Raw genomic sequence first — 143,558 nt, 5'->3', positions numbered from 1 at the left:
TGACGTCACAATTTTTAAAGGAAACAGATTCCTTAATCATAATATATTAGACGTGAAACTATACCGTAAACCTACTGATAACTTTCAGTATCTTGAACGAACGTCAGCTCACCCATCATCGGTGTTCAATGGATTTATTACTGCGGAAATATTGCGCTTTATGAGATCATCAAATAACAAAAGAGATACACTAAAAGAAATTGAAACTTTTAAAACAAAACTTCTCCAAAGGGGATACTCGGAAAAAGATATCAACCCCATTATAACAAATGCACTTCATAAGGAAAGAAAAGATTGTCTAAGGTACAAGCTTAAAAACAAAAGAGCAATGCCTCCATTAGTTTTAGCCACCAAATTTAATCCTTCCTTCAATGGACTAAATAAAGCAATTAAAAAACATTGGCACCTAATTGAACAAAATGATAGCACAAAAACCATGTTTCCAAAACCTCCGATCATAGCATATAAAAGACACAAAAACTTGAAGGATCTACTTACATCCTCCAAGTTATAGGATAAACCAAGTTATAGGATAAATCACAACATAAAAGACAATAGTTATATCAAATCATAAACTGATTTAATTTAGAATACAATACATCAATACAAAGTTACCAGGTGTCGTATCCCGGTATGCAGAATTTTTAAATTCTATGCGTATGGATGCTTTGAACTTTACTTTGAAACTGATTATTTTATTAGTTAGAGGCTTGGGATACCTGATGAGGAAAAGCCTTGGTAGTTAAACCTTAACCGAAACACCTTAAAAAACAACAAATATTTATGATAAAATATTGAATTGAACAAAATAGATTATGAAATAAAGTCAAATACTAAGAATATGTATTGGTATATATAGGATTGGTTCTGGACTCGTTATATCTCATTCAAGTTTATACGAGGCCTCCGCCTCAATCACGTTGTTCCAAACCTTCGTATTATCTTGTCTTTGGACATGCGTAATCTCCATATATGTATTTAGTACATATTTCTTAAAACATTATATGAAATAAATGCATTAATAAATGCTATTATTGTATAACAAGGTATTTACAAATATGCCATTATTAAAGTCTGTGGAATTTGTTTCGGAATATATAATCTTCAAATTCATTACGTACAGACAATTTACATCCAAATTTATCATTCTTACAACCATTATCACAGGAAACTTACATTCGACATGGGTAACTATTATTCAGTTTCTAATAGCATCACACCTTTACTTCATACAAAATAATACGAAGCGCATCGAATTTGATTATCTGTAGGGACAGACCACCTGAACATTGTAACAAATGTATAGTATTGTTTATAACTATAACGATCTTCATTACTTCAAATCAAAATAGTTAGACCAACCCCAATAATGGGGCATTGAAAGTTACAATCTAAGTATTAACCAATGAAAATTAATATTTTTAGGAAAGCTTTTCTAAAAATTTAACATATAAAATTGCTATAAACACTTATTTCTTCACAAACCTCGATAACGAACTACAAATGCACAAATCTAAATTAAGTCTTGGCAAAAAGAAGATGAACAACAATTCTGAATCGGATACGGACATTGCTGACACAATTAATGAAGGCATTAAAGATGAAATACCGTGTGGGCAAATACCGAGTAACATCAAAATCATACCAATGAACTTTAACTTTGATCAGTTAGTAAATGAGAGCTGCAGCAGTGGTACCATAACGGATGGGATCAATATTGACAAATGTATTGACAATATGGACAGTGCATTAGCTAAAAGGCACCCAATACTGACCCTACTTAGGGACATTAGAAGGTTCGATAGGGACACCTTACCTGTTTACGCAAATATAAATAATGCGACATTCTCACCAAGATTCGGATCAGATGACGCAAGCACCTTCTTTAAATTGAAGGTGCAGGAGTTCAACAGTAATGTTAAATCTAATTTCCGGGAATTCCTTACGGAAGCAGTTAAAGAATATGCTGACAACCTGACAGCTGAAGTTGAAAAATACTGGCTAGAGACATCAGCGGCAATAACCAACGGATCAAGCGTTGTCCGTTTGAACGACAGAGTGAGGAGCCTGAAGGATAAATGGGCCGATAATTATAGACAAAGTGCAACCAAGGATCCAAAAGAACTGTCAGATCTTGACAAGATAAAGCAAGAACTTGAGGTACTTAAACAACAAACTGACAAAACTAAACCAGTAAGTGAAATGGACTTGATGAAAAAGGAAATTGATGACCTAAAGAATGTTCTGGGTAACAGATACGGTCGTGGGAACCGTGGAAGAGGCCGCAGAAATTTCCGTAATAATTATTACTAAGACAAGTACAATAATATTCTTACGTATTTCAGTGGAATTATGTGTTTACAGTGACAAAACAAAGTGTCTTTATAATACAAGATGGATATCAAATTTTATTCAACTATAAACGGATATATTTTATTTGATTATTAAAACAGGTCTGACTACTTTGAATATTGTAGTTTTATCTTATTGATTAGAATTAATTATCACATATATATATATATATTCATTAGTTATTAAATCAAGGAAACTTTTGATTATTTTAGTTTAATTAGTTTGCTTTAATTGCTACTCATCAATTGACAGCTATTACTTAAAAGATCGCTTAAGAAATTATACTTATAATTGCTATCATTTTATTTCGTATGGTTTTAACAATGAGCATTATAATCGTACTATCTAGGTACAAATATTCTATAAATTATAGTTCGTTCGTATATAGATTATCTACAACATCTGCAAATAAAATCACATAACTTTACAGGTATCATACACACGTAGCAGGATTGTTATCAATAAATTATACACATGACTACGCAAGGGCAAACAGTGCAATTTCATCAACAACCCTTATCTTTACATGAATAGATTATATCTGTCTCACAATTACCTCTATTTATTTTTAGAATGATAATATTAATATCGTAATTTAATAGTATTGTCTAAAGCATTACTTATTTATATAAAGGAATTTAATTAGCATTATATTTTATCTTACTAGTTTAATAACAATTAAGTGTTAAATCATTATCTAATAAAATACACACATATGACCAGAGTTAGATGGCTCGATGACGTAGTAACTGATCTACACTAATTACGGAACAACCAATCAGATTGAGAATACAAATGACGAACTTTGTTGCTTGTTACGAGTGACGTGGGAACATTGGAATATCCAATCAGAATCTAAGTCTTAGACTAATGTATGCACGTGGTAATTCTTGGTGTATATTTGCAGTACACATTGATTGCCACAGAAATGAACGAACACTTCAACAGAGTTTACATATACAATGTATAATTTTTGAAATAGATTTAAACAAAATACAAATCAATTCATCTCTCAAATAGAGTAGAATTAATAAAATACATTTCATCTCTCAAATAGAGTTGAATTTCAAATATATTCATTTCATCTCTCAATTAGAGTTGGAATAATTATACAAACAAACAAAATAGTTTTGTCACAAAAATTTTTTTATACAAATAAATTACTATGAGTAATAGAAAAAGATCTCTCAGAAAAAGGGATAAGAAAAAACGATTAATAAAATACAAAAGTAAACTCCGTATACATAATAATAACAAAGGCCATCTTAAACGCACAAAAAACTTTCATGAAAATGTAAAAAAAGCTTTAAACTATATAGAAGTGTTTTCACGTGAGAATCTCACAAACTATGAAATATTAGTTCTTGCAAAGGGATTAAAATTTATTCCCAGTCCAGATGTAAAATACATTAAACAAAATCTCTTACGAGATTTTGACGAACTAGGTAGAAAAATGCGATGCAAATATCACTTTAGTGATAAAACTAATGCGGACACCAATCATCCTTTTAGAATCAAATCGGGATTTAAACCCTCTTTAGCAAACAACACAATAGAAAATTATCTATTTGCCACAAAGATGGAAATATGCAGACTTAAAATAAACAAAGTTAGAAATAATCTTTCTAAACATGAGAGAGCGGCACTCAAAACCTTACGTTCAAATAATAATATAATTATTAAGAAAGCTGACAAAAATTCATCTACTGTTGTTCTGGATAAAAATCTATATATTAAACAAACACTGAATTTCCTGAACAACAGTATATGCTATGAGCAAATTCATGAATTTAATACGAACAAAATATCCGAAACTATTCAAAAAATGATCAAACAACTACACAAGAAAGAATATATCGACGATATAACATATAAATACCTAGCCAATAATGCCAATATACGAGTGGGACGACTCTATATGTTGCCAAAAATTCACAAAATTAACCATGAAGATAGAGAAAAAATCAAAACTGACAAAGATTTCCTTAAAAATATAGATATTCCTGGGAGACAATTTGTATCATTATGCAATAGTCCAATTGAAAAAATTGGTCAATTTATAGACCACTTCCTAAAACCGGTAGTTAGCCAATTATGGACTTATACACAGGACACGACCTCATTTATCAACAAAATAGAACAAATAAGGGCACCGGATGACATAATTATGTGCACTTTTGATATTACTAGTATGTACAATTCCTTAACTCACGATGAAATACTGCAAGCAGTTGACAGAGCATGGTACAAAATATGTCGTAATAAACATGAAATACCTCTACCACCAAAAAAGGACTTCTTACGAATACTTCAATTCATTCTATGCAATAATGAATTTGAATTTAATAACTTGATATTCAGACAGACATGTGGAATCCCAATGGGAGCCCCAATGAGCCCATCCCTGGCTGATTTAAGAATGTTCGAGATTATAACGAATATTCTTGATATATTTCCTTTTAAAGATAACTTAGCACTGTTATCTATATACAGAGATGATGGATTCATTCTTTTTAATTCTAGTCAAGATAATCTTACTGAATTATTTAACATTGCTAATAATATACACCCGTTGATAAAATTTACGCATGAAATATCACAATCTAGCATTCAATTCCTTGACGTCACAATTTTTAAAGGAAACAGATTCCTTAATCATAATATATTAGACGTGAAACTATACCGTAAACCTACTGATAACTTTCAGTATCTTGAACGAACGTCAGCTCACCCATCATCGGTGTTCAATGGATTTATTACTGCGGAAATATTGCGCTTTATGAGATCATCAAATAACAAAAGAGATACACTAAAAGAAATTGAAACTTTTAAAACAAAACTTCTCCAAAGGGGATACTCGGAAAAAGATATCAACCCCATTATAACAAATGCACTTCATAAGGAAAGAAAAGATTGTCTAAGGTACAAGCTTAAAAACAAAAGAGCAATGCCTCCATTAGTTTTAGCCACCAAATTTAATCCTTCCTTCAATGGACTAAATAAAGCAATTAAAAAACATTGGCACCTAATTGAACAAAATGATAGCACAAAAACCATGTTTCCAAAACCTCCGATCATAGCATATAAAAGACACAAAAACTTGAAGGATCTACTTACATCCTCCAAGTTATAGGATAAACCAAGTTATAGGATAAATCACAACATAAAAGACAATAGTTATATCAAATCATAAACTGATTTAATTTAGAATACAATACATCAATACAAAGTTACCAGGTGTCGTATCCCGGTATGCAGAATTTTTAAATTCTATGCGTATGGATGCTTTGAACTTTACTTTGAAACTGATTATTTTATTAGTTAGAGGCTTGGGATACCTGATGAGGAAAAGCCTTGGTAGTTAAACCTTAACCGAAACACCTTAAAAAACAACAAATATTTATGATAAAATATTGAATTGAACAAAATAGATTATGAAATAAAGTCAAATACTAAGAATATGTATTGGTATATATAGGATTGGTTCTGGACTCGTTATATCTCATTCAAACAAAATTATCTATCAGCGGACAAAAGTCACTTTTGTCATGACAAAATTCATTTTTGTTACACAGACTTGACTTTTGTTACCTAATTTGAAAATTGAGCGACAAAAGTCAATTTTGTATTTAAATTAGTTTAGTTTGGTTTCTGTGAACTAATTTGCATACAAAATCGACTTTTGTTACACAAAATTGACTTTTGTTACACAAAATTGACTTTTGTTACACAAAATTGACTTTTGTTACACAAAATTGACTTTTGTTACACAAAATTGACTTTTGTTACACAAAATTGACTTTTGTTAAACAAAATTGACTTTTGTTACACAAAATTGACTTTTGTGAGACAAAATTGACTTTTGTGAGACAAAATTGACTTTTGTCTCAACAAAATTGACAAAATTGACTTTTGTCTCAACAAAATTGACAAAATTGAATTTTGTCTCAACAAAATTGACAAAATTGAATTTTGTCTCAACAAAATTAACAAAATTGGGACATGCATTGTGACGTGTCATCGTATTCATTTTATATTAAAAAACTAAAGCAGTTATATTAGACAAGTATCGCATAAAACAAAATTAAGTTAACAAAATTGAATTTTGTCTCAACAAAATTGATTTTTGACTCACGAAAGTCAATTTTGTCTCACGAAAGTCAATTTTGTCTCATAAAAGTCAATTTTGTTGTTACAAAATTGAATTTTGTCATCACAAAAATGAATTTTGTCGTCACAAAATTGACTTTTGTCTCAACAAAATTGACAAAATTGACTTTTGTCTCAACAAAATTGACAAAATTGACTTTTGTCTCAACAAAATTAACAAAATTGACTTTTGTCTCAACAAAATTGACAAAATTGACTTTTGTCTCAACAAAATTAACAAAATTGACTTTTGTCTCAACAAAATTTACAAAATTGACTTTTGTCTCAACAAAATTAACAAAATTGACTTTTGTCTCAACAAAAATGACAAAATTGAATTTTGTCTCAACAAAAATGACAAAATTGAATTTTATCTCACAAAAGTCAATTTTGTCTCACAAAAGTCAATTTTGTCTCACAAAAGTCAATTTTGTCTCACAAAAGTTAATTTTGTTTCACAAAAGTCAATTTTGTCTCACAAAATTGAATCTTACCGTACACAATTGACTTTTGTGATTTAATTTCCATATCAGGTAACAAAAGTCAATTTTGTATGCAAATATGTTTATATTTGCATACCTTTAAGACAAAATTGACTTTTGTCATGACAAATATGAATTTTGTCTACAAAAATGAATTTTGTCATGACAAAAATGAATTTTGTCTACACAAATGAATTTTGTCATCACAAAATTGAAGTTCTCACAAAACAAGTCTGTAGCACATAGTTTTGTAAGACAAAAATGATTTTGTTATGACAGAATTGAATTTTGTACAAAACCACAAGAGTCCCATTCGGCGCCCCGTAATACATACATAAACACAAACTATGTGACAGCATAGCAGAAGCCGATGTTGTTGTAATACCATGAATACACACATTGCGTTATCATATATTTTAAGCTAAACCTGAAATGTTAAACTTGTATAAATTAAACTTGTTCTAAAATCTTGCAAAAGTAGACATTTCAGGATGAAAGGAAACTCATTCTCTTTACATTTTTACAAAAAGTACATATGTTCTATTATTTCTTGGTATACTCATGATAGGTCCCAAGTCAGGAGCCTCAGTATGGCCTTTGCAAGTCTATAGTGATTTTTTAGTTTCTTGTGTATATTTCAGGAGTTTAATATGACTTCCATTATCACTAAACTAGTACATTTTTGTTTAGAGCCAACTCACTGAAGAACGCCTCCGGGTACATTAAAGACCCATTGGTAGCCTTCGGCTGTTGTCGGGTTGTAGTCTCTTTGACACATTCCCCATTTCCATTCTCAACTTTATTTTACTAATATGTTTATTATATTCAAATATATTAAAGTTTCCCTGGTTTAATATGACTTATCTTAAAACAAATTATTGTCCTTTTCTGGTTTAATTGCCATTGTATTTCTCCTGATGAAACACACTATGTTAAAATTCTAATATATAAAAATTTCACAAGTTTTTATATAACTTATCCTTTTTTTATTGTCTTTTTCTGATAAAAGATTAACACTTCAATATTAAAATTCAAATATATAAAAACAATATCACCAGTTTGATGGTTTATTCTTTTTTTCATAGGTTTTTGTTCTGGTTTTAATTACCAAATTCGAAACTTTTGGCTGATACACAATATATATATATATATACAACCTCTATGTAAATATTTAAATTCATAATTATTGAAATCTGTTACTAGCATTATACAGTTTGAAAGAAATTTAAAAAACAACTTAATGCGAATTTTATGTTGCACAGTCTGTTGCATAGCCAACTAAGCATGAACAACTTGAATGTAAACATTGATTTTACAAGTTTCATCTGACAATGGATTTTACGCCAGTAGACCACAATATATAGTAAGTTGGGTATATTTCTAACGCAATTTATAATTCCTAAGGTTAACTTAAATTTTCAAAGTGAAAATGATTTGATAAGCTTAGCATGCCTTCTTTTCAATATTTGATTTATATTTATAACGGCAATTTTACATAATGATCAATAATGTCGGATATAGAATGTCACGCTTCTCAAACCCGGATCAAGTTAGCGTTTATTTTAGTAGGTTACAGCTCACTAAGAAATACCTCACGAGGGTCTGTGATTGGGGTCTTTTAATTCTGTATTCTTTACTTTTAGCCAATTTTCTCTATTCTTTAAAAGAAATCCCATTCCTCTCTGATTTCTTTTCTCTGAATTGTTTATATTATCTTATTATGTCCCCTTGTAAAAATTTGATTAATATTTATAACTTTAAATAATGCTGATATAATGACAAACTTCTCGACTCGGTTCAGAGCGTGTTATTGTAGTAGCAAACAGCTCACTGGGAGATAATACCTGAGGGTCTAGAGGTCCGACTCCACAGTTATCGTCATAGTCCCTAGTGTGGACAGTGTTTTTTTTTATACCCCTTCCAAATTTATTTACCAATGTTTTATGCCTCAAATAGCAAGAAGGGGGTGAACTTACACAGCAAAAAATTGGTCATTAATTTTAAAGTAAATTGGTGATTTTGTCCAGCTGAAAAAGGTTAAAAGTTAGCACTTTGTAAGCTGTCAAATGATTTCAAGACCCCTTAAACTTAAATTTATTCATTTTTTAAGTTAGAGCTGATGAAGTTTTCTATAAATTTGATATGATTTGTCCCAAAAGTAGTACAACACATTGTAAACATATTATTGAGAAAGCGCAGGTGATATTTTTTTAATTTTCATTTATTGTCTTGAAAGAAATGCACTACGAAATAACTTTGGTCTCGGACCATAGGAGAGATAATTGGAGGCTTCAGTTTTGTAAATGTATTTATTACTTATTTTGGCATGTTTCTCTATTCTTTAATGTTTCCCCATTATTTTCTCCTATTTTTCTGCTTTTTTTTGCCCTTTACACGTTTAGTCAATTATTCTTTAATATGTAAACCCAATGACCCATATACAGTGAAATCTGACTAAAGGATTATGTACCCTTCTGTTGATTCAAAGCTAAACCTATGAAAATTTTTATAAAAAATCCACAGCCTTTATCCTTGTACTATCATATTTGACAATTTGATGACTGATAGATATAGGATTAATGCATGCAGTGTTAGCATTGATTTCCTTAAAACAACTTTATTAATGGAGTTATTTGTTAAAACAAATAAAAATGTGGACCAAATCAAGTACACCTTTTAGGGTGCACTCGACTTTAGTGACTCCGCACGAGGTATTTTGGAATATACAGGTTGGTTAGAACTTTTTGTAAAGAATAAACACTAGCACATCATAGAAAAGCAAGTGAGAAATCTATGTTTCAAATTTTATAACATAAATCTCTGTATTAAAGGCTGTGGATTTTCTCTAAAAAATGTTGATTTATTTGCCACAAAGTACTCTTTTTCTTTTCAATGCAATGAAACAGTAAATTATAATGCTTTCCATCAGGTTTCCCTCTAGTATATGTACAAAATGGCCTGTCTCTATTATTCATTATATCTGTAAATTTTGATACAATTGATGTTTGAAAAATTCGTACAATGCTACAGAAGGGGTCATAAACCATAATCGAATCCTGTATAAACCGAAAACCTGTATAAACCAAACATGTTCGTAAGCATCGTTATGTCAAATAATGTGCGTTGTGAACCTGATAAAACCGAACATCGGCCAAACCGAACAAAATGTTAAGTCCAACAGAGTTTCGGTTTAAACAGGTTTCACTGTACTCGTACATATTCTATTCAACAGCAGTTAAAATATACCATACATAAATTACTCGACTGTATTATATATGCCGTGTTATACTGTGTGTTATTTTTATATTGATAAACTTAAGAAGGGTTTTCTCATATGAATTTGATTTTGAATAATAGGTCAAATTTACCAGATGAAAAAGTATATTCAACGGGAAAAACGTCTTAGTTTATACGTTTAATTGTACCTGTACTTATTGGGTAATATGATTTGAAGTACAAATGGTTTTGGTACCCATAACATAAATTTTCTCAGTCTTGATATTTATTATAGTTTCGAGATTCGTATTCCGAGAGAGAAACTATATTTTATGGTATTAAATGTACTTCAAACGATATAACCACACTAAGTACACGTATGAAATGACAGTTAATAAACTCATCATAGATACCAGGACTAAATTTAGTATATACGCCAGACGCGCGTTTCGTTGTATACTGTTGCTTGAGCGTAACCAGCACATACAATCACTATTATCCTGCTTTGTACTTTACTGAAATTATATACTAGTCCACAAAAGTAACGATACACAAGTTTAAACTAGAATTTGTCATAAATATAATAAATATAGAAAACTTTTAAATAATGCAACGAAAAACATTCAAATGTAAAGCAAATCTATACAAATAAAAGAATCTGACCAAACTGGAAAGTGAGAACATACAATGTTATTAAACAATGATTGCCCAACTGGTATCATACTAATAGCAAGAGCAATACGACGGGTTCAACATGTGAAGAGGAGGAACACATGAGATCACCCCCATTTTTTGGTGAGGTTCGTGTTGCTTAGTCTTTAGTTTTCCAAGTTGTGTCTTCTGCATATACTATTGTTTTTCTATTTGTCTCTTTCGTTTTAAGCCAAGGCGTTGTCAGTTAATTTTTTGATATATGAGTTTGAATGTCCCTCTGGTATCTTTCGATGGAATAGATAACCTTAGCCGTATTTGCCACAACTTTTTTGGAATTTTGGATCCTCAATGCTCTTCAACTTTGTACTTGTTTGACTTTATAACTATTTTGATATGAGCGTCACTGATGAGTCTTATGTAGACGAAACGCGCATCTGGCGTACTAAATTATAATCCTGGTACTTTTGATAACTTTTTTTCGACCCTCTTTTACTTATTTTTGGATTTTGTTGGATTGTCCTGATATAGGTGAATGAAGTTTTTGATCGTTTTCTAATCAATTAATCCTTCAAAATTTTACTTTATTTATAGGTGCAATATATATTCCAGTCCGTCATTATAAAGGGAAAGAGAAAGGCAGCGCGGGTTAAAGATGTTCGACGCCCCTGCAATCAACACTAAGACTTTTAGAATCTCGCGTGAAAATGTACAACTGGCCTGCATTGTTTGTACATTAGGTTTAGGCATTCTAGTTATCATCGATTATCAATCGAAATTACTGAGGTATGACCAAAGAAGTTCTAACAGTTTGTTCCTTGCTTTTTTTATCGGATTTTTTCACTATAGCTTTGGGTCTATGACCTGGTTAAAATCAACATATCAACTACATGGAATAAGTGATTTCTATTTTGATGTCTATACATTCCCCGTCGTGTGTTTCTTTTTTACATTCGCAGTGATATGCACCAAAGAATACCCAGGAGAATTCCGGAAAACAACATTTGCATATGTAGTTTACATTTCCATATTTTTGCTAGCAGTTTTGGGAATCGGGGTTGTTCGAAACTCCAGTAACCAACCTACACACGATGATGTTATGTTGAACACATCTGACAAGATTTTTAATGATGACCTTCGAAAAAGTAAATGTGGGATGTATGCCGATATGTTCACAATATTAGTCTTGAAATGTTATACCTCATGCTTTTATTACGTTTTTGAGTATGTTTTTATCTATGCTACTTTCACGGCGATCCTGCTGTGGAATATACAGGAAAGTGTGCTAAGCGGCAAACAAGGTAAATTGATGTTGTTTTTTTATTCATAAAATGTTTCTTTATATTTTTCTGCTGTAAATAAGCTGTAGTTATACATTAATTAGACGGAAACTTAACGAAAATTCAACGTCAGCATACTACAAATGTTTATTGAGCAATATGTAAAATATTTAACTCCCAAATTTGCGACAGGAAATTCAATTTTGGTTAGATACTACAAAGGTCTGCCCTAAGCAACCATCAAAAACACTTTACCTACCACGAAAGAACAATATGGTGGCGATGTTTGGCCCTGGGACAATTATATTAACAACTGTCAGCAATTTACTTACGCTTTGAAATAGCAACAAATACATATAAATATAGATAAAGTTTTTATTTAACTAATTGAAATTCCTTGTTATGTTTCTTGTGTCAAGGTATATTGTTGTTTCCTGTTTCACACTTCCACACTGAATAGAGTTCAACTGTTTCCATTGGTACCGAATACTTTATTCGGAGTGGGTGTGACTTATCAACTGATAGATGGTACAACATTGTTATCACAAATGTTGGCTTAATTTGCCAAGGGTGAAGAGTATCGGAGTGGATCGTAACCCTTGGCTAGCGAAGATGAATGATTTTAACAATGAAACAAATCGAATTTGGCATAGCAAGTTTTAATAGTTAAAAAATACTAACTTGGCAAAGGCTTTTAAAAAAACAAATCAATGAAACCAGTGTGTATTGCTATGATGTGTCATATATTTTATTCAATCGAAGGTCTTTTTTTTTTAAATTTCAGCAGTTAATTCATGTCTTCAACATACATCTGTCCGTCAATCTTGTAATTTTTTTAATTTTTTTTTCCAGGTCAACATAACCAGCTGTGTATATCGTGCGATAGTACAATTAGGTTACAGCAATATATCTTAATGTTCATGATGTTTGTTATCTGGATAGTGCGACCAACTTTCTGGATTATTAACTTTTATTGCACCTTATTGCCACAAGATCTTATTCCATGCATGACACTGTGTATGTTGTATCCTCTTTTATTATCGTATTTTCTGTACAATTTAGTTTATCAGGAGGATTGCCTTCATCATCGCTGCAAGCAAAGATTATATGATTTTCATGATCCCAAAAAGGAAGAAAAAACGCTTTTAATGTAACAATAATCAGCATTTTTGTTGAAATTAAAAAAAAAGTAGTTTTTGATCTGATGTTGTATTTTTACATTACATGAAATACTACGTTGATACAAAGAAAGCCAATACTAAACTATCACGCCATGTACACCTGATCACCGAATAATTTAATTAAGATCGAGGTTATTGAGAAGTCAAATCATCTTAAACTCATTGAAACTTCATACCAAGTTTTGTTAAAATAGTATAAAGAACACATCACATTTAATTCTGAAAATTAAAACCGACGAGTCGAACGGGAATTATATGCTGTATGATGTATACGACTGACATTAACTTCTTAGAATGAGGTTACATACCGAATATTGTTGACCCTCTATGAAAATTCACCAGAGATAATACCTCATAAAAACTTAATCAAAGCGGCATTTAATAAAAAGGGACATTCTTACCCTAACCGTCGAATAGAAAAGGTTTGGTAAAGAATGAGGCCTCTCATGTTGGTTTCCTATAATCACATTTTTTTTCAAAATGAATATAATCACATAATCCTCAATTATTATTTATAACAAGATACTCAAATAATAAAATAAACAGATCTTGATTATGAAATTATCATGAAATGATTGTTCCGGTAATCAAATAAGTACTACGATCGCGTAATCCCAGAAAGAAAAATTCTGACGAGGGGGCTCAAGAATGAAAAACGTAGAAAAGACATACACACTATTTTCCGAAACAACAGCGACGTTGCTTTACTATTAAAACTGTGAACGTAGAGTATAGCAAGGAGGACGTTACCACTGATTCAGAATTACAACAGAATGCTTTGAATGTGCGGGTAAAGGTAGAATTCTTTGGTTGGATTGCTTGTTAGCTGAACCGTGAATTTATCATTATATAAGGTATACTACCCTCCTTTCGGAGTAGTCTAGTCCTACAGGCAGATATATTGGTTATCTATTAGACAAGTCAGTGGCGGATCCAGAACTTCTTATAAAGGGAGGGAGCCCCGCTGACTGACCTAAGGGGGTCCCGCTCCAGACACGCTTTAGTGATTTCCTATATTAGCAACCAAATTTTTCCCACGAAAGGGGCGGAGGGCGCCCCCCCCCCCAGACCCCTGGATCTGCCTATGCAAGTCTACCTTTAAAGGAGGGTAGTTTACCTAACCTAATAATTCACTAAAATTTTTGAGATGAAACAGATTTTTCTGCAGTAAATCATTTAAGTGACCATTTGTTCAAATAGAACATCCTGTATTTCGTCGAATTTTGTACGAAGTTACAATATCCCGATTAATTTGAAGTAATCAGGTATTAGGCTTAGACAATTATGGGGTATCTGTGATTTAGTAGGATTAAAAGACCAACAGCTAAACAATAATACACAAAGCACAACTGAGAAAACCAAAGACTGAACAACACGAACTACGAACTGATTAAAATTGTTATGGCGTCCCATTCACGTGTCATTCATAGACCTAATGCGTTACTATGATTACTTTTCGCTCATTTGCATTCCTATGATTAGAAATTAATGACTGGATGATGCAATATTTTTCTGCAGTTATTATTGACAAGCAGCACTTTTTCTCAAAATAGATTTTGAAAATAAGAAATTTCAACGTATAAGCCGACAAAAGCATATCTTTATGTTTGATTTGAAACAGAAATGTCCTTATCAAATGGCAAAATCAAAAACTGACACTTCAAACTGCAGAATGCACAAAGAGACTTTAGTTATTTCATACCCTTACAATTTCGTACTTCATGGAATATTTATAACTATGCCATTTCGTACCTCGTGGAATATTCATGTGTATTCCATTTCGTACCTCGTGGAGTATTTATATGCATGTCATTTCGTACTGATAATAACTCCTTAGTTGAATAATAAACCTTATATTTTTTGGAGATGAAAAATGAGTTAAGGTTAAACCCGGAAAACAAGCAAAGTATTATCGTGCGAATTTTTCTACTGCTGGAATCATAACAGTATTTTCTTTTGAATTAAAATCCTCTCAAGAGGTTTAAAAATATTGTATTTATTCATTGTGAAAAAGAATTAAAAAATAATAACATTTTATACAAGTATATTCTTGAAAGCTCCAGTATTCAATAAAAGTAAAACATTTATAAAAACCTTAAAACTGGTCAGTTTTAGGATGTTTTAGGATTTTTCTTTCTTCTTATACTTTTTTGTTTCACAAAATCTCCCATAACAACTTTTACGATTAACAAATCTATGATACAAAATAGAAAACAAGTTTTGAGTTTATGACGTTCAACATGGTAAACAAATTGGCTCATAAGGAACACAATTGCTTAGATAAGGGATACAATATGGTAAATGTTGGGTACAGAATTACAGGGTTATGAAATAGTCAATGTACCGTCTATAATGTCCATCCTCCAAAGCATCCAGAAAAACGTGAAATCGCAATTACAGTTAAACTTATGAACTGGACATAATCAAATATTGCAATACTAATACAATTTTAAAAGTGTTAAGTCCATGATATAATTCAATATGTTCCTACCGAATCAGTTTCTCTTGCTGAATCGGTTGTCCACATCTGCTGGATCACCAATTACTATAAACTTGAAAAAAAAAAAATCCATTATAAAATTTGCCTGGACTCCAATATCATATTAGTAACTACCGTCAGCTGACCTGATTGTATAATCTTGTGCACAATTTCTGAAGTCACAGGATTTATTCAAAATTTATGTGCACACACTGTAACTGATTGACTGTCAATTGAATTTGTTGTCACAATGGGTGCCACAGGATCTGCCTACACGTCCGGAGCACCTGAGATCACTTCTAGGTTTTGGTGGGGTTCGTGTTGCTTATTCTTTAGTTTTCTATGTTGTGTTATGTGATCATTTGTTTGTTTGTTTGTCTTCTTTCATTTTTAGCCAGGCGTTGTCAGTTTATTTTCGATTTATGAGTTTGACTGTCCCTCTTGTATCTTTCTTCACTTTTTTGAAACTATAAGTTAATCTGCAAACGGTCCCAACAATTGAATGACTGAGAAAAGATTGCAAAACAACGTCATGTCCGTTGTTAGGAAAAGAGCAATTAGTTTTCATGAACCAGACACAGTGATGTCATCAAAACGAAAATCAGAAAAATACTGAACTCCGAGGAAAATTCAAAACGGAAAGTCCCTAATCAAATTGTATAATAAAAAAAGTCAAAACAATTCAAACGGATGGATAACCACCGTCATATTCCTGACTTGGTACAGGCATTTTCTTATGTAGAAATGGTGGATAAAACCTGGTTTTAAAGCTAGCTGAACCTATCACTTGTATGACAGTCAATCCAATTTCATTATATTGACAACGACAAAACGATACCGTATCACTGTTAGTGTATAGGTATCAATGTACCAAATGAAAATCTATGGGCACAGCCATCTTGGTGAAGGGAACATGACATAGAGAAGAACAATGGTAAGTCTTTGTGATTGGCTGTTATATCAAATATGTATTTTTTTCAGGAAAGCCTGGTTAGTATGACTACAGTAAAGTATAGTCCTCTTGTAAAATAATTTACATAGGAATTATTAGAATTTGTTTTAGAAGTTGAGGTAAAGTGCTAAAAATCAGTGACATTTTTCTGCGTGATTGTCATGCGTTCTTGACAACCCCAAAATTCACTCGTAAAAGCCATGGGACTTTTTTGTGTTGTATTTTGATGAAAAAAAAATGTTCTTTCTTTTGATACCTTTTTCAACGACAAAATGTCTTTTATTTAGAAGTAATTAAACAAAAGGCCTACATTGTCGGCAATGGAAAACTATTTAGTACTTTGTATTCTAAAGCACTATATGAATCATGTACTACTAGTATCTTCTCTTTTGTTTGGTTTAGATGCAAAAGGGTTACCTTTTGCTGATAAATGATACACACTTCTTTGTGAATATTCAATTATATAAGTATGTCACAAGCTTTAAATAGTTTTAATGAAACCTAAAAATAAAGATTTCTATGTTCAACAATCTGTTGCATAGTTATTTAGTTAAAAGGGCATGTTCAACTCGAACATACACATTGATTTGTAAAGTTATATGATTATGAATTTCAAAACAGAAGAATAAATAACGGTATGTTACATATATATATCTATGACAATTTATATTTCGTAAGCTTCATCATAAAGGGTTTTCTATTTTGATATATAGTGACAATTTGATTAACTTACATTCATGTCTCCTTTGAAATATTTTATAAATAGTCAATAATATAAGGTTTTAATATCTTTGCTAAAATGTCATACTTTTCGGTATGAGTTCAAATCAACGACATTTTGAGATAAAAAGGAATCATATCATGCATGAACAATTTCATATATTATATCTATATATATATCAATAAAAGTATTAAATGTATTAAATTCTCATACATGAGGAGATCAGCATTAAAGGTAAGACTACATCTGATTTACAAATAAGTTGAAAATCATTATTTAATTGGTCATTACCAAATCTCTGGGATTGATAAAACATCAACCTCATCGGCAGTCAATAAATGTTTAGTATAAATAAGTGGATTTACAAGAATCGAACCGCTCCTTGTTTTAAAACTAAATACATTATCTAATTTGGAAGTTGCTATTTATTACAAGTTGAAATATATGGTAAATTTTCACAAAAAAAAAAACATCGAAAAAGGCAGGAAAATATAAACAAGAATGTTCATAACGACATCAACCTACGTCCTTTAAGTTCATTTGAAAAAAAAACTATTTATAGGCACACGTTAGCTGTTCAAAATTTTATATTAACCGTTCATGATTATCCGCGTTCAAAAACGTTTTACCAAAGAAGATTCGATCTGGTTTTCGCCGTTTTTACAAATGATTTATAAATCATTGTTTCAAAATTTAATACACGTATAATATCGATGAAATGAGAATTTAGATCTCCCTTAACATTTGGTTTGTTCTCCGGTCCTATGCACAACGACGTTCGCCCGTAAGATTAAATAAAACCAACTGACCCTTTTCGCTGTTTATCATACATATTCATCAATGTTTTGGTACTTTTACAAATTATTATTATCAATTAATCTTTTAAATTTTTTTATTTTGATTATGGAACCAATAGAACCGTTCGTTACTACAAGGATAAGGAAATAAAAAAAGGAAAATAGCAGTGAAAGATGTTCAACATTCCTCTAATCAACTCTCTTAAAATATTCCATGAATATTTTCAATTAGCCTGCGTTGTTTTGTCTGTGGGTTTAGGAATGCTGGTAATTATCGCATATCTATCGAAATTCTTTAAGAGTGACCACATAAGTTCAAACAGTTTGTTCTTTGCGTTGTTTATTGGATTTTTTCACCATAGCTTTGCATCGATGATCTGGCTGAAATCAACATATCATATACATGGAAAAAGTGATTTCGGATTTGATGTTTATACATTTCCCGTGGCGTGTTTCTCATTTACATTCGCCGTGATCTGCTTCAAAGAATTGAGGAAAATAACATTTGCATATGCAGTTTACATTTTTAAGTTCGTGTTATTAGTTTTTGGAACCGGGGTTGTTCGCAGCTTCAATAACCATTACTCACACGATAACGTTACGTTAAATACCACTTCCAATGTTTTTAATAATAGCGTTTTGAAAAGCAAATGTGGAATATTTGAAAATATGTTCACAATACCTGTGTTGCAATGCTACAATTCATTCTGGTATTGTATTTATGAATATGTTTTTATTTTTGCTCCTTTCACGATGATTCTGCTCTGGAATAGAAAGGAAAGTGTTCTCAGTCGCGGTCAACAAGGTAAATTTTTAAATGTTTCTAAAGATTGTTGCATTATTTGGACTTTTAAACTGCTGTTAATGAGCTGCTAGTAGTTGTTTATAAGTCATAAACCTCAAGAAAAATGTAACTGAAGATCAGCATACTACAATTTAATTTTAAAACATATTTCAAGTTTAAAAAAGAAATGCATAAAACTATCAACTGGATATGAATACAGTTTTGAGAAACGACCATAAATAGAACATCAAACGAAACCTTAACTCTGTTTTGGTCTTTGGACAAAACACGAATCTCTAGCAGGATTTGACTTACAATTAAAAACTGAATTCTTACCATTTTTTAGCAAACCTGGTCTAAAGGGTCAAGTGAACTTAAATCATCATTTGACGTCCATGGTTGGTCATCGTTGTTGTCGTTATCTTTCACAAAGTATGTAGTTTTAAAAATGTGCCTGAAGACACCATCTGTCGATCAAAATGGACAATATGTCTAGAAATAGAACACAGGAGTAGAATTAAAGTTTTGTCGATTATAATGAAACCGCTATGAATATAGAAAAATTAACAGCAGGCGAAATGTGTAGGATGTTTAGATCTATCTGCTGTCATTTTATGTCAAAATTTTCAGACAACTCCTTATAGTAGTTATTGCCCTTGTGGTACCTTTGATAAATATTGCCCTTGAATATACTATTTTATGATTATTTTTCAATATTGTCTTATATTTTGAAAACTATAATAGACAGAGAGAAATTTCTAACTATGACCACAAATTAGATGGAGAATATCTACAAATAAATTTAGATGTACGAAATTGTCAGACTACTCCTAAATGGAGTAATTGCTCTTCAATGACAATTTGTACGAAGATTTTCGTGTTTGTCATTTATTTCGAAAACAAATCTGCTCCTCTGAAAATGCCTGGCCAAATGTACGAGCCTCTTGCTTCGTAAATTTTACGGACGCCATCACGAGTTGGTTGACCGTTATGGAATAAACGTTTCACAAATGATATCGGATATGTTCCTTACGTCGTAACTACAATCCCCACCCCTTTCATAAATGTGACCTACCGAATTAGACTATTTACCGGATTTGTAACTCAAAAGCAACAATACGGGTGCCACTTGCGGAGCAGGATCTGCTTACCCTTAAGGAGCACCTGAGATCTCCCCTAGTTTTTGGTGGGGTTCGTGTTGTTTATTCTTTAGTTTTCTATGTTGTGTCATGTGTATTATTGTCTGTCTGTTTTTCTTTTTCACTTTAAGCCATGGCGTTGTCAGTTTATTTTTCGATTGATGAGTTTGACTGTCCCTCTGGTATCATTCGTCCCTCTTTTGTAAGTCTTGTATTAATTTCAATTTTAACTTCTTGTGTATAATTTGGAGTTTAGGATGGCGTTCATTATCACTGAACTAGTATATATATATTTGTTTAGGGGCCAGCTGAAGGACGCCTCCAGGTGCGGGAATTTTTCGCTGCATTGAAGACCTATTGGTGACCTTCTGCTTTTGTCTGTTCTATGGTCGGGTTGTTGTCTCTTTGACACATTCCCAATTTCCATTCTTAATTTTTTTTGCCATAATCAGTTTTCGGGTATCTAGTATAAAATATCAGCTTGGTTATTAAAATGGCTTGCATAAGAATAGTTCGAAAGGGTCAAAATGCATTATATTGAAAACCAAAACGGATAGAGAAAATCTGTTATTTCGGAATGTTAAGATTATCCTCACGTCTATTCAGTAAAGACTTATTTATAGATGACTCGTGCATGAGTAATTACCCTTTAATGTCAAAATTCTAAATCTGTTTTTCTGTTTTTTCTTTTATTTTCAAACAATAACAGATAGAGAGATTTTTTTAATTGGACAAATGATGAGAAAAACAAGATCAAAAATAAGATTGACATGGCCGAAATTGCAAACTATTCCTTATTGGAGTTATAGCTCTTCAATGACAACTACAGGTTCCAGTAAGGCCTTCAACAATGAAGAAAAACCAAAGGCAAATCATGCTTTGAAATATATCAAATACTTCTATCACAATAACAAACAATCCATAAATTCGATCTTTATTTCTATGGTGTGTCATATTAACCTAAGAGATGATAATATGTTATTTTAAATGTCAGCAGTGAATAAATAATCTACATCTTATCTATCTCTCTACTCATTTTCAAAATTTGCATTTTTCAGGTCTGCATCATCAGCTGTGTTTAACGTGTGACAGTGCAATTAGGCTACATCGATATATCTTAATGTTTATGATGTTTCTTATTTGGATCTTGCGACCAACATTTTGGATTGTAAACTATCATTACAACTTATTGCAACAAGATATTATTCCATGCATTGCAATGTGCATGTTGTATCCTCTTTTACTATCGTATTTTATATACAATGATCTCTATCGAGAAGATTTCTTTTATCATCGCTGTAAACATAGATTATATGATTTTCATGATCCGGAAAAGCAAGAAAAAACGCTCTCAATGTAAACACTATCAATATATTTATTAAATTTGACAAAAATGGTTTGATCTGTGGCTATATTACTACTAAAACTGATTAAAACGTTTTACATGGACGAAGCTTTAAATGAAATACGCTTATCTCTATGCGTATACAAAACAAGCAAATCAGTCCAATTTCATTGATAACTAAGTGTATATTTCATCAAACGAAAAGTCTAGACTGTATCTTAAACAGTTAAATAAACGATCCTGTTCTAGAAAAATACTTTGTTTAAGAACAGACCTTGTTCTCACCAACAGGTCATGAAAATGCGACCCTGTTCTAACCAGCAGTGCATAAAAAAAAAAACCTGTTTTGCGGCACACTCATATCACTCAAAATATAGGAACTAACAACCCCCCCCCCCATTCCCCCGTGGATCTATGGGGCTTTCAAAGTTGCTAAAGTTACTGTATGTGTCTCATTACTATCGAAATAATGCATGGCAAACGATGATCCTTCGTTATTACTCGGGATAAGATAATCGAATATAAATGCCCATCCCAGGATTAAATGAAAACATGTTCAATTACTTCAGCTGCATGTAAGGACGAAGAAGGATAACACATAAGAAATTTTTTTCAAGAGATATATCTGAAAAATCTCACACAAAATTTATAACACATGTTCTTGCAGAGTAGCAAGTTATTTTGCTGCATGGAAAATTCAAAACGCATCTAACGAATGGACAACAACTGTCATATATTCCAGACTTAGTACAGTCATTTTCAAATGTAGAAAATGGTAGACCGAACTTGGTTTTATAGCGCTAAACCTGTCACTTGTATGACAGTCGCATCACATCCACAACGATGCGTCAAATAGACACAACATAGTCAAAATATAGTCAAATTATGGGTATAGCAAGCATCTCAAAAGAAACAAATATTTGACAAAAAGCACAAAAAACATCTATTAAATTTAAAAACCACATGAATTGCTTCGCTTGTTTGACGTCATAAAATGTAAACGTCACATATAAAAAATATATATTTTTGCCGTTCAATGTTTTTACAAAAAAAAATAATATTTCACATGGTGAATGGTGGTATACAGGATAAAAAATCAGAAGTATGTTAAATCTTATTTCAGAAACAGACCGAGATTTAGAATATTATAAAGAAGTTAATACCCCTACGGGAGTAAAATAACTATGTAGTTCAAAGTATATTCAACTTTATCATAGAACAATAACATAATGACATATAATAGAACAATAACACATTGGTGAGATCTTTAACAGAACAAAGTCGCCGCATACGAACCAAAGAAACACAAAAAGTCGCACATACAAAACACACCAGTAAAAATGAAAGATAATACAAACACATTGACAGGATGTATAAGTACCGAGCCACGTCAAATGGATATCACAGAAAACAACGTTTGTACGCAAAATTTTAAATCAAGATCATCATGTATTTTGTGAAGTTGGTACGGAATATTTATCGACTAGGTCTTGGTACCTTGGGAACTTTTTTAGAAAAATGACGACGCGTTCTTTGACATACACAGGCAAAATTTGCTCACGTCAATTTCACATGAATCTGACATGAAATTCACGTGAGAAATTTCACGTGAGATTCACATCAAACGAGCTTATACATGAAACTCACGTGCAATTTTTTCATATGAATTTCACGTGAATTGAAATTCACATGATTCTCACGAAAAAAATTTCACATGAATTTCATTTGCTTTTCAAAAAAACAACTTGGTATATTTAATAATTTTACTTAAATTTGAAAATTTAGATGTTGTTTGAATTACTTTATTTTAAAAATTCATGTGAATTTAATGTGAACAAAATTTATGTGATTTTCATATGAATTCCACGTGAAATTCACATGAGATTCATTTAAACATTAAACATTAAAACTGATTTCACGTAAGTTTCACGTAAAATCTAAATTTACGTAAAATTGATGTGAATGAAATTTGCCTGTGTACCCCTGGTTCATCAACTTTCTGCTTAGAAACTGGTGACGGTTTACAAAGTCTGCGAAGGAGCTGCAAACTCTTGAATATCGAATAAGTTGGGACATGTATATCCCATATGCAGGTGCAGTTCGTATATTGCTACTAAGGTGAGAGAAATTGATAATTTCTAAATTAAAATCGTCTTGTTCGTCATAGATTCTGGAACTGAGATGACTGTGTATGTCAAATTCGAGATATAAGTCTAAAAATGAGGCAGAGGAAACCTGTGTCTGTTGTATCTTTAATTTCTAATACCAGAAAAGTTCGGGTTGTTAAGGAAAAGAACACCATCAATATATCTCAAAGTGAAATTTAATAATCTGGCTTCTTTGATCTTCTTGTTTCTGACAAGTGTCTGAAGGAACTTTGATTCATATGAAAATAAGAAGAGGTCGGCAAGGAGAGGCGCGCAGTTCGATTCCATAGGAATGCCGACAATTTGTTGAAAAAATCTACCTCCAAATTCAACATATATGTTGTCGATAAGAAACTCCAGCATACTGATCCCTTTTTCCTCGGTGTAGCATGTTTTACCCTCTTGTTCACTTTTAACAAAATATGCCTTATGATACTACAAAGTATTAAATTTATAGCGTATGCTACCATTTTTATGTTGAAAGGCATTGTGAATTATTTCTTTCAGGCTTGAAATATGCTTACATGTCGTAGGATGGTTTTTTTATGCTTGTATTTCGCTTTTGCTAATGGGCTTTATCTATTATCCTTTATTTTTTTTATTTTTTTTGTTTACATATTTGGTTGTTTTATAAAAATTAGGATTATGACACAATATTGACAACTGCATCTTTATTTTGTTTTACATTTTTAACTATAATGTCAGTTTGTTTTGTTCCCACATCGTTGTCAATATATTAGAATTTTATGCGACTGTCACTCAAATGAGAGGCCTTCATTTTGCCTTCTGCTATGGGATTTTCAGTTAAGAAATTCCCTTCGGAGTTTTGCAAGAACATTTCCTGAATAATTGGAAAGATTTTAAATGAATACTGATAAATAAAAAAAAGTTTAATGATAAAAGTGAACACTTGCAATTGATTTTTGTTATGTTGGTGCAAGGCATTTATGTATTTTAGGATAGACAATTAAGCAGAATGAAAGATCAGAAGAAGTGCACACCTTCCTAAATAAGAGACCAATATAGATGTTAAAGAACATACAGAGAAAAGGTTATGTAAAAAATGCACGTTGGATATAGATGAAGACGAAGAACATTTTATAGGTGTCCCCTTTATAATCTCTTTGATAAAGAGTTGATGACAAAATTTTGTAAGTTGTAAAATTTTGAATGTTAAACAACAGTGCCAAGTTCAATTGGCTTTTTATTCAAGAACACGTTTTACTTTGCTTTTTATTGTACCTTTAATTGGATTAAACATATCTTATCTGTATCTTAACTTAATCTAGGATATTGTAAAAAATTGTCAACTAAACCAGAAAAATAAAATAAAAATTTTGCCTGGTAAATTCAAAAACGGAAAACGACGAATTATTTGGATTATATTATGTATCACCGGCAAATGATATCGTAAGAAGAATAAATGCATGCTATCTTTAATATTCAACAAACAAGAAATATGTTTTTTTATTAGGAGGTGAGCTCAAATGAAGAGGGGTGAGGGGTATAGTTCTTTCCAATATTTTCAATATTTTGAATGCAAATTCCCCCTCACCTTATAGTGTTAAGTTCAGTATGTCACACCAAAGAAAAGGGGACTGTAGAATGTGATAAAATGGTTTGGTCTAATAATATTCTGATTATTCTTAATCATTTCTTACGTTCATTCTTGAATTAAAAAGGTGGTGGGTGGGTGAACATGATTTTTTTAAAAGCTATAAACATCAACTCTGCGTTTTATTTTAAACTAATTCTGCGTTTTAAATGCCCAAAAAAATAAAACTTACAGAGATAACTAAACAGAGAGCACTAAATAATTAACTTTTTCGTTGTATATTACCTGTATTACCTGTAAAATGGCGCAAATGAAGTTTTTTTTTTATGGCGCAAATGAAATATAACCTTGTGGCGCTAATGAAATATAACCTTGTGTCGCAAATGAAAGAGAGGATTTCTATAAAAAAATTGGCGCAAACGCAATACGCCGAATTAAGTAACTATCTTCCAGTGAACGAGATTTTCGGTCCGAAATTTATTTTAAAGCCTGGTAGGGGAAATCTTTCATTAACATTCTTAAATCGTTGTAATATGTATCAAATTTGTTAGATTTGAAATTGATACTTTGAAAACAATAGAAACATATGTTGCCATCATTAATGAAATTTAAGCTCATTTCTATATAAATCAATGTACTGTTCCGTGCTTCCCCATTCTTCATTCAACTAAATATGCTAAGTGTTTTTGCTGTTGCTCTTAGTTTATTTGTCCTGTACGGTGACGTCTTGATTGCGAGGAGCCATGCAGATGGACATTCTGGTAGGTTACATACGTTTAGGTTAAGAAGCATTTTCTTAAATTTAAAAACTATATTGGATATTAAGTAAATATATCATATCTGAGATAAGGGGAAAAATCGGATTTCTTTTAAATTTTGATTTCTGGGTGCTTCTTAGTTTTGATATCTTACTATTTTCCACATGGCAGTCAAATATTTATGTAAAATAAAGGTGGGCCAAAATAGGGCCAATATTAACTATGCAAAATTTTTAATGTTTTAAAATGCCTCTATAGAAAATGATACCATACATATATATATATGAAGGTATTGATGCTGTTGTTGGGCAATTATAATATATTTAATCATGATTTAACTTCCTTATAAAGGTTTTGACTGTTTTATGTATTGCATTTGTTTATTTGCCTTACATAAAACTATTGTCGGTAGTATATGATAAAGCGATAAGTAAATGACCTTTTTCATATCAGCCTGGATTTCATCCCGAGACGGAGTCTCGGGCTGATATTGGGGTCCCAGGATGATACCAAGGCTGATATGGAAAAGGCCATGTGTTAATCTCTATTTATCATCTAATATTGGGGTCTCAGGATGATACTTAGGCTGATATGGAAAAGGCCATGTATTAAACTCTATTTATCATATCGTCGCTGGGATTCTAAAATGTCGTATATGACTTTTTTGGCTAAAAATACTTTTGAAACCAATGGTCTGGGCGGGAGGAAATCTTTGGTACTACAAAATAGCATACAGTTAGGCCAATCAAGATGAAATAAGACATATTACAAAATTGCCAATTTCAGTTGTTTGTAAAGTTTGCTTCCAAAATGTTGTATGAAAACTGGAAAATCGTTGTAGAATGACTTTGGGAAAAATAATTGTACATTTCTTTTTTTTGTGTGAAAATAATTTAAGTTCTTGGATCATCCAGAAATGTCAAAGTTTTTATTTCACTGCTATTTACCAAAATGTTCAAAGTCACATACAACATTGCACAACATTTTGGAAGCATACATTTTGCCACAATTTTCAAAGCCTGTTTGTGAAATTTTAGAAGCCCAGCGACGATAATTATGTTTAGTAGTAAATACAATTGTTTTGCATATTTGATAAATAGCCTGCTGTTTCATCCATATCGCACAACTTTGATGCGCACCCTTTATCGCATAACCTTTATCACACCTCTACCCTCTGATATTGGGGTCCCAGGATGATACCAAGGCTGATATGGAAAAGGCCATGTGTTAATCTCTATTTATCATCTAATATTGGGGTCTCAGGATGATACCCAGGTTGATATGGAAAAGGCCATGTATTAATCTCTAAGTATCACATGTTTTGGAAATAATTCCAGGACGAAATTTTATCAAGTATTGAAAATCATTTTTTCCAGAAGAATGCAAGTACCCATTTCGGACTATAGGAGATAGCTGTTACTTCATAAGCAAGGAGAAAGCGTCACCAGATAAAGCATTTGTAAGTTAATAGATAGTGTTTAAATATGTAATAAAATCATATACTGAGCCCTCAAATCTTTCGCATGTGTAATTGTATTAGCGTCTGGTCGTGAGTGTTCTAAAGACTCATCGGTCTCATCTAATTGTTACAATACATTACATTTACATTATTTCAGACAAATGGGGTCTCTTATATTTTGTATTTGTTGATTTAGCCATTTGTTTAAGGACTTTTCCGTTTTAAATTTTAAAATTTTTTAGTTCGATATTTTTGTTATTTTTCTTTTAAGTACTTTTTATAGTATCAAATGTAATTATAAAGCGTTTAATTGATGTGTAAATCCTTTCAAACTGGATCAAATCTGAATGACTTCCTCTGAGATTGTAAAGTACACAAACTATGACAATCATGATGTTCATCAATGAAATAAGAATCAAAATGCATATTTTGAAATGTATTCTTAATTGTAGAGTAATTGCGACTCATTAGGTAGACATATTGTTTGCACACGTGTTTCTGATAAATATAAAATTGAGAATGGAAATGGGGAATGTATCAAAGAGAGAACATCCCGACCATAGAAAAAACAACAGCAGAAGGTCACCAACAGGTCTTCAATGTAACGAGAAATTCCCGTACCCGAAGGCGTCCTTCAGCTGGCCCCTAAACAAATATGTACTAGTTCAGTGATAATGAACGCCATACTAATTTCAACAGCTTCCAGTTGCTTTTGAGCATTTCCATATGCTCAAGTCAATGGGTGTTTCGGATAAGCGAAAATTCTGATATAAGAACTTTGATAGGTCACTTTTTTATTTATAAAAAAAGGACATGGATTCCCGAATTCTCACTATTAAGCTAAGGAATATAAGATCGACAATGTACACATCAACAAAAAACTTATGTTATCCGAATTCGGATAAAATAGAAAACACATTTCCAAGGAGAAATAACTGCTCTTATCCAAATTCGGATAAGCAGTATAGATTGCATACCTCAGAAAATTAAGTATGCAATGAGTATCCTTATCCAAATTGGGAAAAGTATATCTAGATTTAATATTAATTTGTTTTCCCCTGAGGTAGCAGGTACCAGTTTTTGGTGTACCAGAACATGTGTCCCACGCAGAAATTTTGTTATAGTAAAGCATTGAGGTATATAATTGCATCATGTGGACTAAAAAAATAATTGAATGTAAATTCTAGGCTAGTATACTACACAAGTAAGTAGTTGCATACACAGGTTGGGGATTTCCTTCACACATGGGTCCAATCAGATGTCAAAATTGTGGTCTCCTCGCTTGACGGCATCCAATCAAAGTAGTGAAAATATTCATTTTTTTGTAAACAAAAATATCTTGAGATTTTGATGGTAAGGATAGGTTCGGACAATGCTCTAATTCACTAAATATCCTTTATCTCTTGAATTTTGCCTAAAATTCTTGTCGGCTTTTAGCAGGATTCTGCAGGTGAGCAATAGATTGGTATCAGAGCATCACATTTTTTGCCTTATTTACAATGCATTTATAAATTTTTAAATCTCCATGCTGGACAGACACCCACATTTAAAGGTTTTCTATATATTTACATAAGCACGCACACATCTTGGTTCCTTGAAACCATACATTTTATTTGTATATAAGCTTGAATGAATTTTCAAGAAAATAAAATCATAAATCCACGAAATTCTAAAGATTTATTGTAAAATAACTGGTTTCTGCCACCTGAGTTGGTTGTTATCCGAATTCGGATAAGAAGATAAAATGAATTATACATATGAGTACCAATCAAGATTTTTTCCAGAATTCAGATAAAGGTGATAAATTTACATGTCAATTAGTCTTATGATTAATTTTCTGAGCTAAGGATTGCTTGATTGTTGCTTGTTTGACGTTCAGTGGCAAATATTTCATGTACATGCACATGAAAAAGCAAAAGTTAATGAAGGGAGGGCAAAATTTCGTTCTACAAACTGCTTCTTCTTTCGTTTGTCATTGGTAAATGTAAGCATGATAGAAAAAATAAGAGAAAAAGAAACTCGTCCGACCATATATATAATAGCTATTAATACATCTATGGTCCGAAATACCATCAAAAGGAACAATCATCGGTAGACCTCGACACAACGGTCGAGTATCATTAAACTTTCAGGTCAGACCGTGTACATTGAAATAAAACACAATTTAACGACAGATAATTCAGAGATATTAAATGAAAATATTCTAGTAAATCGACTAATTTATTATTTATAATAAGTCCATTTCAGGCGAATATTTATATAAGATACAGTTTACACAAGAGTGCACACACTGAAATGTCTCGCCTTCTTTACTAATCATTGATATTATGTTCATAGACCTAAATATAAAGCTTTATTACAACTGTCACATAAACTCAAAATTAACCAAAAAACCAAAACATTGATCAATGAACCATGAAAAGAGGTCAAGGTCAGATGAACCATGCCAAGCAGACATGTACAGCTAACAATTCTTCAATACAACAAATATAGTTGACTTATTGCTTATAAATTAAGAAAAACAGACCAAAACACAAACACTTAACACTTAGCAATGGACCGTGAAAATGCGGTCAAGGTAAAAAAAAAACCATCGTAACAGCCATATAGATCATAAAATATTTTCTGACACCACAAATAGTTGACCTAATGCATAAAGTATTAGAAAAAAAGACCAAAACTCAAAAACTTAACTTTGACCACTGAACCATGAAAATGAGTTCAAGGTCAGATGACACCTGTCAACTAGACATGTACACCTTACAATCATTCCATACATCAACTATAGTAGATCTATTGCATATAGTATAAGAAAAACAGACCAAAACACAAAAACGTAACTATAACCACTGAACCATGAAAATGAGGTCAAGGTCAGATGACACCTGCCAGTTGGACATGTACACCTTACAGTCCTTCCATACACCGAATATACTAGACCTATTGCTTATAGTATCTGAGATATGGACTTGACCACCAAAACCGTTAACCTTGTTCACTGATCCCTGAAATGAGGTCGAGGTCAAATGAAAACTGTCTGACGGGCATGAGGACCTTGCAAAGTACGCACATACCAAATATAGTTATCCAATTACTTATAATAAGAGAGAATTTAACATTACAAAATATCTTAACTTTTTTCAAGTAGTCACTGAACCATGAAAATGAGGTCAAGGACATTGGATATGTACCTGACGGGAAGTTCGTAACATGAGGCATCTTTATACAAAGTATGAAGCATCCAGGTCTTCCACCTTCTAAAATGTAAAGCTTTTAAAAAGTTAGCTAACGCCGCCGCCGCTGGTGCCGCCGCATCACTATCCCTATGTCGAGTTTTCTGCAACAAAAGTTGCAGGCTCGACAAAAACATATGACTCGAAGATTCACATAGAAAAATGTTAGGCACTCATGGTACATTACTTTCACAAATTACCACAAACAGTTTCGTTATATTCCATATACAAGAGAATTAGGCAATAATGACGGTGTACACGAATTACTAAAACACGCATAGTGTTCAATACTATGCAGAAAAAAAACCACGCAACATTGCCATAACTGTGCGGACAAAAACACAAAATTAAATACACATGAATAATAATGTAGCACAACTATAAGAGTCCTCCCAATATCTGCCAAAATCTGCATTGAAGAACATAATCCTTTCGAACGTTTCATCAAATTGTATTTAATATTCCTTCTCGCCTTCAATGCATTCATCTCTAAAACAGAGTCCTTGTATAAACATTTGTCACCAAGAATGCACCAACTATGCACCAATAATTTGATCTAATAAATTCTACTTGTTTACCTGACCTATATTGCCACAAAATATGAACCAAAAATGCCCCATTCTATTAATATATAATACAGTTTAAACACGTGTTAAAAGGCTGTGACCTCTATGAAATCGGATACATTACACACTACTGAGAACTACGATACAAAAATAAATTGTTAAAAGAATGAAATAAATGACTTTAACAGATAAGAGTTATACTAGCGCTGTCTCATATACAGGCTATCAAAGGATGTTGTGGGTGTTCTTTTACACGTGGACAGTGCTACACCTTCACTATATACAAGACATAAGATTAAATCATTACACTAAACCGATGTGATAGTTGGGATATGAAAACAGTGACGGAATGTTATTATTTCTATAAAACAGTCAACACGTACGTTTGATTGGTACAAAATGTTATTGTTCATAACCTCATCCCAGATTACATGATTAAAATTTACTAATTGCGTCAAACGCGCGTTTCGGCTACAAAAGACTCACCAGTGACGCTGGTATAGAGAAAATAGTTGAAAATGCCAAATAGGCTAACAGTCGAGAATGGTTGACTAATATCATTTGCATAACAAATATCATTTTAATTCCTTCCATTCAACTCAGACATCACTAGGTTAATATAATTCCTTCCATTCAACTCAGACATCACTAGGTTAATATTATTTGCGAAAAAAAGTAATGTCAGTTTAGTCTGATCTGCGGTCAGTTTCACAAAGCTGCCTTAGGACTTATAATATATATTTCTTACTAGGATGGTCTTAAGACATATCTAAGTCGTAGATAGAGGACATCTCTTAAAGTTGGTCATACAGTTAGGACTGCACAAGAGGTGTCTTGTGATGGTCTTAGTATAGTCATAAGTTTATTTGTATAAATAACACTCATTTCATATCTCAATTTTGCAAGTTATCCAATTATTCGGCTTATTTTCTACTCTCCTTTTCCTTCTCATTACTAAATCTTTATAGGTTGACGAATAATTCAATGTATTGATATCAAGAACGCACGATTTTATTTCTTAAACTTTATTATAACCGATACAGTGACAAATTAAATTTGGCATATACATGTTTAACCTTAACCGTATGTGGGACATCTTTTTGGAACTTAAGTGTCCTCAGTGCTCTTCAACTTTGTTCTGGCCAGACCTTGACCCACCTAAAATAGGCAATTATACCACATTTTTTATTTAAAAAAATCATGCAGAAAAACTATCAGGCAACGAATTGAATTGTATTGTATCTAATAATTATCTGTGTATTAATCATATCTTGCGTTTAAACTATTATATAGTAATGATGTACCCGTATATTGATTTCTTATAACAAACGCCTCTTCGAAAACTTTATCATGTATAATTTCTTTATAATTATTCCTAATGGAACAGACATTTCATAATAATTATTCCGTGAAGAATAAAAATAATATATCTCTTAAAATTCTTCTTCATTACATTTTGGAACACTGACATGAAGCGAGGGTTTAGCAGAAAGGATAGAAGGAAGGCCGTGAAAAAAGGAGTAATGAGAAAGAAAAACAAACAGTCGCCAACCCTTAGAAATTAAAGTAACTTGATATCTATTTTTTTTCGAACTCAATAGTGACGGACATTTAATTAAAGGAGTGCTTATCTGTGATCCAAAATTTGGGACGGGTTGTACTTAATGCAGAACCGACTTTTAAACATATTCCTGCAAAATTTCAAAACATTTCGCATTGTAATTTCTGATGACTGTAATTGCAAGGATTCTTAGTAAATGCGAAATACCCGAAACGTAAACGGTATTTGACAGCAATGTTCGTGTCGTTTTCATGCAAAACAAAGAGCCTCGGGCATAATTTTTCTCGAGAGTTGTGGACAATACGTATTATACAAGGTTAACACTATAACTATAGGATGATGTTCTACACGTTACTAAACTGCCTTTAATTGGCCAAACATGATATTACAGATCCTCGCGATTTGGTCATTGTATGTAAAATAGAAATACCGCTAGCGTTCTCCGTTCGTTTCCTCTATTGACGCAATAAACCTGAGACTACTATAACACAGAGATTGGTCACTCTCAATTTCCCTATAAAACCGTACACACTCAAAAAAGCTAGCTACGTTATTTTAACGTAGTTTCGTATTTTACCGTTAGCAGACGACATGTAATTGTTCAAATTAAAATTGAATAAAACAAAGCGAAATATTATTTTCAATGCTGTCATTACTATTTATTTTATATGAATATTATTATGATTAACCTACTTTAATAATTATTATATAATAATAGTTTTTAATAATAAATATATTTTAATAGTTTTTCATAATATGTGGACGGAGTCCCCAATTACGGTAGAAAAATAAAAATAAAAAAAAAATCGGGAAAATTTCCCGAATTTTTCATTGTACTAATGAACTCAAAATCGTTAACTTTTTTTTATGTCATGTTTTGAAATCCCGGACCGGCGCAGAAATCTACAATATACTTCCTTTTTCCGGTCTCGTTATGAATCTTTGAGTAAAATATATATTTATCAGTCTAGTATAAAAAGGAGGGACCGCAATACCAATTTCATTTTTTAAAATAATTCTTTGATATGAAAAAACTTTACCTGATGAAAGCGTTTCTTTGTTTACATTGCATATGACGTCATAATTTAAATAACGTCACAACTAAAATCCCTAACAACAGAACCAAAATCGGAAACGTTACGGTATTTCCGTTTTATTTTTTTAACAAATATTAAAGTTACAAAAAATAATGCATACAGACTTCGTCCCCATTTACAGGTTATGCCTGCCTCATATTAAATATATTTTAATAGTTTTTTTTAAATGAACTTTGCGACGAGAATGGATTGTGTTTAGATAATTCTCATAAATCCGACAACCGAAATTGTTACGGTGAAACAGGTCCCGTTTATTGTATCTAATCAAGGAATCATATAAACAATTCCTTGATCAAATATACAAATGTTTTACCTATTTTACCTACCTGTGCATTTGTGAATTGGCTGGGATATGGTTATGATACATGTATACACATGCTAATTAAAATGGAATTAAGATATATTAATTTCATCATCGATACTATTTGATATTTTTTTTAAATTTTCATGAATGATTGGTTCCACTGACTAAAAGCTTTTTCAGAAATCAAAATGGAAAAAGGCTTCAGTTTTAACCGTTTTTTTTTTCAAATGAAGGTTAATTACGGCCTCGGCGGCAAAAAGTATAAAGGAAGGGATGGGTTACTACGGAAGCCCTGGAGTGCCATGCAAAAAAATAATTTCAACTTGTGCGCACAAGTTACCAACTTGCGCGCACAAGTTACACAACTTGTGCGCACGAGTTACACAACTTGTGCGCACGAGTTGTACAACTTGTGCGCACAAGTTACACGTGATCTTATAGACATGCGCTGTTTTGCTAAAGAGACTACTTTATATGGAATACATGAATGAACATACTTTTCAATATCTGCACATGTTTTTTTCTATGTATACACACACTTTTCATAGTTTACTTTATATGCACTTACTTTATATATAAATATGCACATATTTTTCCTACATATGCACATACTTTACCTTATATGCACATACTTTTCCTACATATGCACACCGTTTACCTTATATGCACATACTTTTCTATATATCTATTTGAACAAAGTTAACCTCATATGCATATCCTTTTTTTTTCTATATATGCACATACTTATTCTACATATGAATGTTCAAATGTAGTTCTGCATGTGAATAATTTTCTCAGTATATATGAGCATAGTTTTTCAACGTGAAAATTACAATTCATATCATGCTTTTCTGTTGTTTTTTTCCAACTAAAACTAAGGGTTCCAATATCATAAAAAGAATGTTTATTACGAATTTCTTAATGATGTATATTGTACAATTAAGCAACTGTTGGAATCATTTTTATATGAATGCAACATTTTTTTTGGTATGTATGATGGTATGGCGCTGTTGTCTTCATCTATAGTCACTTGGTTTTCATGTCAAAATGTTGAAGGAGTCGATTTGTTTGTATTAGATTTTAACACAAGGATTATTACCACTAACGGGTCAAAAGTTGTAAAAATGCATTCTTATAAAACTTAATTTAAATTGCCGTTTTCTTTACCAATTTAAATGTGTTTTCAAAGTATTCAGTATAGTCTTAGATCTCAAAATGTGAATTGTTTTCTATTATTATGGTGTTATAGAAAGGACCAAAGACGGGGGAATTTTTGTATGTCCTGCCGATAGGCGTATGGGGCATTATACATGTATTACCCTTAATCGTCCGTTATACCATCTGTCTTTCCATCTTTCCATTTTGTGTTGCTGCACTCTAATTCAACTTTACCTCTACTTAATTTGATAAAGCTCATACACAAAGGTAAAAAACTATAAAACGCAAAAAGTCACCTGCTGTACTACAGTTCTGCTCCTTTATAACTAGGAAAATTTCATTTCCTTTTTTTGTTTGTTATTGCACTCTCGCTCTAATCCCCAAATGCTGAAAATGTAGACGCAAAACAAGAAATGCAGAGTAAATCAGACAAATCATAACTTAGAACTGCAGCACGTCATATCATATTTGATATTCACATCTTTTAAAAGCTTTTTATTTTTACGGCGTCGGCGTTGGCTTCGCAATGTATTAGTTTGTGATTAGGTCTAGCTTATGTTGAACCAGTGATGGTTCAATGATATGTTTTATGCAGTTGTATAAGTATTGGAACATATCTCATTTCCATAGATAATATTTGGCCCTGTCCCCTCAGTAATTGTCTATTGACTTTGAAAATTTATTGGCATTTGCAAGTCATATTTCTATGGAGGTTATAAAGCCCACCCCCTCATCATGGTTTATTGACATTGAAACTTTTACATAGTTTACAAGTTTATCATTGTTTAAAGGGAACGACGTATGATAAGTCCATGGTATTTTGTATGTAGTTGAATATTGGCACATTTCCATGGATATTGTTCAGCCATGTACTTTCAGTCATGGTTCATCAACTTTGAATATTTCCATAACTTACATGTTAACGTATTGCTATTTTGGTTTCAACATTTGCATTGTCAGATTACAAAAAGGCGTTACATAACCATATCAGTGAAAACAGGTTATTTTTTTGATATTTTGATATTTTGCTGTACCATTTATAATAGGTCAAGACCAAAGAACAGATGACAGACGGAAACTTCGAAACATAAGGCTATTACAAACAAAGTATGAAGCAGGTATTCTATCTTAATACCGAAAATAATATGAGGAAGGCGCTACCTTAAATGCCAGCTTTATACCAAGACAATGTCCTATATATATTGATTGGTTGTTGGCTGCTTAACGTCCAATGGCAAATATTTCATGCATGTTCAGGACGAATGTTCTAGGCTACATTAACATATAGTTTTTGTCTTAAATAAAATAAAAAGTGCAAATTGAAAATGTTAAGGAAATGATAAATGCTTCAATGTTTCAAAAGGCAGGAGTAGGTATGGTACTTTTTTTTTCTTATTTAAAAATATTCAATTTCCAAATTGATGAAAAAAATATCTGTTCAGGAAGAGGACTAACATTTTTTTTTTCAGATCTTCACCAAAAACGATTTTATCTTTCAGACATGCAAAACATTTAAAACATCCCAAACCGCACAGGTAAGTCTGTACACATTAGTTTTTTAGGTGAAAATACAGTCGTACATGTATTTGTCAATTTGTTACAATGAACCTTAATACTAGTGTTAGATTTTGACCAAATGATTTATATTGATAGCGCTGTCAGAATGGCTTTGATAAAAAAAAATCCGACTCAAACAAAAAAAACATTTGTATTCCTGATCATTTTCAGTTTATGGGTTCTACATCAATTTCATGTACTAATTCAGAGTCAGTTTTATGTCATTTCTTGCATATATTTTTTTTGCTAGCTTACTTTTCAAGTTTTTATTATATGACAGCAAAATAAAATTGAGAATGGAAATGGGAAATATACAATAGCTTTCGAGTAATGCTTGATAATGTCATAGTTGTTTTCAAGAAGACACATTTGGTTTCCAGACAATAACTTTAGTATAAGTGAATGGATCTCTATGAAATTGTGCTAGAAGGTTCAATACTCAAAAGGAAGATTAGAAATGATTTTGGGGTTATGGTACAACATTTTTGGGGTGGTTTTTACCAAAACTTTTGGTTTTTCTTAAAAAAATTACCATATTTTATATAATTTACATTGATTATTACTCATCTTGTATATATATAGATTCTTACATTGATACCAGTGGATTATCGGATTTATCCAATCGAGATAGTTAAATTATCAATTTTAAAGTCCGAGCCACGCGGCGAGGACTTTAAAATTTATAATTTAACTATTGAGATTGGATAAATCCGATAATCCACGAGTAATTATGTAAGAATCTGTTTCTCTAATGATTAAAAAAACATTTTCTTTTTTTGTTAACCGAAAATCCCCTTCGAGTGCCTTTCAAATTGCACGAAGTTGTCAATTTCATTAACACCTGTTATCAAATTTTGATTCATCCAGTTAGCTAAAAAGTTCATGACCCTTTAAATCATCCAATGATCTTTTGAGATCACCAGCAACCACACGTTGATTAATTTTTTTTATACAATGGGTTCGGAAAGGGATAAATTTCGATAGAATTAGAGAAATATATATATATATAGATTCAACTAATACTGATTTTGCAGGAGATGCACACAAAAAAGGGTGGTTTAATTATTTCATCTGTAATTTGTGCATTTTTTCCTACGATGTGTAATTGATAGTATCATAATAAAAAAAATATATCTGGTAAGTATATTCACAATTGGTATGCGCCAGTGCGCGTCAAAAAGATTTTTTCCAAGTTTATTCCATAAATTGCACTTTATTTTTTTTTCTCACAGAAACACATGAGTTATTTGTAAACAAAACACTTACCATTGTTTGAAACTTTCAGTAATCAAAATTTAGTTAAAAGCTTTTTTGAATGTTTCAATGATTGTGTGAAAATTTTAACAGCAAATGTACAAAACACTTGATATTAAAATTGCATTATCTGCAGAATTATTGATAACTTTCCTTACAAGGACCTATATCTAACATATTGTCCATGCTATTTTGATCTGAGTTTTTATTCATACATATACTGGCATGGCTGGTGCTGTTCCAAGTTGTCTTCTTTTTCTGTTTCTTGAGAAGTATTTGTTTAACCTGTTCAGTCACTATAAAGTGTTACAATTCTTATTTAGACGCAACACATAAATAGTGACCAAAAAGGTGCTGCTTTCACATGAGAGAAGCTAGAAAGAAAAAAATCTACACATTTTCAATATTTTTGTAGGACTATCATATAAAATTAAGGAGATATCTAGTTAGAGACTGCTGCTGAATAGAAATGTTTGGGTTGATCACCAGCAGTGATATTGCTGGCTTTTTTCAAAACTACTTCTGCCCTTTTTTATTGGGAAAATATGCGTCATTTTCATCAAATTGGGAAATTTAAGATAAACCATGAATTTGTCTGAAGCTTCAATTTACAGACCAATTTTCAAGAGTCAAACCCTGTTTTTAAATAAAACCCAATTTTTTCAGTGATGATACATAAATAGACCCTACAATGTGGACATATAGGTATTTTAGGCAAGAAATTGTTTAAATGAGAGTTTTTCAGTTTGTATTCATGCACAATTACCAATGAGACTGCACTGTTTGGGAAAAAAGTTTTCTTTTTGGGAATTATTTTAAGCCATTTTTTTTCAAATTGGGATAATTCTCCAGGAGAAAAAGCCTTTACTCTCCACTAATTTAAGGCAAACAATATTACTGACCTTATACCTGTTTTCAAATTAGTCCATATTGAAGTTTGAAGGGTCAAAAATTAAAATATGCTTGATTTCATCTGACATAAACAAAAATTGTATTTTTTATAAGCTAAATATAATACATCTGTTCTGCTGTTGTATCAGGCTGTGCATGGGGGAGCATTTTATTGTCTTTAGGTTTGAACTTTTTTTTGTTTTGGTCCTAAAAATAAATTTGTAGTTGTAAAGTTGTTAACATGAGAGTACCCAAATGGCACCTACATTGTCAGTTTGTTTTTTTTATAGAAAAAGATGCTGGTAACAAATTAATTTGTGTTTTACATTGTCATATCAGGGCCTTTTATAGCTCACTATGCGGTATGGATTTCTCTCATTGTTGAAGGCTGTACGATGACCTATAGTTGCTAATTTCTGTGTTATTTTGGTTTCTTGTGGACAGTTGTCTCATTGGCAATCATACCACATCTTGCTCTTAATTTGCTCTTTTTAGAAATATGATAATTATATAACTTCACATGGTGAAAGAAAGCTTGAAAGATTTCTGCAGCTTTTTTTGTTGAATACATGTAGGTGCAATTTTGGTACTATGATGTCATATAACCAAAGTGATAAATAGGTTGAAATGTAAACCTGAAAGTGATATAGTGATAAAGTACTTGGTATATTGAAAATGTTATGATCAGGCCCCTGCTGCAGCTTGCATTTTAAAGGATGTAGCCCACATACTTCCAAGTAACCTGCCCTGTATATACCTTTCAAAGTCATGGTATTCTCATGGGTTATCATAATAATTCCATCTTCCAATAAAATCTAATTTTGGACAATATGGGAGCATACAAGATACAAATGTATACAAAATGTATACAGTACTAAATCTGAGACTACTATAACACTGTGTACGGTTTGATAGGGAAATTGAGAGTGTGACCAATCTCTGTGTTATAGTAGTCTCAGACTAAATGTACTACTCAAACTCAAGTCTCAATTTTTTTTTATAAACTTAGAGAGAGAAAACAAAACAGTGTCCATCTCCTGGGACTTTTAAGGTAGATATCTGATATGTGACATACTCAATGAAAAGATTTGTTGAGAGTTTAGTTTGCCAAAGGAAGTATCAAGCAGATTAGAATTGTCAATTATTTGAATATTTCTTTTCTGTGTTTTAAACTTTTGTTAAGTTTTGAATTAAGTCTGTGGCCATATGCGGATCAAGGAGTGTGCCCCTCCTTTTCGTGGAAAAAACCTGGTGATTATGAAGGGCATGACTGAACCCCCCCCCTTTTTCATGTTAGTCAGCGGGATTATTATTGGCCTCCTTGAAAAGTTATGTATTCGCCACTGACTATATGAATAAAAGTGATCACATTCAACAGAATAACCTACGTCATTATCACTGGTCCTTGATGTGGGGAATTGTGCGGCAGATGAACATAAGTAGCCATGGTCAACCAGTGCACCAAAATTTATCCCGCATGCCGCTTGGCCATTTAAAAAAAATCGAAATGTATTGCTTGCGGAAGTTTTATCTGTGTTCCCATGGCTGGACGGAACTTTTCGCTAAATATGTTATCGTTAATTATGATTTTGTGACTTTTAAATGAAGTACCTGTGGTTATTTGGGTTATTTGTTTTGGCCTCACTGATATTATAATGGAAAGTCGAAGCAGACGAAACATGGCGTCAGATGTTGTTGTCCTAACTTCGGTAATTTCCGTGGTCATGGTGGTACAATAAAATTTAAATTAACTACACAAGTTACGAAAATTTCTGAATTCTTGTTTTTGTCAACAAATAAAAATTCATGTCGTATTTAACATCGAATTTGTTCCGTTCTGCCTGTTTTTACAAGATCGCGATTAAACGAGAATTTTGGCAGCCATTAAAAAAAATTAATCGTACGAGATTTAACGAGAGTGACGAAACTTTTCAGATGGGTCGTCTAGCAAGAGTTATCGTTCTTTGTCCCAAAACGATGCTTCTACCATAAGTGCCAGCATAGCTGGCATATAAAGCTCTATAGACAGTAATACCTTCGTCTCACTCTATGTCATTTTACATCCACTGTTTATAGATTATTCCCACACCGACAAAGTGCATTCGGCTCTTACTAATGTTTTACTAATAAAACATAAAACCTGTATAAAAAAAGTCTGAAAACACGAATGCCCCCGCTTACAAATTTTCAATTTTCCAAGTTATAAAGGGGCATAATTGTCCAAAAAAATCACTGCCCAAATTCTAACTCGGCCTAACTTTGTGTGATTATTAACATTGTGTGTGAATTTCAATAATTTTGGATAAGGCAAATTAACGACAGAGGGCGGAAACCACACCAAATGAATTATTATAACTCACTGAATTGTTGGGACAAAAACCACTGAATTCAACACGCCATTAGTGATAATAATAGAATTTATGTAATATACATAAATTCGGTTATTCTAGTGGAAAGTTTTAATATCGTCCGTTGATGTGCTTTCCTTTATAAATTCATATATAGTCGATAAGATGTATAGTGGTGACGTCAATTTGACGTTAGCGTTCTTTTCAACTTTGAGCTGCAAGTGAACAGACGTGTAATTACAATACAGAGAGAAGTATTTTGAAAATACCCACCCTCCCTCCACTATATATAGTTAAACCATATAGTTTTGTTTGGGTACTGCTCTTTTGTTCTTTTTATTTTCAGGTACATGTATATACGAGTAGTTAGAGTTCCAGTATGAAAAATTCTCCTCCATTGATGATTTGCCATGTGATGTCAAAAATGGCAGTAGTCAGTTAGATGTTGGTTGTATAGAAACATTTGATCGTTAAAAAGTGAAAAATGTGTTTGGCAACTTCGCTGCGTGTGATAAACTACAGTTACCGTTGTCTATATTTTAGTGATATTAAAAGTACATTTTGGGGATCGCTGTATCCCAGGATCCAACAGCTAAGTTAGTTGATCCTGTATCCGAGGATCATACATCTATCTATCTATATATATCTATCTGTAGGTTGCCAGAGGTAACCAAAAAATGATATATACATCTATGAATCTATATATCGTTGAATCTATATGTGTACATATTTAAATTTGTGTTAATAATAAAAGCTGTGGTCAATACTGCCAATAAATCTTAGTTTTACAAGCCATCTCGAATAATCCTTGTGTTAAAATGTTATACAAACGACTCATACAAAATACAAAGTTATGGCATTTAAACAAGTGACTATAGATGAAGACTACAGCGCCATACCATCGCACATGCCAAAATAGTATTGCATTCATATGAAAATTATTTCAATACTTGCTTAGTTGAACAACATACATCATTAAGAAATTCTTAATAAACATTCTTTTTATGATATTGGAACCCTAAGATCAGTTTGAAAAAAACCCAGAAAAGTATAAAATAAAATGTAATTCTGACGTTGAAAAACTATGTTCATATATACTGAGAAAAGTATTCACATGCAGAACTACATTTGTACATTAATATTTAAAATAAGTATGTGCATATATAAAAATAAAGTATATGTATATGAGGTTAACTTTGTTCAAATAGATATATAGAAAAGTATGTGCATATAAGGTAAACGATGTGCATATGTAGGAAAAGTATTTATCTCAATTTAAACAAATGTTTGTATTCGGCAGCTACGGCGTTCCATAGAGTAGTCTCTTTAGCAAAACAGCTCTTGTCTATAAGATCACGTGTAACTTGTGCGCACAAGATAGTAACTTGTGCGCGCAAGTTGGTAACTTGTGCGCGCAAGTTAGTAACTTGTGCGCACAAGTTGAAATATTTTTTTTTGCATGGCACTCCAGGGCTTCCGTAATTACCTTTGGTCGTTTGAATTGTTTTACATTTTTCTTTTCAGAACCTTTTATAGTCCACTATGCGGTATATGCTTTGCTCATTTTTGTAGGCCATACGGTAACCTATAGCTTTTACTTTCTGTGTCAATTGGTCTATTGTGAAAAGTTTTCTCATTGGCAATCATACCATATAATCTGTTTTTTTTTATATTATAACGCTCAACGCAAACGTACGTAGCGTTATAACGTGAAAATCAAAGTACTGAAGTACTAAACATCGGATGACCGCCTGGATGGTCACAAGCACAAAAGTCTTGTCTCAGAAAAAAGTGAGGTTAAGGTACACATACATTTGTATAGAAAAGTTCGTGCGTGGATGATGAATAAGTGACAGGGTATTCAACCTCATCGTAATAATTATTATATTGAAGTGATACAAATGAGTATACTCTGGTTTGTTATATATTACATTAATATTTACATATATATTTTTTTCCCATTTGTATTTCATTCAGTTGTACTATTCTAATAATAGTGCAGTGCAAGTGCATGGTGGACACTCTTCTGAATTAATTGGATTTTTCAAATAGATTGGACTTGAGTTGGCATTCATATTTCCCCGCACAATTTCTTGAAATATTCTTCCGCATGCGTTAACACAAATCGGTATTCTTTATTTGTTATTGATATATATATATATTCCTCACGACAGAACATTTTCATATCATTTATCTATGTTAAAAAAAAATTTGTTTATGAATATTTATTGATGAAATTGATATATAATAAGCAACAATGAATGTTATGTTGCGTTCGGTTATCAGTCAAAAAAGAAAGTCACGTAGGTTGTAATTACTGTTGCAACAATACACCGGAATGCCCTCACGATCATCCGATGTAAAAAAATCAATTATGTGGCGCTAATACGCATCCGTATTTAAACACCTGATGATGCATACAAAGCAGAAGGCGATTTTTTATCATCTGGTATATACATCCATTTTAAGTTAATAAGTAACCACAATAATAATAAAAAAGGAGATGTGGTATGATTGCCAATGAAACAACAATCCACAACATATTAAATGAAGTGGGTGTAAGTATAAAGAGACCATCGAACGGCCTTCGACATGAAAAAACTCATACCGTAATTTTTGCTATAAAAGGCAATAAGTTTGTATTCTAATTATAAGTATATTCTTATTTTTTTAATATAAAGGCATAGCCAATTCAAAGACGTAAACACTATCTGTAGGGGTGAGCAGCTGAGACATCAAGTACCCCCCTTTTCATATATTTTCAAAAATATACCTTCTCATATATCAAGTTACAAAAACAGACCTCTAGTACATTAGTATAAAGTTGGTTTTTTTAAAGGGGGGAAAGGGGGGGGGGGGGCTTGCAATGCATTGCTTTTTTTCAAACAAATCTTAAACACTTTCCTCTATTTGCCCCTTTTATAAATCTTACATTGTGAAGAAATTTCAACAGACAAAATTTATAGCATCTTTAACAAGCATCAGTGGAAATACTACTTTGGAATAATAGAGATTAATTGGTTTGACAAATAGCTGATACATTTACGATCATTGTGCTTTAACTAAATACTGACACCTGATATATAGTATCAGATACTTATGATTTAATCAAGCATTGTCAAGTGATAACACCAACCTAGTGATATTATATTTAATCTGAATTTCTCCCCCTTTTCATACATCATGGAGTATGAAATAGTGATCTATTCCAGACGCTCATCCCTACTTTTAATTACATAGGCTTTGAAATCATTATGATGCAACAAAACGGGTCCTACTAAAACGCGCCCGGGAAAAAGAAAAAGCGTCCGGGGAGGGAAAAAAAACGCCCGAGGAAGAGAAAAGGCACACGGGGAATATATATAGAAATTGTATCGGCCTGAGACAACTTTATGTCGATGAAATAAGTTATGCACATTGATTTTTGTTTTAGATTTTAGACAAGTAGCAGTGGGTTAACTTTTCTTAGTGACAGGCATGTTGAATCGTTTCCACGAACTTCCAATGTCAATTCATGCAATAATGTTTAATAAAATACAAAACTTTGAAGAGTTGCCACCATGGAGTTGCGAATATTAGACCTCGGGCACAGATTTTGTTATTAAATATTCTTATTTTCATCCCCGGGCGCTATTTCATTTCTCCGAGCACTTTTTCTTAAACTAATTTAATCCGAAATTGCTGTTTGATTTATGCTGTTTTAAGCATATGTAACTCTATAGAACGGTAAAAGTGACGCCACCCAAATTCACACTTGATTATTGATTGGTGGAAATAAACATTGCGTTAAAGTTTCAAAACTTTGCTGAGGCAAACTTAAGTTAGAGAATGGTAATCAATTCTGGGGCGACGCGTATGTACGTACAGACGGACAAGGATGAAACTAAATTCCTCTTCGCTACGGAAATAGTCGGGGGCCGTGTCAATGAAAGTATCCTAGGATATGTCCTAAGATATGTCTTAGGACGTTATTTAGGATGGTCTTAGGACGTGTCTGAGACATGTCTTAGTATGTAAAACAAAGCTGTCTTAGGACAGTCCTAACAACGATGGTCCTATGACCATCCTAACACATTATTTTTTAATTGAAAAAATATGTTGAGATTGCTGTGACATAGATTTAATGATATTTTAGTATCCGTATATGTATAAAGAGAGGGAGGAGGATTTTTATATGGAATACAATTAACGCAAAATAAAAGTTAAAGATTTTACGTTATTCTAATAAGTAACGTTGTTTAATAATATTATTAAAGATATAAATGAGTTTAATACGAAAACAAAAGTAAAGAGTCAAGAAACTTTTGAATGCGATATTCGTGCTGCAATTTTAGTCGATGAACTAGTTTTGTCCTTAGGTCCACTCGATTTCATTACATGTATCGAATGAGGATTAGTTAAAAAAATCAAGTCATATTTCCCCCATTTTTAAATTAATATTGCACCGTTTTTAGTTAGTCGCAAAAATGTTGCTTTAATGCTTGTATGTTTTAGGCTTCAACTAAAAAGGCAACACGAAATAATCTAATGTAATACAATAAACAAAAATTGAAAAAAAAATGTTGTATTAATTCTATTCTAATAGCAGTATGATAGTTTAATATTGTATGAATGTGAAGTTAGCAGCCGGTTCGTTATTCGTTATTCGATATTCAATATCCAATCGGCTGCTAGCAGCCGGTTTGATATTCAAAATTTAGTGAAAAAAATTATAAGAAAATTAAATACTTGATAACATAAAAAGCATGATTTTCATATTTAAAAAGACTGATAAAATACGTAGGAAATCGTTAAATGACCTTTTCAAGCTGTCGTAATTTCTCGTCGTAATTTCTCGTTATCATAGTTAGCAAAGACTAATTTTCAATTTCTTGTCATATAAAGTCATAATTTCCCAATCCGAATGACAGGATAAAAGAGTTTGTAGAATGTGTTATGTAAATACTGATAAAACGAATGCTGATTACTGGCTGATTTTCTTTTTCAAGGGTATGTCGAAAAGAAAACGACGAAGATGAAAGAACTTTAGTGCGAATGCAAGCTGGTATATAACCAAATTGGAATTGAAATTAAAAAAAAAACACTCTTTATTTTTTTCTGATATAATTTGTTAAAAATAGAACTAGTTAAAAACACTATTTAAATATCACCTGAGTTTGATCAATAATTATCGACTCGATAAGTTCTGATCTGCACATGCAGCTCCTGTACCGTACACAGCAAAACATGAATTTCTTCTTCATTGTTTTCAACACTTTAAATACTAGTAACCAAGTTTATAAAGTTATGTGATTGACACCTTGAAATAGGTCCTCCACAACTCATAACAGCAGCAAGATGGCAGATTATCAGCATGAAAGAGGCAGGAATGTCGCTGTGTCAATTGCACGTATTGTCGGTCATCATTTTTCCACTATAAGTCGTTTAGAGACTAAAAATTAGGCAAAACACGATATATAAGACTATCCGAGATCAAAAAGACCCCCTATGCCACCTGCTAGGGAAAATCAAGCATGATGAAGCTTAGTCAGAAAGAAACCCATTGCATACAATACAATCCTAAAAAGAGAGGGATGGGCATACAGGAGCCTTTTAACAATAATTGTTCGAGATTGAATCATCTCTACTGATTATTGTGCGATAAGACCATTTCAGGGACGTTTGCTTACGAACAGACACACAGTTATCCGTATCCAATGTAGTGCAGAGCTCGCCAAAATTGGAAATTAGCATCGTGGAGGAAGATCCAATATATTCAAATGGAATTCGGTTCGTCTTCCTTGGCCAGATTGTAGCCCGGATTTAAACCATATCGAGCATATTTGGGACACTATTGGGCGGAAAGTGCACAAAACGACACACCAGTTCAAACACATCATGAAATAAACAATGCCCTTCATCAGAAATGGTTGCTGCTACCTTAACAACATATTAGCCGATTTATGGCAGGAAGCAGAAGACGTTTAGATGCGGTAATCCGTTAGATTGGAGACTGCGCACAAAGTACTAATTCTTTGGCGTATAACGACCAACCATTTGGCGAACAGTCATCTGAAGATTAATTTTGAAATACCTGACATTGTAAAGTTCGACTACAGTAAAAGTTGACAAATGCATTTTTTGTACAAAAAACACTACATTTTGTTATTAAAATTGTGGTTGCCAATGTTATCATAAACTATGTTTCAATAATATCATACACATATTTTATTATATTTCATAAAAAAAAAGAGGATGATATTTCAAGTTTTAAAAAATCAAGGTGTTGCAATACTTTTTTCCATGTGTATATATAATACAGCCGTTCTAAAGATGGGCCCATTAGGTTTGTTAACTAAGCGTCTTTTTGAAAAAAGTCACTCGTCTATTGCAAATAAGCAGTTGATGCTCAACATAAGAATACAACGACTCGCAACTATGTGAGTTAAAGAACATGGGTTGTTAACTATGCACTATATAACCGACTTCATCTAGTCAGCCGTTTAACAAACCTCATCTTCACAAAAGTACAAATCGGTCTAGGTGTCTCTATAAAAAAGTTTGTTAAACGGATAAAATATTTCGACGTAAATTCGAGAAACAATGCTTGATCGTTGTTCGTTTGAGTGAAACTTGGATTACAGTTCTGTTTCAACAGAATAAAGAATTCACGTTTATTCTTCGCATCATTTATGTTTTACTTGCCACTATGACTAAGTGCCGCCCAAGACCAAGAAGTTGTGATGATCTAGGTTGCTTTTCATACCATATTCAAGTCAAGCATTTTCATAAAACTATGGACGGAACAGATTACCGAATTCAACAACAAAGAGATCAAAGTACTATGTATAAAACACTGCGTTGATGTCTACTCTATCGATCCCGCAAGATCTGAGGAAACTCGAGTTTTTCTCGACCACTGAGATCATACCATGATGGGGAAGATGAACAAATACTTTAAAGCCAAATAGATTCGCACTTGCGTAATTGGTACTTAAGTTGATTGAATTTTAAACCTGATGCCTTTTGTTATCTATTCATCATGTTTTTCTTTCTCTAATGTGTTCTCCTATTTATTTGTATTGTAGTCCTGTAATATTATGTTGTCATTTCAATGTTATATTTAGCTTTGCCATTAAAGTGCGAGGTTTGGCATGCCATAAAACCAGGTTCAACCCACCACTTTTATTCCCCTTTAAAAGTGTCCTGTACCAAGTCAGGAAGATGGCCATTGTTATAATATTTTTCGTTTCTGTGTGTGTTGCATTTTAACGTTGAGTCGTTTGTGTTTTCTCTTATTTTTGAGATATTGAGATAAGACGTGGCACGGTAATTGTCTATCCCAAATTCACGTATTTGGTTTTGCTGTTATATTTGTATCTCGTGGTGTTTTGTCTGTTGCTTGGTCCGTTTCTGTGTGTGTTGCGTTTCGGTGTTGTGTCGTTGTTCTCCTCTTATATTTAATGCGTTTCCCTCGGTTTTAGTTTGTTACCCCGATTTTGTTTTTTGTCCATGGATTTATGAGTTTTGAACAGCGGTATACTACTGTTGCCTTTATTTAACCAACAAAATCACCACCAAACAGAGATCGACTTAGAACATGTGACCGCAACTTATAAGAAATATAAAAGATAATAAGGTGAAGTGTAACTTGTATGCAGACATACTAACTATACAGCAGTTTCAGTTCCCCGTGATTACCAATTCCAGAATTTTAACAATGAGAAAAAAACAGGGTTCCAGAACTTCTGAATACCTCGTGTCGCATCTATAATCGTAGTATTCTCAGTCATTTATTTCTTGGTTCAAACAATAAGACATGGAGTCACAACCTCTATTTTCAAACACAAAGGTTCGTGGTTTCATCTCCGTTTCTGCGAGACAATTTCAGGGACCAAATTTTCGGCTCTTCCTTCACACCATTTGCGAGTATTGTATTCTGGAACAACGATAGTCTGTCGGAAGGATACGCGACTGATCACGTGTTAAAGAGAGCCATACCACCTGCACGTAAAAGAGCAGGCTAATGGCGCTATAAGGAATCACTCGCACAATAAAAGTAGAAAGGGGTATGATTAATTTAACTCATAATAACTTGTTTCCAAATACACTTAAAATAACTATGCTTAAACATCTCTAGAAGGTCTATAATCTTGATGATTCTCCAAGACTGTAAAGGTTATGAGAATGTAAAGGGTACTACTAGTAACCAATGATTCAGCGGATTTCTCTGATAAATCAGAGTAACTACTATGAATATATGCTGCATTCTATTAAACAAGAGATGTCGACGTGCATCAATTTAATTGGCGTGCCGGTGCTATTGAGAGCAGTGACTTGCGGGTACACATTGTCTGTAGGTGAATTTATGATATGTATTTGTGTATTAGAGGCAGTAACATGGCTACCTTGAAAACACGATAGTATTGACGGGTAAGTTATAACTAGATGATTGTGAGGATTGAATTAAAAAATCTAATTTGACGGATTTCTTAATCTTAACGAACATTTACTGATTTGTTTGCTAAATCTCTTCCACCACCTTTTTATACGAGCAATCTTCAGCAATTTTATCATGATGACCTATATAAATATCACTTTTTGTGAGTATGAATCTAAAATTCCTCAATTTCTATATCGAAACTATCCAGTTATTTATCCAAAATTCTTCTAAAGTCTTGTAAGTGCTCGTTCATTTCAGGAACAAATGGCTTTAAGCTTTGTATTACTTTTCCTTTCTTAAAATAGAAATAAAGGACTTCTTAACTATGTGAGAGATGTATTAATCATAGAAAAATGTCAAAGTGACGTGAAATTACATTGAGTGCGGCACATAGTAAACGCCATGTGTGTGGTATTTACGAGAGGTAAGATAAGATAGATAAGATAATTTTTATTAACCAATCATGGTGCCCAAAATTTGAGCTATACAATCAAATGTATGAATTACAAAATAAAGCACAGAAAATGATTAGAATGATTAAAGTACATTTAGACAACAAAAAACAAAAACAACACATGAATACACATTTACACTAATTAACCTGATATAAAACCAAGTTATTGACAAAACTTAGTTGGTATGGGTGCCACTGTGACCTGGAGAAATAACATAATTCTTTATAGTACTACGTCTATGGGAGACAACTCCTGATCAATTTCATTTCCTATAATTATATATCTATCTATATTTTTCTTCTATTTTTTTTTTTTTTTTTTTTTTTAAACAACAATATTTTCTATAATTTTCTTTCGTTCTTCAAAAAGGGAGTGCAATAAATTAGATAAGTTTGAAGTTACAAACAAATCTTCAGATGTAAGAATCCAAACAAATTTCATTTCATCAGATAATCTTGAAAAAATTTGGAATTTGGAATTTAAATTAGATAGATGTTGAGATCGAGTATCTTTTAGAACAGGACATTCTTCGTCTTCGTCTTCAACTGCGTTCTTACATAGCTTACACTTTCTGTCTTCAGCTTTAATCCCAAAATACCTCCCTCTTTCGATTTCAAGATCATGACAGCTAGTTCTAAATTTTGTGATTATTTGCCTGTCTTTTTTTGAATTCATTTTTAAATATGGTTCAAACATAAATATTTTTCAATTTTCTGTAAGTTCTTAATTTATTGCCAGATTGTAAATTAGTACACTTCCCAGAATTGCCTTCTAAACTAGCTAACCAGCTTTCTTTAAATGTAATAGTTAAAGATGTTTTTACCTTTTTTAGAATATGGTTTTGTTTAAAGTTTGACTGGTTAACAAATAGATATTCTAAGTCTAGAAATTTAAATATATGTTTAATACTTCCTATCCAAGATTCCTGGTTATGTTTGTCCATAGAATGAGACAGATTTATGGCTTCCCTTAGAATAATATTTGAAGGTTCAATATCTTTCATAAGATGGATCCAATATTTTATCATATTCACTATTACATAATACAGTGTAGGGAGTGAACCTAGTTCTCCTCTACATGCCATATTTGATGTTTTTATGTTAACTCCAAGTGAAAATTTACAAAGCTTAGTATGAATTTTCTCTAGTACAAGATAATCAGTTTCTTTTGATATAAAGTCATCCAAATGTATTTGTTTCTTATGTGGTATATAACCCCAAATTTCAGATCCATACAACAAGATTGGTCGGATTGTATGGTTATAGATGTGTAGTAAAGTACTAGGTGTTGGGCTTTCCACTGAAAAGGTCTTCCTTAATTTGAAATATGCTTTCATTCCTTTGTTATAAAGTTCTTTCTTTGCTTTTTGGAAACTCCCAGATGATGAAAAATTTATACCTAAGTATGTGTAGTTTTGTACACATTCTAAAGTCTGGTTTCCTAATGATATTTTAATATTTTTAAGTCTTCCTGATTTGTTAAATACAAGAACCTGGGTCTTTTTTGTGTTAACTGTCATTTTATAATCAACTGTAAATTTATTTAATTTGTTAACACAATTTTGAAGTCCTTGCTCTGATGATGATAAAAGAACTACATCATCAGCATACATTAAAATATTTAAAGGATGTGTATTTAATGGGATAGGATCACATGTTTGGTCAAAATAGGTTGGCAAATCATTTAAATATATATTAAAGAGACAGGGACTGAGATTATCCCCTTGTCTTACTCCTATATTTGATTTAAAAAGGTTTGTCCTGTGTTGGTCTATTTTTACACAAGTTTCTGTGCTTTCATACATACATTTTATAATGTCATAAAATTTTGTTCCAACACCTATACATTTAAGTTTATAAAAAAGGTGGAGATGTGAAACTGAATCAAATGCACGCTTAAAATCTACAAAGCATGCATACAGAGGCTTCGAATTATTTTTCACAAATTTTTGAATGATGGTATTTAACACATACATATGGTCAGTTGTGCGACACCCTTTAGTAAAACCAATTTGCTCACTTCTAATTATATTTCTAGTTTTAAAAAAAATTGTCAACCTGTTATTTAGAATTGAATTAAATAACTTGCCTATGTTATCAGCAATAGTAATGCCCCTGTAGTTTGATGGATCATGATTAGATCCAGACTTGTGAAGGGGGGTGATAAAGCCTTGGCCCCATAATTTTGGGTAAATACTACTTGAAAATACTAAATCAAAGAGTTTTTGTATTAGAGGGATACAAACAGTTTGGCTTTATTTTATCATTTCATTCGAGATCATGCTGAATCCACTCGATTTAGAATTCTTAAGATTTGTTATTGCTTTTTCTATTTCCTCAGGTGTTATTAAGTAGTCAAGTTCATTAAAAACATTTTCATTTTGAAATGATTCAAGTTTCTTCTTAATCAAATCATCACTATATTGTTCATTCTTATTTAATTTTTGAAAGTATTCCTGCCATTCAGATGGGTCAATAGTATTCTCAGATTCGTTTTGACTATTATTTGAGATATTTTTTATTTTATCTAGTAGTTGCCAATAGGTTTTGGGATTTTGATCATACAAATTATCGAGTTTATTCATGATGTCTTGTTTGAATTTTCTTATTTTTGCTCTTCTTTGTTTTCGATACGATTTCAGGCATTTAAAAAAGGACCCTCGTACATAAGGATCTGTGTTATGATTTTGCATTAATTTGTATTTTCGATATAAATTTTGTTTTAAATTTATTATATCTTGATCTTGCCATTCTCTATTCTTTTTAATTTTCTTCTTCTTGCTTTTGTTTTGTTTTCTAATAATTTTCTTTAATGATAAATCTGCAGCTTTTAGGCAAATCTTATTTAAATCTTCTGCGGCATTATCAACTGAATCTTGGTCATAACTTTTATCTTTATACTGTCTAATAAAATTTTTGATTTCATTTGAATTTATGGCATCTTGAAATGCTGAGACTGAGTTTTCATCCCATATATATTTATCTGGTATTAAAGCTAGATTTAAGTTTCTTTCATTAATTTTTGTGTTGCATTTTAACATGCATGAGATCTGACAATGATCTGACAAATCAGGTAAATAATTATGAGTGTGAAAATATGTGAAATTTGGTAAGAGTTCCTCAGATGCTAAAAAATAATCGACAACACTACTTCCTAAAGGTTGGAAGCAAGTGTGTGCACCCATTAAATCACCCATTTATCTGCCATTAAGGATACGCAATGATGAAGATATACACAGAGATAGGAGTTGTCTGCCCCTAGTGTTTATAGAAATATCTTTACTTTTTCTTTGAATTAGACTAGAATCACATTTATAATTGTCAAATAATGGAATATGTTTGTCTGAATCCATTTGGATATAATCAATTTAACAAGCAGTTCTTGCATTTAAATCTCCTGCTATCATGATTTTTCCTGATTGAGAATATTTTACAATATCATTTTCAATCATTTAAAGAATATTATAATTCAATTTTCTATAGTAGGAAGAATTTTCAGGTGGATTGTATACAAAACAAATGTATAAATCTTCCTGAAACCCGAAAAATGTTCTGTCTAACTTTAACCATATACAATCATTTGTGGCATGTTCTAAAAAATTAACACCTAGTCTTATTGTATTAAGTATATATACTGACAAGCCACCATGTCTTTTCCCACTAGGTTTGGTTCTAGGTCTTATAAGATGAACCGGTCTTTGAAAATTTGGAAGTTCTAAACAATTATCCAGATCACAGTGGGTTTCTTGCAAGCAAAAAATGTCTTGCTGTAAAAGATTGTCAACAAAAGTGTAATCTTCAAATTTGTTAAATCCCTTACTAATATAACCATTGATATTCCATGTTGAAATTTTCAAGTTTTTTTTTGTATAAATCATGTGTGCTTACAATGATCAATAAAATAAGCATACACTAAGACCAGTAAATATAAGTCATAAAAATATGAGTTGCATGTAACTGTGTACTACAGAGATTAGTGATGTATAAAATAAAGTACATATACATAATAATAACACATTTGTTTATATTCATAAAATTGTTCATTTTCTTAGGAAATGTATACATATATCAGCTGTTGCGTGTGTGTGTACATACATGTATTTCTATAATTTTTTTTAATATTTATGTCTGAAGATATTGTAGACAGACTCTCTCTGTAGAGGAGAAGAGTTAATAATAAAAATCAAAAATTGTTACTTATGATATACATTCATGACATTTCTAATATAATTATTTATTTTATTTTTTCTCTTTAAAATGTAGTTCTCATTCATGTATGTTTTAACATGTTTTGCAAATAAAAAGTCAGTGTCATGATGGTCTTTTTAACTAACTTTATCTGTCCTGATTTTAATATTATTAACTTTTGTATTACCACATATCATTTGCACCAGTGTTTTGTGTCTTTAATCTCACATTAAAAAAATTAAATAATAATTCATATACAGATCATGAAAACAGTGACCATGGTACTTAAATTCTTAACTAGAAAAGTACATGTATATGTAGGAAACTATAAGTATATAAACATCTATAATAATGCAAAAATAATAAACTATTTTAAGTCTTGTTACATTTTTACATATATGTGCCTATTCAATCATATTATCTAAAGTATGGATAATTCCAGTCATAATTGGTTTGATCTGATATCCAACTACCTTGAGAGTTTCTATTTCTCTTAATATTAAGTGCTTTATATAATGCATATTTGAGGTTTGTGACAAAAACTTTGGTTCCTTCAAAGTTGAGGTGTACCTTGTCAAAATTTAGAAATCTAATGTTTGCATTGCCTCTGTACCCCAAGGAAGAATTATCACAAAGGTGTATGTACTTTTTATGCATGAATATGTGCTGCAAGATTATATTGCATTCTTATATTTTTTTGTTCAAGATATAAGAGTCTCCTCGACATATTCCCAATGAGACTACTATAGAAGCAGATGGCCATTTTACATGTATGCTATCAACTAAGGAAGCAAATTCTCCACAGGCGTTCTCCATGTTTTCTTTGTTTCTTACATCATTTGTGAATAGGTGCAAGGCTATACAATCAAATACCTCAGTACAAGATTTAATATATGATTTGGTTTTTTCAATTGTGTAACATAACTGTTTTCTTACTGAGTAGCCTCTAATAAACTCATTTGTTCTAATTGGTCTTAGGTGAGAGTTTCCTAACAATAAAATCTTTTTTTTGTGTGTTTTGTTTGTTGATGCTACCACTTTTATAAGTTTGTTTTTCTATACTCTGCCTTGTGTGATCAGGGTTTTTTGTTGTTTGACTACTTTGGCCTGAAATTCTGTTTTGTGTGTTGCCCTTTGGTGAAATACCTACAAATTTTTTATTTTGTGAGTTGCCCTTTGGCGAATTTACTACTGGTGTAAATGTATCATTGAGCTCATTTTTTTCATTAAAATTGGTACAAAGATTTTCATCACTATTACATATTTTATCAGATACCTTTTTAACATCCATATTTGTACATAATTTTTCATTTTCTAACAATTCAAATTTGTTTTGAACTTTGCATGCATAGTATGGTTTAGTTGTATTTTCTGATAACGTGTGCATGGTATCATTTATATCTTCAAGCTTGCTCTGATGTTCTTCCGATGACGTTTTGATTTGATTGCCTAATTTTTGAACTTGTTGTACGACTCCATCCATTTTCTTCCTATCTTTTGGTAAGTCTTGTGTTGCATTCTTAATTATAGGGATCATCATACAGCTTTTCTCTACTAGCTCGTAGAGTGATGGCTCTTGTAGTGAATTAAGTACTTTAATGTCTTTTTGAATTTGATCTAGCTTCACAGAAGTTTGTTTTACTTTTTTACCCATTTCTAATAATGAAGCATCACTTTTTGCTCTTTCTTCCTTTGAGTGACTTAACATTGTTATGATTGTTGCAAGTTTTTCTTTTAGAATTTGCTCTATGTTGTTTACTTTCTCTATGGTTGCTTTCAAGTTACTATCATGATTCGGCAAGTCTCTATTTAATGTATTGATTGATGTTACTAGTGATTCTTGAAATCTGCTAGATACACTGTCTAGATATGAACCATCCGGTTGATTGTCTATGGATGTCTGACATGAAGCGTTGGTGGTCAATGTATTGTTGTTGTTTTCCAACTTTTGAATAAAATGTTCAGGTATAACAACGCATTTTCGGCACGTGTATTTTCTTTGTGTTGAGCTTAAAGTAAAAAGGATATAAGGTGGTAAGTTGGTACATGAGTAATGAGTCCATTTGTTACAAGAATTACAGGTTATCATGCTCGAGTCGTCTTGGGTATGGCATATACAGCATGTCTTGGCAAGCTGAAATACTGTTTTAAGCTCTGTTTGCTGTGACTGAAGGTCATCATGCTGTTTTAGTGGAGCTGTGTTATTGTTATTGTCAGTGTTGGTTGAGATAACAGTGGTCTCGAGATCATCCTGACATTCCAGTTCTGATATGTTGGAATCTGTGTCAGAATCTATAAGCTCAGATGTTGAATAACTCGTTATAACAGAGTTAATATTATGATTTCTTGAATTTTCTGATTGATCATTTACGATTTCTGTTGACAATGATGTATCACAATTACAGCATGTATGTTGGTATTCTTTGACATTTTTCCTTTTCCCAAGGTCGTCATACACTGGTGTAGTTGTGCATTTGAAGGAGTAAGGTGACAGGAAGTCAAGGGCACTATTGATGTCAGGGAAGCCTTTATATATTTGTCCCTGGAATTTATCTACACTTCTACTACACAGGCTCCAGGAGGTGAAAATGCCCGTAGTATTGCCTTTGGCAACAGCGTAAAAGTTTTTTCTCACTCGACTAGATTTTTTTATTTCTGAATTTGCCATTTTCCATTTGATATAACAGTGGACAGGACCACGAATGATGATACAAAGTTTATGGTGTCGATAATGGTGATGTTCTTTTCTGATGCACTTCGTACGTGTTATTTCTTACAAACCCTTTACATATATGTAGCTGAATGTTTGCATGTTGATTGGGTTCATGTTAAAACCTAATTTGTCTGGTTCTTTGTGTATTTTTGGCTTATTAAATGCTCATTTTTAAAAATATTTTGTTGGAGCTTAAAAGATGCTGGGGGCCGCCATTAGCCTCGGTTTGAAAATATATGATGCAACGTATTACCCTCAATTTTTAAGGTTTCGATATCTACTCTAGTTTGTCTCAACACATCTCACTCCGTGAATCTATTCAATTTCTCTTTCTTGTTCTTCTTGTTTTGCTTACCAAACATTCATCACCTGGATCTCAGCTGCCGTTTTATTTTCGTGAAGTTAACAAATCAATGGTTCTGCATGTTTGCATTTGTGGTCATACTTGTCCAGCTTGTTCATTATTTTTTCTCACGTTCTTTTATTGCTGCATCATATTCTTTTTGCATCCATTTTATATCCGTTTCATACGTGCTTTTGAATGAACCAACATTTCAGTACAGCATCCGAAATGGCCCTCAGAGATTTCAGGAGGGTGATATTGTGGTCATTCATGTTCCAGTATCTGAAGAAACTACACTTGATCGTCCCTTTTTATCAACGACCCTTTCTGTTGTTATTTTCCCTGAAAAATGTTATTCAAGTTGGATGACCGTTTCCGATGGATTTGGGCTCTTTTTGGTGAGTCGTCCAAGTTCGTCCCAAAGATGTCCCATTGGCGATAATCTGAAGACATACTGGCCACGGCAACACTCGAATGCGATTATTCTCCAAAACTCATTAAAATGTGTTTACAACGGGCGTTTTCTGTTAAAATGTAGTTTAACGATGCCTTGGGAGAAACGGGAGAACTAGTGGACCCAGAATTTCGTTCCTATACCTTTTTGCAGTTAGGTTTCCTTCACTAATTGTCAGATCGGGGCGTTCCTTGTAGGTAATCCATCCCTTACCATTAATTCGCCACCCTAAAGCCAATTTGTTTCCTGTACGCACGCATCAAAAAGCATGCCTTGCACCTGCGGCAGACCATCTCTCTGCCGTCGATAAATGTCAAGTTGAATTTCGATTCAGCAGCAAAAAGGATTTGACTCCATATTAGTCTATGTCATCGAATCTGTACCCTCTCCATTTAACTCGCGACATCCTTCGATTCTGCGTAAGGATAGGTCACTTCAACGAACGACGAGCTCTTAGGCTGCCTAGATGAAGTTAGTTACAAACTGTTTGCGCATATAGCCTATTTTTGTTTCTTCCATGAGTTTCTCCAAATCGATTACGGAGATGAATAATGCGGATTTGCCAATCTTCACATAACTGCGTTTCACATGAGTTACAACCTCGGGGACGTTAAAATGTTGTACAGTATCTCTAAGACGAGTCTTTAGCGCCTTTCAAAGTCATTCTAAAATCTAGTTTCTACCTCTTTTTTTTGCAAAATCTTCAAAACTATACCTCTTTTGTCAGTTTTTTTATTGTTGAATATCTCAATAAGATCTCTGATGATGCATAATTGTACAAAATTTAGCAATATCAAACAGGAAAATGTTATTTTTTATGCTTACTGCATACCAAAGACTTGATTAAAAAACTTGGTAATAGGAAATCAATTGCTTACATCTGAATCAACTATACATTTGATATATGTTGAAATGTAGCATGAAAACTGGATAAAAATAATAATTTGATATATTCGCAAGAAAAAAAACCAAACCGTTGAATACTTAGGGTACTACATACAGCGCAATCCTTCAGAAGCAAGGGTTAGGCCAATAGGGTACAAATATAAGCCTTGTATCAAAATGTCTAATTTTGGTTGCTAAGGAGTGTAAACAATAAAATTGACATGTATTGTCATTCTAAAACACTCAATCCCATCAGAAGTTTATTTAGAATCTAAATGTCAATAGATTTGTGGTATGAAAAGTCTTAAATTATACAATTCTGGGCTTGGTAAGTATGCCATAAGGTAGCAATAAACAGTTGGGAAAAATATCAAAATTTGCCCTCATAAATTTTACCATCCCCTTTTCATTGCTTTCTTGCAATATTAACCTTACTATTTGTGCCATATATGTGCAAATGTATGTAATCACAATCTTCCATAGATTTTATAATCAGTATATAAAATGGTGAAATATAGTTTCTTTTGGGCAACAATCTGCATTTATTTGCTATAAAATATTGCAAAAAGGGGGGACAAGATGTCACATATTTCCCCAAAATTTGGCTAAAAGTAGAATTTCAATCGCTTGAAGTAATAACTTTTCTGAAGCTGTTTACATATATCTTTCAGTTAATCAAATGAGAATCATATGTCTTTCGTCTCATTTTTTTGTAAAATTGCGTCAAAAACTTCGTGTAGAAAAAAAGGTTTTGTAAACATTACATTAATTTCTGGACCGATGGCTGGTCTAGCTACCAAAATACGGAGAGTCGAACAGAAAATAGCCTATAAAACATGTGAAAAATCATCTTCATGATCTTATAAACCATCTTTGAAGGCTAAATTAGTACTCCGCTGTCTAAAAATGAATTTTATTACACAATAACTTCCATATTTGAAAAATCCACAGGGGCCAAAATGCGAAACTAAACTCCTAACAGTGTATTGCTACCTTAGCCGTATTTGGCACAACTTTTTGGAATTTTGGGTCCTCATGCTCTTCAACGTTGTATTTGTTTGGCTTTTTAACTGATTTGATCTGAGCGTCGCTGATGAGTCTTATGTAGACGAAACGCGCGTCTTGTGTATTAAATTATAATCCTGGTACTTATTTTGCGTATTGTTAAAAGTCGTAAAGATTCTTTTCATCCATGTGCTTAGCACTATGATGGATTGTTGTCTCCTTATTATCATATTGTACATCTTCGTCATTTGGTCTCTGGTGAATAGTTTATCTCTGGCATTCATACCACAAATCCTATTTTGTTGTTGGATTTTTGTATAATTGGCAACTATACCATAACTTCTATACTTTTCATAGTGTTAAATCTGAGTTATTGGCAACTATACCATATGTACTATACTTTTCAGTGTTAAATATGTGTTATCTGGATCCTAGTTAATATATAATAGTTGTATCTTTGGAAATCATATCACATCTCCTTATTTTTATATCAGATATCCATGTTATTTGGTTTCCGGACAAATAATATTCTCATTAGCAATCATACCACAGCCCCTTTTGACCATGATTGATAGTTATTGTCATTGTCAATCAGAACACAACTCGTAATATTAACCCAACCTGCTCAACATACACATTCGCCATGTTGCTCATAGAAAGTACACATTCAAATTAAAAGAATCATTATACATCCAATACTCATGATCATACGTAAAAACAAAACTGACAACACTATGGATATACATTTGTACCGAGGGAAGATCCAATACTTATGATTAAAAGTCGAAACAAAACTGGCATCGCTATGATGATACCAAAGGGTTGCCTATACTCAACTGACAACACATTGAAGATACCAAGGGAACATTCAATACTCATAAGACCACTAAAAACTGACAACGTTATGAAGGTACCATGGGGACATCCAATACTCATAAGACAAAACAAAACTGACAACGTTATGAAGATACCAGAGTGACACCAAATACTCATAAGTCGACACAAAACTGACAACACTATGAAGATACCACGGGCACATCCAATAATCATAAGACCACTAAAAACTGACAACGTTATGAAGGTACCACGGGGACATCCAATACTCATAAGACAAAACAAAACTGACAACGTTATGAAGATACCAGAGTGACACCAAATACTCATAAGTCGACACAAAACTGACAACACTATGAAGATACCAGGGGGACATCCAATACTCATAATACCACAAAAAACTGACAACGCTATGAAGATACCACGGGCACATCCAATACTCATAAGACCACAAAACACTGACAACGTTATGAAGGTACCACGAGAACTTCCAATACTCATAAGACCACAAAATTTGACAACGTTATGAAGGTACCACGGGAACATCCAATACTCATAAGACAACACAAAACTGACAACGTTATGAAGGTACCACGAGAACATCCAATACTCATAAGACAACACAAAACTGACAACGTTATGCAGGTACCACGGGAACATCCAATACTCATAAGACAGCACAAAACTGACAACGCTATGAAGATACCACGGGCACATCCAATACTCATAAGACAACAACAAACTGTCAACGCTATGAAGATACCAGAGTGACACCAAATACTCATAAGTCGACACAAAACTGACAACGTTATGAAGATACCACGAGTACATCCAATACTCATAAGACAACAAAAAACTGACAACGCTATGAGGATACCAGAGTGACACCAAATACTCATAAGTCGACACAAAACTGACAACGATTGTAATCAAATAGATAGATGCGACAAAATTTAAATATCATGCTCCAGATACATCAGGTCATGTATGAAGCGGAGCATCAAGTTCAAGGATAATGCTTATTTCTTTTCGTTTATATTTTGTTTTTGGGGAGGGGGATGTTGCTAAGTTTTTAGTTTTCTGTGTAATTTGGTGAAATTTTTACCCCCAAAAAATCAGTTTCATCTCGACTTTTGAGTATTCCCACCTTATATATAATTATTGGTAATGATACTGCATCATTTTTATTGTATTTGATAGATATATAAAATAAACAGTACAGAAACAAGCTCTTTAATCAATCAAAGCACCTGACGACGGGCATATTGAATATATTAAGCAATGAGTGTTGTTTCGAAAAGCCAGAACCCTACTTCTACTTAATTCAATTGAGATTTGTTTTCTTTTACCTACTTGTTCCCAAATATGATCTATATGTTTAATTTTATAGAGACACAAGTTTGGGAATTAAGTTGTTGAACTAAGTTCGAAGGAAGATTTAAAGTAAATGACAGGCTAGACGGAACTGTATAAAATTAAAATCTTAAAATTCGAGAAATATGTATCCTCTAATTAACCTTTAGCTATAGAATGTAACCTATGGGAATGCAACAAAAGTATGAAATTCAATAACCGAAAAATACACCATTTTCACAATTATACCATGGTTTTGTTGGATATGGTCGTCGAAAAGAAAAAGAAAGGTATGAAGACCTGGCGTTGGTCTCTTGAATTTTTTGACACAAGACAAACAGAGTCAGTGAGAGGCCACTAAGCTAACCTGCCCGCTTTGCACCAGTCGATTTAAATGAATGCCTAGATAGGGAATCAAACCCACGTACACCAACTCCGTTATCCTATATTTTAAAATAAACAAAAATTCCCTCTCAAAACAACCAAACGAATAGTTTAAAAAATATATAAACTATATTACTTGAAAATATCAGCTGATTTTCAGTTATTGAAATATATACTTAGATTGTATCCTCATAGGCTCCACTGCACAGCTACGTGTCTAGATTTAAATTTGACAAGGCTTTTTTTTAAGAGGGATGGAAAAGGAGACACGCCCCTTTTAAGGAGCTTCATATATATGATATATAAATTAGACTGTTTATAACAATAATGTTGGACCGTTAAAATTTGATAGCAACTGGTTACTCAAAATGCTCAACTTTTTGTATAAATTATACCTGATCATTTTGAAATCCCTTTCAATTAATGTACGACTTAAAAGCTCTGGTGAAATTAATTTCCTTGTTCTTAAAAGTTAAGGTTTATGACCCCTTCTGTAGCCATGTGAATGACGAAATTTTCAAACTGCAATAGTCTCAAAACAGCAAAGATAATGAATAATAGAGATGGTTCATGTTGTACATATACTAAGGGGTAACTTCGTGCATAGCATTATTTATTGTTTCATTGCAGGCGCGGATCCAGAGGGGGGAGGGGTCCGGGGGTTGGAACCCTCCTTTTTTTGGACGATCAATGCATTTGAATGGAGACATGTAATTGGAATCCCCCCCTTTTGTCCTGGGTTAGGAACCCCCTTTTTAAAATGGCTGTATCCGCCCCTGCATTGCATTTAATAGAAAAAGCGGGTTTGTGGAAAATAAAACCAAGATTTTCCAAAGACTTTAATACAGAGAGATTTTTTATATAAAATTTAAAACACTTGTATCCTCTTTCTATGAAGCACTCAATTGCAAAGTATGAGAGTACAAGTGGAAAGTCTGTGGATTTTCTATAGAATATTCATATGTTTAGCATTGAATCAACACAAGGGAACATAATCCTTAATAATAAAAGAAAACAAATTTAAATTTTCGATCGTTGAGATAAAATAAATATAAACTAACCCTAAATCTGGGATTCAAGAGAGCTTCCAAATATCAGAAAATCTGTGGCTTATCTAGCGTAAATATCCAGAAAATCTAATTCCTTCGCCATGTTTCCGTCTAGATCTGTAACGTTATCCGCCACCAATGTAATTGTGCATCCTTCAGTTTCGAAAATTCAGGTCTAACTTATACACCCGCGGTTTCTGAATCCCGTGCTTATTTAAGAAAGTAGGCGGAGCTTTGTGTGTAAGGCCCGAAAATGTTTATATAGCTGATTCTTATCAAAATTATTTTAAAATTAAACATACAAAAATATATTAATATTAAATTTTGAACATGAAAAGATGCTAAAGGTTAAAACGGATTATGCTGAAACCCCCCTGCAACTTGACTCGACCGTCGGTGTCGTGATGTTAAGGCCGGAGCTTTCAACAAAAAACTATGGTATAATTTCAAACATCACTAAACTATCAAAAAGATATGAAATATCTATAACATATACCGCAAAATCCTAGAGTTTGACCTTTGCTAAAAAGTAGGGAATGACTAGTATATGATTGTTTAACGAAACTTCATAGTAAAAGTGGTACCGTTTTAGTCGTAAAAGATGTTGTATAGGAAATAGTCTTGTCTATATTTACAGAAATACAACCTTAAGAGGGATAGTAGCTTAGAGCATGCCACACAATGTTTGTTGTTTATACCAGAAGATTGACATACATGTAGTCCTGTTTGCTTACATACAATATGGCTTTATGGTCAAGACTTCTGTATGGCAAGCCGTTTTACTATTTATTCTTACTTCAAGATATCTCATAAACTTTATAAGATATCTTATATAGTTTATAAGATATCTTGTATAGTTTATAAGATATCTTATATAGTTTATAAGATATCTCATATAGTTTATAAGATATCTTATATAGTTTATAAGATATCTTATATAATTTATCAGATATCTAATATAATTGTCTTTATAAGATATCTCATAAACTATATAAGATATCTTATAAACTATATAAGATATCTTATAAACTATATAAGATATCTTATAAACTATATAAGATATCTTATAAACTATATAAGATATCTTATAAACTCTATCAGATATCTTATATAAAATTGTTTATAAAATATCTGATATACTCTATAAGATATCTTATAAACTTTAGAAGATATCTTATAAAGTATATAAGATATCTTATATATTTTAGGAGATATCTTATATAATATATAAGATATCTCATATAATATATAAGATATCTCATAAAAATGAAATTATATAAGATATCTTATATATTATAGGAGATATCTTATTTAGTTTATAAGATATCTCCTAAAGTTTATAAGATATCTTATATAATTTATAAGATATCTTATATTGTTTATAAGATATCTTATATAGTTTATCAGATATCTTATATAATTGTCTTCATAAGATATCTCATAAACTATATAAGATATCTTATAAACTATATAAGATATCTTATAAACTATATAAGATATCTTATAAACTATATAAGATATCTGATAAACTATATAAGATATCTGATAAATCATATAAGATATCTTATATAAAAGTTGTTTATAAGATATCTCATATACTTTATAAGATATCTTATAAACTTTATAAGATATCTTATAATCTTTAGGATATATCTTATAAAGTATGTAATATATCTTATAAACTATATAAGATATCTTATAAACTTTAAAAGATATCTTATATAATATATGAGATATCTTATAAAAATGAAATTATATAAGATATCTTATATATTAAAGGAGATATCTTATATATTATATAAGATATCTTATATATAATAGGAGATATCTTGAAATTCGAATAAATAGTAAAACGGCTTGCCATACTTCTGGTATATTTTATGAAGGTTCTGCAAAATAATTTATTCTAAAGGGTGTCACAACCTTCATAGGTTATACATTATGAAATATTTGCAATATGAAAATGAATAACACGTGCTCTGTCGTATTAAAAGGCCAACTATTGTAATATTGTCATTAACATGTTTAAAAGTAGCTATTATCGAATTCATTTATAAATTAATGAAAGAAGGATAGCATTCAATTTTTGTAAGGTCCGTTAAGACGGATATTAGATACTAGAATATGTTTGTTACAGGTGGATATATAGAAGACGTAAACAAATATTTACTTAACATTTTGACCGCTGGCTCTGTTATTTCATATGTCTCTATGTTATTCAACCTTTTGGTTTTTTTAATATTGTGTCGGAAAAACTTACGTTCACCTGCAACAATACTAATGCAGGGTTTAGCCGTTGCTGATTTTCTGACAGCGTTTTCTTCCTATGGACTTCAATTATTGTTCAATTCGCAATATGAGTGTTTTGATAGAATTTATGAGAACAACTGTAATCACAATCCTTTACGTAGATATTTACTATATCCATCTTGCGCTTTGGCTCCACATCTCTCAATATCATCGTTTACATTCCACACAATATCTTACACGATCACAACATGTATTGGGATACAGAAAGTCATAGCCATCAGGTTTCCAATCTGGACAAGAAATCAACTGACCAACAGAAAAGCTGTGGTGTGTTGTGTCGGATGCTCCCTTTTCTCCATTACAATCGGCCTTCCACGACATTTTACCATTGTGAACAAAGGATCCAATTCTTGTATGTTTTTTCTGAATTCAGAAGTGCCAGCAGAATACTCATCTGTATTTTATTTGATGATTCAGACCGTTCTAGTCACATGTTGCTGCCTTATCATGATGCTGTCTACAGTGTATATCCTGTACAAATTACTAACTAACAAGTTCCGGGGTCGGATGACGGAACAAAGAAGGCAGGAAAGAAGATCAGTTATAATGGTAATCATAGTCCTGGTGGTATTTCTCATCACAGAAGTTCCTAAAGTAAGTTTGTACATATGGTGGTTTTACAATTACATATCTAGTAGTAATCTATGGGATCTATATGGAGATAGATGGAACAAAACAAAAGTGTCTTATAAGATATTGTTAAAATTTGAACAGGCGATGGCTACGTTGCTGTTAACTCATTCAAGTATGTTCGATAGTGATATTTCCTCCTCTAGATTGAACACATTTCTCTATCTCGTGGAAGGTGTAAAGCTATTTACAATCGTAGGATGTCTGTCCAACTTCATCATCTATATTATCATGTCAACCAAAATTAGGAATGAAATTAGTTTGATTTTCACAAGAAGGACCTATAATCGAACAGATGAGACAGGCAAGACACAGGCACAATTACCCAGAAACCGCCGTACAAATGAGATGGAATTGGATTTGATACAAAAAACTGGAAACCACCGTACAGATGAGATAGGCATGAGTTTGATACAAGAAACTGGAAACCGCCGTTCAAATGAGATAGGCATGAGTTTGATACAAGAAACTGGAAATCACCGTTCAAATGAGATAGGCATGAGTTTGATACAAGAAACTGGAAACCGCCGTTCGAATGAGATAGGCATGAGTTTGATACAAGAAACTGGAAACCGCCATTCGAATGAGATAGGCATGAGTTTGATACAAGAAACTGGAAATCGCCGTTCAAATGAGATAGGCATAAGTTTGATACAAGAAACTGGAAACCGCCGTTCAAATGAGATAGAAATAAATTTGACACAAGAAACTGTCCTAAACCGCCATACAGATGAGATAGACACTGATTTGATTCAAGAAACGGGAAACCCCCGTACAGATGACAAAAACAATGATTATAATATAAGAAACTGGAAACCGTCGCGTACACATGGCAAAGAAATGCCTTTTATACAAGACACTGGAAACCGCCGTACAGATGAGATAGAAATCAATGTGAGACAAAAAACTGGAAGCCACTGTACAGATGAGGTAGAAACTGGAAACCACTGTACAGATGAGATAGAAACTGGAAACCACTGTACATATGAGATAGACAGGAATTTTATTCAAGAATCGAGAAACTACCGTACAGATGACAAAGAAATGAATTTGATTCAAGAAACTGGAATCCGTCAAACAAATCAAATAAACATGGATTTGATACAAGAAAGTGATATCCTCCGTACAAATGAGATAGAAATAAATTTGATTCAAGAAACTGTCCTAAACCGCCATACAGATGAGATAGACATAGATTTGTCACAAGAAACTAGAAACCGCCATGAAAATGAAATAGAAATAAGTTTGATTGAAGAAACGGATAACCGCCGTACAGATGACAAAGAAATGAATTTTCTTCAAGAACTTGGAAATAGCCGCTCAAATGACAAAGAAATGAATTTGATACAAGAAAGTGGACGCTGTCGTACACATGAGATAGAAATAAATTTGACTCAAGAAAAAGGAATCCGCTGTACAGATGACAAAGAAATAGATTTGATACAATGAACTTGAAACCGCCGTACAAATGAAATAGACATGGATTTGATACAAGAAACTGAAAACAGCCGTTCCAATGAGTCAATCTTCACAGTGTTAACCTTATACCTTGAGAACATTGCAATAGATAAGGGTTTATTCTTTAGTCAATCTTCACAGTGTTAACCTTATACCTTGAGAACATTGCAATAGATAAGGGTTTATTCTTTAGTCAATCTTCACAGTGTTAATCTTATACCTTGAGAACATTGCAATAGATAAGGGTTTATTCTTTAGTCAATCTTCACAGTGTTAACCTTATACCTTAAGAACGTTGCAATAGATAAGGGTTTATTCTTCAGTTAATCTTCACAGTGTTAACTTTATACCTTGAGAACATTGCAATAGATAAGGGTTTATTCTTAAGTCAATCTTCACAGGGTTAACCTTATACCTTGAGAACATTGCAATAGATAAGGGTTTATTCTTCAGTCAATATTCTTAGTGTTAATCTTATACCTTGAGAACATTGCAATAGATAAGGGTCTATTCTTTATTCAATCTTCTTAGTGTTAATCTTATACCTTGAGAACATTGCAATAGATAAGGGTCTATTCTTTATTCAATCTTCTTAGTGTTAATCTTATACCTTGAGAACATTGCAATAGATAAGGGTTTATTCTTTATTCAATCTTCTTAGTGTTAATCTTATACCTTCAGAACATTGCAATAGATACGGGTTTATTCTTTAGTCAATCTTCTTAGTGTTAACCTTATACATTGAGAACATTGCATTAGATAAGGGTCTATTCTTTAGTCAATCTTCTTAGTGTTAATCTTATACATTGAGAACATTGCAATAGATAAGGGTTTATTCTTTAGTCAATCTTCTTAGTGTTAATCTTATACCTTGAGAACATTGCAATAGATAAGGGTTTATTCTTTATTCAATCTTCTTAGTGTTAATCTTATACCTTGAGAACATTGCAATAGATAAGGGTTTATTCTGTAGTCAATCTTCTTAGTGTTAACCTTATACATTGAGAACAGTGCAATAGATAAGGGTCTATTCTTTAGTCAATCTTCTTAGTGTTAATCTGATACATTGAGAACATTGCAATAGATAAGGGTTTATTCTTTAGTCAATCTTCTTAGTGTTAATCTTATACCTTGAGAACATTGCAATAGATAAGGGTTTATTCTTTAGTCAATCTTCTTAGTGTTAATTTTATACCTTGAGAACATTGCAATAGATAAGGTTTTATTCTTTATTCAATCTTCACAGTGTGAACCTTATTCATTGAGATAATTGCAATAGATAAGGGTTAATTCTTTATTCAATCTTCATAATGTGAACAGTGTGAACCTTATACATTGAGATAATTGCAATATATAAGGGTTTATTCTTTATTCAATCTTCACAGTGTTAACAGTGTGAACCTTATACATTGAGATAATTGCAAAAGATAAGGGTTTATTCTTTATTCAATCTTCTCAGTGTTAACCTGATACCTTGAGATCATTGCAATAGATAAGGGTTTATTTTTTATTCAATCTTCACAGTGTGAACCTTATACCTTGAGAACATTGCAATAGATAAGGGTTTATTCTTTAGTCAATCTTCTTAGTGTTAACCTGATACCTTGAGAACATTGCAATAGATAAGGATTTATTCTTTAGTCAATCTTCACAGTGTTAACCTTATACCTTGAGAACATTGCAATAGATAAGGGTTTATTCTTTAGTCAATCTTCACAGTATTATCCTTATACCTTGAGAACATTGCATTAGATAAGGGTTTATTCTTTAGTCAATCTTCACAGTGTTAACCTTATACCTTGAGAACATTGCAATACATAAGGGTTTATTCTTTAGTCAATCTTCACAGTGTTAATCTTATACCTTGAGAACATTGCAATAGATAAGGGTTTATTCTTTAGTCAATCTTCACAGTGTTAACCTTATACCTTAAGAACGTTGCAATAGATAAGGGTTTATTCTACAGTTAATCTTCACAGTGTTAACCTTATACCTTGAGAACATTGCAATAGATAAGGGTTTTTTCTTTAGTCAATCTTCACAGTGTTAACCTTATACCTTGAGAACATTGCAATAGATAAGGGTTTATTCTTTAGTCAATCTTCACAGTGTTAACCTTATACCTTGAGAACATTGCAATAGATAAGGGTTTATTCTTTAGTCAATCTTCACAGAGTTAATCTTATACCTTGAGAACATTGCAATAGATAAGGGTCTATTCTTTATTCAATCTTCTTAGTGTTAATATTATACCTTGAGAACATTGCAATAGATAAGGGTTTATTCTTTATTCAATCTTCTTAGTGTTAATCTTATACCTTGAGAACATTGCAATAGATACGGGTTTATTCTTTAGTCAATCTTCTTAGTGTTAACCTTATACATTGAGAACATTGCATTAGATAAGGGTCTATTCTTTAGTCAATCTTCTTAGTGTTAATCTTATACCTTGAGAACATTGTAATAGATAAGGGTTTATTCTTTAGTCAATCTTCTTAGTGTTAACCTTATACATTGAGAACATTGCATTAGATAAGGGTCTATTCTTTAGTCAATCTTCTTAGTGTTAATCTGATACATTGAGAACATTGCAATAGATAAGGGTTTATTCTTTAGTCAATCTTCTTAGTGTTAATCTTATACCTTGAGAACATTGCAATAGATAAGGGTTTATTCTTTAGTCAATCTTTCTTAGTGTTAATTTTATACCTTGAGAACATTGCAATAGATAAGGTTTTATTCTTTATTCAATCTTCACAGTGTGAACCTTATACATTGAGATAATTGCAATAGATAAGGGTTAATTCTTTATTCAATCTTCACAGTGTGAACAGTGTGAACCTTATACATTGAGATAATTGCAATAGATAAGGGTTTATTCTTTATTCAATCTTCACAGTGTTAACAGTGTGAACCTTATACATTGAGATAATTGCAAAAGATAAGGGTTTATTCTTTATTCAATCTTCTCAGTGTTAACCTGATACCTTGAGATCATTGCAATAGATAAGGGTTTATTTTTTATTCAATCTTCACCGTGTTAACCTTATACCTTAAGAACATTAATTGCAATAGATAAGGGTTTATTCTTTAGTCAATATTCTTAGTGTTAACCTGATACCTTGAGAACATTGCAATAGATAAGGGTTTATTCTTTAGTCAATCTTCACATTGTTAACCTTATACCTTGAGAACATTGCAATAGATAAGGGTTTATTCTTTAGTCAATCTTCACAGTGTTAACCTTATACCTTGAGAACATTGCATTAGATAAGGGTTTATTATTCAGTGCAAACCAATCTACAATCAAGACACCAGCACTTGTTGTAAAATTATTTATAAGGCAATATCAGGTAATATCTTAACTAAACCTTGAAAGACATGGTGCTGATAGTTGTGACATATGACATTAAGAAATGCAGGAACAACCAAAATAAATAATTGTTTTACACATCGTCAATGTGTCTAAACCAATTGCACATGGTTTCAATAATGTGAAATTTAACTGCCTTACTTAGGAATTACTTAAACACTCCATAACACCAGCACTGCCAAACTTGGAAATGTAAAGAGTTGACAGACACTAGTAGACGGGCGGACCGACGGACGCACAGTGAGCAACGAGACAGATCACAATTGCTCACTTGACCAATTCTTGTATTATAGTTTGCAAACGAACATTTCTACTTTTACCAGCGGCGATTGTTAATTGTCCTTTCATAATATTTGTTTTTTTTTACCTTTTTGATTTTTGGAGGACGTGCCAGACTTTACTGTGTTCGCCACATGCAACTCAAATCAGAATGAGATGCATTTACGAAATTATATTTATTTTTTTGAAATCCCAAGCATGTAATACGGTACATAATTCGGGTAAATATTTAAGTTGCAAGTGAGAAATAAATAAAGACACAGAGATACAAATTAATAAACTAACCTTTCGCTTGAAACAGTATTTCTATCAATACGGATATAATGGAAGAATCTCACCTGCCGACTGTTTTCTTGATCGTGTCATGATGAAATTGTGAAAGTGAGCAAAGGATGTTTTGGAACTTCGATTATCAGAAAAATTAATTATAAAATCCGAAAGTACAATGTAACATTTGTTTTGACTTCAACTGCTAAAAATCTATTATATTTGTCATCAAACGGTGCTCCGCGTTTGACACCTTCCTCTGAAACTATTTATAGAACTTTGATAAATCGTAGGTCAGTCGATAAGTAATCACGTTTATTCTATTAAAATGACTGTTTTATACACTTTGAATGTTTAAAAAGATGGAATTGTCTCTTCTGGTACTTAAATAAGTTGAAGACAACCCATGCTTTTCAAATTTTAGGGGGTCGCAGGCCCCCCCCCCCCCCCCGTCTGAATCCGCGCCTGAATTGTCAACAACTAAATTGTTATATTTAAATTTACCTGTGTACGATACTTTATTAAACGCCATTTTGTCCTAGGTTTAAGTTGTCTTTTTGAGATTGTTACATCATTTTTTTTATTAAGGAGTACTACCACCATTGATTTTCCCCTATGAGTCTTTGTAAAAATTTTCAAAAAATTGTGCAGATTTTATCTTCATTTCAAGTAAAGAAATACTACGCTTGAGTTAAAAACAAATCTTGTCCAGTACTATAGAAAAAATGTCACATGGCAATTCATTGCAAATTAGAAAATAACCATCACTGTAAGATAAACAATAAAATGTTCCCCCTTATTTAACCTGTGTACAAGCTTTAGTAACCATGCAACATCAAGTTTCCAAAATATTCTATAAAAACCCCAAACAAACAAAAATAATGGTTCTTAGAATTACCCAAGATATACGTTTATGACCCAGAAATGTTTTACTGCAACAAATTGTAGGATTGCTTACCTGCAACTGTTAAATTCAAGGAAATATTTTTTTCCACCAATGTTCGTATTCAAACGGATTTGACTTACCATGAGTTGGTTGTATTTCTGTTAAGTATTTATTTTGTGTCAAACTTATTCGTCCAGTGTATAAGTACTTTTTATTTGTTTATCTGTCTTTTTTGAACTTATTAAGCCATTTTAATTGATATTTTATTATGTGTCTTTTTATGTTGTTGTGTTATACTATTGTTTCAAGTTAAGGTGAGGGTTGTCGCCTGTTAAAACTTTTAAACCCGATGCATTCTGTTTGCACCTGTCCTAAGTCAGGATCTAGTTGTTGAGTGGTTGTCGTTTGTTGGTGTGGTTTCTAAGGGTTTTTCGTTTTTTTTATATAGATTTGACGTTTGGATTTCCTGTTTGATATTAAAAGGAGTCACCTATTTATTTATTTTTACTTCCATATAGTTGTATCACATTATTGCCTATTTTTTTGTTTGTACAATATATATAAACATTCCAGTCAACCATTAAATGTAATTATGTCAGTGCAAATAAATCTTTTCTTTTGTTTCTTTGTTTCAAAAAAATATAGTATGACAAAATGTAAATTAATTTTGTTCCAATCTAGTTTTTTTAAGCAGCAGGTTGTGCAAGATTTATGTAGGTTAATACACGAACAACACTATAAAGTGATTAGAAAGAATATGATAGACTTTTGATATATAAAAATTATATCAATTTTTAAAAGTAAACTAACTGGCTATTGCACCATAAAATATATCTATATATAATTATCTTTTTGCATTTAAATGATGTATCAAACTCTGCTTAATTAATGCTTACAAGTAATGGTGCTGATCAGTAACGTTTATGTCGTAAGATATGGGCAGGAATGTTGTCCTTCAAAATGTCACCCAAAATAATGCAGAGAGCATGTGACCTCTCAACATAAGGGATTGCATTTAACGTCCCTATTCCGTCTGAACTGGAATAAGTACGAATTGACACATTATACACAGCCGAACAGACATCACACTATAGCACGTGTTTAACTACCAAAACAGGAGAACAGTCAAGGGGGATCATCATTTCTAAGACTAAATCAAACCTTTGGGTGACTTCAATTTGATTGTTTTTTTGTTTGTTAATACTGTTATTATTATAATTGTTTTAGTACTTGATATTGTAGTTGTTTTTTTTCCAGTGTGTATTGGACAATATTGAGTAGAATAAGATACAACCAAATTTTTGTTATCTTTGTTTTACCCAGTCTGTTTCTTTGAATAATACTCAAGATTTAACTGATTCAAATACATTGTTTTGTAGAGTTGTCTTGCTGGAATGTAATTGTAAATATTATATGTCTAATATAGAAATAAAATAAATTTAATTTTGTGATCATACTATTTCAATTTTTTTTTTAATATAGTCGAAACAAACTTTTTTATATATAATTAAACAATCACAAAATAATCAACCAACGACATTAACAAATGCACTGAGTCAAAAAAAAATACTAGTAGTACCATACGGTTATTTCTATAATACTGGTTTTGGTCGTCTCGAGTAGAATGTTATACCTTTGTACAATTGATACTCCTTTTTACTCGAACACATCGAAGAACATAATGTTGACTTTTAGAATTAACGACATTACCAGTAATTAAAAATGTGTAACACATTGACTGTCCCTTTGGTATCTTTCGTCCCTCTTCTATAATTGGCCGGGTTTATACATCATTACATACAACAAATATAAGTGAACTATATTTATAGTTTAAGATCAAAATACACAAAATGAGCCTTGAAAAAAATCCAAACGTCACATAAAACCTGCCAGACTAACATGTTCATCGTAAACTATTTCCTACTCAAAATATGGTTTACCTATTCCGTACAGTATTCGAAAAACTAACAGAAACAAACACAACCTAACTTTTATCACAAAACAACGAAAATGAGGTCAAGGTGAGATGCCAGTTGTAGACCTTACAATCCACCAAATAGGGTAGACCTATTGCTTATATTATCTAAGATATGGACTCGACCACGAAAACTATGTTTTGTTCACTTATACATGAACTGAGTTTGGGGCAATGTAAACTGGCAGACAGCTACGAGGACCTAGTAAGGAAAACGTAAAATCACAAAAATAATGAACTCGAAGAAAATTCAGAACGAAACGACCCTAATCAAATGGCAACATCAAAAGCTCAAACACTCCAAACGAATGGATAACAACTGTCATATTCCTGACTTGTTACAAGCATTTTCTTATGTAGAAAATCGTGAATTTAACCTGGTTTGAAAGCTAGCTAAACTTCTAACTTGTATGACAGTCTCATTAAATTACACATTTAAATCTAATTACTAGTATTTTATTACTCATATAAGAAAGAAATTAACATTACAAAAAAAAAATGTGTAAGTCAATTAACCATGAATAAAGGCAACAGTAGAATAACAATAAATAAACTGTTATCTCAGAAATATGTCTCGCTTTTGTTTTTTTGATTATGCAGACTTAAATAGGAATATTTATACACGTTACACAAGTTGGTCAATGAACCATGACTGAATTATATATGGCTAAATAATCTCAAAGTAATTTAGATGTCCCAATATTAATACAACTGCATACCAAATAACATTGGCATATTATAAGTAATTCCTTATCATAAACATTAACTTGTACATTTTGAAAATTATGCAAATGTTTCAAAGTCAATGAACCACGAAGAGGGTGTTAACCTATATAATCTCCATGAAACAAAACTATCAAATATCAATATATGTATACCAAATATCATTGAGTTAACATTAGAAGTTCATCTGAAACTGATCTAATCACAAACGAATACATGTAAACTAAATAATAGTTTCAAAGTTGATAGACCATGACCGAGGGGACGTGGCCAAATATTATCCATGGGAATGAGATGTCATAATGCTTAAACAACTGCATACATGCAAATATCATGAACCTACCACTATTAGTTTCCCATAAACTGACTAATGACAAACTAATACATGTAAAATAAGCAAAATGTTCAAAGTCAATAGACAATGACTGAGGCGGCGGCAGGTCCAAATAATATATATGGAATTGAGATATGCCAATGCGTACACAACTACATACCAAATATCATTGACCTATCGCTAGTGGTTCCCCATCATCACCTAATCACAAACTAATACATATAAAATAAGCAAACATTTCAAAGTCAATTGACCACGACTGAGGTATAGGGCCAAAAAATTGTCTATGGTAATGAGATGTGCCGATGTTAATACAACTGCATTCCAAATATGATTGATCTACCACTAGACCTAATCACAAACTAATACATTTTCCACGACGCCAGAAACTGCATACCTATGTCTCGCTTTTTGTTTCCGTCAATCGAGACAACAATTAATCAAGTACAATGGACATATGACAGGTGAAAACTTCATATTAAACGACATCTATAGATACAAAGTATAAAACATCCAGCTTTTTTTCGTTCTGGATATAAAGCTTGCACTTCCATCGGACAACTATCTCCCAGTCTGGCTCTCAGCGACAGAAGTCGAAACTACTTCCACCGGATCACTATCTCTTATTCTTCCGCTCAGTGACAGTAGTCGAAGGCTCAATGCTATATAGTATGCTGGAATCGCGCCTCTATACAAGCAATCGGTTGCATTACTACTTGTTTAAATTGCTGTATTGTAACGTTAGGCTGCTGTCCCACTGGCATATTTCTTACACGTCCGTTGATACACACATATCAACAACTATGTCATAAAGAGTTTCGTTGTAAAAATAAAGGGATGCTGATCAAATTGTAAATACAAACCAACGAAAATATCCCAATTCTTTCGATTTTACATCACGATAACCGTGAGGACATTACAATGTATTGTTACCGCAGAGATTTCTTCTTACGTAACTTTCGTTTTTGATTGGTAACCGATCTATACATACGCGGACACTTTCGAGTGCAAAATAGCATTCCTTATCGTTTGTTATAAATTCGTTTTCAATGAATACTCATAAAAATAATGTTTATAGAATATAAATTAATAATATGTTAATAGGATGATTTGTCGTTAGAAAAACATTTATAAGTAAAAAAAATATTAATATCTTTGCACACATACAGACAAATTGTGTGAACGCATGTAGAAGAATATCTCAAGGACGTTTTGCGGGGAAATATGAATGCCTGCTCAAAACAAATCTATTTGAAAACTCGAATTATTACAGAAGAGTGTACACCATGGACTTGCACTGCACTATTATTTCATTGTAGAATATAATGATATACAAATGAATGAAAATTATATATGCATGTAACTGTTATATACAAAAACTAATATAATAGTTTGGTGTATGAAAGAATTGCAGGTGTACATGTCCAACTGGCAGATGTCATTCGAACTTGACCTTATTTTCATGGTTCAATACTTATAGTTAAATTTTTGTATTTGATCTATTTTTCTTATATTTTATGCAAAAGGTCTACCATATTTGATGTATGGAAGGATTACAAGGTGTACATATCCAACTGGCAGTGGGTCAACTATATTTGGTGTATACAAATATTTCATGATGTTTAAGTCAGTCTCATTGGTTATATTCAACCTTGATCTCGTTTTCATGTTTCATTGCTTAGTGTTAAGTTTTTGTATTTTGGTCGTTTTTCTTAAACTATAAGTAAAAGGTCAACTACATTTGTTGTATGGAAGGATTGTAGGCTGTAAAATTGAGAATGGAAATGGGGAATGTGTCAAAGAGACAACAACCCGACCAAAATAAAAAAACACAACAGCAGAAGGTCACCAACAGGTCTTCAATGTAGCGAGAAATTCCCGCACCCGGAGGCGTCCTTCAGCTGGCCCCTAAACAAATATATACTAGTTCAGTGATAATGAACGCCATACTAATTTCCAAATTGTACACAAGAAACTAAAATTTAAATAATACAAGACTAACAAAGGCCAGAGGCTCCTGACTTGGGACAGGCGCAAAAAAGCGGCGGGGTTAAAGATGTTTGTGAGATCTCAACCCTCCCCCTATACCTCTAACCAGTGTAGAAAAGTAAAAGCATAACAATACGCACATTAAAATTCAGTTCAAGAAAAGTCCGAGTCTGATGTCAGAAGATGTAACCAAAGAAAATAAACAAAATGACAATAATACATAAATAACAACAGACTACTAGCAGTTAACTGACATGCCAGCTCCAGACTTCAATTAAACTGACTGAAAGATTATGATTTCATCATATGAACATCAGGTACAATCCTTCCCGTAAGGGTTTTAGTATCATACCATCATAACATATATGAGAAGAACATAACCCGTGTCATGCCAACAACTGTTTTTAGAATAAATGTGTTTAGTTCCGACGCAAAGACCTTATCAGTGACTCAATATTAACGCCAAAATATGCAATCTTTAATGACTTGACAACAGTATCGTAATTATATCCCTTCTTAATAAGTCTATTCAAAGGTTTTGTAAGTTTATGAGGTGAATACTGACACCTTTGTGCTTTATAAAGAATATTTCCATAAAAAATTGGATGTGAAATACCTGAACGTATAAAAAGTCTGCATGTTGAGCTATATTTACGAATGATGTCTTTATACCGATGATAAAATTTAGTAAATGTTTTGACTAGTTTGTGATATCGAAAACCCTGGTGTAATAATTTTTCAGTAATACATAAATTTCTCTCGTTAAAATCTAAAACATTGTTACATACACGAGCGAATCGTACAAGTTGAGATATATAAACACCGTAAGATGGTGACAAGGGAACGTCACCATCTAAAAACGGATAATTAACGATAGGAAATGAAAAATCATCCCTTTTATCATAAATTTTAGTATTCAGCTTTCCGTTAGTGATATAGATATCAAGATCGAGGAAAGGGCAGTGGTCATTGTTAGTATTAGCTTTATTTAAAGTGAGTTCACCAGGATAAATTTCATTAATATACATACTGAAGTCGTCATTATTGAGAGCCAAAATATCATCCAAATATCTAAAAGTATTATTAAATTTGTTTATCAGATGTTGTTTTGATGGGTCTTTGCTTATTTTTGTCATAAATTGTAACTCGTAACAATACAAAAAGAGGTCCGCAATAAGTGGTGCACAGTTAGTCCCCATTGGAATTCCGATAATCTGACGATATACGGAATCCCCAAAGCGAACAAAAATGTTATCTAGTAAAAATTCAAGGGCATATATAGTATCAAAGCATGTCCAATTAACATAGTTTTTTTGTTTATTGCTACTAAAAAATGACCTAAAAGAGTTTGAACATAAGAGTTTGTACATGTCTGCCTTGCATAGTTTATTTGACCTAGACCTCATTTTCATGGTTCATTTGTCAATGTTTAGTTTTTTTTGTTCAAATCTGTTTGTTAGAAACTATAGGCATTATAAGCAACTTTATTTAAGTGTATTGAATGATTGTAAGGTTAAATTGTATTTCTGGTTAGATTTATATGACCTTGACCTCATTTTCTTGGATCATATTTAACTTATGTGATAGTTGTAGTAAATTTTTGTATAAAGACTACATCATCATAATATCAATGGTTAGTAAAGAAGGCGAGACATTTCAGTGTGTGCACTCTTGTTTAATATAAAAAAAAAAGATGTGGTATGATTGATTGCAAATGAGACAACTATCCACATTAGACCAAAATGACACAAGCATTAACAACTATAGGTCACCGTACGGCCTTCAACAATGAGCAAAGCCCATACCGCATAGTCAGCTATAAAAGGCCCCGATAAGATAATGTAAAACAATTCAAACGAGAAAACTTAAAGGCCTTATTTATGTAAAAAATTGAACGAAAAACAAATATGTAACACATAAACAAACGACAACCACTGAATTGCAGGCTCCCGACTTGAGACAGGCACATACATAAATAATGTGGCGGGGTTAAACATGTTAGCGGGATCCCACCCCTCCCCTAACCTGTGACAGTGGTATAACAGTACAACATAAGAACGAACTATAAAATCAGTTGAAAAAGGCTTAACTCATCAGATAGACAAAAATTACAAGTGGACGTAACCGGGTACCTATAAATCCCGACACAAAAAGACACAATGAACCGATTTGAGAGTACTCGCAGTTATCTGACAGCTAGTTCAACAAAACAACAAAATCATGCCTCTAAGACTAAACACTCAATCCGTACACATCCAACATACAATGGATTTAGTGTAAAGACGTCATAAACAGCCAGAGAAAAACATGACCTTGTGCAATGCCAAGTTAAGACTGTTATATGTCGTTTGGTCATTTTTTTTCATGGTGTTGTCAGTTTGTCGTCGCCTTATAAGTTTGAATAAGAAACATAGTCAAAGATCATTGAAGTTAGAAAAAAAAACCAAAACATTAATTAGGAGGGAAAAGTGGAGGGGGGAAAGATTGTTCCGTCCACACGATACCTGTGTCTCTGTCTGACTATATTCGGTTACCAATATATATATATAAATGTTGTGTTACAGACTGAAACTTATTTTATTAAAACATACAATATTGTTTGTTTGACATATAAACGGATAGTCAGGAATTTTATCTGAAACAATTGAAATATAATAGGTTAAATCAAGTACCTTCTATAAAAGTTCAGTGTGCTATGAATAAAGCCTAACCACGCTATGTATGGTTGATATATACGTAAACAACATATGCCATTTGGTATATTCAATGAAAACGCCATCAAATGGAATATTGCTGATTATATTAGAAAGGCATAGAACCATTTACAAATTGCACATATACACATGAAAAAAAGTATTGCAACACCTTGATTTTTTAAAACTTGAAACATCAGCCTCTTTTTTTGGATGAAATATAATAAAATATTTGTATAATATTATTGAAACATAGTTTATAATAACATTGGCATTTAAACGAACAAAAAATGTTTGAAACAAAAATTATTTCTATAACCACAATTCTAATATCAAAACGAAGTGTTTTTTGTACAAAAAAATGCATTTCACAACTTTTACTGTAGTCGAACTTTACAATGTCAGACATTTCAACATTAATCTTCAGATGACTGTTCACATCATGGGTGATCTTTATACGCCAAAGAATTAGTACTTTGTGCGCAGCCTCCATTCAAACGGATAACCGCATCATAACGTCTTCTGATTCCTGCCATAAATCGACTAATTTGTTGCTAAGGTAGCAGCAACCATTTCTGATGAAGGGCATTGTTTATTTAATGATGTGTTTGAACTGGGGTGTCCTTTCGCGCACTTTCCGCCCAAAAATGTCCCATATATGCTCGATATGGTTCGAATCCGGGCTACGATCGGGCCAAGGAAGCTGAACCTAATTACACTGGAACAATGGATCTTCCTCCACGATGGTAATTTTCAACTTTAGCGAGCTCTGCACTACATTGGATACGGAAAACTGTGTGCCTGTTCGTAAGCAAAGGTCTCCGAAATGGTCTTATCGCACGATAACCAGTAGCGATGAGTCGATATCGAACAGTTCTTGCTAAAGGGCTCCTGTATACCCATCACTCTCTTTTTAGGATTGTATTGTATGCAATGGGTTTCCTTCTGACCAACCTTCATTATGCTTGATTTTCCCTAGCAAATGGTATATGGGATCTTCTTTATCTCGGAAGGTCTTTAACATCGTTTATTGCCTGATTTTTATTTTCAAAACGACTTATAGTGAAATGGTGATGACCACCAATACGTGCAGTTGTTACAGCGACATATCTGCTTCTCCATGCTGATAATCTGCCATCTTGCTGCAGTTAAGAGTTGTCGAGGACCCATTACAAGGTGTCAATCATATAACTTTAAAAACTTGGTTATTTAAAGTGTTGAAAACAATGAGGATGAAAATATCTGTTTTGCTGTTTACGGGTACAGTAGCTGCAAGTGCAGATAAGAATTTATCGAGGGAATATTTATTTATTAAACTCAGGTGATACTTAAATAATGTTTAACTAGTTCTATTTTACTAAATTATATCACACAAAAATAAACAGTGTTTTTTAAATTTCAATTTCAATTTGGTGTTGCAATACTTTTTTCCATGTGTATACTATCAAATTGTGGGTTTGTTTTGCTATGAACATGATGAAGGAAAAAATAGAATCTGGTCGTTTTGTATTTTAAGGTTTTTTTTGGATTGGAGATAATAGTAAAATTGTCCTTTCTGTTTTCTATAAAAAAAATCATAAAATCAAACAAAACTAGAGGCTCTCAAGAGTCTGTATCGCTCACCTAACTCTACTTGGGTTTTTGAAATCATATAAAAAAAGATAAAATTTGGCTACAAATTAACAACTCTTTGCCAGCACCTGATTAGGAAAGGAGCATTCATGCTATGTTTGGTTTCATTCAATTCAGTGGTTCTCTAGAAGAAGACTTTTGTATGCATTTCCCATTAGGTCCTATGTTAAACTAAGTCCCCCGCTGGCGGCCATCTTGGATGATGGATCAGCTACAAAGTAACCACACATGGTGAGCACCTCATATTAGGAACATTCATGCTATGTTTGGTTGCATTCCATTCAGTGGTTCTCTAAATGAAGTCATTTGGATGCATTTCCCATTGGGTCCTATGCAAAACAATTTGAAAGTTCCCCGCTGCCGGCCATCTTGGATGATGGATCGGCTACAATGTAACAACACTTGGTCAGCACCTCATAAGGAACATTCATACTATGTTTGGTTTCATTCCATTCAGTGGTTCTCTTAAAGAAGTCATGTGTATGCATTTCCTATAGGGTCCCATGTTAAACTAAGTCCCCCGCTGGCTGCCATCTTGGATGATGGATTGGCTGCAAAGTAATAACACTTGATCAACACCTCATAAGGAATATTCATGCCATGTTTGGTTTCATTCCATTCAGTTGTTCTCTAGAAGAAGTTCAAAATGTAAAACGTTTACGCCGACGACGACGACGAACGCCAAGGGATGAGAAAAGCTCACTTGCACTTCGGGCCAGGTGAGCTAAAAAATAGATACTTTTTGGTTTATATTAAAGCTTTATATGTTGCTCAATCAAAAATACCGTAAAACACCAAGAATGTATAAGACATAACCACGGGGTGAACTAAATAAAATATTTGTCTACGTCTGAATTTTGGCTTGCAATTCGGTCTTCAAATTTAAAAGTGCAAAACTGTATAAACTGTGTAACCAGTATAACAATACTGTAAACGCTGAAATGTAACGCAGGCTTTGCTGACCATTGATACCTTCTCAAATATAAAGCTTTATACAAATAGTATATTCAGCCAAAAATGGCAGATCCCCATGTTACGCATGATATGCACTCTAATTCTTTGTCAATAAATATACCACAATTTTTGCAAGGTTTTAGTAATTTAACTGTTTTTCATTGGACATAATAATGACGGCTACTTTTTATATGAATCACAGTGCATGCATTTAACATCTGTGATCTCAAATTCCAATAAATCATTACGGATCATGTTTTACAAAGGATCCATTGGAGGGATATATAATTAGGCATAACATTGGGATCTGCCATTTTTAACAAGATATCCGATTGTGGTCAAGTTTGATTAAATCTGATCTAATAGTTATAGAGGAAAATATATTTATAAAATTAACATACAATGACAGACGACTGATGCCAGGTGAATTTAAAGAAAACCAGACTTGGCCTTTCATGTGAGCTTAACATAATATTATAAAGGTATACAATTGTTTCAGATTGCAGTGTAAAGCCAACAATAGTTATATTGACTTGGCATAGAACAGATACAAGGATGTGGACCTTTTTTTTTTTTAGAGCATTGTTGTTTTTCTTGTTACAAAGCCTAATCCTTATATTGTTTTATCAGGTCAATGCACGGGTATTGTCTATATTGCGCTGCTAGCAATTGCAATTTATGAAAGTATAGGCAAAACATATTATTAGCTTATAGTTTTAGTTTATGAATTAAAAAAATATTATTTTAGAAACAACATATCATTATGTCAGAAAAAAGTGTCTATATCTTGTCTTGTGATATCAGCTAACAATTATAACAAATATGAATTGGTGTTCCAGAATAAATATACAATACTGAGTGTATTTAGGTAAAAATACAGATATAAAGCAGTGTAAAGCCATACTAGCATATTTTCAAATGGTGAATCTAGAAAAAAACAATATACATAATATAATAAGCTAAGCAGCTACACTATATTTGGGTCTGGATGGTAAATCCTTTAATTCTGTAATGTTTAATTTTTTATGAAACGTCGCACGCTACTGGTGTTACTTTGGTGAAATAACGGACAAGACACATTCATCTTGCTAATTTTTAAACAAAAACAATGATATTATAAAGTGTTGTATATCATTTTAAAGCTTTTAAACTCTTCTTTCAGATAATTGCAATTTTGTATATGTAACAGACCTATTCATTAATCAAAACTCAATAAAACCTTTATTTTGCAACATGATTTCCTTGTCCCGCGTTACACTTTTAGTTTTGTGAAATTCTGAATACCGTAAGAAACATGTGATTTTTTTTTCCAAACGATATAAAAGTTTGTTAGAACAAGCAATTTATCAGTGGGCGATGACGTAATGTCGATTTTTATCTCTCGAAAAGACGGAAATATAAGAAAAAGGGATCAAGATGATACAAATTATGTGTCCTATGCACGAAAGGTTGCCGTAATTTTTTTTAAATTGTCCCAAAAAAGAGAATTCCAGAGCAATCCCCATATCGAAAGTAAATAATTCTTATACTTATATTTTGTACAAAGATCACACTTTCGCCTCATGCAATAAACAGGAATTTTAAAAACAAATTCTTTTTACTCGAGTTGATTAGCAATGTCCGACATTTTGTCCCCTTCGAACAATATTAAACGTAAGGTAACGTTTTCTGTTTTTTCATGATGTTTATTTCATACAGTGCTACATAAAAAACTTTATAATAGATAAAAGTACAAATATTTATCTCTATTTTGATATTAAATTCCCATAAATTAAATCTAATATACGAGATATCAAATAAAACTAAAATGTCCGATACAATGTCCCCACATACGATTTTGACGTTATTTAATAAAAAATGCTTCTAACGTTCCGTCTAGTTGTCATGCTTGCGGTTTTCACAGACGATTTGGAATACGGCTATTTTATTTTGTTGCTTAATAAGGAAACTTTAAAATTAATGTTTTATTTTGAAGCTGTACCGATTCACAAAGAAGGGTCGGGGAGAAAGATTTCCTCGCGGATCTGAAGTGTTTTCCGGACTATGATAGTCAGATCCGCTATAATACAAATTAATAGAAAAAAACCAGCTGTAATAATTGTTCCCGCTATATATAATTCCCTTGCATATATTTGTGCAGAACTGCCATGCTAGATATGCCATAGTCCTTTTGCCTTGACATTCTGGAGTGCAAAAATGAATGCATGATTATCCCATAAAAAGAAAGCGATTGCCCTTATAATTAAAATGTATATAATTAGATGGTTTCAATTCAAGTTACTTTTTTATTTTTGATTTGTTAATAAAGCTAAAGCTAAACATATTTTATCTAAGAAAAAAAATCCTTCTTAGGAAAAAAATCAATCCTTTAAAATTTATTGTAAAAAGCCATCTGAACAACGTGCATTCCAACGTTTTTATTTTGTCTTACGTCTTTGAGTTTGTAACGTTAGGTGACACCAGTATCGTGCGACGTTTCTAATATGTATTTATTCTCTATTCATCACATGTTTTGGCCCATTTAATGATAATTCTGTATTCTTTATATCTTAGCCACCCGTTATTCTGTTTTCTTAATCTTATGCCACGTTTTTCTCTTTTCTTAATCGTTATGGTTGATTTTTCTGTAAATTTTGCCTGTTATTTTCCATTACAAAAACCCCATCCAGACCTTTCTATATAGAGCTATGAGATATAACAGGTGCTGATATACAGATATATAACAGATAAGCATATATACTATACATGTAGTACTCATACACATATGTATAAAAAGCTAAGCTAAGATAAGAAGATAGAGATATATATTAAAAGAACATGCATTTGGTCATCATCATCAAAATTTACATTTGCTTTGTATATATCTACTATGCTCTTAATTTACAAGTGTTTTAAACTTAGACTAAGCTAGACTAAGTATGATTCATTATTTTAATCTAAATTCTCTTCTCCTATTTGTTTTTGAATAAGCAGGAAACTCTTTTACAATTTGGTACTAAGATGAAAAAAATCATTTCAGATAGAATGAACCCTTTGGAAAATAGAAATTGGTCTATTGGAGTTTTTGAGAATGAAAAAGAAAATACAAGAAATCACCCCCCCCCCCCCCCAAAAAAAAAAAATAAATAAATAAATAAATAAATAAATAAATAACCAAAACAAACAACAAAATATAATATACAAAAGTTAATAGATTAATGTCAAGAATGCATAACATCTACTAAGCACTAAGGCAAATATGTCATGCATGTTAAGGACAAAAAGTCATATAGATATAGACTCTTATTTATTAGTGAAACCAGTATGTTGACCTATAAGTATCCCCTTTTTATTGTTGTAGACATACGGTGTTGTTGGGTTGTTGTCTCACAGATGTATACCCAACTTTCTTTCATATTTAAACTTATGCTTTGTTTGCAATCATTCAACATTCAGCAAAGAGTAAAAACCTGTAGAATATCCTATGTTTGTGACATTAACCAATATGATCGTGGAGATAACTTATAAAATATATTAAAATAGGAAGGTGCGGTACGATTAGCAATGTGACAACTCTCCACCAGAGACTAAATGACATATATTAGACTCCATTTTAATATTAATATTATTGATATATGTGTTTTATATCAGTTATTTCCAATCTGAATCATACGAAATAACCTTTTTCTAAATAACATGTTGATATTTACAGAATGAAAGTTTTTTACTGTTGAAATGGAATTCAATGTAATAATAAAACTTACGGAAGCCGATAAGGGCCATTCAAAAAAAATATTTTATGTCGTTATTACGACATAGCATGTCGTAATTTCGACATAACATGTCGTTATTACGACATCTCTTTGTCGTAATTTCGACATAACATGTCGTTATAACGACATCGCTATGTCGTAATTTCGACATCACTATGTCGTTTTAACGACATAGCTATGTCGTAATAACGACATCGCTATATTTAAAAGAATATGTATTATGATTGGCAAGATACTAAATGACAAAGAAATTAACAATTATACGTCATCATAATGTCCCCGATAATTATAAAAGCCCCCGCATGGTCAGCTATAAAAGAGGGAAGAAAGCTACCAGAGGGAGAGTCCCTGTGTGGCAGACAGTGTTATTATTCAATTATCAGCTCCCTTGGTAAAACTCCAAATTTCATATTTAATGTATTCTATTATTAAAAAATTTACATGAAGCTTAATAAGTATATATTTGTTAATTGCATAGCTCTTGCTACTTGAATTCATTGGTTAAAGATATTTATTTATATTGTAAAGTTACATATTTGCATCGTCGCAAAATCTTTGGATACCTTCAGTGAGAAACGTATATGTTATATATACCAATTTAGACCGTCCAAGGGCTGTATAGCCAGTCAAGGTCGTTAAAAACTTCCATTTGTTGTGATCCATAGTGTTAGGGCTGTACATTCAGACAAAGTTGGTAAGATTTCCCGGCCGATGCATTTCTTAACCGCCCCGTGATAGCTCAGTTGGTAGAGCGGGAGACTGTAGTGGAATAGAATCTAGTAATCTCTAGGTCGGTGGTTCGACTCCTCCTCACGGGATATATTTTGAAAAAAAGTCGAGTGCACCTTAAACGAATATAGACGTGTAATTTTCTGCTCCTGTTATTGGGTTACTATTTCTAGTGGATTTGGATTTAACCAGCCGGAATAAGTAAATGTGACTATCTAACAGTAATGTAAGTTGAAATACTGACATTTTTGAGAATTATACTGTGCGTATTTGTTGTTTTGTGAACTTTACTTTTTGCTGTGAAACGTTGAGGTACTTTAAAGGGAAATCATTATGGAAAAATTACCAAAGCCTTTAGTTGCGTTAATAAACAGTGTTATAGATGATTATGAAAAATTTACATGGAATTCCAATTACCTTGGTGACAAAATGAGAATATCATTGGTTTGGACAAGGGGTGATGCAATACATGTCAATAGAGGAATAAAGCATAAGTCCAAATCTAACAGAGACAGAGACAATAAAAGAATGAAAACATTGAAAGAAAGAATAAACAATACAGAAGACGACGTTAATAAGACACTTAACATTAATATCGATAATTCGGAAATAGAAATGGAATCGGGTGATGATATACTACACGATGGAACGATAGATCTCCCATCAGTAGCCCCAGCAGAAAAGGTAAACATTACACCTGTAGTGAAAGTTGTTCAGCCGGTTTGTGTATCGCTGGACAAAACAATCAATTTAAAGGACAATGTATTAACGGGAAGTATAGTGTGTCAAGGGTCGCGAACTCAACGAAATTTACACACTGATGTTATGGATAAAGAAAATAGACAAATAGACAAAATAAAAACTATCGCTCCGAAATTAATAATTACAGGGAAGAGTCCGTGTATAGATAGTCATTTTCAAAAAGTTGTGTACAGCCAACGATCAGAGGGAAGTTGTATTATAGGGAAACTAAACAAGAGAGACACGGTAGTTATGTGTACTATAGGAAAACGTGGCGAAGCTCGTCATGTAAATTTAGAGACTGATAAAACGGAGTATGAAACCGCAATGTCTGACATGTCTTACGTCTACAGATTTAGAGACATTAGAAAATCGGACGATGATGAATTAAAGTGTCATGTTCGTGGTATTCCAAGAATTGAAAGATACACAGAAGTACATAAACTTTGTTTGTGGTGTTTTGGTGAATAAACTGTTTAAGGGAGGGGGACAATACATGTTGAATACTTAAAATAATTCTAAAATAATTTTTGTGATGTATCATAATTCTGGTCTGGAAACCAACCGTTTTTGATTAAACAACCAACATTAATTAAAATAGATCATTTGAGTATTTAAACATTTCGCATTTTTTCTCTCCTTGCGATAGTTTAACTGTAGTTTTTATTATTTTATTAAAAACGTCTAGTTAAAAAAAAAAAAAAAAAAAAAAAAAAAGGAAATCAAGATTAAAGTATAAAAGTTCATTTTCAGAAAGTCATTTCAGGGTGAAATAAAATAAGGAAATATATAGATTGTACAAAAAGTCATGTTATATTAGAATATTTAGCATTTCAGAGAAAGGACAATAATTATCTACATTGTTTTCATGTATGTGTAATTCAAACTGTGATATGTAAATAAGAATTGTGAATATAATAAAGATAAAAACAAACAAAGTTGGTTAGATTAACAAGTTACCGGTCGTAGAATAGCTATGCAGTCACACATGTTGGAAGAATGAAATATGGATTTATTAGACTGAGATTGTACAACCTAGTCAAGCCAAGCTTTCCATCTCCCTTTAAATAAGCACAAACTACATGGCTTCTTGGTATAAGGTGTATTGAAGTATTGATAGCTCTATTTCTACTTTCAAACGTAGGGCACGCGCGATGTTCCTACAAACCCTAGGATTTAAAACAGAATCTTCGAAATTTCATCCGCAAAACAAAATAAAAATGTTAGAAAACACGAACCAATATTAAAACAAATTCAATATATGTTTTGAATTATGTTTTTACAGCTCTTGATCATCTCCTAAGTAATATTTAGTATATTTGAGGATTAAAAAAAGAAAGCTATGTGAAAAAAACGGATGTCCCCATCCAACGTTACATTTATGAAAAACTTTTTTAACTCCTATGTATAGTGATCCTATTTCTTATTCTCTGATCTTCTTGATTCTTGACAGGAACAACGACATATGTCGGTTCTTTGTGGCGTTAAAGCCGTTATTTTACCAAATTTCACTTGACTCGACTGCATATTATAGTAGAAAATTAATAAAAATAGTAAGACAATAATAATATCTAAAAAAAATACAAATATTTGCCTCATGTGAGTTCAAATATTGCTGATTCAATAAAATCTTCTCTACACAGTCGTTTTTCAAACGGTAGCCATTTTGTCCAAGTTGATATTTCATTTTTCAAAGCAGTTATAAGGCGTTTCTTTTTTTATTATTGATCAAAACAAAAGTTTGATAAACGAAGAGTAAGAAATGCCAAGATTCTTTCCTTATTAACTACATATTTGGGTCTTAAAGGAATAAAATGCTTCCATACATTACAAGACGGTAGCCAATTTTTCCAAATGTCTGAAAACGTCTAAAATCCTAAAGACGCTAATTTCCGACGTTAAATGTGCTAAAGTTTCAATTAAATGTTTATGATAATTAAAACAAATCGTGTTATGAAATTTGGAGAAAGATGGTAATGATTGCTGCCGGAAAAAAAAATAGTGCATGTGGCTAAAGACTCCGCCCGGGGAAATAGGTTCGACACAGGTTAAATTTTGCAATTTTTATTAATTGTATAGCTTTTAACGATTTATTTAAAAGAATTTGGAAATGGGGGGAAAATCCCATTTTGTAAAATAAATTGAAATTTATGTCACGGAAGTACTCCGAAATAGATCATTTAAAGTCGTCAGTTAGGTGCAATCACCAATATCAAAACACTTAATACCAGTTCACGGAATGTTTTACTTCGCGATTTGTCCTGCTATTTCGTGATGAAAGTAATTCCTGTACTAGCGAAGCCAGAACTTTTCGTCAATATAAACTTGTGCATGAAATGGAGGTAATTGAAAGACGAATCCCAAACAGCAACGAAAACCGTTTCATCGAATTAAAAAAAAACGGGATTATATTTTTGTTTGCCGTTTTCGCGGACGACCCAGGAGTAGATTACTATATTTTAAAATGTATGTATCTGAAGATGACTTGGGAAAAAATTCTCAAGCCAAGGTTCAAGTAATTGAAGGGGTGTATTTCGACAACTTATGTGTCAGGGAAAATACAATTCTATTCAAATTTAACCAAGGGTAAAAATGTTCGATTTACTTGCAGAGTGTCAGATATATTTGTATTGGGGATGAATTAAGATATAGAAATTTTACAATGACAGATGATATGCAACTTGAAAGTAAAACATCCTATGATAAAAAAAATATGAAAACTGTATACATGTACTTCCGTCCCATCTTTCCTTCCTACATTACTTGCGACAGTACTGCATTTTAAGTTGAAATAACTTAAAGGGTAAACATTATTATATCGATTTCCACAACTCGAGGTATTTTTTTTATAAAATGACATCACAAATCGAACAGAACCAGAATCAACCAACAATATAAAAAACCGAATAAAACTTGCAAAAATTAATCGAAGTCAAACCCTCTTCGACGTCGCATTTTAAGTGTAACGTGTTGTAGGAATATCGTGCCCAACATTTGAAAGTAGCATTTGAGCAATTTATACTTTAATTATCCATATTACAAGAAGCCATGTAGTATGCGCTTATTTAGAGGGAGATGGGATGCTTAGCTGGCAAGATAAGCTCGCATATTCTCATAGTATTATCTACCTAATTTGTCTGTACAGCCATTTGACAATCGAAAAATTATTAACCTCAATTATTATTGATGTTTTGGGAGGCGACTTTCCTGCTGTGGAACTTGCGCCCTCAATTAATTAATTAATTGAATTAACCTCAATTGTATTTTAATAAAATATATAAGTTTCTCACTGAAGGTATTCATAGAAGGTATCCAAAGATTTTGCGACGATGCAAATATTAAACTTTACAATATAAATAATATCTTTAACCAATGAATTCAAATAGCAAAAGCTATGCAATTAACACATATATACTTATTAGCTTCATGTAAATTATTTAACAATAAAATGCATTAAATATGAAATTTGGAGTTTTACCAAGGGAGCTAATAATTGAATTATAACATTGTCTGCCACACAGCATTTCGGGGACTCTCCCTCTGGTATCTTTCCTCCCTCTTTTATAGCTGACTATGCGGGGGCTGTTCTAATTATTGGGGGCATTATGATGACGTATAGTTGTTAATATCTGTGTCATTTAGTCTCTTGGCAATCATAATACATATTCTTTTATATATAGCGATGTCGTTATTACGGCATAGCGATGTCGTTATAACGACTTAGTGATGTCGTTATTACGACATGATATGTCGAAATTACGACATAGCGACATCGTAATAACGACATGTTATGTCGAAATTACGACATGCTATGTCGTAATTACGACATGATTTTTTTTTTGAATGGCCCTTATCGGCTTCCGTAAAAACTAGCCAGTGCTCTTATTATTATTTTACAAAATTCTTATATTTTGTGTTTTCCAAAAGAAAAGAAAATTAGGAGTGGCAGAAAGAATACATGCCCTGTCTAAAAACTTAATGCAAAGAAAAGAAAACTGATATGAAAAGTTATCTCTCTCCAGTGGCAGATCCAGGGGGTTGTTGTGAAAGTACAATTTACACGACGTAACGTTATATTTATTCCCGTACTTTCACATTCCCATTGCTGACGTCAACTTCCGCCCAGCAATTGTTTATATGGTTTTGAAGAGTGAAGTTACGTTGAAGAATAAGAAGATTGGTTTTTGACTTATTACATATTTTATAAAAGGTAAACAGCATACATTTTACACACTATAGTATTTTACTGATCTCCGCATCAGATTCTAAATATATACTTTGCCCTATTTATAGATCGTAGTTTCCCCTGTTACATATAGCGCGATCGGCAATTCAAACACATTAACGTTGGTTGTTCATTTGTCATTATTTATTCGCGTATTCCTGTGTGAATAAACTGTGTTGTATATTTATTGTGTATTATAATAAAGTATTGTATTTCTACATGTTGTTTGCATATAAACGTAACTGCCGTATAAAGTTGTGGTAATTGTTTAATGAGACAAATACTTGTTGTGAAGCGCATGTATGATTTTACCCGCTCGGACCCGTTTGTTATATAAATAAGTTATTTCACAACAACTGGTGACAGCCGTGGGATTGATTTAAAATTCGTGTTATTTAAAGATTGCAAAACTTTTCAAAGCAGTTTTTAGCTTTTGGTTTTGTTTTCTTCGTTCGGAAACTGGTCGTGATATTTTACCGAATTTAAAACTTTTTAAAGCTGTTTTAGCTTTTGGTTTTAAGTTCACGTGATCCTAAATTTCTAGACTTTGTAGGGCATATTTTGCTTTGGTCTATGAAATTTGTCCTTTTGTCCTGCGTTTCCCGCGTATCAAAACTTTTCAAAGCATTCATTGGCTTTTGGTTTTGACCCTTTCCCCTTTACTTCGCGTTATTTTGATTTCAAAACTTTTCAAATCGTATTTTGCTTATGGTTTTGAAATATCGTATTCGTGTTATTTAAATTTCAAAACTTTTCAAAGTGTATTTTGCTTTTGGTTTTGAAATATCGTGTTCCGCTGATTTGTAAGGGTTTCAAAACTTTTCAAAGCGTATTTAGCTTTTGGTTTTGAAATTTAACTGTAGGGCTAGCATTACTTCTAGACTTTTTATAGCTGATTTAGCTATTGGTTTTGAAGGTGTGTTTTTTTGTATATGATCGTTTTCGGTATTTCAATAAATATTTCAAATCCTTTCAAGGTTGTATTAGCTTTTAGGTTTGAAATTTTTCAGTCACGAATAATAGTTAGTAAACCGTGATTTAAGTATCGTGTTTAGATATATAATTTCGAAGTTCGTGCAATGGTTTACATTTGAATAAGAATATGATGCTCAGAAGTCGTCAGTTACCTACGGTTCAAAGAACTAGAAATTTATATGTACCAAGAAGTTGTTTAGGTTCAGTATCGGATTCACACATATTGAATAAAAATCGAGAAAACGTACCACAAAGTTCAGCAACAAATGAAGTTGAAACAATGACCCGTGTTTCTGGAGGTAATACATCAATTTCCACTGATGAAAGTACCATACCAAGACATAATGATAGTTATAATCAAGAAGAAATAACCACAATGAGACAAGGGGATACAATTCCTAGATGGGTAATGAACAGAGAGGCTCATCAAAGTACCTTACATACTGACAATAGGCGACCAAACAATCAAAGTACAGAGAATACTGTTCCATCTGAAAATAGATAAACGTATCAAAGAACTTGGAGTACTGGTCACTCAGATAACAGAGATGCATATCAAAGTGCATGGAATACTGATCACTCGGATATGAGGGAAAATCCAAGTACTTGGAGTACTGATCACTCTGAACGACGGGAATTGAACAGAACATATGGTCAAAGCAATAAAGAACATCAAAGCACTCACAGTTCTGTTGAAAGGGAGAGGTGTGAAATGAATAGACATGAACAGCAGAGAATGGACGATTCTGAAGTGGGAAGATATCAGTATGTTGATACTTATCCTGATCATAGATAGTCGTCATCTCAAAATTCTGATAGTACGCATCATGAAAGATTTATGGGGTACCCAGAGACTTCCACAAGACATTCAGAATTACTAAGAAATATGCCTGATTATACACATACCAAAAGTAATTATGCTGAACCTCAGACATATGTTCCGTCAGAAACTATACAACCAGTTAGAGGAACAGAATATCCAAGAGCAACTGCTGATAATATGTACTCGATATATGATAGACCTCGTTGTCAAGAAAATGCATATTCCAAGGTATCAAATATGAGTCGTACGTCATCAAATGAACCACAACATAGACTTCCTTTTTATAATGGCAAAACTGAATGGGAATCATTTTGGTGTCAATTCCAGATCATTTCAAAAAGCTACGATTGGGACAATCAGAAGCAAGCAACACAGCTGCTATTATGTTTGCAAAATGAAGCTTTAAACTTTGCTTCAAGGCTCCCACATGAAGTACAGACAGATATTTTTAGTTTGTTTGTTGAGTTGAAGAAGAGGTTCGGTGACAATATTTTACCATCAACACACAGAGCAGCACTTCAAGATCTTAATAAGCAGAACAAAGAAAGCCTACAGGAATTTGCTTATAGAGTTGTAAACCTGATAAGTAAAGCTTACCCAGAAATTAAAGGGACTCAGCTATTCGAAGAATTGACTGTTGAACATTTCCTTTATGGTGTTAATGATGAAAATATAAAGTATGATGTTATAAGCAAGCAGCCAAAATCTATTGATGAAGCTTTGAATATGGTCATGTGGCATGAAAGCTGTAGATCTAGGAGTGGTAAAAACCGTAAATCTTCAATACGAGAAGTACAGTTCGTTAGCCAGTGTGAAGAAAATGATATCAGAAGGTTACACCAAAAACAATACGTAACTGAAGAAAGACTTAACCAGTTTGGCAGAGAACTCAAAGATTCTATTATTGAGGGGATGGCTAATTTAAATAAAAAATTGCCTAGTTTGCCAAGTACTAACAGTAATAATTACCAGCAGTCTAATTACGCATAGAAAACGGAGAGTAATAACAATAGGTGTTATAAATGCAATGGTATTGGTCATCATAGACGTAATTGTCCATCAAAACAAGATAAATGGGAACCAAAGAGAAATAGCCATTATGGAGACAACCAACAAAGAGATGCATATGCACCAGTCAAAACACCTTTCGATCCTTTAAACTAGAAAGGGCTGTACATGTAGGCCAAGCCATAGCTCCAAAGAGTAATGAAGAAATTATGGAGAAAAGAAGGAAATTGAATGTTTAAAAGGAAAATTTGTAACCTCAGAGAAAAACTCTTCTGAGAAACATCTAACTACTGAAGGTTTAGGCCCTTCAAGCAGTGATGTTAAAATTATCAGTAAGAATCAGACCAATGTAGCAAGAATGAACATATTGAAAAACCAGTTTTGTCCAGAGTTGATGCTGTGAATCAGTATAGAGATGATATGAATAAGAAAACTAGTGCTTTAACTTCGGGAATTCTACCAGAGAAATACTTTGAAGACAACGAATCTTCTGGTGATAGTGTTGATGGAGAAAATAGTGTATGTATTAACAGAGTTGAATCAGCAGTTATTCAAACGTCTGTTAGAATAAATGATTATGAGTAAAAAGCAGTAATTGACACAGGTGCTGAGGTCACTGTGCTCAGTGAAAAGGTTTATAGGAACCTTGCAAAAGATTATCATCTTAAGTTGAAGACAGCAACGCTTGGATTGTTAGTAGCTGAAGAGGGGAAAAAGATGTCAGCAACTGGTATTACAGAGATAGAAATGAGTTTAGGGCCACTGCGTTTTACTTGGCCAGTATACGTAGCACCTTTGAATGACGATTTGCTTCTTGGTTGTGATATTATTGATGAATTGGACATCACGTTAAATACATAACGTGGATTTCAAATAAAAGACATTTGGTATCCATGTGAAGTAAAGAGAAGAGAAAATAAAGTATTAAAAGAATTGTTCTTGATAAGAGGATTTCCATAAAATCTCAATCGGAGATGATTATACAAATACCAGTACCAGATACAGAGATATTTAAAAGTAATTTTGCCTTATTTGAACCAGTAATTTACGACAATCGCAAAATTCTTGCTGGGAAAGGATTGGTTTCTACACAAATATCGTCTTTACCAGTGCGATTCATAAATTTGGAAAATAGTCCATTGAAAATTAAAGAAGGTACTTTAATAGGAACTCTGGAAGCTGTGGATGAAGTGACAGAATTTGTTGATGTTACAGATGTCAAAATGACGAAAATACCAAAAATTTGTAGGTTACATGATCCAGTAAAAACACATGACACAGCTAAAAACGTGTTTACGTCATCAAGGGAAAATAAACTAGATGAATTTTGTCCAGAAGTCCCAGAATATTTAAGAGAATTATTTCAGAACAGTTGTAAAAACATCAAAAGCAACACTGCAAAGAAAACACTAGCAGACGTTCTCGTAAAACACAAAGATGCCTTCGCCTAATCGAAAACAGAACTTGGATCTTGTTCAGTGCTAAAACACAGAATAGACACAGCACTTGCAGCACCAGTCCGCCAACCTTTACGAAGGACACCACAAGCTTTCGAAAAAGAGGAAGAAAAATATTTAAGAGACCAAATAGAAACTGGAGTCGTTAGACCATCTTCATCTGCCTGGTCATCACCTGTGGTTTTAGTCTGAAAGAAGGATGGTTCTATCAGGTGGTGTGTTGACTATAGGAAAGTAAATGATTTGACCATAAAGGACGCGTACCCATTGCCAAGAATCGATATGTGCCTTGACTGTCTATCATCTGCAAAGATTTTTTCCTGTTTTGACCTCCAAAGTGGATATTTGCAGATAGAGCTGAATGAAAAAGACCGCGAGAAAACAGCATTCACAACAAAATATGGGCTGTTTGAATACACCAAGATGCCTTTTGGTTTATGTAATGCTCCGAGTACTTTTCAAAGATGCATGGAACTAGTATTTACTGGACTTCAATGGAAAATACTTTTAATATATTTAGATGACATCATTATATTCAGCTCCAATTTAGAAGACCACTTCAAACAATTAGACGAAGTTTTTTAAAAGACTTAGAGAGGTTGGACTGAAATTGAAACCTTCTAAATGTGACCTTTTGAAACCAGAAGTACTGTATCTGGGTCATATTGTTGGTCAAGATGGAATAAAACCGAATCCAAAAATTTCAGAATCTATTTCAAGTTGGAAGATTCCCGAAAATGTCAAAGAAGTTCAACAATTTCTTGGTCTTTGCAACTACTATAGGCGCTTTATTTTACATTTTAGTTAAATTGCATCACCGCTGACTCAGCTCACAGGAAAAAATGTCAAGTTTGTATGGACAAAAGATTGTGAAGCAGCTTTCACCCAACTAAAGAATGCTTTAATGTCAACACCAGTCTTAGCATATCCAAATCCACAGTTACCATTCATTTTGGATACAGATGCATCTAATGTAGGCATAGGAGCAGTTTTGTCACAAGTACAAGATGGACAAGAAAAAGCTATTGCCTTTGGTTCAAAGAAATTAAATAAAGCACATCAACGTTATAATGTCACGAGGAGAGAACTTCTGGCAGTAATCACATTTGTCCATCAGTTTAGACATTTTCTCCTAGGGAACAAGTTTTTACTACGAACTGATCACAGTTCACTAAGATGGCTGTTCAATTTTAAAGATCCCCAAGGCCAGTTAGCCAGATGGCACGAAGTTTTTTCACAATACAATTTTGACATTCAACATAGAGCTGGAATAAAACACACCAACGGTGATGCACTGTCAAGAAAAGACTTTGATTTTTTTCCGGTACACAAAAACAAAACAGATGACTGGACTCAGTTTCATGATAAAGTAGACAATATCAAAGACATAGGAAGAACTAATGAATCCATTCATGCAGTAACACGAAGTAGTACTAAACAAGCAAGAAAACCTGCCAATTGGTTACAGAAGTATACTGCTTCTGAAATGAAAGAGCTACAGAGAAAAGACAAAGATATTGGCCCTTTATTTACATGGAAGGAGTCAAAAGAACCAACAACAAGAGAACAGGTTGCTAGATTTAGTCCTGCCACAAGGAAATATTGGCTTAACTGGAATAATATAATAAGTATGGATGATGTATTGTACCAAAGATTAGTTCCAAACTACCCTACTGATGTACCAAAAATGCAGTTATTGGTTCCTGAGATTTTAAGGTCTGAAATATTGACGCTGTGCCATGATTCTATTTTTTCTGCTCATTTTGGCATCAAGAAAACAACAATGAAGATTGGTACAGAATGAGGGAAGATATAAAGCAACATATCAAACAGTGTCCATCATGTTGTAAACTTCGTAAAACAATCAATAAAAACCATGCAGCTTTATAGAATTATCATGTTGGATATCCAATGGACAGAGTAGCGTTGGATGTCATGGGACCATTTCCCAAATCCAAAACTGGCAATCGGTTTACATTAGTGATCGGGGATCAGTTTACCAGATGGATGGAAGCCTATCCATTGCCTAACCAATATTCCCATATCGTTGCCGAGAAACTTGTTAATGAGTTTGTTTCTAGATTCGGAATTCCGCTTGAAATCCATACTGATCAAGGGACTAATTTTCAAAGCAATTTATTCCAAGAATTGTGTAGGCTCCTTGATATCCATAAAACTAAATCAACCCCTTTTCACCCATCATCTAATGGCCTAATTGAAAAATTTAACCAAATATTAGGAAAAAATGATTAAATCTTATGTAGATGAAAACAAAAGAAAATGGGATTTCTATATTCCAGTATTAATGAGTGCATACCGAAGTACTATTCATCCCTCTACTGGTTTCAGTCCAAATAAATTAATGTTAGGACGAGAAGTGAATCTACCCAATGAGTTACTATATCCATTACCCAGCCATAATGCCCAGAAACCTGTAAATGAATACGTTGATGATTTGAGAGTTCATGTGGAAGATATATACCATGTGGCTCGAGAAAATCTTAAACAGTCTGGAGAAAAGCAAAAACGAGACCATGATACGAGAATAATTAATCAACCTTTTTTTATTGGATCTCTTGTATTTAGGAAGAAACCATTTTCTAAAAAGCTTTAAAGTCCATGGATTGGTCCATTTGTAGTTATTAAACAACTTAGTCCTGTAGTTTATCAAATCAGAGATTCAAGAAAAAGTCTAAATATCCATTTTGATAACCTTAGAGCATATGAATCTTCTGTTTTTCCATTCTGGGTTAAAAAAAGTAAAGAAACAGTTTTTGTCCATGTAGCTGATTTACCTGTTCAACATTTTTTATAGTAACTTACCATGTGTTTTGTATTCTGTTTATTGCAGATGGAAGATGAAAATGACCAAGCCACCTTTAGCTGTAGGAAATGTGGAGATGAGATGAAATCATTAAAAGAGGCCATCTGGCATGTTAAATTTAACCACACTACATATAACAATTGTCCTTATTTTTGTACCATTTGTCATTTTAAATGCAACAGTTTAAACCGTTTGGAGAACCATGTAACAAAATATAAACTTCATGCTAAACTTGCAGCTGATGTGCAAAATGTTCAAGATAAGACATTTCTTAAGGTGGTATGGGTGTCTTTCGCCATCTTGGATTGTAAAAAACAGAGGATCTAAGGTCCATATTTTCTATCAAGTTAGCAAAATTTGATGCAGGAATGCAATATTTAATGTGAATTTTCGTTTAAAAGAACCAATTTATAAGAATGTAACTTGGAAATATTAAATTTTTAAAAGTGTAGATTATTTTTGGTTGTTTTTTTAATATTTTCAAATTGGCATTTTAAGGGGAGGTAACTCTAAAACAGTGCATTTTCTGAAATTTTCCTATTTTGTCTTTTAGCCGGAAAAAACGTACGGGGACCCTATCTTATCTTTTGATATTCTAAAAGCATTGTCTGAAAGCTACCTTTTTCCTAATTTATTATACGATTCTATCATTTTGTTTAGTTTCTATTCACAAAATGGTGCTTTTTCCTGTATAATCCATACTAAATTTGTCATTTTGTCACAACCTGTAGCTTGAGAAAATGCACGGTGACCTATCATTTTTATAACATGTTTGAGCATGTATCAATAGATACTACATTTTGACAAAGTATGAACAAATTCTATCATTTTTATTTTAGACTCCCATACCACCTTAAGAAGAACACTGTGCCATATAATGTTACATGGGGTAATCAGGGTACAGAAGATCTTGGTACCAACTATCCCGGGATCCACATTGATATACAAGAAGAAGTTGTTGAAATTATTTCAAATACAGAAACACCAATTACCACAGATGCAGAGACTCAAACTGACAACATGGAGGATTTTGAGAAACAACTAAAAGATCAAAGAAAAGAAGTATTGAAACTTAGGGAGGAAGCCACATTTTGGAAATCAAAGGTTCTTGTCATGAAGAGACAACCAGGAGAGGACATAACCAAACCGTCGCTACAGAAGAAGAGAAGACTTGGAAAAGAAAATAAGAAGATAAAAAGTGTAGTGTTCTTTCCATACAAGTCACCTGTTGATAAACTGTATAAATAATTTTGACAATGTTTGAACAATATATGTTGATGAATTATTGCTTAATGTTTTTTTGTTGATATTGCTATGTTTTTATTGTTATGAATATGCATTTACAGAAGAGGTGATTTTGAAATTTTGAAATTTTGAATAATGTGTATTTTTCATGTCGTTATTGTTGATATTTTTTTTACTGTAAATAAGGTACATTTAGGTAATGTTTTAATTTCGAGGGCGAAATGATTTTTTGAAAAGGGGGGGGGGGAGTGTTGTGAAAGTACAATTTACACGACGTAACGTTATATTTATTCCCGTACTTTCACATTCCCATTGTTGACGTCAACTTCCGCCCAGCAATTGTTTATATGGTTTTGAAGAGTGAAGTTACGTTGAAGAATAAGAAGATTGGTTTTTGACTTATTACATATTTTATAAAAGGTAAACAGCATACATTTTACACACTATAGTATTTTACTGATCTCCTCATCAGATTCTAAATATATACTTTGCCCTATTTATAGATCGTAGTTTCCCCTGTTACATATAGCGCGATCGGCAATTCAAACACATTAACGTTGGTTGTTCATTTGTCATTATTTATTCGCGTATTCCTGTGTGAATAAACTGTGTTGTATATTTATTGTGTATTATAATAAAGTATTGTATTTTTACATGTTTTGCATATAAACGTAACTGCAGTATAAAGTTGTGGTAATTGTTTAATGAGACAAATACTTGTTGTGAAGCCCATGTATGATTTTACCCGCTCGGACCCGTTTGTTATATAAATAAGTAAGTTCACAACAGGGGTGTTCCGGGGGTTAGAACCCCCTTTTTAGGGACGATCAATGCATTTGAATGGGGACAAGTGGTTGGAACCCCCCCTTTTTCCTGGGTTCAGCCGGTTGGGAACCCCCATTTTAAAATGACTGGATCCGCCCCTATCAGATCACCAATCACAAATGAACTAGACTCCAGAATTACCAAAAATTTCAGACTACAAATGAGTACAATGTTTATGATTTATTTTTTAGCCCAAAGGAAACAATTCTGTACTGGGTCAATAAATAAGGGACCTTCTTCCATCTGTTGGTCATCATCCCACACTTATTTACAAAAATCTGAATCAGTAATCTGCAAGCGATAGGAAGAAAGCTTAAAAAGTCCTGACCAGTTGAAGATTTCAGAATGACCAGCATATAATATATTCTTATTGCCAAAACATCAAAAACATTTTTTCACTTAAATAAGATATGAAATGTATAATTCTTATGGAACAAGACAGAGAAATTTAAAATACACATGTAAAATGATTCATCTCCAAAGTATGAAAAAAAGTAAAATCACAAAAATACTGAACTCAAAACGGGAAGTCCCTAATCAAATGGCAAAATCAAATGATGAAACACATTAGACAAATAGACAACAACATAAAAGTGTTGGCAAACAAATTGAGATTTCGAGCTATAATATTACAAAATTGAAGCCACAAGGTACATTAGATCTGACAGTAGGATATAGGGGCAATATTTTACATGTCCCGTAAGTCATTTAACTTTTTGTGATGTCAATGAATAGCACAGAATTTTAGAATAGCTAAATAGGACCAACCAAATACATTTTGTACCTGTTTTTCTTTTATGTAGATAAAAAATAAATGGTAATGAGGTAATCCAACTAAGCAGAGATTTCTAAAGTAGCACTAAATGTTTACTGTGACCAACAGATTCCAAGGTTGATTCAAGGTTGATGTCATATATATTCCTCAGTATCCTTTTGTATCAGCTAATATCCAAGACCTTTAAAAACATTAAACATTTGAATTTCTACTTTTTTTTTACTGTTAACATATTAACAAGCTGCTATGTGTCATTTTTGTGTTTAACCCAATTTGTCATTTTTGTGATTAACTCAATATCCGATGTGTCATTTTTTGGTTAACGTAAAGTGTGATTTTTTTGTGACTTACCCAATTTATGTCTTTTTTTTTTAGATTAACCCCATGCTTTAATTTTAATTTTTGTGACTAACCCAATATGTGTCCTTTTTTATGACTAACCCAATATGAGATACTTTTGGGCCTAACCCAATATGTAATTATTATTACTATCATAATCGACCAATGACAATATTTGATATGATGCCACAATTGTATGAACATAAAATTACTAGACAAACTAGAGGCTCTCAAGAGCCTGTGTTGCTCACCTTGGTCTATGTGCATATTAAACAATGGACACAGATAAATTCATGACACAATTGAGTTTTGGTGATGGTGATGTGTTTGTAGATCTTACTTTACTGAACATTCTTGTTGCTACAATTATATCTATCTATAATGAAATTTATAAAAATTTACAAAAATCTATGAAAATTGTTAAAAATTGACTATAAAGGGCAATAACTCTTTAAGGGATCAATTGACAATTTTGGTCATGTTTGACTTATTTGTAGATCTTACTTTGCTGAACATTATTGCTGTTTATAGTTTATCTCCATCTATAATAGTATTCAAGATAATAACCAAAAACTGCAAAATTTCCATAAAATTACTAATTAGGGGGCAGCAACCCAACAACGGGTTGTATGATTTGTCTGAAATTTCAGGGCAGAAAGATCTTCACCTAACAAACAATTTTACTCCATCTCAGATTTGCTCTAAATGCTTTGGTTTCAGAGATATAAGCCAAAGTCTACATTTTACCCCATTGTTCTATTTTTATCCATGGTGGCCATCTTGATTGTTTGGGTGGATCATCGGACACATTTTTACTAGATACCCCAATGATGATTGCATCCAAATTTGGTTAAATTTGGCCCAGTAGTTTCAGAGGAGAAGATTTTTGCAAAAGTTTACGGACAACAGACAGCAAGTGACGAGAAAATCTCACTTGACCTTTCAGGTCAGGTGAGCTAAAAATGATTACATGAACACTCTTTACAGAAATTAATACTGAAATAAAATCATTCCTTAACAAGTTTGAATGAATTTGTGTATGTACTTAAAAATACAAAACATCAAAATAAATAAAAATCCACTTCAAAAAGTAAAACATCTTATAAACACTCTTAAAACTATCAAACACAACAGAAATAAAAACAAATAAAAATTAACAAATCCAGCCACACAACACAGATTTATAATACTCCTTTGCAATACATGAACATGACACATCCACATGACATATCCACACAGATTTATAATACTCCTTTGTCATACATGTTCTTGAAACATCCACATAGATTTATAATGCTCCTTCAGTGGCGAATCCAGCCATTTGAAAAAGGGGGGGGCGGAGGGGTTCCCAACCAGGACAAAGAGGGGGTTCCAACTATATGTCCCCATTCAAATGCATTGATCGTTCAAAAAAAATGGGGGGGTTCCAACCCCCGGAACCCTCCCCCTGGATCCGCAACTGTCCTTTGCCATATATACATTTCTTATATTCATTGAAATACGAATTCAACATTCCCCATCAACCCTTGTGCACCCACAATTGAGATATTACTCAAGGGATTAAAATGTCTTTAAAAGATAAATATATCTTATAGTTATCAAAGGTACCAGGATTATAATTTAATATGCCAGAAGGGCGTTTCGTCTACATAAAACTCATCAGTGACTCATTAAGATGTACCTTTCAAATGAGGAAGGTAGCAGAGGCGGATTTAGGGGGGAGGGGGGCCCTTTAAAAAAAAAATTGGTTGCTTATATAGGGAATCACTAAAACGTGACGAGATCGGGCCCCCTCTTAGGCAGCCAGAGGGCCCCCACTTATGAAAATTTCTGGATCCGCCACTGGGAAGTGGAATGGATCTAATAATCTAACATTCAAAGGGAGGTAATTCTGAGTGAGTGAAAATTGGATTGGAATATATACCGATGTCATACAGGTATGTAAATTAACATCACATACTCCAAAACCTTATGCTCTGACTAATGTTGTGCATTTAAAATGATCTTGCAGCAATGTGCGGTCAACTTTGATCTGAGTTGACTAGGATTGCTAACTTCCTTAGATGTGCAGTTCTCTTTGGGATCTCTGACTCACCACCAATTACACTGTATACATGACCATGAAACAGGTTCCAACCATATGTCCCTATTCAAATGTGTTGATCGTCAAAACAAAATGGGGGTTTCAACCACAGGAACCCCCCCTTTTGGATCCACCACTGATATTTTACCTGGTGTAGCATCATGCAAAGCAAAGGAGCATTTTTTTTATCACAATATGAGGAAATTGAAAAAGATCTACATGTATGTTACAAACTTTTTTATTTTTGGCAGATTTAACATCCAACGATCTCTATAAGTTTGTTTTATACACAGGGACCAACCGTTAGCACTCTTAACTGATGATGATGACGATGATGACGATGACAAGTTAGAATGAACTAGTTCCCAGTTACTGTTTTTCAGTGTTTCTGCAAGCCTCAATCTGATGATCGCACTGTTTAACTCTAATTCTACATAATCCATACCATTGGTTGTGTCCAGGCGTTCAATGGCATCCTCAACTATCAACTGTATGGGTAATGACAAAATGACATCTTTCCTACCTATCATTATTGTTTTTACTCGTGAGTTTTTGGATGGCATTGTTGCAGTTGTACCAATCCTAACCTCTATAATTTCTAAGTAATGAGTATGAGATTAATTTTGAGAAGAGTCATCTTGTGTCTGTATCACTAACTCTATCAAGGGACTAATCTGGTAAAAGTCAACCTCACTTAACAGTAAGTCATAATCTTTGAAATCATTTGGCAAACTTAGTTTTGACGATCGGAGAAAATTCAAAATATATTTAAAAATTTCACCATCTCTATCAATAAAATAATGTCCATTCAGATCTAGCCTTGATGGAATGTCTCCTCTAAACATGGCTCCTAACATTGAATCTGGATATCTGCACAATGTAGATCTTGTCGTAGTGTAAACGGCGCCACCTACATTTAGGTGTATTATCTCAGACCCACTCATTTCCAGCTGGTTGTCAAGATGCATTACACTTTATTTCAGTGACATCTCTGCCTAAAATATATAAATGTATATTTACACATGTACAGGGAACTATTACACATTTAAACATATTTTAAATAAATAAGGCCATTAGTTTTCTCGTTTGAATTGTTTTACATTATCATTTCGGGGCCTTTTATAGCTGACTATGCATTATGGGCTTTGCTCATTATTGAAGACCGTATGGTGACCTATAGTTGTTAATTGCTGTGTTATTTTGGTCTCTTGTGGAGATCATACATGTACCACATCTTCTTTTTTTATTATTGAATTATTCATGCCTGTTGACTTCTACACATGTATTGGCAATATTCCTGTATCTTGACCTATAATCTATGCAGATTCAGATGTTCATCAAATTGGAAATAAGTTATAAATTAGAAGCAACAACATTAACAGTACCAACTTTACTGTTCCCGTATCAGCTCATACACATTTCAACATTTTATGTCTCATTAGTAATTCTAGAGCATATTGAGGCCAAAATATTAAAATATCCATAACCTTCTACAAACTTTAAACAGCTAATAAAATCAAAAAGGGCCATACTTTAATTTAGGTAAACATATATGAAATTCTCATGTACAATTTACAAAAAATCCAACTTGTTGGTGTACATTAATTGTAAAGTTCTGTGAAGTTGTATTTTTCTTAGTAAAATTAAAAGGCAATAAAGTATATGTCTGTTTTTGTCCCCCTAGTACATGTACTTCTGAACATATTTTGACTACAACCATGCATGAAAACCCTGAAACACATGTAGAGTTCTTGAAAAATGGTGGTTAGGAAGTTTAGAACAACAAAATATTGCAAATGATCAACATATGATTTATGACCTTTTGGTATTTTGTAAATGCAATGTGTTATTATAAGGAACAGCAGATTTTCTTCGATGGAACACCAGGGAAACATCATTTCAAGAACTCTGAAAACATTTCAATGACACAGAGCAACAAGGAATATTGGCCGAGTGACTCTGGGCTTTTAATAAGAATCAGGGGGGGAAAACTACCTTGATTTCATATCTTACAAATATGTCAGGTTCATCATTCTATTTCTAACTTTTCTAATATTTCTAATCAAGCAAAGATATTTTCTAGACACATTTCCATGACGTCCATAGGATGTGTTGGTCATACCGCCACATCGCAAATGGGTCTTATTGTCCATACCTTGTAAGTATTTATTTCATAGAAGGTTATAATAACATAAAATGTAATAATACAACACTGTACACCAATGTACGTTTGTATCCTGTTGAACTCAGCATGGGTGCTGTATTTTTAGTGATCTTAATTTGTATTTTCTTAACAACTTACATGTATAAACAAAAGCATAATTGAATTACTTATGTCATGTATATGCAAAGTTAGTTCACCAAAGGAGATGGCGTAAAGGGAGGTATCTGCACAGAAGAACGTGAAATAAAATTGCCATTCTACGATGAACGAACAATTAAAAATGTCTTGCACATTGATCTTTTTTACTGATTTCACAAAACTGGGTGCATAACAAACCTTTTTCACCACTGCACGTGAAATAAAATGGCAAAACCCGTTGCACGAAAATAAAGGGTGGTTTATTTTATATGTAAACCAGGTCCTCCGCAGTGCACAGCTTTATACGACCACATAAGTCAAACCCTGAACAGTTGGGGCAAGTATGGACACAACATTCAAGCTTGATACAGCTCTGAATTTGGATTGCGATCAAATTTTTTACATATGAGTTTCTGACACAAAACAAATGTCAAGATCTTTTTCTTTAAACTTTTCATAAAATTTGGAATTTGAGAAATTTGTAGGGGAAAAAAAATGAAAACTACTACATTTGTACCACCCCCACCCCTTCTTTTTTTACAATAACTCCAAAACCTGCCATTTCTTTATACATAATTTACAAGCAGTGTAAGGGAGATAAATCCAAACATACCCAACATTGTATGTTAAATGTTTTTGAATTACCTCCCTTACACTGCTTTTAAATTGTCTCAATTGTCCGTTGCCCAGAAAAACCAAGTTTTTCCCCTTTTTTTGCCCTTAATTCCAAAACAGTTTGAGCCATTACCCTCCAAAGTCAATACTAACCATCACTTCATTCATAGCATGGAAACAAGTGATATAATTTCAGAAATATTCATACACTTAAACACAAGTTATTGACTGAAAACTAGAAAAAATGCTTATTTGGGCCCTTTTTTTTGCCCTCACTTATTTAACCCCCCTCCCTTGGAGCAAGCACCCCAAAACTTAATTCCAGTCTTTCCTTTGTAGTAAGAAACCTTGAACTATAATTTCAGCGAGATTCACACACTTGAACAAAAGTTATTGTCTAAACTAGAAAAATGCTTCTTTTTGGCCCTTTTTAGGCCCCTTATTCCTATATATATGTTCAGGGATATTAACCCCAAACTGAATCCAAGCCTTCCCTTCGTTATATGGAACCTTGTGGTACAATGTCAGAGAGATCCATATAGTCATACATAAGTTATTCTCCCGAAACTACAAAAATGCTTGTTTTTTTCCCTTAATTTCTAGACTGTTTGCCCCATAACCCTTAAAATAAACCCCAACCTTCTACTTAATAGTATGAACATTGTGGTGCAATTTCAGAGCAATTGAAATACTTATACACAACTTTTTGTCCTGAAACTAGATAAATGCTTGTCTTGGGCCCCTTTAGGCCCCTAATTTCCAAACCATTTGAATCATAACCCCCAAAATCAATTCTAACCTTCCTTTTGTGGTAATAAACATTGTGTTAAAATTTTATTGATTTTTATTAACTTATACTAAAGTTATTATCTGGAAACCATTCGACTTCCGACAAGGATGACGACGACGACAATACATGCAATATGATACCAATATACGACCAAAATTTTTTTAATTTTTGTGGTTGTATAAAAATTGATGGTAAGCTGAATTTAATTAATGAAGATCTGATTTTTGTGATGACCATGATGTCATGACTTGTTCCTAAACTAAAGTTTCTAAAAGTTCATCGGAAATTACCAAGACCTTGTTCATAATGTTCTGTATCAACTTTACAAATAATAAACGATGGTCTTGTAATATAGATTCTGTACGGGGTCACTACACCAGGCGAAGTGAGTGACAAAGTCACTTTAGGTTGCCCCACTTCGCTCTAGAGAAGCTCCAGGGAGAAGTTTATGTCGCCCTCGATTTTCAGTAAAATTCCCCAATGTCACCCCATGATTTTTGAGGAATTCTCGTTCCAAACGTAAGCGACTAATAAGTATTGAAATTCAAAACATGTTTTCCCCGAAATTCAGAACTGATTTCTCCGCCATAGTATACTCCCACATAAAAATTGCTTGCCAGGGTGCACTATAAGCAATATACATTTTGTACAAGAAAAATCTCGATTTTGTTTTGTTTATTGTCCGCCATCTTTGTTATTGAAAATTGTAGAAGGCGCACTTTTATCTTTTCAACTTTCATCATTTACCTAATCCATATTGATTTACACTATTAATTTTGATTTTCTTATTTTAACTGACATAATGTGATGCCCCATAAAAAGATTTCTTTTCAAAAACGGAAATCAATTTAGATTTATAACATATCAAGATTTAGTGGGGTCCAATGACCGCTGAGAAATCGGCATATAAAGGAATTTCAACACCGCCTGACATTTTTCTAAATCGTGAGTTAAGTACCTTGTGTTATATAAAGGTACATGTATATAGATTGTTTTTTCTGAGACGAGTGCCCGTGTATTTGAGCTTTTGATTTTGCCATTTCATTAGGGACTTTCCTTTTCGAATTTTCCTGGGATGTAAGTATTTTTGTTTTTTTTTCTTTTTAGGGTTTTAGAAAGACCAAAACATGAAGCTGTTCAAGGTCACAAACAGTAAATACATATTGAAGTACGGACTGCTGTACGCTTGGGTTAAGTAACAGAACATATGATATTTGTTTATGGATAAAATGAACTATTAAAAACTATGATTTGATTACCACTAGCATTTCTTCATTTTTCATCATTGAGGAAAAAAAAAACATCCGGAAACTCTCAAGTCGCATAAAAATCTAAGTCGATGACGGATTTGATAAAATTCCGAACAAGACTTCAAAGCCAAACAGCAATGCTTTTATATCTTATCCAATGTCGTCCTCGATGTCTCTCTGAGTTATTTTTAATATTGTGGTATCCAGTTAGTATTTAACCAACCAAGAACTTTTAAAATACTGAACAATTATTATTCCAAAGTGGTTACATCATGTCAATGGAAAAAATAGGAGTTCGAATCTCGGCAAAAATTCGCCAGCACAAACAACCTACTGATACCACAATTAAAGTTAAACCATATGTTATGGGTCCAGAAAAAGCAATGAATAAGAAAGAAGATTCTTGCGATAGAAATATGGTAACTTTTGCCATGAAGTCTAACAATAACTTCAGAGCTGAACTTAGTACTGCCGCATATGAAATATTGAAAGTCCAACTACTTGATAAACTTGACACAATGTCATGCTCAGACTTTCCGGCACTAGGCTTCTCTGTTCAAAACAATGTAGACCAAGTTAACACTATAGTATTCCAGACAATCAAAGTTACCCTAGCAAAGGGAAGTAGTAATTCGACAAATAAACAACTTAAATTTACGGTCAATCTTTATAACTCTACATCACCTATTGTGGCCAATGGCAATGGAGTACGATATTTTGTAGACAACTTTTTTTACTCCAATTCTTGAATATTTACATCAACATTCAGATAATATTGATATCATCAACAATAGTGTTAAAGGTATGATTGTTAACTCAAAGATAGAAACTATTTCTGAGAATCACCACTGACAATAAAAGTTCTGAAAGACAGACTCTCGCCATAACAGATAATCTTGGTACAAATATGTCGGCTTCAGCTAATATGGCACACATAGATACAACATCTCGATGTCCAATTTGCTCTGATGTTGTAAATGATGACACAATTAACTGTGACACTTGTCTTGAATGGTTTCATTACTCATGTGTTCATCTAAACAAATCTAAGGTGGACAAAATACCAGCAATAGCACCATTCACATGCCCGTTATGTTGTAATGACCTTTCACATACAAACACTTCTAGTACAATTGATACTTTGTGTATACCAACAGATGAACCGATACCTTCTATACCGTCTTCAGTTAACATAAACTTACCTTCAAGTGGCGTTATATCAAACATATCTACATCTCCATCTTCTAGTATTCTTAAGTCATCTATATCAGTTGCTAACTCTGTGCCATATGTTATTCCAACAACAACTAGTTCAAATTTTAGTACTACATGTCTGACTTCTACTCTTCATCAAATACAATCAACTTCCAGTTGTAATACAACAAATACAACCTCAGTATCATCAGGTGCAATCTCATCTATCATATCACCAATTAAAAGCAAGAAGAAATTAAAGCTCCAAATAAATTAATGGTAGAGAATGATAATCTTAGATCTTTTATCATAGAACTTGAGCAGAAAATTAATGATCAAGAGAGAACTATAAATTTGCTAAAATCTGCAAAACCCAGTAATGAGTATACAAGTACACAAAATTTTACGAACAATCAAAACAACATGAATGGACTTCCCAATTCTGGGTACAAGGAAAACATGGACAATATAGAAAAGAAGCTTGCTACTCTCGTGGACTACCAACACATGCTTGCCTTCTCAAATCTGAACTCTAGAATTGATAATCTTCAGAATACTATGATGAACAATCCACATACTCCAATCCACATACTCCATTCAAAATCCGTATGCTCCATCTTTTCCAACTCAAACTCATTTTCAGTATAATGTACATCCTCATTCATACTTTCATCATGGAAACAGCTTTACCGCTCCTATTAGACAGGTTCCAAATATGCATATGCAACTACATCCTCAACATATTCCGGTAAACCAGATTTATCAACAAGGAATTAATCTCGCTCATCCGGGACACAATTCGTTTACTCCGTCTCACCTGTTTCACAATGCTCATGTCTCGTCAAACATCACTCAGTCTGCTCAATCTATAAATCAAGTACATACTGACTCAACTCAATCTCTTCATCAAAGAAATTCGCATCATTTAACTAAACCACCCACTGGTCATTATTCTAATCGTAACCTTAGAAATGCTCAGGCCAACTCCAACACTCGTAGAGGTCCATCACACACAAAGAGAACACATCCTCCATCATACCGTGAATCAGTTTCAAGAATATATAGTCAAAACAAAAGAGATGACTCTCCATTTTCATCATCTAAATCAATTCAAGCGAATAACAACACTAACATCAACAATCATAGTGAAGTTAACAATACCTTATTACAATCTAGTGAAACCAATGTCATTGAAAACATAGTGGTACCATCTAATGAAACCAAATTCATTGATAGTCAATGTTCAGATCCTTTTCTAGACAAAGGAATGACAGAACCGGACATTCGGGAGATGTAACCGTGCAATCGAGGGACGTGATTGACCATTTTAAACTTTTAACTTTTAATATAGAAGGCATTCGAGGCAATGCTCCTTATTTGGAGGAATTTTACCTTTTAATGATTTTATCTGTCTACAAGAGCACTGGTTGTGGCAATATGAACAACAAGAGGCTACAAAATGTCTTAAACATTTTAATTATGCTATAAGATCAAGTGACTGTAACTTCCCGAAAGTACACTCTGTGCGTTCACGTGGTAATGGTAGAGTTATGATTGCTGGAACTCCAAGTTTGATAGCTATGTGAAAACCTTAAATGACGGTAATGAGCGTATTATTGCAGTAGAAATTAACAGCTCTCCAAAAAGGATTTGTTTGATAAATTGCTACCTTCCTACATCTGGATATTCTGATACAGCCGTTAAGTATCAAGACAATCTTGACTTGCTTGAAATCATCATTCAGTAGTATTGTGATTCACACCAAATTATTCTCGTAGGTGATATGAACGCAACAATGTTACTTTCTCGACGTAACGATTCAGATAGACGTTTTAGATCTTTTATAGATAAACACAAACTAGGTAATCTTGCAAACATGGGAACTGCACCAACGTATCAGCATGGTAAAGGATCATCTCAGATCGATTATATTTTCAGTCATACTGTTGACAATCTTCTTGAACTTGAAATATGTCACCAACATCTAACAAATACGTCTAGTCATGTACCAGTTGTGGGCAAAATAAAAGCCACGTTATGCTTGACTTGTGCAAAATCTATTAAACCTCCTGAAAGAAGACGTAATCTATGGAAAGATTGTGATATTGAGGCATATCAAAGCACTCTGTCTAACTCACAGATACCCATCATTGAAAGACCAGATCAAATAAAGACATTTATTGACCAGCTTAATGGTAATATACTTGCAGCTGCCAAAATTGCTGTACCATCTAAGAAAATTCGTCTGAAGGCACCAAAATGGAAGGCTAGTCCAGCACTAAGACAATTACTTGTGAAAGGCAATCTAATCCACAACAATTGGATTCAATATGGAAGACCAACTGTGAATCTCCCAATTATTGAAGAACGTAGATCTATCAAAAGACGCATTAGGTCACAACAGCGACAGGACATGGCATGTGAAAGGAAACAATTCTATAACCAAATAGTTGAATCTGGCAAGTCTACAAACTTTTATAAACTGATAAGAAGAGTATTATCTAATACTATTTCAAAACCACAAGGCTTGATGAATGAAGGCCAACTTATTCTTGATCTTGACAACAAAGTACAGGTTTTGCAAGATTCTATGAAGACCTTGCTGTACCAAAACAACTAGAACAATTTGACTCTGATTATTATGAAAATACTCAATTTAACTTGGAGCTTATTCGTAAAATTGTCCTTGAAAATAAGGATACTTTTTCACCTATTACGTCTGATGAAGTAAAATCTGCTATATATAACATGTATAAACTCAATAACAACAAATCAAGTGATGAATACGGAATTTGTGCTGAGCACCTTAAACTTGCAAGTTCTACTATTTTAAACGTACTGTCTGTACTGTTTAATGCCATAATTGAACACTGTTATATACCTTTACAATTTTTATCAGGAATCATTACACCTGTTCACAAAAAAGGGAAAGACGCTGCTGATTTTGGTAGTTATAGAGGCATTACTGTTTCATATACAATAGGAAAAGTTTTCGAACATGTCATTCTAGACAGAATTGAAGATCGGTTACCTTTAGACCAGTCATCATTACAATTTGGCTTCACCAAACATATCTCAATATTACTTGCAGCGCTACTGATCAACGAATGCATCGTAGAAGCAAAGGAATTCAATCTTCCATTATTTATAGCGTTTTTAGACTCTCAAAGAGCATTTGACGTTGTCGATCATCCGTCTTTAAAATGTAAACTGTTTTTAAATGGAATCTGTGGTAAAATATGGAATGTCATTGACACTTGGAATACAAATTTAACTTCAAGAGTAAAGTGGTGTGGTCGTCTTAGTGATAATTTTCCTATTAAACAAGGAGTGCGTCAAGGAGGCATTTTGTCCACAGGACTATACAAGACCTACATAAATGACCTTCTAAAAACATTAGAACGCAATAGACTAGGAATGCATATTGGAACAACCTATATTGGATGTCCGACTGTTGCTGATGATATTGCTCTAGTTGCCAACTCTGCAACAGATCTCCAATTGATGTTGAATGTAGCTAATTCATATGCAAACCGTGAAAAATATGTAATACATCCCGAGAAAAGCACTATACTTATGAAAATTCCACCTAAGCGATCAAATACTACATCTTCAGACTGGAAATTAGGTGACAATGAAGTCTCATGGTCTAAAACAACCACCCATTTGGGTATAATTAGATCAGAAAATAATGAGGTATCAATAAATATAGAGGTCCGTATTTCGTGTGCTACAAAAACTCTGTACAGTCTCACTGGTACCAGTTTTCATGGAACTAATGGCTTACCACCAACCACATGCATGAAACTGTTTATAACTTATGTTCTTCTAAGACTTCTGTATGGCTTAGAAACATTTGTTCTAAAGCAATATCACCTTAATGCTCTAGAAAAATTTTACATTGATTTCCTGCGTAAATTCCAGGGTTTACCAAATAGATCAGTTAAAGGCATTACTTATCTGCTTCTTGGTGTTAGACCTGCCACGGCTGAGCTTCATATTAGACAATTGAACCTTTTGGGATGTATTATTCGAAGTGAAAACTTAACTTTAAACAAAATTCTTTAGAAGACAGATTTCAACAAAATCCGAAACTTCAGACAGTTGGTTTACCTACATAGATAAACTTCTAGTGAAATATGATCTTCCCAGTGCGGCTAAAATGGTTATTAACCCACCATGTAAATTATTATGGAAAAAGAATGTGAAACTAGCAATTGATAAATTTTGGACTCAAAAATTACTACTTGATTGTCAAAATAAATCTACCCTGTCGTACTGTGATCTGTCAAGTTTGAAAATTGGAACTGTTCATTAACTCTGGTCTTCAACATGTTCAATTGAAAGCAATATTAAAGATGTCCGCCGTGGTGGTATAAAAGCTCGTATAATTATAGGAACTTACGTTCTCCAGTCCAACACAAGTAAATTTAATCAACATGAAGTTAGCTCTGTTTGTCCACTTTGTCAATATGAAGATGAGGATATAGTGCATTTCATTTTAAAGTGCAACGCTCTATTTAAATACAGAAAATCATATATAGAAGAATTGGAAGTGATATTAAACAGCATAAGTAATCCAAATACGTGTTCATGGAATAGTCTGGTTGGAGATTTTGGTCTATTAACACAGTTGATTCTGGACCCTAGTGTTTTGATAAAACAGAAAATAGTATCATGTAGTGAAAAGACTCTCACTAAAATAGAGGATTGCTCACGAAAAATGTGCTTCTCCCTCCATTTTGGAAGATCATTGATCATAAACTCTGAACATTGATTGTCAAACTTAGAACTGTGATAATAAACTCAGAATAGTGAATATAAACTCAGAACATTGACTTTAAACTCAGAGACATCAAGGGTGTACATATCCTAAGGCTCTTTATTCTATTGAACTTTCTATGTAAATAGTATTGATAAGATAATCCCTTTAATGTGACTATACATATCATTAATGAACATTTACCCAATTATGGGGTGCACCAATATAGTGGTGGATAATACATACCAAATAAGAATAATGCCTCCCTACACAATACCAACGCAAATGTTTTTTCCACCGCCACCATTTCAACATGGAATGCAACCACCTCCATACCAGCCAGTCTACCATCATAGGCATCCACCACCTTCCTGGCATGTTCCGCCAACAAATTTCGAACCAATTTATCAGCAAAATACTATGGGACACACTCAACCTGTTCCAATGAATACCTCTCCATTTAGGACATCTAAATTACAGCAAAATACTTACTCAAGTGGTACTACTAATAAACATCAGGCTCAGCTAAATAATGCTAATCTTCACAGGAATAATTTCTATTCTGGGAGAAACAATGTCAGGAGTCAGTACACAGAAACATCAAGAATCCCGTTAGAGCCAATAGTTACACCACAACCCTTAAGATTAACAACAACAGATGGTCTGCGTAAAAACACCCAAAATAATGTGCAGAATGTAAAAGATCAGTCAGCATGGATTTTCCAAGCTAAACTGACAAGCACTGATAGTGATAATCAAGCAAAACCTGTAATCCATTCACATGAATTCAATGAGACGATTTAGACAGAGATCAGTTCAGTCAGCATGGGAAGTCCAAGCTAAACTGACTGAGGCCCAAATTAACCATCATACTCAATCATCAACTGAGAGCACAATAACCAATTTTCAAAATGACCACCAAATCAAATCATCAACCAGTCATCCAATAACAACAAATGTAATTAATAAATCAGTCAATGAATTAGAACTGCTTAATTATCCAATACAAATTATGACTGCCAAGAAAGATGTCGCTCATACCGATCCTGCACATAATTTTTTTATCTCTTACTCCATCGAAGAAACCACCAAATATAAGCCAGTACCAGTGGACAGGCACCCGGGACTTAGAATAATGACTCTCAACATTGAAGGGATACAATCAAATTTTAACTATCTCCAAGACATTGCTAAAGACCATAATCTTATCATATGCTTACAAGAACACTGGCTTTGGGGATATGAAACAAATTTCTTCGAAAAGCATTTTTCTCTACAAACCACTTTTTCACGCTCCCATGACGACAATGATCCAATTCCTAATTTTAAAGCACGCAGATGACAAGCAGGCACAGCAATCATGTGGCCTTCCTCTCTTAATAAAGTTATTCATAAACTTCCAGATGGTAATTCAAGAGTAATGGCTATAAAGATAGAGTTAGAAAATCATACTTTATGTCTCATAAACGCATACATGCCAACCCTGGGACAAAATTCACAAATAGGCTATAGAGAACATCTAGACATAGTGTCACATATAACCGAAAAATATTCTGATTTTATTCATATCCTTTGTGGCGACTTGAACGGAACTCTGTAAACATTAAGGAAAAACCACCATGATAAGCAGTTAAGAGCATTCAAAACTCAAGGCAAATGGATAAATAAAGGCAATCATCTGGATAACGATACTTTCTTCCACCACAATGGGTTATCTTCATCTCAAATTGATTATATACTGACTCAGGATTTGGATATAGTAGATAAAATCTTAATAGAAAACACTTGTGGAAACAATCTTTCATCTCATGTTCCAGTCTTCGGCGTTCTGGCAGCAAAAATACCATCTAACAACATAAAAAAAAGTTCTATTTCAGGGGAAAAGTTTAAAATTGAATGGGATAGGGCGGATTTAAATAAGTATCAAGAACAATTAAAAGAAACACTTCAAGAAAACCAATCTCCGAATTTAACCTCTACCGAACTGGTTGGAAATTTAATATACTGTCTAAAAAAAGCAGAACAATTTGCTATACCGTCAAGGATCATTAAACTGAATGGCCCCAAACTGAAGGTCTCAGCCGAAACCAAAATTTTGCTCAACATCAGTAAACAAAAACATAGGATATGGGATATTGGTGGTCGAAAAAGAGGCTTAGATGACTCCTTTAAACAACTTAAGAAAGCTAAATATAATGCCAGGAAAATTATCCGGAAGGAAAGCGCTATGGAAAAGGATTTTTTCTATAGTCAATTAGAACAGAAACCCTCATCAAAAACCTTTTTCCAACTTATAAAAAGGAATGTAGGCAATAACAAAAATTCCGTAACTCAAGTCATTCGTCATGAAGAAAAAGACATTACTTGTCCAGATGAACAAAGAGAAGTCCTTGCCAAGTCTTATAAAAATCTAGCCACGCCGAAAGATGATACAAATTTTAATGAGGAATATCTTCATATGTGCCAGCTCCGCTGTAATATAATTAAGGAACTCTCAGAAAATAATATAGAAACTAAAATTAATTTTACAGAGGAAGAAATTATTCAATCTATTAAAAAATTTTATTTAGGAAAAACTGGAGATGAATATGGCCTTTTTGCAGAGCATTTAAAATTGGCTGATAAAGTAATCATCCCATATATACAGAATCTTTTTTTTTTTTTTTTACAACAAATAAATATGCTTTATTCATCAAATTGCTTGTTACAACTTTACTTCATAGTCCAAGCTACAATAAAGTATCCCTGTGAAATACTTTCTGAGTATCCAGGAAAATACACAGAATATAAATAAATATAAACATTATTTTTTATTATATCAATCTTTTTAACTTTATGAAAAATACATTATGAGATATTGTTTTGTTCTCATTCATAAACCTTCGTAGTTCCTTTATAAACATAGCATACACATCTAAAAATTTCAGTTTTTGCTCTGACACATAGTACGACTTGTAAATACAAAAACCTAAAATTGTCAAGAAATAATTTAAACCGTTATATCCTTGATCTGATATTTTGTATCCAAATACTATATGTTTTGCCAATATCTTGTTTTTAAAATTCATTTTGGCTAGAAGATAATGTACTTTCTCCCAAAAATCTTTCAAAAATGAACATGTAATAAAGAAATGCAAATAATCTTCTTCTTTTGTTTTACAAAAGTTGCATTTATCGTTCTCAGATATTTTCCACTTTAATAGTAGCTGCTTTGTAGGAATGATATATTGAAGCAGTTTCCATCTGAAAATTTTCAACTTATTTTCCTTTAAAATTTTAAATATAAAATCATATACAAATGGCATCTGTGGTACGTATTCTAATTTTAAATATCTTGTCCAAATGTTGATACCGATTGGCTTTGTATATTTTGTATCTACTAAAGTTTTATAGAGTATTTTATTATTGATATCTTTTGTTTCAATTTGTTTATTTTGCCATCTTAATTTAACCTTACATATATTGATGTTACTCTTAACGGAGTTTTCTTTTTTTAAAACTTGCATCCATTCTTTTGGGATGCAGGATTTTAACATTTTAAACTCTGCAATCCAGTTTGTTTTATTAATTAACTTTTTTAAAATAAAATTTCAGATAAATTCCTTTACTATCCAACATGTCGTTTATATAAACCAATCCACTTTTAACCCAGTTCGGGAAAAACAGGCATTTGTTGCGATATTTAATATATTTATTTCCCCAAATAATCTGTTTTCTAATATTAGAGAAGTGATTAGAAAATGTTAATAAACCTCCTCCTGTTTTAACCCAACTTGAAATTACTTGTAAATAAAAGTCTGGTATTTTTCCAAGTCTATCTATTGATTTAATATTATCTAAATTCATGTTAAAAACAAGAAAGTTTTTACCAAGATTGTTAAAATATTTAGTAGGAATAATCTTCCAATTCGACATATTGGTTGTTGTTAATTTTGAGACCCATGAGGCTTTCAGTGCTGTAAAATAACTGTCAAAATCGATCATTCTTAACCCCCCTTTTTGGTATTCTCCAATAAGTGTGTTTCTTTTTACTTTGTCATTTTTTCCTTCCCAAATGTATTTGAAACAGCAGCTTTTAATTTCTTTCAAGTAAATCTCTGGAACTTTACACGAAGTAGCCAAAAATGTAAATTTTGGTAATATTAAAGATTTTATGATCAATATTTTCCCAACCATTGTTAATTTTCTTTTTTCCCATGTTTTAATTAATGATTTCATGTTATCTATTTTAGGTTCCCAATTTAACTTTTCACATTGAAGTTTATCGTGACCAAAATAAATACCTAAAGATTTGACGGGTTTGTCGGTCCAGCGTATGCCTTCAATCTTATCTACGCTGTTTTTAAGCGCCCCAATCCGAATTCCTTCTGTTTTATTACGATTTAGCTTTAACCCTGAGAAAGAGCCAAATGTTTCAATTAAATTCATAGCTTTAGATATATCTGATTTTGAACTACAAAACAGAGTTGTATCATCATCTAATTGTGATATTTTAATGCTATGTGTTTTATTATCTATAGAAACACGAAAACCTTTAATGTCTGAGGTTTGCCTCAATCGCTCGGCCATAATTTCGACTGATAAAACAAAAAGTAAAGCCGATAAAGGACACCCTTGACGGATTCCTCTAGAGTTTTCAAAAATTTCGGATACCCATCCATTATTTATTACACACGTCTGTATTCCCTTATATAATGTTTCCACCCATGATATGAATGATTCATTAAAACCAAAATGCTTTAGAACACTTAACATAAATTCCCATTCCAAAGAATCAAAAGCTTTTGTAAAATCAACAAATATTATAGCCCCATCTATTCCGTTTGATTCTGCATAGTCCATTATATCTTGGATTTGCCGTAAATTAAATCCAATAAAACGATTTTTTACATATCCGGTTTGATCTTCATTAATTAATTTAGGAAGAAGTTTTTTTAGTCTCTGTGCTAAAACATGAGATAGTATTTTCAAATCTACATTTAATAATGATATCGGACGATAATTGTCTAAAGATAATGGATCATTTTTCTTGAATAATAAAGAAAGAACACCTGTTCGTTGTGTATATGAAAGAAGTTTTTCCTCATGTCCCTTATTTAGAACTTTTACCAACATTGTTTTTAATTTTTCCCAGAATGTCTTATAAAATTCTAATGTTAAACCATCTAGACCAGGTGATTTATTTAGCTTCATCGTGTTAATAGCTTTAGTACATTCATCTATAGTAACCTCCCCATCACAAACTTTAAAGTCATTTACATTTATCTCCCTTTCCATAATAGTATCACCTACATATGTATGCAGTAGATCTTTATCTGGAGCCGTGGTTGTATATAATATTTTATAATAGTTTTTAATCATTTCTAAAATTTGTTCTTGATTTGTTGTTATCTCGTTATTTTCATTTCTGAGTTTGTTAATAGATTTTTTGACTTGTCGCTGTTTTTCTAATCCCAGAAAATAAGAATTATTCTTTTCCCCTAGTTCTATCCATTTCTCCCTTGATCTAATTTGAGCCCCCTTTGCTTTATATTCATAAATTGTGTCTAATTGTAATTCTAATTGTTTAATATTATTTGTTAGTGTTTCATCTTCTTTTAATTGTTTATCTCTGGTTGTCATTAAGTGTTCTAATTCGCTTTCTAATTTTCTTGTTGTCTCCCTTGATAACTTCGATTTTCTTTTACAGTATAGAATAGATTCATCTCTAATTTCAATTTTTAGATTGTCCCATAAAAGACGGATATCGCTACTGTCATTATTGATTATACGATTTTCGAACTGATTAATTACCCTGTTGATTGTGTTTTTATATTCAATATCCTTTAAGATAGAATCTTTTTAATCAAATATTAGCTGACAGAAAAAACCCAGAACATTTTAAATATGGTATAATAACACCAGTTTGTTAAAAAGGAAAAGACGTCAAAATTATTGATAGCTATCGTGGTATAACGGTTTCATCTGTTCTAGGAAAACTACTTGAACATGCACTTCTGGAAAAAATTATAGATCCAATCTCGAATGTATCTTCTCAACAATTTGGTTTTACCTCTGGTCTCCCCCACCATGGCTGCTCTGCTGATATCTGAGGCACATATGAATGCAAAAAGGACGAAGGAAATTCTCTTCTTGACAGCATTGGATACTCAAAAAGCTTTCGACGTAGTCAACCACAGCATCCTTCTTGATAAACTCTTTCAAAAAGACATTCCTCCTGAGATTTGGGAAACTATATACGAATTGTACAACGAACTTACTTCAAGGGTTACTATTGAAAAGGCCAACATAGCAATAGCTTTCCAGTTCAACAGGGAGTCCGTCAAGGTGGTATCTTTTACACGCATCTTTATAAAATTTATATTGAAGACCTTTTGAGACAGTTAGAAGACTCAAATATTGGTTTATATCTAGGCACAAATTATGCAGGATGTCCTACGTGCGCAGATGATATCCTACTCCTATCTAACTCGGATGAAGAAATGCAAATCATGCTCAATGTAGTAGACTCATATTCGAAAGAACATCAAAATAATATCCACCCTGAAAAGAGTGTTCTCATTAAACAAAATGAAAATTCCACAAACTCTAGGAAATCATCCAAATGCTCCTGGTCTCTTGGGGGATAAGTCCGTTTCAGAGACAAATAAGCATTTATTTTTGGATGTGGGTAACTTTTTTTTTCAAAATTGTAAGATTAACAATTTCAACACTTAAAGGACATTAAACACTATCAAACCCCTTAATTATTACATAGATTTATACAATAACGATATGCTTCAAACTAAACAAGAGAAAAAAGAAAACCAGAGTGTCACGGATTTTCCGTTAAATTTTTAAAAATGATTCCCGGTATTAAACGGGATCTGACGGTACGGCGACATTTATATCTAACATTCTTCTATCTTTATAGATTGTTCACTGATGAGTCCTTGGCCTGTGTAGCCGTGGAAAAAATGATATTCTTTCCTTTAAATAATGTTTGAATTGGTAGCCAACAAAATATGGTCTCTTCACTATATCTAGTGTGATGTGTTGTTTATTGTTAGAAAAAAAATGCCAATATCTATGAGTAGATGGAAGGCTATATTGTTGAGCAGGTGTCAGTTTATTATAGCAATAAAGGTAGTTTTAAAATCTTCTAAAAGTTTCATTGACCTCAGGGATTCAATAAGATCGGGTATCAAATCATACATATCTTCTTTAGAGGTTTGGACTGATTTATCTATGTATTTATAAGGATTGACCTCCGAACTTGTTCTTCTAAGGTGCTTTTAATATGTTCACTATTAATATTATTTCTGCAGTTGGAAGTTACTGACATCATGCTAAAGTTACGGACATCCCTATTGGTATAAGGAAAAAAGTTACGGACAAGTTGTTTTGAAATTACGGACATCATAAGTGTTTTGTCAAATCTTGCTGTAATCGTTTATTTTGTAGTAACAAACCACGTTTTACATTGCAGAGTTTCCCTAAAAGGTTTATATGACTTTTTAATTACTGAACATTTCTTTTGTATTTATGGTATTGTAATTATATAGGAGCAAACTTCCTAACAGAAGCCAGGCGGCTCTATCTTGGGCTGTGGGTAACTTAAGTTACCCACGGCCGTTTAAGCACAGTGATAAGGCCTCACATCTAGGTATTATAAGATCATCAAAAAATGAAAATATAATAAATATAAATAAGACCGCATTAGTTTAGCACGAAGAACAACCTATTCACTTATTTCAACAGGTGTACATGGCACGAATGGCTTGAATCCAAGGATTTCCTATAGTATTTATAGAATCTACATATTACCCCGTCTGCTCTACAGTCTAGAAGTTTTACCTCTTACGAACAGCCAAATCAACAACTTGGTTAACTTCCATTTATCCTTCTTAAAAAATATTCAGGCTCTTCCAACAAGAACAGTTTCTGCTGCAGTATTCTCACTACTGGGTGGCCTCCCTATAGAGGTCGAGCTCCACAAAAGACAATTAAGCCTTCAGCATCCAATCCTAGCGTCTGAATATCAAAATCTTAGGGATATCTTGTTGCGTCAGTACCGGCTAGAAATTTGCAATGGAACTTTTCTACACAGAACAGAAAATGTCCTGCTCCAATATAGCCTACCAAGCATTGATGAGCTTCTAATATTTCTTCCAACAAAAATTAAATGGAAACAATCCGTTAGACATGCTATTAATACATTTTGGAGTGATAAATTTAGGTCTTTGAGTAGAGAAAAATCAACCCTGATTAGGCTCTGTACTGACATTATCAATATAGGAGAAATACATCCAGTTTGGAAAACAGCAACAGAAATTCCGGGGGATACAAAGAAAGCCATAACAAAAGCTAGAATACTAACTGGGACCTACCTTTTAAAAGCAACCAAAGCTAAATTTAATATAGGAAGTGCAGACCCAATTTCCCCCCTTTGCAAACTCGAGGAAGAAAACCTTCTACATTTCCTAACTAGATGTCCATCTCTGGAAGGGGTCCGTAGGACTTTTATGCCCCATTAAAACAGGCTGTTATAAATAAAATTGGGATTGATCAGTGGAAAACAAATTTTCGAAATAGGGAAACATTAAGCCAATTAATTGTTGACTGCAGAAAACTAGCGGGTTCTATACTTCCAAACGACAACATTTTTTTAAATATGGTTGAAACAATTTCTAGGAATCTGTGTGATAAATTACATCAACAGAGGTTAAGTATGATTAATGCTCTATCATAATATAAACATCCATTAATAATAACATGGAATTGAGTTTTCTTTCGATCCTTTTCAGAGCACAAAATAGTGGCGTACATAAAGAACAGTAAGAAGAGTTAGGTACATGGAGGACAGTTGAGATATATATGTACTTGGGAATACGTTGATATTAACAATAATATACGTAATATACAGACAATTGCTGTATCAAAGTGGTAGCTGAAGCCTGTTAGAATATAGAGACATATTTAATAGTGTCAGACCACGGTTTTACTAATGTCATAAAGTGAATCAGTGTCATTTTAGATTTTAGACAATTTTTAACGAAGTATCGAAGTGCATAACTTTTATTATCGTATACTTGTATGAAATATTACTAAAATTTTACAGTTCAATAACATTTAAAATATTAAAAGGCTATTAAAGGTTTGCTAGGCTTATTGAACAGATTTCTCAGAATTTCATCAGCGGGCTGATAAAGGGACCTTTATTGACTGCTTCCGGAATGTTATCACATGCCTTTCCGTTCATTTCCGTGACGTTTATCACAAGCAACTTCGTGCATTTCCGGAAATTTGTTCGAAAACGACAAAACAGTGCGGAAAACCGCAAGTGATTTAATACTTTTCACAAAATAGTTGAGGAGCAAATATATGTTGTGACAAGATAAATATAAATGCTTGTAATATCAATAAAAAACAATTAAATTAAAAAACTTTCAATCAATAGTTCTTGTCTGTATTTCTTCTGCTGAAGTATATGATAAAAAGATCATTACATGTCATTTTTCATATCAGACCCTTTATCGGCCATCGTTCATGATATCATCCCTCGAGCCTGCGGCTCTTGGGCCGATATCATGACCTAGCGCCGATAAAGGGTCTGATATGAAAAATGCCATGTAATAATATATACTTATCATATACTTAGACTAAATAACATATACATTTTACCGTATGATAATAGCATTACATTGACGTAGATTTCATATTTTCGAATTGGTGCTTAGCGGGCTGATATGAAAAGTTTATCACATGCTTCGATTGTTATCACATGCCTTTCCGTAACGTTATCACATGGCATTCCGGTGATACTCGGCCAATTCCGGAAAATACACTTCAATGCTACGTTTTCAGTGAAAGAACATTACAAAGTAGTGTACACAACAATTATAATGGAAAGTATATCGTGTGAAATAATTAAAATAATTAAAAAAAACCAAATTATTAAATGAATGCATTTTTTATTTTTTTCTGAAACATAATAGTAGAAAATTGATTTTCCAAACAATGTTCATAATTATGTATATTGTTGAATTATTTTTTTTCTCTCTCTGTTGAGGCATATGATAGAAAAAGTTCATATTGAATGTATCAAATATTGGGTCCGACCTCCGTGAACGTTTTTACTCTTTAAAGTTCGGGAACCACGTAAAAGGATCAATACATTAATCTGTTATTTTTCTTTACGGTTGAAGAATATGATAAAAAGATCATAACATGTCATTTTTCATATCGCATGTATTATCAGCCCTCGGTCAATATCAGCCCTCGAGCCATGCGGCTCTTGGGCTGATATTAAACCTAGGTCTGATAATACATGCGATATGAAAAATGCCATGTAATAAGTATAGATTATTACATGGCATTTTTCATATCAAACCCTTTATCGGCCCAAGGTTGTGATATCAGCACAAGAGCCACAGGCTCGAGGGCTGATATCACGAACGAGGGCCGATAAAGGGTCTGATATGAAAAATGACATGTAATTGTCTTTTTATCATAAACTTCAGCAGAAGATATACAGACAAGAACTATTAAAATTTAATTTTGTTTGTCTTTGCAATTTCGGAAAATATTTACAGACAACCAAAACACATTCATTACTTTATTTGTTTTATTGACATAACAAGCATTTTATTTGTTTTGTCACAACAATTATCATGTTCTCCAATAATATTGTCACCTCATTTAATATGTCTTTCAAAACATGTTTAACTTTTCCGCGCTCTGTTGTCGTTTTCAATCAAATTTCCGGAAATGCACGAAGTTCCATTTGATAAACGTCACGGAAGTTAACGGAAAGGCATGTGATAACATTCCGGAAGCAGTCAATAAAGGTACCTTTATCAGCCCGTTTCAATTCAATTTCCTATGGCAATTTTTAGGAATCTGGTCAATAAACAAAGAAATCCTTTCATAGCCTTTTGATATTTTCAAATGTTATTGAACTGTAAAATTTTAGTAATATTTTATACAAGTATATGATAATCTGATAATATCGTCCGTGTAAAATAAGCCCATCGCCTTTTACATTTTTAATATATGCATTGCGTTTTATACTGTGGAAAAACAAAGTGATTTTAACTGTATAAGTCCGTGTAATATAAGCCCATTGTGTATAATCAAGAAATTGATGTGCTCCTAACCACAGGAGGAAGTTACTGAAAGAAGAAGACAAGAATCAAAATTAAAAAAAAAATTGAGACATCATACACCTAATCGCTATTTATTCCATTCCGGATAAGTTCTAAAATTACACAACTCTTTCATCTAGTTGAAGCTATCTGGGACCCTGTTTAAACAATTCTTTTTAATGAGACCTGTTTTAACTACCGTCATGACCGTAAATACTTCAAACAAAATATTTTTTTACTTCAATTTTAATTTCGAAAAAAGTGGATCATACTATATCAAAGTTTCTTGATGATCACTTTCTAAAGTTTTTCCTCCCTCAGCTCACTGTAATGACCTCCATTTCGGCCCGCGTGACCTAAACAGGAAGTTGTATAAATGACTGTTTTTTCCAGGAATGGACTAAATAGCGATAAGGTGTATAGACTCATCATATGTGATCATATGTAGGTAAACTAATGGACCAGGAGAAAAAGGATTAAGATGTAATCGATAATAATCATACATATGATTCTACATCTACATTCTACGTTGATCTGTCAAACTTGACCAACACTCAACGCTTCCGGTGGGCGCAAGAAAAAGAGTAATGATTTTGTAAGATAACCAAAGAACATACAAGCGAGTTTATAAAAAAAATAAAAATAATAATAAAGCAATGTATAAAAAAGGGGGGTTCCCATTTGCTTTTCGTTCATCTGGCCTGAACCAATCCAGCTTCCGTGGCGGTACCAGGGAAAATAATCCCCGCCGGCACAGCTCCAGTCCATCATTTGACTTACTTGGCACTGAAATGGGGGACTGCACAAACTAGATAGTAAGTGTTGAAAGCTCCCTCTTGAAAGATACCAAGGAGGGAGCCTCAGCTATATAGTTGCTGGTAGTGAGTTCCAAACTGTCACTTTTTTTGCGAAAAAACTGTATTTGTAGTCATTAGTCTTGGTTGAAAATTGACGGAACTTCTTGGTATGTGATGATCTTGTTCTCGATGACATTGGTGTTAAGTACGTGTCGCATGGTATTTCCACAAGATCATTAACCACTTTGTAGAGTAATGTAAGCTGTATTTTTACTCTTCTGTTTTCCAATGATCAGTCCCAAGTCTAGTTCTTTTAACATGCTGCCCACACTACTGGTGTTCCAATAGCGGTTGGTGGCATAACGGGCTGCTCGACGCTGGACCATTTCAACCTTTTTTACTTGCTCTTTTTGGTATGGATTCCATACTGTTGCGCAGTAGTCTAAGTTGGATCTGGGTATTGCAATTAACATATGCATTTATCTTGGTTTCGCTGTTGGATGTTCATAGGTTGTGTTTTAGGAATCCTGCTGTTCGCTTTTTTTAGTTACTCTATTGATGTGTTGTTTCCAGGACAGTTCTGATTCAATGTCGACTCCAAGGTATTTGGTACTTTTTTTTTTATCTTTCAAGCACTTGTCCCTGAAGCGTGTATGAGTGTATTATTGGTAAACGTGATCTAGTGGTAGATTGTACACTACACTTCTGTGGTTGAAAGTCCATGCCCCAGGTTTTTTCCCATTCTGCAAGTTTGTAAAGATCTTCTTGTAGTACATTAGTCATTGTTAGTATCAGCAGTAGATGTTATCGTTCTGTATACTATACAATCGTCTGCAAATAGTCGTGTGTTGGATTTTATAATGTCAGGTATGTCGTTGATGAATAGGAGGAATAGTAACGGTCTAAGTACAGTCCCTTGTGGGAATCCGCTGACCACAGGAACTTTCTTTGAAGATTCTCCCTCAACGATGACTTGTTGGGTACGTTTGGCTAGGAACGTTTGAATCCACTTGTGTATTTGTCCTGAAACTTCATAATGCTGTAGTTTTTTTAGCCGCCGTTTATGTGGGACACGATCAAAGGCCTTAGAAAAGTCAAGGATAACCATATCAATCTGCTCTTCTCTGTCTAAAGCTGATGTAAGCTCATGACAAAGCGTGATGAGTTGGGTTTCACAGCTTCGTCTTGCTCTAAAACCATGCTGACAGTTGGTAAGTATTTTGTGATTGTCTAGATGTTTCAGGGTGTTACTGACAATGATGTGTTCCAGGAATCTACAACATAGACAGGTGAGTGAGACGGGTCTATAGTTGCTAGCATCATATCTGCTTCCTTTCCTAAATATTGCTGTTACGTTTGCTTGTAACGTTTCCAATCTTCTGTCACTGTACCGGATCGAATACTGGCATTAAATACAATGTATAAAAGGTCGTCAGCACATTCATTCCCTTAAGATTCTATCTGGTATTTTATCAGGGCCGCATGCTTTACTTGGGTTGTATCTGTTCAATAGCTTTCTAACGCCTTCTGTTGTGACTGTAATCTCTGGCATTTGTGGATATTGTTCACCTGATGGCTTTGGTATGTCGTCGCTATTTTCCTTCGTAAAGACTGATTGGTATTGTCTGTTCAAGATTTTAGCTTTGTCTATTGCGGTATTAAATAATCGTCCATTGTCTTTTAGAGGGACGATCCCAACAGTTGTCCTTTTTCAGTGATTTAATATAACTCCAAAAGCATTTCTGATTGCTGGGTTGTTCCTGGTGTTCATCTCCTACTTCTATGATGTTATTTATGTAGTTCCAGTAGGAGTTACGCTGTTTCTTTTGTACCATTTTTTTGCTCCCTTTGTACTTCCTTATATCAGATGCTTGTTCCGTTTTCTTCATTCGTTTAAATAACTTGTTTCTCCTTCTTAATCCGGCTTGTTACCTCCGATTGTCTTTTTTGGTATATGCTTCTCCATTAGATTTATAAGTTTTGTTTTGAATTTTGTCCAAATTATTTCCACTGGTTGGTTATTACTAATGAACTGTTATTGGTGAAAGAAAAATAAATCAAGTATGTTCTCGCATGTTTCTGTAATTCTTGTGGGTTCAGTACAATGAATAAAATTTAAGGTGGATGGTCACCTTATATTTCTTGCCGAAATGTAGATTTTACCAAATAAAAATAATTATAAGGAGGTGTGGAATGTTTGCCAATGCGGAGACAACTATCAACCAAAGTTAAAATGAAGTGGATGAAAGCAATGACAGGCAACCGTATGGCCTCGACAATGACAAAACCCCATGCTTCTTATCCAAATATGATAACAAAAAAATGTTATTCTTTTAATCTCAGCCTTTTCAATGATCCCCATTAGTCTTCTAGTTATCTGAGCAGTTTAATTTGACATCCATGGCCCCTTGGTGTTTTTATTAGATAGGGTTGTAAAAGCGTTGACCGTGCGCACATTTTAAGAAATGTACTTCGGTCAACACTTTTACACCCCAATGAAGTTACAAAAAGAAGCATTCAATTCTTAAATAAAAAGTCAGACAACTAAAAACTTTTTACCGGCGGTAATTGTATCATTCTTTGTATATGCAGCTTTGTCATTTAAGCTTTTTCGAGCCTACTCTATCTTTGAAAACATGTATCAACAGACAAGCGGAGGTACAGACAATCTCCGATTCACTCTCCCTGACAATTGTTACTGGTATGCCGTCAGGACCTGTTGCCTATTTGATGTTGACCTTATCGCAAATCTATCATTTTTATCTGACAACACAGTCTTTGAAAACTGAAGTTCAAATCTGATATAACATTTACTGCAATATTGTTCTTTATCTCCAAAATACAAGATGAATGTGACACTACGTTTTGATTTTTCCTGAACTTTACTATTGATATTGATATGAATATATCTTTTCAAAGCTCTGATAGGGGCAATGCAGAATATTTACTGACCACGTGGCTATCGCCAAAAGAGTAAAAAATTTAAATTCAGTGGTATAATAAATTCCGCCTTGTTATATATAAGGAACGTTGTGTAACGCTCAGTGCATGGTAAACACCGTGTGCAATGTCACTCATAATGATATACAGTAGCGGACCCAGAGCTTTCCATAAACATAAAGGGGAAGAAGAAGAAGAAGAAGAAGAAGAAGAAGAAGAAGAAGAAGAAGAAGAAGAAGAAGAAGAAGAAGAAGAAAGAAAGAAGAAGAAGAAGAAGAAGAAGAAGAAGAAGAAGAAGAAGAAGAAGAAGAAGAAGAAGAAGAAGAAGAAGAAGAAGAAGAAGAAGAAGAAGAAGAAGAAGAAGAAGAAGAAGAAGAGGAAGAAGAAGAAGAAGAAGAAGAAGAAGAGGAAGAAGAAGAAGAGGAAGAAGAAGAAGAGGAAGAAGAAGAAGAAGAAGAAGAAGAAGAAGAAGAAGAAGAAGAAGAAGAAGAAGAAGAAGAAGAAGAAGAAGAAGAAGAAGAAGAAGAAGAAGAAGAAGAAGAAGAAGAAGAAGAAGAAGAAGAAGAAGAAGAAGAAGAAGAAGAAGAAGAAGAAGAAGAAGAAGAAGAAGAAGAAGAAGAAGAAGAAGAAGAAGAAGAAGAAGAAGAAGAAGAAGAAGAAGAAGAAGAAGAAGAAGAAGAAGAAGAAGAAGAAGAAGAAGAAGAAGAAGAAGAAGAAGAAGAAGAAGAAGAAGAAGAAGAAGAAGAAGAAGAAGAAGAAGAAGAAGATAGTCACAGACACAAATAAGAAACAACAGTTTTCACATATTAGTATATATATAAAACCTTTGTCTCAGGCACACCTCTAGAAAGTAACAAAAACGAATACTGTGAGAAGGCTAAATATATCTAGCTGAACTGCAAGAGGCCCCAAGGGACGATGCTATATGGCATAGTGGGTGAATATAAAAATGTGCATCGGGACATTAATGATATGGTAAGATATGGTAAGTTGCACATAACTGGTATGTCATCCTCGTGCCTGGTGCAGAGGAGTCAGTTCTATTTAAAGTGATACAACTGCAAGAGGCACCAAGGAACAATGCTAATTGACATGTCAACGTGCACAAATTACGAAAAAGATAAACTATTACCAGTTTGATAAAAAAATATCACAAACAAAAAGGTAATAGAACTTGTACGATGTGTCCTGTACCCCACCATGCCAACCTCGTGCCTAGTGCAGAAAGCATGATTTAAACATTTATCTTTTAAGTTATATTTTATCTTCATCAATTAACTCACAGACAGATATCAAGATTCTCTACATGAAGAAGCCATATCAGTTTTTGGCTAGGAATCAGATGCTTAAGGTTTTGGCATAGTGAGTTAATAGTGGAATTTAAATAATTTCTCTTATCTTGAGATGATGTACACGAGAATAAAAAAATGTTTTTCATCATCAAGTTCATTTGAGGTGCACTTGAGACATATTCTGTCTTGTAAGACAGTAAGCGACCTTGTTCAATTCTTAGTCTGTGAGAAGAAATACGCAATCGAGTGAAATTTCTCCTCTACTCAGGTGATTGTAATAAAGTAAGATATCTTTCAAGACCAAAATGAGTCTTAAAAGTGCTATGGCTACAAAGCTTCCCATCAGCACAATTGTGCATTTGGTTTCTCCACTGTATTTCATAGTGCTCATACAAAAACTTTTTAATTAAAATTTTGAATCTAAAGTTGCTTGCAAAGGTTAGACTGTCAACCCTATTAATTTTTTTTGCAAATAGTTTAAAGATCCATACCAAGAGGAAATTTTTGATTCAAATAATAGCTTTGACTCTAAATATGCATCTTTTAGTAAGGGAAAGGATGAACCCAAATTTTCAAGCCGGTGCCAGTATCTGATCATAGATTTGGTGATATCAAAATGTAAAGGAAATCGCCCAAGTTCTGAAAGAGTGGCAAGGTTTGTTGCTCTTTTCCCCAAACCTATTAATAATTTACAAAATGTCATATGTAATCTTTCTGAAAGAAGTTTAGGACAGGCTTGATCAACTGTAGAAGTCTGAGAATTTAATTCTTTTTGAAGGGATTTAAAAAGCCCCAAATTTCAACTATACAAACGAATGGGTTTAATTGTATGATCAAATACATGGAGGCTGTTTTTAACATTTGGATTCAGTGATAAGAAGTCCATTCGTAGCTTGTAGTATGCTTTCAATGCCTTATTGTACAATTCCTTCCGATCAAAGGAAAAAGATCCCGATGCACTAAATGTTATACCTAAATATTTACAATGTTGAACACAATCTATCAACATGTCATTAAAATATAAATTATGTTTTGTATGCCTGCCTGCTTTGTTAAATACCATCACCTTAGTTTTTTTTAGATTAATTTTCATACACCAATCTTTACAATAATTATTTAATTGATCAAGTTTACACTGAAGCCCCTTTTCCGAGGAAGAAAAAATGACAATATCGTCAGCATATAATAAACAATGAACTGGCTTTGAGTTAAACAAGACTGGATTAGGTGACTTTTCTAGATAATCAGGGAGATCATTTATAAATATTTTAAACAAATTAGGACTCAAAATATCTCCCTGTTTCACTCCCACCTTAGTTGGAAAAAGGTCTGTTACTATCGTAACTCTATTCTTCAATCGAATACACGATTTACTCTGGGCATACATACTCTTAATTATATTATAAAAATTTGTACCCAACCCAATGTTTAATAACTTGAGTTTTATGGTGAATGACCGTGTCACAGGCCTTCTGGAAATCAACAAAACAGGCAAACACTCTACCTTCTTTAGTATGACAGTACTTATCAACAATGGTCTTAAGTATGAACATATGGTCAGATGGTCGTGTTTTCCTTGTGAAGCCAATTTGGCTATCTTTAATGATCTGATATTTATCTAAAAATTTGCAAAGACGGGTGTCAAGAATTTTATTAAAAATCTTCCCCAAAGCATCAATAATAGTTATTCCTCTATAATTATTGGGTTCAGATGCATCATTCCCTTTATGAATTGGGAATATGTAGCCAATAGTCCAGGGTTCTGGGTATTTTCCATAAGAGAGGCAATTATTATTTTTTTTTAGTAAACAATTGACTTGGGACAGGCGCAAAAATGCGGCGGGGTTAAACATGTGTATGAGATCTCAACCCTCCCCCTATACCTCTAGCCAATGTAGTGAATAAAGTGAATATAAAAGAACGATTTTAAGAGAATGCGTGAATGAGACAGGATCCCATAGACTCAGAAACTAAAACCTTCTACTTTAAATTGTAATCAAAGGGACAGAAATAATTCTGCTCTCATAATCGGAAGTTTTTTTTTTCAAAAGCATATGTTTCCTTTGCAAATATTCAGTAAAATTAATGGATGTAATAAAAGAATCTCAATTTCATTTGAATGATCATTACGTTATAAAAAAAAACCTTCAAGAGACACTAAAAATCACTTTCGTTTTGTTTTAATTTTGAAATTGTTAATATAGTTTAACTTATTTGTGTAACACCTGCTTTCTGGTCGACAGTAACTTAACAAGTGCCCTTTACGGGAATTCCAAAATCCTGATTCAAGCTGATACGGGAATTCCAAAATTCTTATTCAAGCTGCGAGCGTAGTCTATGGCCATGCCAAATATGACAATGAGCTACAGGCTGCAACACCCACATACCCACACAAATAATTGATTGAACTAAACTAGATTATTGAAAATATAATTTTTTTTATAATCTCTATTAATTTTGAAATTGTAATCAATTCAGTACATAACACAATTTAAACTTAATCTTTTTACTAGGCATTGTGTTTGCGGCGCGGTACATACCTTGCTAATTTTGAGACTCTGGAAAAAGCCATGTTGATGAAATATGAACTGCAACAAATGAAAACAGGTATATTCATCATTAAAGTTATAATGTTTTTGTTCCATGATAAAACTAAGGAGATGCGGGATGATTGCACATGAAATATTTATTTACAATGATGTTAACATTTGTATTGTACCATACGTCATGAAACAATGAACAAAATAAATGCTTTAAAATAACTATAAAATGTCTATTTGACAAATTGTGAAACAATCGTAAACAAAAACAAGCACACGCCAGATTTACATGACCAATGAACGAAAAACGAAATGCCAAACAAAAACTAACCCCCAATCCCTGATTGACAGGATCTTGATTTGAAACAGACCTATTCAGAATTTGACTGGACTATATCAGTCCTCAACCCTGCCCCTTACCTTAGACATTTGCATTGGATTGCATTCCTCCGTGTGTACATATAAGTGCGCAAATAATCTTGGTTTCTTTAGAAAGAATCAAATCATGTATAGTGTGGCTAAAAATATGATTGCAAGTTGATTATCTGGTTACAAATAAAGACATGCCGTTGTACTTAACACATGAAGAATTTTCCATCAAACATCACTGTTCAAACAATATTTTATTAATTTCGAGTTTAAGCTAAATATAGATTAGGCATATATATATGTATGAGCCATTTTTTATTTCATGCTCATGTCAATTGTTGAATAATAATTTTACAATTCACGTAAAGGCTATACAGTAAAACCTGGCTAAAACCGAACTTCTTCAGGACTTAAGATTGTGTCGGTTTGACCGATGTATTGGTTTTATCTGGTTCACAACGCATACAATTTTATATGACGGTGCTTACAAACATGTTTGGTTTATACAGGTTTTCGGTTTATGCAGGATTCGGTTTAGCCCGGTTTCACTGTATATCTAACTGACAATGCAATTCATCGTAGCAATGGTAGATTTAAAAGTATATATAAAACTAACACGTGTCTTTTTACTAAAGGTTTACACTTCCATGTTGGAGGGCGGAACATAAACAGATACATCCCTGGTGGAGACTGGAGGTGGATACAAAACGGCAAAATGAACAAGATGACATACAAAGCTTTTTGTACTAGACAACCTGATGGATCAAATGCAGCACCACAAGACTGTATGATGTTTTATGCAGGGGAAAGATATATCCTTCACGATGTATACTGTGACCACCCTTCATGGGGAAGTGGATATATTTGTGAAAAATGATAGTATTAAATATATTTTAATGATTGCTATTTTGTTGTTATTGCAAACATACAGTTTTTCGAAAATACACGAGAGGATGCACAATCATTTCTCGGATAGTTAACAATACTGGTCATTAGTTTAAACATATTTATTTATAGTGGATTGGGAAACAAGTTTTACAACTTATATTAATCCCGTTCAACTTTGCGGGTGCGAGTGCTGCCTTGTAGCGGCATTAGCCTACTCTTTTTCGAAATCTACAAGGCTGTCTTTAACGTGCAAGAGATATGGCTCTCTCTTAACACGGGCCAGCCATTTATCGTCCCCGTCCGACTGACTATCATCGTTTCCTCAAGACCATACTCGCAAATGGTGTCAAGGCAGAGCCGAAAATTGAGTTCCTGAAATTTCCATCCCAAACGGGAATCGAACCAGGAACCTTTGTGTTAGTAGTCCGATGCACTAACCACTACACCACGGCTCACTGCATGGTCATGTTGTTATGCTTTTCATTTATGATCCTCGTTTATCTCCTTGATACATTTCAAATAATTTGTCATATTTATACTATATCTTTCTACAACATCATATTCAATGATTGTATTTGTAGATCCAATATATGCCGGACAATAGTACTGTGGTATATCTAGCATACAGCGTTATTATTTGATGACATTCGTGCTTATGATAACACCCTTACCTTTGTTTAAAAGTGCATAAATTGCTTTCAATACACCTTATCGCTATGTATTCCATTGATGATAAGTTCTTAAATTACACCCAGTTGAAGCTATCTGGGACCCTGTGTAAACAATGCACCATGCATGATACTTATAATGAGACATGTTTAAACTACTGTAAGTACTTCAAACAAAATATTTTTTTACTTCAATGTTAATTTCCAAAAAGTGGATCATACTCTATCAAAGTTTCTTAATGGTCGCTTTCTAAAGTTTTCCTCCCTCAGCTTACTACTAATGACCTCCATTTTTGGCGGCATGACCCAAACAGGAAGTTGTGTTAATAACTGTTTTTCCCGGATAAGACTAAATAGTGATAAGGTGTATCACAGTTGTGTATTGGTCATATTTCAAATAATTTCAAAGATATTTTAAGCATGATGTCAATATGACATGATATTGAGTTGATTATGATAATCTTCAAAACTAGCCCCTTAAACCATGATATGAAAGAGGACACATTTGGCTGAAAATAATCGTTTAGAATTTAAGTTGATCTTGTCCCACAAAGACTTCACGACAAACACATGCTTTATTGTTAGCAAAATAATAATCCAATTTCAGAGATAATAAAACAAACCTGAAGATTTGCCAATATTTTTTTTACATACACAGCACAGAAGACGGCTTACTTACACCGAGTACACAACATAAAGTTGACAGTACTTTGTTTTAATCTGAATAAGAAAAATTGTCCACAACTTTCTTTCAACATCAAATCAGCTCTAATGTCTAAGCGCTAATTGACTTGAAACTTATACCAAATTATACGTTTTCTTTCATTTGAAATTATGAAGACAAATATCTACATTCAGATACAGCAAACCACTTCCGGTGTCATGAGTCATGAGATGACATTCTATATCACAATTATTAAAACAATATATGATTTGATTCAAGGTCATATACAACCTAAACTCACACAACAGACTCGGTATGAAGTAGCAATTCATTAAATTTAAACTAAATTAAAGCGAAAATAATTTATTGACAGTTAAACTTTCAAAGGGCAACAATTCGTAAAAGAATAAAGGGACTTATCTTCGAATCAATAAAAGTTATGCAGTAGACTTTATTTTTCGTTTGAATTGTTTTACATTGTCATTTCGGGGAATTTTATAGCTGACTATGCGGTATGAGCATTGCTCATTGTTGAAGGCCGTACAGTGAGCAATAATTGATAATTTCTTTGTCAGTTTTGTCTCTTGTGGCGAGATGCCTAATTGACATTCATACCACATCTTTTTTTAAATATTCATGCATCGATATGTTTATAATTTCATTTGAGTTATTAGACAAAAAAAATGTAGAATAACAAAAATACCAAACTCCGCGGAAAGTTCAAAACGGAAAGTCCCTAATCAAATGGCAAATTCAAATGCTCAAACACATAAAACGAATGGATAACAACTGTCACATCCCTGACTTGGTACAGGCATTTTTAATGTAGAAAAGGGTGGATCTGGTTTTATAGCTGTTTTTATCGGCATGCCGCCAAGCAAGAAAGGTGGAAAACTTTAACAGAGTTAATATCATGTATTAAATATCTTATCCACAAGATAAAAACAAAAGTGGCGATTATTCAAAAACTAAAAGTGGCTGAAAATTACTCAATAAAAGAAAACCAATTGCCATGAAAACAATTAAAAGTCTTCGCATTTAAAAAAAAATGGTTGAAAAACGGTTCAAATAGTTTGGCCACGACCATCACTGAAGAGACATGTATTGTCGAAATGCGCATCTGGTGCAGGAAAATTGTCACCGTTAATGTTATTACTACCACTGGGTCGATACCTCTGCTGGTGGAATGTAATTCCGCGAGGGTATCATCAGCTCAGTGGCCAGTACTTCAGTACTCGGACTTCGGTACTGGCATGACAATACGGATTTTTTGTTTTATTAAAGTTTGCTGTTACAAAATGTTAGAAACTATTATAAATTAAGGAATGTATCTCCCTCGTGCAAAGCTCTAATTCCTTTCACGGATTCGGCTAATTTTTTTGGACCTTTTGGATTATAACTCAATACCTTATAAGTTTAGATTTTAAATAGTTTGCCCACGAGCATCACTGAAGAGACAGCTATCGTCGAAATGGCCATCTAGTGCAGGAAAATTGGTACCGTTAATGTTATTACCGGTGTCATTTGATAACTTTTCTAACACTTCGTTATAAAACCTTGTGTGCTTTGTTTGGCATAACAAAATGGAAAATAATGAGAAAGTTGATGAACACTGTATTTATACGGCACTTCCGAAGTCTCACATTTAGCAACATCCTGTTTACCAAAAGTCGTTTCCGGTGCCATACGATAGGTTTCTGTAACCCGTTTTTAAAAGGATGGGAATTTTTGGCGGCGCTTCAATGAATGATTAATTTAAACATGCCAGAGCCAATAACTCCAATAAGATATCAACGGATCGCCAAAAGTACTCTATTTTCAGCCAAATAATCTAATTATCTTATACCTATCTTTAATAATTTCATGTAAAAAGAGGTAACAAGAGAATTTCGTTTTGTTAACATGACATTGAATTCAAACTTGACCTTGTAATCCAAGTCATTGCTTGGAGATATGAAATTATATGATCCGAAGTATTTCGGGTTATAGGTAATGAGTGACACAAAAACACAACCGCATAAAGATAAAAGAAATGGGAAATAACACTGTGAGGATGGCCCTGGGTCGAATTATTCATGCTGGAGTCATAATGACGAACTGAAAAAAAAAAGTGTTCGATGGGATAGCACTTGCAGATAAAAGTGCCTTGTTAAACATAATGTGTTTCGAAAGAACAACAACTGTTCAATATCATAAATCGAATGTCTGGACGACCTATTAGAAATTAGTAAAAAAAACAGCGATAAACTACAAAGTTATATTTTTCAAAATATGCAGTCCCAAAATATTAATTGCAACTAAGAGCAATGTCATATGTGGTAACTTACACACACTAATGTAATATCTAGGCAACTTCTTCAGAAGAGTAAATGTCATTCAGAAGTCTAGAAATTGATGCAGCTGTAAGTAAACGCATAATCAATTGAGATTCAAAAATATCATCAAAACGAAGAAATATGATATTTACATTATTTTGAAATTCTCCTGTCCATGGTTTTTAGATTGTCAATCTTCAAATATTCTGCCGTTTTGAAAAATACTTTATCATTTTTTTTGCAATGTACTAGCTTCAGTATCCCTTCAATCACTTAATTGGTCTATAGTATCCCTCGGATAATTGTTGATATTATATACGGTATGTACTATCAACGAAACAAACTGTTTTGTTGACTTCGTTGTCAAATATAAAATTTATTATTTGTATCAACTTTTTGTTGTCGTCTTTGTAAGATTTATTTGTATGTATGCTTTTTATGTTTTAGTCAAATTTGTTATTTGTCTAAGATCTATGTTTACCTAGTTTTAGGTGCCGGATGTCATTTATTATAGCATGAACCTTTCAAGTCTGTTTGATTGCTCACCCAGAACTTACTTGGTACTGGCATTTTCTGATGTAGAAAATGGTGGATTGAATCTGGTTTTATAGCTAGCTAAACCTCTCACTTGTAATTCATACTGTGCAAACATTCGTTTTATATTGACCATTAAAAATGATTTCTGTGTGTGTTACATTTTAATGTTGTGTCGTTGTTCTCCTCTTATATTTAATGCGTTTCCCTCAGTTTCAGTTTGTTACCCCGATTTTGTTTTTTGACCATGGATTTATGAGTTTTGAACAGCGGTATACTACTGTTGCCTTTATTTATTAACTAATGTTGTCTATAAACAGACTACACATTGACCCATAACTGCTTATGTCCATGTCTTTTGAACTCTGCAGAACAATTGTCTCATTTGCAATCATACCACTTGTCATTTTTTGATTCTTATATTGGAACGCCATGAAAATTATAAGTTCCGATTTCCGTTTTTGTTTCAAATGAACTTTGATATTATCTTAAAGTACAGCTGTACTGAAGCATTGATTAACGATATTTTTTTTTCTGATTTAAGTAATAACGCACTATATGTCCAATCTAAAGCAACAATATGTCTTACATTTTCTGATGAATTTGAATGATTAAAAGGCCTATGCTATATGTGAGGACAATAAACAAATTTACACGTTTAGTATTAAGCTGAACTGTGTTTCCGAATGACATTAGGCCTGCTCCAAATAACCTTTTGACGTCAAGCAAAAATCAAATTTGAACTTTGATATTGAATTATAAAATTGTGATGTTAAGTTTTACTGGAACTTGTGTATGTTTTTGCATACAAGTGTAAATACGTCTATTTAACAATCTGCTGACATCAACCCTGACTGAAACCCAATTTTGTTTGCTAACTATATAGTCAATTTAGGTCATTCTAGTTTTAAACTATATGTGTTAAGTCACATGGTACTTTTCAACACACATTCAAAGCACATGTATATTGTTTCACTTTGATTGAAAGGCTGTTAGACTATTTATACTTTTTTTTATCAAATATTTTACACTTTATAAAATTAAATTATCATTGCGACCAAACGGGTAACTACATACCAAATATTGTAAAATTAATAGTCAGAGTGCATATATATTGTATATAAACACATATCAAGAGAAGAAAAAAAATGTCTTCAAATATAATAGTCAAATAAACAATAAAAGAATGCAATTAAAGTTCAGTGTATTGATTTCATAGAGAACATGCAAAAACACAGAAAAGAATTATTTAAACTTTAATTACAAAAATATAGAACTCATACAGGCATAAATAAGTATTTCCATAAAAACAGATATACTTTATTTTTGTGTCCAATCTGCTTGAATTTTGCAAAATATACTATCTATTGTCTTATCCATTTCTGTAAATTCTACCATGAATGATTTCTCCTGCGTTTGATTGTAAACAGTCTCGTTGTAGATCATTTGTTCAAGGTAAATGACATCATCAGACCTTTGCATATTCGATTTTATGTGCCGCCATGTCACCTAAAACAAACATGATATTCTGATAAACAAAGATATCTTTTAATCAATCATTGCAGTGAAAAAATAAATGTATATGAGGTAATCACAGTGTCTTTGATATTATACCTGATCGTTATTTATTGATTTTACACGTATATTAACTTACATTATGAATAACTGATGAACATACAATTATCCGTGACTGTTCTCGTTTAAGCTTTCAGAATGAGATTAATCAAGTAAACCAATCATAAAAGGGTCTCCTAATCTTTTCTTGCCTTTTAAAACAAACACATTTTTCTTTTGTTTTTGTTATCATTGACAAAGATGTCTATACATTATTTTGAAGGACACAATTATGGAAAAGAAGAAATCAAAAAGGCTTACTAAAGAAATATTACTATAAAGCTCTATATTTATGATTTTTTTTTTATAAATATTGTTCATATTACGACGTCATTGAAAAAAATATCAATTGAAAGCCATAACCGAACTATATATTATAATGTGCAGATGTATCTTGTCACTAAGTACCAAAATGGATTACAATATCATCTTTTATCCGAATAAATACGTTTTCTTTCATCATGCTCATGTTCATGATGATCGAAATGACGTTGGATATATCAGTCTTCTTCTAATTTTTTTTTCATAATTTGAAATTAGTAGAAACTTTGATTTTAAAAATATCTGTTGCTCCTAAAAAGAGAAACGAATGGATGAAGTGTTGACTATGTGACAAAAAAATCATTTTGCATTCGTTCGTGTTGTTGAGAATAAAAATTCGTACAAGCAAATAGCATTATTCTCTAAATATTTGCTTATTTCATTGTCAAAACTATTGTGTTTTACTTTTTCACCACCCAAGATAGCGGAAGACTCTATGACTTTTTTTAATCAAATGAATATATACATACTTCAGTCGTGTTTCATTTGTCAGTTTAAGAACATCCTGCGATTTCAATATCACATTTGATCTGAGTTGGCTTTGATTATCACAGGGACAATCAGCCACAGGAAAGAAACATATAACATGGATCATGGCTATACAAACGGAAAAACATGTAAACTATTATTAAAACAAAGATACAGACCGTATCAAATAATTGAAATACTTAAACGTAAGCAAGCGAATGAAACTGAAAATAATTTCACAGTTTAAAATTAATGATATTGTACAGAATGATGAGGTGAACAGTTGATACCCTCGTTAAAATATAGAAAAAACAATTGTTGCTAACTCCGAAAGGAAGAGAAATTTTTTTACACACTTTAAACACACTATCTTTCACACAGAACACGATTATTAAGCATTATGATCGTAAATATAACCCAACATGCAATACTTAATATTGGTGAAAACGACAATTTTTAGAGATTTTGTAAAATTTTGAGCTATAATCGTAAAAATAATTAAGTAGGACATTCTTTATAAACACCATAACTATCATCTGCCAAAATTGATGATTTTCCTTCCGAGAAATAAATTAATAGTTTCTAGTTACGAATGTCTGTTCAAGCAAATGTTTACAAACACCTTAAGAACTATGATATAATGGATTAAAACCGTCTTCAAAAACAATATTACGACATCATATTGAGCATATTGTATTAATAACAAAAACAAATGTATTTCAATGTCATTCATAAAATGATTCCACGAATTTCAATAAGGTTTACGTACTGAAAAAACATCATAATAAGATGATTGAATTTCTTCGAAGTGATTTATATTTAATAGCATTTTTATTTAATTGATTTGAATATTTACATTAGTTTTTTTACACCTTTCTTTTGAGTCTTGCCAAAAAAAAGACAATAATTTTACTATTATAATTTATTAGTACGTTTACCTTATTTCAATTTTAACTGAAATCGTTATATTGCATTTAACTCATAAATTACACATCACATTCATTCTATGAGGGTCCTAATGGTGTTCTTCATTTTTATATTCTTTTTTTTCAAAAGCCATGGTATCTCTATTTCGTAAATCTGTTTGCCCTCTTTCTCTATTTTTTTTTTGTATTTCAACATCCCATTATTTATTGATAATTATTTCTATTTGCTTGTGTTGTCTATTTCTATTTTTTGTGGATCTTTGCACATTTTGCCAAATATTCTGAGAACCCCTTACAGATCTTCTCCCAAATCTTCGTGTGATTCCTAAATGCTAAGTATATCCTGTACTATATTTTTTTGCAACAAGCCGATGTACGT

General features: G+C 32.7%; 3 protein-coding genes, 1 non-coding gene and 1 pseudogene across 4 annotated transcripts; 4 read left to right on the top strand and 1 right to left on the bottom strand.

The window, feature by feature from the left end:
• The first annotated feature begins 8,229 nt into the window (after positions 1-8,229).
• LOC134694923 (uncharacterized) lies at positions 8,230-13,644 on the top strand. The gene is made up of 3 exons (XM_063556032.1): positions 8,230-8,346; positions 11,445-12,151; positions 12,983-13,644. Exons 2-3 carry the CDS (start codon positions 11,506-11,508, stop codon positions 13,282-13,284), a joined length of 948 nt encoding a protein of 315 aa, XP_063412102.1. The 5' UTR covers positions 8,230-8,346; positions 11,445-11,505; the 3' UTR covers positions 13,285-13,644.
• A 12,238-nt stretch (positions 13,645-25,882) lies between these two features.
• On the top strand, positions 25,883-135,658 carry LOC134694929 (uncharacterized). Its single transcript, XM_063556036.1, has 4 exons — positions 25,883-25,991; positions 27,365-27,447; positions 134,386-134,479; positions 135,417-135,658. The coding sequence occupies exons 1-4, from the start codon at positions 25,904-25,906 to the stop codon at positions 135,656-135,658; spliced, it is 507 nt and encodes a 168-aa protein (XP_063412106.1). The 5' UTR covers positions 25,883-25,903.
• Trnay-gua (transfer RNA tyrosine (anticodon GUA)) lies at positions 87,484-87,573 on the top strand. The gene is given in 2 exon segments: positions 87,484-87,520; positions 87,538-87,573. It is a non-coding gene; the product is annotated as a tRNA-Tyr (tRNA).
• Positions 99,562-100,785, top strand: LOC134695261 (uncharacterized). The gene is made up of 2 exons (XM_063556479.1): positions 99,562-99,813; positions 100,396-100,785. Exons 1-2 carry the CDS (start codon positions 99,565-99,567, stop codon positions 100,783-100,785), a joined length of 639 nt encoding a protein of 212 aa, XP_063412549.1. The 5' UTR covers positions 99,562-99,564.
• LOC134694025 (BTB/POZ domain-containing protein KCTD1-like) lies at positions 104,589-109,843 on the bottom strand (annotated as a pseudogene).
• Positions 135,659-143,558: the final 7,900 nt, after the last annotated feature.

This window comes from Mytilus trossulus, chromosome 13 (assembly GCF_036588685.1).
Source record: "Mytilus trossulus isolate FHL-02 chromosome 13, PNRI_Mtr1.1.1.hap1, whole genome shotgun sequence".
Lineage (NCBI taxonomy): Eukaryota > Metazoa > Mollusca > Bivalvia > Mytilida > Mytilidae > Mytilus > Mytilus trossulus.
This window is presented reverse-complemented; position numbering and strand designations above follow the sequence as displayed.

Bases quoted from the DNA above. Each gene is read 5' to 3' on its own strand.
- LOC134694929 (XM_063556036.1), top strand. From the start codon at position 25,904: ATGCTAAGTGTTTTTGCTGTTGCTCTTAGTTTATTTGTCCTGTACGGT. The intron at 25,992-27,364 runs GTAGGTTACATA...CATTTTTTCCAG, and splicing joins CCATGCAGATGGACATTCTG to AAGAATGCAAGTACCCATTT. The intron at 27,448-134,385 runs GTAAGTTAATAG...TCTTTTTACTAG, and splicing joins CGTCACCAGATAAAGCATTT to GCATTGTGTTTGCGGCGCGG.
- LOC134695261 (XM_063556479.1), top strand. From the start codon at position 99,565: ATGGAAGATGAAAATGACCAAGCCACCTTTAGCTGTAGGAAATGTGGA. The intron at 99,814-100,395 runs GTGGTATGGGTG...TACCACCTTAAG, and splicing joins AAGATAAGACATTTCTTAAG to AAGAACACTGTGCCATATAA.
- LOC134694923 (XM_063556032.1), top strand. From the start codon at position 11,506: ATGTTCGACGCCCCTGCAATCAACACTAAGACTTTTAGAATCTCGCGT. The intron at 12,152-12,982 runs GTAAATTGATGT...TTTTTTTTCCAG, and splicing joins TGTGCTAAGCGGCAAACAAG to GTCAACATAACCAGCTGTGT.